This window comes from Eutrigla gurnardus (genome assembly GCF_963514095.1).
Source record: "Eutrigla gurnardus genome assembly, chromosome: 9".
In the NCBI taxonomy this organism is placed as follows: Eukaryota; Metazoa; Chordata; class Actinopteri; order Perciformes; family Triglidae; genus Eutrigla; species Eutrigla gurnardus.
This window is the reverse complement of record NC_139923.1, coordinates 2,420,977-2,565,155: the sequence shown is the minus strand read 5'-3', so window position 1 is coordinate 2,565,155 and position 144,179 is coordinate 2,420,977. Positions and strand designations below refer to the sequence as shown.

General features: G+C 42.6%; 1 protein-coding gene across 1 annotated transcript; it reads left to right on the top strand.

Annotated features, from left to right (window-relative positions):
* The first annotated feature begins 41,637 nt into the window (after positions 1-41,637).
* On the top strand, positions 41,638-122,671 carry LOC311019039 (chemokine-like protein TAFA-5). Its single transcript, XM_084018205.1, has 4 exons — positions 41,638-42,247; positions 86,283-86,432; positions 108,279-108,406; positions 122,490-122,671. The coding sequence occupies exons 1-4, from the start codon at positions 42,157-42,159 to the stop codon at positions 122,496-122,498; spliced, it is 378 nt and encodes a 125-aa protein (XP_083874331.1). The 5' UTR covers positions 41,638-42,156; the 3' UTR covers positions 122,499-122,671.
* The last annotated feature ends 21,508 nt before the right edge of the window (positions 122,672-144,179 follow it).

Genomic DNA, 144,179 nt, shown 5'->3' with positions numbered 1-144,179 from the left:
AAACGTTGGGATCTAAGTTGCTCTTCTGAAGAAGGGGCTTCACCACTGCTGTTTTGAAGGCGGTGGGAAAGACACCCGTCTGAAGAGAGCAGTTCATGATGTTTAAAAATTGTTCCTCAAAGAATCCTTAAAATTATTTTAAGAGTGATGTTGGAATTGGATTTACTTAGGAGAACACTCGACCAAGTGTCCTTGCATCAACCAGGGCAATACTCTCCAGTGTTTCCTCAGGGAAGGACATCAGTTCAGGTGTGTTAACAGATAAAACTTGATGGGATAAAAGACAGGATCTGATGTCCTTGATTTTGGTGTCGAAGTGGTCTGCAAAGTTCTCATATCATCATCCTCTGTGGTAGAGTTCGGGTCTAAAAAATAAGCAAGTGACTCGGGTCGGGTTGGACCTCAAGCTTAATTTTTTCCGTTCAGTGGAAAAAAAAAAATTATTAATCATCGCTGCTTTTCACCGTAAAGAAAGTCTGGCTGCTGCGTGAAACGTGCATCATGGAGAGGGGCGGGGGCAGACCTGACGCCTCTGCGTGCACGCCTTATGCCTGGAGAAGGAGATGGAGTTGGTGAAAAGTAAACTTGCCGCAGGTGAATTCACCGTCGCCGTCTGCTGGTCATGATAATACATGTATGAGAAAAAAAAAGAAGGGGGGCCGGGTTCGAGCAGTTAATCCATGTGGATGTGTTGGCTTTAAAAGCCACGGGCTGGGTCGTAGTGATGGGAATTCCGGCTCTTTTTGGAGAGCCGGTTCTTTGGCTCGGCTCACTAAAAAGAGCCGGCTCTTTCGGCTCCCAAGTGGCTCCTCAGATTTTCTGTTGCTTAAAGTATGTTTATCACCAAAAATAATGCAAAACCATGTGTAAAATGAATTACTAATGTGAAAAACATACACTATATCAAATATGTCATTAATATAGGTTTAATAAGCTACTGAATACACTCAAATTTGAACAGAGTGCTGAGTGCAGAGTGCAGAGTGCTCCTTGTTTCACCAGTGTTTAAAAAACAAAACAAACAAAACAGAAAATTCACTGGTTGCATATGTGCAAGAGGATGGACTATTTACATTGAAGGTCCTCATGTGCCTGTGCAGGTTATTTGTGGAGCCTGCTCTATATGATATTTTCACCTTGCACAAGTTACACTCCGCCTTTGAGCTGCTTATAGCATTGAAATGGGTCCAAATTCTACTACGTTTCCTGCTGCTGTCACTCATTTTCTCACCGTTTGTTCGTCGCGCTCTCTCTCTCTCTCTAGCTCGCTCGTTCTCTCGTCCTCTCTCTCGCTCTCTTGTCTCCCTCCGTGTGCGTGTGCTCACTGCTGTGTGTGTCTGAACCTCCCTGTCCCCCGCCCCCACTGCTCTGTGTATGGACACGCAGTTGCCGCCACACATATTGATCAATCACCTGTGGCTTTCACCAAAACTAGCAGAGAAAAAAAAAAAAAAAAAAAAAAAAATTAATCGGCTCCCAATGAGGAGCCGGCTCCCGTCGTTCACTTCAAAGAGCCGGCTCTTAGAGCCGGATCGTTCGCGACCGACACATCACTACTGGGTCGGGTCGGGTCATAATTTTTAGGCCCGTTGAGAACTCTAATCTGTCGGTGTCTTAAAAACTTAATTAGACTTAGAACCTGTTCAAATATCGAAGGTGGAGAAGAGGAACCGGGGGTTGTTTTTGTGGTTGGTGATGAGTTTTGAGAAATGGGAAATTAGTGCCTTTCTGACTGCATTATTGTAGGTTTTGAGTTGTTGACGTAAAATGTCATAGTGGACTGTTAATTTACTTTTTCTCCATCTTCTCTCAGCACTCCTGCATTTTCTTTTTAGTTCACTGATTTCATTGTTTTTTCTCCATGGGGGTGGAGGTTTTCTTTTTATTGTTTTTGTTAAAAGTGGAGCTACTGAGTCCAGAGTTGACTTCAGTCTACTGTTATGACCAGGTCCAGGGGGGTGTCCTCTATTGTGAGGTGTGGATAATTGATAGTAGTTCAGAAAATTCACTGATAAAGGCGATAGAGTGATGGGGTGGTCTATATACATTGATGCAGAGAATCGCAGGGCTGCTAAAAGTGAAGGCATGATGCTCAAATGACGTGTAACTGTTAAAAAACACTCTATATTTGAGGTTAGGGAGTTATGGGTGATGGATGCTGTCCTGCCCCCTCTTCTACCCTCTCTAGTGGAAAATAAAAAATTTAAATTTGGTGGGGAAGCCTCAGTGAAAACAGTGGGTGTCTCAGCCATGTCTCAGTTAAAAGAAGACAATCTAACTTCACATCCATCGTTCATTAAAAAAGTTCTGTTTAAAAGAGAGCGAACATTAAAAAGTGCCATGTTGATGTTGACAGGTGGCTTGTGGACTGGAGAAGATGGTTGTTTTGTGAGTGGTCGGAGGTTGTTAAAGTTCACAGAATGGGTGTGGCAGTGTCTGATGTGCTGATGGAGTGTAATGATTACGGGGATGGGTGAAGTGTTGGTGAGACTATGAGGTCCAAGTCCGGTGTTGTGGGTATGGTGTTCAGAGATGGAGCTGAGTGAATGGGGGCAAGGACCTGGGGGACGTCAATTAGTGGCGAACAGAGCAGCTGGTGAGGGGTTGGGGAAATTAGCATGCTGTACGCCGTGTTCTAGGTTGGCTGACAGCATGCGGGCACCTGATCGATTTAAATGAAGTCCGTCCGACCCAAAAAGATGTCGCCTCTCACAGAAAACATCAAAGTTATTTACAAAGCCAATAGGTTTCCTCAAAAGGGCGTTCGCATGAGGGTTCATTGTTGTTTAGGATGTTATCTTCCTGATTTGGAGATAACTGGTTGGAATCCTCGCGAGACTTCTCTGACAGTAAGCGCTTTGCGTCATTTCCTGTTTCTCCGTGATAGTCGCTACAGGCTGTGTTTTTCTCTCTAGCCTAACTCTGTTAATTTAACGTAGTTTCTCTGTTCAGCGGCTAACTACCGCCAAGTTTAAACTAAGCACACACTATCCCTGCTTCAGCAGACACATCGCTCACTCTCTGAGTTGCCTCGCTAAATTTGCTGTTGTTTACGTGCTATCTCTGCTAGCTACTTTAGCGCAACAGCTAGCCTAGCGGCTACGATGGCTTCTCTCTTTCCCTGTCCTCCTTCTCTTCTCTCCTGCCCGGTGTGTCTGATGTTCAGCTACTACTCTGCCTCCTTTACTGATAAGGGTACATGTAATAAATGTAGTTCACTTTTTGCTTTGGAGGCGAGGATAAACGATTTGGAAGCGTGGCTCTGCACCAACAATCCTCCGTCGGCTGCCGCTGTAACCAGCCAGCTGACGCTAGCTGTACACGGTGCGGACCGACATAGCGTAGCAGCTAGCCATCCCCCGGCAAACCCCGAGCAGCCGGGAGGCTGGGTGAATGTCCGAAGGAGGCATAGTTCTAAACCGAAGCCCACGGTTAACCACCATGTTCACGTGTCTAATCGATTTTCCCCACTCAGCGACACACCCGCTGAGGAGCCAACTCTGGTCATTGGCAGCTCCATAGTGAGACACGTGAAAATAGCGACACCAGCGACCATAGTCAAATGTGTCCCAAGGGCCAGAGCGGGCGACATCGAAGCTCAATTGAAACTGCTGGCTAAGGATAAACATAAATACAGTAAGATTGTTATTCACGTCGGCGTTAATGACACCCGATTACGCCAATCGGAGGTCACTAAAATTAATGTTGCCTCGGTGTGAGAATATGCAAAAACGATGTCGGACTTCTCTGGTCCCCTGCCAAACTTTACTAGTGATGACATGTATAACCGTATGTCATCTTTCCACCGCTGGTTGTCGAGGTGGTGTCCAGATAACGATGTGGGTTTCGTTAATAATTGGCAGCCTTTCTGGGGAAAACCTGGTCTGATCAGGAGAGATCACTGCATGAAAAGTCGGATTTTCGTCCCTGTAAACGCCCGGAAATCTCCCTAATTTTCGGGAGTTAATGACAATTTACAGGCTGCGAACGCCACGTTCGTCTGTGCCGAAAATTGTCGAAAACGAACCACAGCGAAGGCTCTAATTAGCATATGAATAGCAGCGAAACCGCGCCTGGCCAGAGATGGCTCGACTATCCTCACTCAGGATTGGATGAAACCACTAGTTTTAAACAAGTATAATCGCTCGTGATTGGTTGGCAGATCTGGTCATTATAAATGTAAAGCCAACCCACGTTGGCAGATCTGTCACTATTGGTCAACCTGATGAGTCATTATAAATGTAAACCCCACCCCCGTTGGCAGATGTGTTACTATTGGTCACACTGGGTCTTTTAAACAAGAATAATCACTAGTGATTGGTTAGCAGATCTATCACTATATATATATATATGTATATATATACATATATGTTTATATATATATATATGTATATTTATACATATATATACACACATATATTTATTTTTATTTATTTATATATTTATAAATATAAATATGAATGAATTTATTGAGGAAAGGAAAAATTGCCAGGAGGAAGTATTCAAAGAAAGAGCTTTATTGACAACACAACACACAACTGTACAAATTTGCCCACACAACAAACAAATGAACTGGCGACATTCTGTCCGAATTTGGTCAATTTTACAGCCGTCTGCGGTGCGTGGCCCTGTACTTGGGAGTCTTCTCTAATCGCGACTGTAGAGTCGCACAGAGCTCGGTGAGCTCCTGGCTACGAGAGGATGGAGGTCGCACAATCCATCCAGACACCCCGACAACGACGCCGTCCTCCTCATCAGACATCATGTCTGTGGTGGCGCACTTCCAACAGTCCACCTCATCGCCAGCAAGCACACTCCGTTTCGCTTCCAGCAGCTGTAAAACAATCAATAAAGACAATCAGTACTGCGCGATGCACTGCGCATGGACACAACACATCTATTAATGCACCTGAAAAATAGGTTTAGGTAGGTTTGGTCACATTGACCAAAAACGGATCTAATAAATCTAATAAGTCTTACCCTCTTTCTCCTGGAACGACTCCGAGCTGACCTCTTCACAGCTTCCGCCTGCGATGCGAGATCAGGCTGTGTGTGTCTGAAGCTCCTGCGTACCGTTTCATAGTATGTCTTACAGGCAGCTGGAAAACAATTAAATGAGTGGTATGAATAAGAAAACTTAAGTCACAGTAAAATTAAAACAAGGAAGAAGAAAACAGTAAAAGTTACTTACACACAATGGCGTCACTATCAGCGTCATAGAAATCCGGACTTGCGGACAAAGCTCCGAGCAAGTAAGAGGTCACAGCTTCGTTATGAGGCGAGGTTCGTCTGTGAAAACAAAATGAACAGTTAAGATCGGTATCTACTGTTAACGCATCTATTTCCTTATACAGCAGAATGAAAGCATATTCTTTAAATCTTACCCTTGCTCCGGTTCGTAGCGCCTACAATTCGTCTCCGAGTTGTGAAGACGGCGTACTGCTTCCTGTAAAAGACCAACAACATACACTTAACAAAGCAACTTAACGTTACACTGGTTCCTCTCTCTTGTTCTTTTACAAGGCTACTATGCTACTTTTAGCTTGGGCTTGCTTTGCTAATTTTAGCTTAGCTAGCAGTCACCAAACATATTCTTACTGCAATCATGGGATTGTTCACCCGTCTTCTCTTCTTCGAGTTAACGTTAGTCTCTTTAAGGAAGGACTTCTGTCTTTCAAGGCGTTCCACGGAGAACCTCGTCCACTGCTTACTAACAGAACAGATGGGTTCCATGTCCATAGTTCCACGGTGGTGATGGGGGTGACAGCGACGAAGCCCAGCCACTCCAGCAGTCCTGGGACATCCTCAGAGGCAACAGCAGTCCTGGGACATCCTCAGAGGCTCCAGCAGTCCTGGGATATCCTCAGAGGCTTGTAGCTGCAGTGTCCGCTCCAAATGTCCAGATCCCTGTGTTGCAGGAACATGATTATTGTTGAGGTTTTATTTGTGTTTATCAGTAGTGCAGTTTATAAGTAAAACTTCATGGACTCTGATGTTTTAACACATTGTAGATATTACCCAGCAATGCCTTTGCCTGATTATTTATAAGAAAGACAACTTCATCTGGTTTCTTTTATGCTGTAGAGTTCAATACTTTAAACTGCTTCCAACTCACCTTGTATTTCTGCTTCATGTTCTCCCACTTCTTCTTTGTCCATCCGGCTCCACCTTCCCTCCATCCCATGTTCTTCAATAAACATCCTATATGAAGAACAGCACGTAGAAAAGTGTTACAGTTCATCGATGATTTCTTGCCGACTAAAATAACTGTTAAACAGAACGTTTCAGGTAGACATCTCAGGAAAGCAGTACATCTCCCATCTATATACGCTGGTGTTCAACCTTATATCATTGAGAAGCTAAATATGCACCAGTAGTTGTTAAGCCCTGCATATAAGAATTATAACATTTAAACCACATTTTCTTAAGTGAAGCCTCTCAGAGCAGCATCCCTCCTGCCGGTGAACGTCTCCTCATCGTTCCCTCCACTGAATGAGGCGCCCGTTGTCTGCATCCGTCCCTTTAACGGACAACGGTGCACGGCGTTATTAATCACCGTTAGTAAATATTAGGGATGAGCGAGTACAGCATTATCTGTATCTGTATCTGTATCTGTTAACCATATGAATTATCTGTATCTGTATCTGTACTCGGAGTGGGCGGGACCTAACCCGGAAATGGGCGGGGCCTAACCCGGAAGTGGGCGGAATTTAACCCGGAAGTGGGTCTGGTTGTCTTGAAATGAGCAAGGTTTTAACTGGTATGTTATTTTACGCATGCAATTGATATGGGCTGATCAGAAATTGTTATTTATTGCTGATTAGAAAACTATTTACAGGACAGCATCAGCATTGAGCTTCAGATCAATGGTTTTGATCACGATAGCAAACGAACTATTTACAGAACAAGTTTTGCAACAATGAATACAACACATGCGGTTGCAATTATCAAGTAAAATGTAATGAACAAGAGTTTTCATACTCAACAATAACTTTTTTCTTTTAACTTTAATTTTTTTTATGATCAGTGTGATCTTTTTTTTTTATATATATTTTTTTTTGGGGTTTTGTGTGTGTGTGTGTGTGTGTGTGTGTGTGTGTGTGTGTGTGTAGCTTGATTTCCAATATTTATACCACTACCAGCTTTATTTTTTCACGAAATACAGCAAGAAAGTGTTAGAGCCAGGCAGCCAGATGACGGTTAAAAAAAGAAAAAGAAAAATCTCCGACAGGCAGAGACGCAACGCGAGTCGGCACCACGTCTGAACGAAGTACCAGAACTCTACTAGTTCATAAGTAAGTACCAACCTAAGTAATAACAAACCTGAAGCTGAAGAAAGAAACCCTAAACATTAACGGAAAACGACCCGTGAACCTGAGTGACTGAGGGAGAGACAGAGAGCTGTTCTGTGTGTGAGTGATCAGAGCGGACACAACAACACATCTGCGAGTGTGTAGGGGAGGGGCTGTAGCATATCACAGGACGCAGACACAGTCAGCTACCCAATGAGGATTTTTATTTAATCCGAGCACAGATATTGACTCGTATTACTCGTATAATACTCATACTCGGCAAAAGTGCTTTATCCGTACCGGATACTCGTTTCAGCCGAGTATCCGGCTCAACTCGAGTAAATATATAACCACGGTTTAACATAAGCACTATATTATTAGTTAACGTCGGTAAAAACGGCACATTTTCCGCTTCGCTTTCGCTCGCTAACCCCTATGGTAAATTACCGTCAGTAGGCTAGCCGGCTGGCAGGACCTTCGATTCGTAACGTTAACGTACAATGCCAACAACAATAAAGTAACGTTCATTATCAATACGATTTAAAAGTCAGCTGGAAACATAAAAGTCATGTTACAGTATACTTACATTTGTACGCGGTTTGTGTCGGGCTGTCGCCAGAATCACCGCAGTCGTCCGCCATTATCCAAAACTTTTCAGAAGTCAGACGAGCCGCAATGCATTTTGGGGAAGTTGAGTAGATTTAGCAAGGTCCGCTAGCAAGATTTCTTTTCAGTACTGTAGCCAGGCTGACAAAGAGTCACAGCTCTACTGAGCCTTTCCTAGAGATCTTAGTAGTAACGACTTTATGAACTTTTTTAATGATAAACATCTAGCAATCCGCGACAAAATTACTTGCATCTTGCCTTCGATTGGAACCGTGATACCCTCAAACTCAGGAGTTTTAGAACTAGCATTAAGACCTGATATATATTTAGACTGCTTTTCTCCAATCATCCTTAACCAACTAACGTCAATGATCTCTTCTTCTAAACCTTCAACCTGTCTCCTAGACCCGATACCAACCAGGCTACTGAAAGAAGTCTTACCCTTAGTTAGCGCGTAGCTATTAGATATGATCAATGTGTCTTTATTAACAGGCTATGTGCCACAGTCATTTAAAGTAGCTGTAATTAAACCTCTTCTTAAGAAGCCTATTCTAGATCCAGGGGTTTTATCAAGCTACAGACCAATATCAAATCTTCCTTTTCTTTCTAAGATCCTTGAGAAAGTAGTCGCCAATCAAAGTTGAGACTTTCTCAACAATAACAGTCTACTTGAGGACTTCCAGTCAGGATTTAGAGTAAATCATAGTACAGAGACAGCTCTGGTAAAAATTAATGACCTTCTTATTGCTTCTGACAAAGGACTGGTTTCTGGACTTGTTCTGCTAGATCTTAGTGCTGCATTTGACACCATTAACCATGAGATTCTAATATGTAGACTGGAAAAATGAATTGGCATCAAAGGAACCGCATTAAGCTGGTTTAAGTCCTATTTATGCAATCGATCTCAGTTTGTGCATGTCAATGAAAAATCCTCCAGGCACACTGAAGTTAAATACGGTGTTCCTCAAGGTTCTGTGCTCGGACCAATTCTTTTCAACTTATATATGCTTCCTTTAGGCAACATTATTAGAGGACACTCTATAAACTTTCATTGTTATGCTGATGATACTCAGTTATATCTATCGATCAAGCCTGAAGAAACCAATCAGCTAGTTAAACTCCAGGCATGTGTTGATGACATAAAATCCTGGATGACCTGCAATTTCCTGATGTTAAACTCCGATAAAACAGAAGTTATTGTACTTGGGCCTAAACTCCTCCGAAGCTCGCTGTCTAAAGATATAGCGACTATTGATGGGATTGCCATCGCCTCAAATGCTACTGTAAGAAACCTTGGAGTTATCTTTGATCAGGACCTGTCCTTTGACTCACATATTAAACAAACTACAAGGACAGCCTACTTTCACCTGCGTAACATTACTAAAATTAGGCCAATGCTGTCTCAAAAAGATGCAGAAAAACTCGTCCATGCATTTGTTACCTCAAGGCTGGACTATTGTAATTCTTTATTATCAGGCTGCTCTAATAAATCTCTTAAATCTCTCCAGCTGGTCCAGAATGCTGCAGCGCGTGTTCTGACTAAAACCAGAAGAAGGGATCACATTTCTCCTGTATTAGCTTCTCTGCACTGGCTCCCAGTAAAATCCAGAATAGAATTTAAAATCCTTCTCCTCACTTACAAGGCTCTTAATGGTCAGGCACCATCATATCTTAAAGAACTCATTAAACCCTACTGTCCTCCTAGAGCACTACGCTCTCAGAATAAAGGGTTACTTGTAGTTCCTAAAGTCTCCAAAATTAGAACAGGGGCCAGAGCTTTCAGCCATCAAGCTCCTCTTCTGTGGAACCGTCTTCCGGTTCTGGTTCGTGAGGCAGACACTGTTCCCACATTTAAGAGTAGGCTTAAAACCTTTCTCTTTGACACCGCTTATAGATAGGGCTAGCTCAGGTTTGCCCTGAGCCAGCTCTTAGTTAAGCTGCTATAGGCCTAGACTGCTGGGGGATTATAGTGACACACTGAGCCTCTCTCTCTCTCTCTCTCTCTCTCTCACGCGCGCTCTCTCTGTGTATGTTCCCCCGGAGTCCCTGTGCTCTCTCGCCTAGCAGGTCTCCCTGGACCGTGGTGGAACATGATCCTGACTGCACCGATGCTGTGGTCTTGTTTGCCTCTTACCACCAATATTTTTAATTAAAGTAGTTGACTAAAATCTGCATCTCTACTGTTACTGATCACTCCCGGGAGTCTAGCTATGCTTTCTGGTCCAGCAGAGTCCACTGAGGTCCTGACCGATGCAGACTGCTAACTGGTCTCACGCTGGAAACACTGCATTCTAGCTCCACCTGCCCACTGTGTGACTGCTCAACTACTCCTGCTTTTTGGTCTATGGCGACGTGGTTGGGATGGATCCATCTCGGCGTGGCTGTGCCTGCTGCCATGGACTACTACTGTTGATACTATTGCTTCTGTTAATACCAAAATTGAAATTGTGTTGACTCTTGAAATTTTGAGCGTATTCTAGTCCTGCTCAATGTGTTAAGTGTCCTGAGATGACTTCTGTTGTGATTTGACACTATAAATAAAATTGAATTGAATTGAAAGCCAACATGGTGTGAGTAGACAGAAAAGAGAGCCAGGTGTTGAGGCTGCGCAACCTGCCGAAGCTGCCTATCCCTCTGCCGCAGGTGGGGGTGGGGCCGGAGATAAAAACAGCCACCTGGGAATGTGAGACGGTGTTAAAAAGGTGGGAGAAGTCTCGTTTTAAAAGTTCAGACTGTTGCCTGGCGATGTCGTTTGCACCTGCGTGAATGATAATCTTTTTTGTCTGTGGATGCGAGCTCAGGATTTCGGGTATTTTCCCCGTTATGTTCGTAGCGGTGGCTCCAGGAAACGACATAGTGAACGCCCCCCTCATGCGGACGTGCCTCACAAGTGGCCCCCGATGACCAGGGTTGTGGGAGCGTCCGCTCGGTCATCAGGGGAGCGAACCGACTCAGCCCCCCAGTCACCCACATGAGTTTCCTGGGTGTGGTCCCTTGCCTGCTGGGGAGGACAGGAGGATTGCCAGCGCACCGCGTCTTTGCCGAGCCGCTTGCGCTGGGATGAGGAGCAGGACGGCGGAGGCTGACCGCCTCGTGTTGGACATCCATCTGCTGGAGGGCAGTTAGCCGTGAGTGGAGGGAAGGCTGTGGTGTCCACCAACGGTGGCATGGTGTCTGTGGTCACAGGAACAGGTGGTGTCTCCTGGTGCGGGTCTCGGGCCGCCGGCTTCTCACTCATGGACAGAGCCGCGTACTTGTTGGAGAGCTGTAGGCTCGCGGTAGAAGGAGCGCACCATGAGTCCCGCTCGGAGCCCTCGCCCGCCCGTGGACGACCACTTCGGTCCAGGGGATCCCCCTATTTGGAGTGGAGCAAGCGGGCCACCGACTGGAGGAGGACGGCTCCCAGAGAACTGTGTGCCCGAGTGCAGAGGTGGTGTTCTGCAGTGCTAACTCACCGGCCTGTGAGGTCTCCAGCCAGCTGGTCAACGTCGGGAAACGGGACCTGAGGGTGCTCAGCAGGGAATGCTTCCTCTGCAGCTTGTTCGACAACCGTTGGAAGTCTTCGTGAAGGTGAGCGATCTTTTTGAATGCCTTGTTCAGCGTTTGTTCCATCTCTCCAGGTGAGTCGGTAACGTCCAACGTTAACATGGCAGCTCACCGGGCCTTTCTTTAAAAAAAAAAGAAAATAGGCCCGGTGCATCAGGGAGATAACGAAGGCACAGTTTTCAAAACCTTCTCAAAGAGATCTGCTCTCCCAGCTAGGTCATCCCAATTTTGCCATGTGCGTGATTCCTCAGGGCCGCTCATTTATATTGAGGCCTTGACCTCTCAAAAACAGCTGAAACTACACGACACAGTAACTTTGATGAAGGGTGCAGATCAGAGTTCTGGTTCAGGGGCCTCATTTATAAAACTGTGCGTAGGATCCTTACTAAAAGTGTACGTACGCCAAAAAGCCAAAGTTTGCGTGTGACAAAAAAAAAAATCTGATTTATAAAACTGTGCGCACGCAAGCTGTACGCAATGTTCCCTTTATAAATCACAGATCACCTACAAGTGTGCGTACCTGAATCCCGCCCTGTACACGCCCACTTTTTACCATATTAATGAGCCGGCATGCAATCGTTTCCGTGTGGTGAATCACGGCGAAAGGTCAGGAAAAAAAGCGAAGAAACGTAACTTTTCAGAAACGGAGAAGAGACACTTGTTGGGGAGGTGGAGGCCCGGAAAATAATTGTATTTACACATTGCTGCTGCTGTCCACGGCATCAGTGGGACGGAGCGGACGGTGGCGGAACTTACGAAAAAGTGGTCTGATCTGAAGGTAAATTACATCTTTCTGCTCCTTTACCAACGCGTATTCAATGTATCGCTTGAGGATTTGAGGAAGTTTGATTTTGATGTGACTTTGACGGGGATTGTGTCTGAAAAGGAGGGAGACACAGACGCAACTGAGACCAGAGGTATCAGGGTAAACAGATTTTAAACTTTTATTATATATAAAACAAAAGGTTAAATCGCTTCTGTCCTTCCAGAGTCTGCAGCGTTGGGCTCAGAGGAGGATGACGTGAGGAGGGTGACGGTGACGGGCCCTCGTCACAGCCTCCGGGTCCGGCGCAAAGCAGCAGTGCACCCCGGGCGCATGGCACGTCAAGCGGTCGGGTGCTTACTAACGCCATCCTGCAACTTCAGCGAGACACAATCACCGCCATCAACAACGTTGCAGATGAGCTACAGCAAACGCGCACTGTGTTGCAAGAAATTGCCATATTAATAAAACAATACGTTAAAAATGAACATTGTTGTCTTCCTTATCTTACAAACGCATGACATCCTCACGGATTCTTGCGCCCTGTTGATACCCCTCCAGTCGGGCAGGGGGCCGAGGCTCATCATGCTGGGGACTCTACCACCTTTGCCGGGTGGTAGAGTCTGCCTCCTGAAGTTCGGTAAAGTTGCGCTCTCCACGCTCCAGCAGCTCACATTCCAGGCTGTATGTGCTTTTCTGGTTCACTGTTTTGAGTCCCACAAAATGCAGCTGTCCTCCTGCAAGGATGCAAGGCCCCCTCGCAGGTTCCATCCATTAAGCTCCTGCTAAACGGCTTCAAAGAAAGAAACCACAAGGCAACGACATTGGTCTCCCTTTCACCCCTCCACTTTTGCACAAATTAATCACTCACTTAAGGCTCACTGTTAGAAACAGTCTTCCTCACAGCCTTTTATGGGTTTTTAAGGTGCAGAGAATTCACCACACGCTCATGATCTTTGATCCCTCTCAACAGCTCACCATAGGCGATGTAACAGTCCATAGTCATTACCTTTGTGTTTTCTTGAAACATTCCAAAACTGATAGAGACACAAGCGGAATATCAGTTCCTATCAAGTTCCCTAACTAACTCTGATTTTGTCCATTGTCTTCCATGGCCCGCTATCTGGAAAGCCGTGCTCCAGCCAGCCCACAGGAGCCGCTGTTCATCACAGAGGGAGCCCCTGTCACGAGCCTGGTTCACCTCTCGCCTCCTCCTCCTCTGCAAATTCTGCGGTCTCCCTCCAGAATGCTGCACGGCTCATTCGTTCCTTGGAGCAGCAACTACAGCAGCAATGGTCGCTCCTGTGTCCACCCTAAAAGCCATGGGCAGATGGTCCTCACCTGCTTATGAACGTTTTCTGCCCCCCGGAAATAGAGCCATCCTAGATACTCAAAAAGCTATGAGCCAAATATTGCAAGTACACCAGGATAATTAAAATATATAGGCATGATAGGATACGTCTGTCTTTTAACTCTTTAACTCTTAATGTCTGTCCTCCTGACATCTCTTGCCTCAGGCTTTCCACGCAAGCGTGTTGAAGAGCAGGGAGTCCCAGAACAGTACCATACCGCCAAATGAAACTTGTGCAAGTAAATAAAGATTATTTTGACAAAGTGGTCCTGACTGAATCCTATTTTTGGCTGTGCGTTTTTAACACTACGTCCCTCTACAAAGCAGTGTTTCTTCCTACCATATACTTACAAGTTTGATTATGGCTAATAGTACAAAAAAGGGGTATCTTGTCTGAGATTTGTCTCTTGGAATGTTAAAGCGATCAACGGCCCAGTAAAAAGGGGTAGAGTATTTTCCCTCTTAAAGCATCTTAAAAAAGAAATTGCTTTCTTACAAGGAGACGCATCTGATCACTAAGGATCACCATAGGTTAAAGGCTTCATGGGTCGGACAAAGCAACAATTTCAGCAGCAAAGCAAGGGGCACAGCGATTTTGATACATAAAAAATTATAGTTCTGCCCAACAATTGTTATAGCTAACCACCAAGGCCGGTTAGTTATAGTCTCAGGTTCCTTTATTAATGTACCTGTTGTTCTTATTAATCTCTATGCACCCAATTGGGACGATGAGGCATTTATTAGGAAAGTAACCTCACTCACGTTACATTAGGAAAGTAACCTCACTTTTACCAGACTTAACTTCCCATCACTTAACTTAGGGGGCGACCTTAATTGTTCAATAAACCCTTTGTTAGACAAATTCTGCCCACGGCAGGATTCTCCTTCTAAAATGGCCAAAGCAATTTCATTGTTTATGGATCAAATAGGAGGTGTGGATCCATGGCGCTTTCTTTATCCTGATAAAAAAACAATTTTCTTTTTACTCTCAGGTCCATAACATTCTCAAGAATTGATTACTTTTACATTGATAATTATTTTCTCCCGGCTGTCGATATTGTATCTGACCATGCTCCATTGCCACTCAACCTTTCTTTTACACTCTTACAAAAGACACTCCACATAGCGGGGGGGGATAATCATCAAGTTCAAAATTTCAACACACCCATTTGGGACTTGATTAACACTATCAATACAAGAACATTGACACCAAAAGTAACTCTGTATCTTGAAAATAACCCCCCACCCCTTGAAATTGAAAAAAATAACTAAAAAAGTGGCATTTTCTGCACATTCCGCCTGGTATGCATAAGCTATAAGCTTACTGTTTGCCAATATACTGTTGAATAAATACTTTCAACCCATTTGGGAATTAATAAACACTATTAATAGAACTGTTACACCTCAAAGTAACTCTGTATCTTGAAGATAATTAATAATTAATTAATAATAATCTTTAATAATAATCCTTAAAATTAAAAAATAACACAAAAACAGCGTATTTTTTGGCTGTTCCGCCCTTTGTATGCATTTACTATTCTTACAGTCTGCTAATACTAAAAGACTGAACTCATTTGGAATACTTGAAAGATTTTTATTTAAAATACAAAACAGTTAAATCATTTTATTCAGTCACATTGACATGGAAAGAACTTGAACTTGTCAGACTTAAGTAGCACGTCACATTTTCCTATGTTATTCTGTCACTCCTGTCCAGATGCCAGCCTCTCAAGACTTTCTTGGAATTTTGCATATTCCAGTGTGGTTCGGTCACTCCTCTTGCCCAGGTATGCCATGAGAGCATCTCCAAACTCCTGTGCTGTTTTCATCCTCCTCTTCCCACTGGGCAGTGTCACCTGGATTCTGAAGATAGGATCGACTTTTGGCAGAAGCGTGGTACTTTCTCTTGCAAACTGAACCTCAAGCTTCATCCTCTGCAGCTTTGCATTGTTGTTCACACTTTCATCCACAAGGAACTTCTCCACTTCCCCACTGTCAGTAAAGGGGCCACCTCTAGATTTCAGTGTGTCCAGCATGTCAAGTCTCTTCCTCTCCTTTCTTTGAGCCATCTCCTGTTTCTGGTCTGCCCCACTCTCGAATTTCGCCTTCATAAGTTTGCTCCAGTTGAGTTCAACCTCTCTTTTGGCTTGGGCTGCTGCCTTGAAACCCCTGAAGGATGGAATCTGTCCATTCCTAAGCTCCTGGCTCCTCTGTAAAATGATGGACCTACTGACTGCGTTCAGTGTGCCTAACTTCCTCAGTCTGTAGTCCACCTTGCCACATTGTCTCTCCATCCCAATGGTGTGCACAGGGGTGTCATCAATATTGCTAGCCTGTTCACTGACAGGATATTCCATTGGGAAGGTCTCCTCGTCAATCCCATAGTCCCTCCTCTGCCTGGCCAGGACAGTCTGCAGGTGGTGCTGCATGATTTCTGTCAGCTTCTTCACTTCATCCAAGTGTTCGGCAGCCACATCTGACACTGAGTTCAGGACCTCCTCTGTGTAGGTCTTCTTTACACCACCGAAAAGCTTGTCAGACACTACAGGATACTCAGGTGTTGTGAACATCGTGTAGTTGTCACTGATTGGCTGACCCAAGCCTGTATGCAGTCCCTTGTAGAACTCCCTGAGCTGAGTATGGGTAGCATCTTTCTCTATGGTTCTGGCATAGAAGGGCTCCACCAAGTGCACACCCAGGCAGGCAAACACCACGAGGACCACCTTGAGGTAGGGAAGCTCCATCACTTCTCTGACGAGGCAGGCCAGGCGGTTGTTTATGTGAGAATTCTGGCTCAGGAACTCCGTCAGATGGCCTAAGTGGTATATTAGCACTGCCGCAGCCCTGGAGAGACACCCAAACCTGCTGTCTTTGTAGGAAAACAGCACACTGGATACTTGCCTTTGCTCAAGGAAGAGGAGGAATTCCCTGTAGCGGTTCCAGGGTTTGTGGGCATACTCAGGAGCCACCAACTTGAGGCACATGTCCAGTGCCTGTCCAGCCACACTGGCATTCTTGCTGTCTACATCCAGATCCACCATGAAACTCTGTAGCACTTGCTCCATCTTCATATCAGCCTCCACCAACCGCATCACCTTATTCATGGCACTGCTGAAGCCCAGTGTAGTGTGGGTGCCACAAAAGATCTGCCCTGCTGGTGTTTCCAAGCTGTACATCTCTGCCAACAGCTTTGAAAACCCTTTGTTGTGCTCTGTGCTGTCAGTCATATGTGCATCTACAAGTTTATATACATCCTCCACACTGACTCCTCTGACCGACGCCAGTATTTCGAACCCCATATCTACTTGCATTGCTATGTCCTCAGTGGTCTCTCGATGGATTGGTAAGATAGGCAGAGGAAATAGGCTGTCTTGACCCACATGCAGCCCTTGTACCATGAACTGGCCTACACCTTTCTTTGTGGTGCTGTCCGATGCATGTGTGATCATTCTACCCTTCTCCTTCTCCTCCTCAAGCTTATCCACAACTAGACACAGACTTTGGGCCTCAATTTGCTGCAGAGCTGCCCTTATGCTTCTAGTACTTGGCACTGTATCCTTGTCAAAGATCTCATCACATTCCCCAGCACTTTTCCAGCTTCGTCCAAACATAGTGTTGCCTACTTCAATCACAGCTGAGCTCGCCTCACTGATAGACAGTCCCTTTCCTGAGAGATTGGCTATAGTTGTATAGAACTCATCCCGGACTTTTCTCTCGGACAATCGTATGTGTTGAAACTCTTGTAGTGGATCTTCATCCATGTCTAGTTCAGCAACATCCGTGAAGATTTTTTTCCTTCCCTTGGGTTCTGCTCGCACCTCACTCTCTTCACCCTCCTTTTGAAGCTGCGTGTCAGTCTCAGACATCTGTCTCAGTCGCTTTGGGGGTGTGCCCTCTTTCTCTTCATCGCTGCTGCAGTTGGATATCTCACCAGCTTCAATCAAGATATCTGTGATATGGTCCAGAGTTTGATATGAGAACTGCTGGTCTCTCTTCCTCTGGTACTCTTCGCTCCTCTCCCTCAACCTTTGGGTTCGCATCATGCTATGGTACCAGACAGGGTCCACACCTTTGGAACAGAACATCCTTCGCTCTGTCTTCTGGTCTTCATAGTATTTGTGCTCCATCTCACTCATGCTTACACACCACTCTTTCTCCAGTGATTGCCGCCGTATGGGGTCGTGGGCAAATACATCAAAGAGCTCAGACTTTGTATGAAATAACTCTTTGTATTGTTGGACAGCCAGTGAGTCTTCTTTCCCTGTCTGCCCATACCTCTTTCTGCCCTCACTGAACTGTTTCCAGACCCTTTCTACCTTCCTCTGGATGGTGCTCAAGGAAACACAAAACACAGTGTCGTGGTAGTACTTGGCGTAGACCTGTTTTGCCACTTCCCGTGCTGCCATGGTTGTAGTCACTCTCCCATTGCCCATCTCCAGGTGGTACCGTATCATGCTTATGACACTGCAGTGTGGGGAATTTTGTGGGTGGTTGGAAGTTCTTGGAGGGAGGAAAGTCGGTATCTGCATTATAAATGATTCCAGTGGATCTAGTTTTGGACATGCGTCTGGGCTCTGCCATGTTTGATGATGTCATCAAACTGATGTGACTTCTCTGAAAAAGATAAATATTCTAAATTAGATTAAGTTACAGCATTACATACAAACAAACACATTCACACATGCCGTGCACGCTGTGGTGGACTGGTAAAAAAACCCAACTATAAATATAAATATTTATAAATAGGGCAACAAGGATATTTAAAAAAAGATATAAAATAATAATAATAATAAAGCTATCTGGCTAATTTAAGCAAAAACATGTAAGATCAACTGCTAGCTAGCTAAATATAAATATTTATACATAGGGCAACAAGAATATTAAAAAATATATATAAAATAATAATAATAATATAATAATAATAATAATAATAATAATAATAATAATAATAATAATTTAATAATAAAGCTAGCTGGCTAATTTAAGCAAAAACATGTACAACTGCTAGCTAGCTACTGCTAGCTAGCTAAATATAAATATGTATAAATAGGGCAACAAGGGTATTTAAAAAAGATATAAAATAATAATAATAATATAAAGCTAGCTGGCTAATTTAAGCAGAAACATGTCAGATCAACTGCTATCTATCTAGCTATCTACGAGCTAGCTAGCTACTGCTAGCTAGCTACTTTGAGGTGTCAAGGAACTAACTGCTAGCTAGCTAGTTTGAGCTACAACTAGCAAGATAAAAGTATGCCTAATATTGAATGGAACCTGACACAAAGCTAAATTGTTATATAATTTTGTTAAAAAGGAAAAAAAAACATACCTGCGACAACTCTTGTTTAACTGCTTGTCTGATGGTGTGTTGAATATGATCGTCTGCTTGGGGATTTCAATGGTTTGCTTGCAGTCAACCAGGAGCCACAATGCATTATGTAGGTATTATATTACATTAGAACACCTGTCAACATCTGACAGGTGAATCAAAGTGTTCTCTTAAGATTTTATTTTATTTTTAATGATAACAGGGGGAAAAAGTGGGAAAAAAACATGTCCGATTTAGTTTTTTAGGTGGGGTGGGGGGTTTATTTCATGATAGGTACCAACTCCCAATACAAAATATCCCCTAAATGACCCAATGCACCATCCCTGAAGTGGGCGTAATCATTTTCCATTTTTTAAATTTTTTGGTCATTTATCCCCTCCCCCTACTCCACATTGCTAAACGACGATGACTTTTGCCAAACAATCTCCAAAGTAATTGTTGACTTTCTTATTACCAACAAGTCTGAGCTCATATCCCCATCTCTACTGTGGGAGATATTAAAGGTTGTAGTCCAAGGAGAGATTATATCTTATTCTGCGAGACTAAACAAACAAAAAACAAAAACAGGAACAACTCATGGAAAGCATAACAGAATTGGACAAAATTATCAACATTTCCATCCCCTGAGTTGGACAAGGAGAGACAAAACCTTCAAATGGAATATAACTTGCTGTCTACACAAGAAACTGAAAAGTTACTCTTACGATCACGTGGATTTCTTTACGAGCACGATGAGAAGGCGGGACACCATCTGTCACGCCATATTAAAAGTTGATCAGTATACTAGCAAATCAAACAGATTACAACCCCTTCAGGTGAACTAACAGTAATGCAATAAATGAATGATAACCTTGTCATAAATGAAACCTTTAAAAATTTACTCTGAACTATATACTTCACAATCCCCAACCGACAAAACAAACATGATGAGTTTCCTGGATAACCTAAATTTTCCGCCCATATCTACTACTCAGAAGAGCGAAATGGATCGACCCTTAGAATTTCGTGAAATAGCAGACTCAATTAAACTAATGCAAAGTGGCAAGGCCCCTGGCCCAGAGAGCTACCCTGTAGAGTTTTTCAAAAAATTTGCTGATAAATTAATCCCTCTCCTCTGGACCGGGGAGCTCTGCCTCAAACTCTCACCACGGCATCAATAACCTTATTACTAAAGCCGGGTAAAGAAGATTCTGATTGTAGTTCTTACCGTCCCATCTCCCTTTTAAATGCCGATTACAAGATTTTAGCTAAAGCACTGGCCTTACGACTTGAATCGATTATGCCAAGCATCATTTCACCCGACCAAACCAGGTTTATGAAAAACCGACACTTTCTCCAACGTCCGCCGCCTCCTCGACATTCTTTTTTCTCCAGCATCTGGGGAGACATCAGAAGTGGTGGTCTCTCTGGATGCGGAGAAGGCTTTCAATAGGGTGGAGTGGAGTTATCTGATGGAGGTCTTAAAGAGGTTCTGCATTTGGTCTAAGTATATATCTTGGATCACACTCTTGTACTCTTCCGCTAAAGCGTCCGTAAGCACCAATGGGATGAAATCCCAATATTTCACACTTGGCAGAGGAACCCGCCAAGGGTGCACTCTAGGGCTGGGTATCGGTACTCAATACCTTTCAGGTATCGACCAAAACAACCCGGTACCAAGTAGTATCGAAACTGCGCCTGTCAAACAATACCTGCATTTGGTTCTTTATGTACCCAGATCAAGAAAAAATGACTGTTTCTATGGTTTTGCTCTCAGCCAATCACCGCAAGCATTCTTCGATTCAGTGCGCCGTGTGATTGGTCAATGGTCCACCACCGCAACAACAATAATTGTATGGCTGTAACCCCTCCCCTCTGTGCTCCTCTGAGCTCTATCGTTCTCCCTCGCAGCCTCGCATCTCCCTCTTATTTTACGAAAATAGTTCAGCGAAAACATTTTAGGCGAGAAATAAGCTATGTAGTTGCTGAATCTGTCTTTATTTTTAACGCTCAGTTTGAAAGATTTTCGAGAGTTTGTGGGTGGCGCCATCTCTGGAAACTCGCCGCTCCGTGCCGGCATAACACGGCTTCTTACATAGACAATGAATGGGAACATTCCCTCCGCTATTAACAGCAGGACGCCGTTTAGTTTCCTGGTGTGTCCGGGACTTCCACAACATGTATAAAGCAGTAATAGTGTTTATTATGGCCATGAATGATGACAGGGTGTAAATGCAGCGGGTGCCGGTCGGATTTCTCTCTCACCCCGACTGCAGCACGTCCCCGATTCCAAACTGCTCGGCGATCACTCACCACAACCCCCCCCCCCCCCCCCCCCCAAGTGTTTTGTTAGGTTACTGGTAGTTTTAGCTTCTGTAGCTAAGTTCAAAAAAGTATCAAATGAAGTACTCAAGTGGTATCGGTATTGTTTTAAGGGTACTGGTATCGGTACTGGTATCGAAAATTTTGAAACGATACCCAGCCCTAGTGCCCTCTAAGCCCACTGTTGTTCGCTGTGGCAATCAAACCTCTATCCATCGCACTTAAATCGACCAGTTTTAGTAAAGGAATCCACAGATGTGGTTTGGAACATACACTTTCCTTATATGCAGATGATTTATTATTGTTTATGTTTGAGCCAGTAGCCACCATCCCTAGGATGACTGAATTGCTAAACAGCTTTGGAGCATTTTCCGGTTATAAACTGAACGTCTCAAAGAGCGAATGCTTTCCTGTAAATAACTTAGCCCTTGGGATAACCGATGTGTATCTCTCATTTAAATGTCTAAAAACAGCTTTAAATATTTAGGTGCGCATATCTGCCGTAAGATGTCAGATCTCTACAAGAACAACTTTCCACCCCTAATCGACAAGCTTAAAACAGATCTGGAAAGATCGTGTAATTTGCATATAACTATAGCAGGCAGGGTGAATTGCTTCAAAATGAACATGCTTCCATGTTTTCTGTATCTTTTCCAATGCTTGCCGATTTTTACCCAATTGCTTTTTTCGTGTTATAAATAAGCTAATTTCATCTTTTATATGGAAAGGCAAAACTGCTAGGATAAGGAGAGAGGCAAAGGCATAAGTCCGTTAGTGGTTTGTCACTCCCTGACCTAAGACTCAACTACTGGGCAGGTAACATAAACTAAATGACTCTGGATTCGCGAACCTGAATTAATCTGGTGTAAACTGGAAGCTAAATCCTGTTCTACCTCACTCCTAGCTTACATCAAAATTACCCTTTCAATCATCCCAATATACATGTAACCTAATTGTTGTCTCGACCCTTAAAATTTGGTCCCAATTTAGATGTACTTTTGGACTCAAAGGATTGCGTAATCAGAGCCCCATACATAACATCATCTCTTCCTCCCTCCCAGCATTGATAATGCCTTTTCGCTATGGCAGAGTTCAGGCCTTGTCAGGCTAAGTGATCTCTATACTAATAATGTCTTTGCTAGCTTAAGTGAATTATGTGAAAAATGTAGCCTTCTAAAGTCTCACCTATTCCAACACTTCCAGGTCCGTAACTTTGTTAAATCAAATAGCACCTGTTTCTCCAATATCCCACCTAACTCAGTAATTGACTAAATTTTCGACATTCCCACAAATCAGAAAGGCCTTATCTCAAAAATGTACACCTTAATATCCCATCTCAGAGAGACATCTCTTGAAAAAATCTGTCAAGTTTGGGAACAAGAACTTGGCAGGGTTAATGATGACGGTGACTGGGACTCAGCATTAATTCAAGTAAATAACAGTACATCTTGCTCCAGGCTTAACCTGATACAATTTAAGGTTGTAGATCGTATCTATTTTACCAATTCCAAACTTTCCAAAATGTATTCTAATATCACAGACACATGCAATAGGTGTCACATGTCACCAGCAAACATGACTCACATGTTTTGGTACAAAATACTGCTTTTTTTTGTTTGTTTTTCTTTCTTTCACTTAATTTTTCTATGTACTTATATATTTGCTTCTCTGTCTACGGTAAGAAGGAAGGATGTGTGTTATCACCGATCTGTAACAAATTATGGCAGAGGTTGGGAGTGGAAGGGAATAAGTGGTTGTTGTTGTTTTTGAAAAAGGAAAAAGTCCTTATTTCTCATTGTATGTACCTTTGCCTTTCTAATAAATAAAATGTAATTAAAAAAAAAAAAAAGAATTAGCCAACACTCAACCACTGGCTGCAGCTGAAACTCCTCAACAACATGATATTTAGTCACCACAACACTGTATGCCATTTATAAGTGTCAGATACCTTAGTATGAAACCATTATTTGTCAACTGCCGACTAATAACAGGGAAATATCACAGTTTGACATACAGAGGTGCTAATGCCACACTGCTGCTAATGCCACAATAACAAAGACAGGAAGGAAATCACGTGATTCGTCCGCGTCATCAACAACAGTGTTGCCCTGGTGACTGACTGCAGGTTGTAGAAATGGTTATTAGGTGGAGAGAGATGGATATTGCTTCATGTGGTGTTTATAAAAATTAAAGACATACACTCACCGACCACTTTATTAGGTACACCTGTCCAACTGCTCATTAACGCACATTTTTAATCAGCCAATCACATGGCAGCAACTCAATGCATTTCGGCATGTAGACATGGTCAAGACGATCTGCTGCAGTTCAAACCGAGCATCAGAATGGGGAAGAAAGGTGATTTAAGTGACTTTGAACGTGGCATGGTTGTTGGTGCCAGACGGGCTGGTCTGAGTATTTCAGAAACTGCTGATCTACTGGGATTTTCACGCACAACCATCTCTAGGGTTTACAGAGACTGGTCCGAAAAAGAGAAAATAACCAGTGAGCGGCAGTTCTGTGGGCGCAAATGCCTTGTTGATGCCAGAGGTCAGAGGAGAATGGCCAGACTGGTTCGAGCTGATAGAAAGGCAACAGTAACTCAAATAACCACTCGTTACAACCAAGGTATGCAGAAGAGCATCTCTGAACGCACAACACGTCGAACCTTGAGGCGGATGGGCTACAGCAGCAGAAGACCACCCCGGGTGCCACTCCTGTCAGCTAAGAACAGGAAAACTGAGGCTACGATTCGCACAGGCGCACCAAAATTGGACAATAGAAGATTGGAAAAACGTTGCCTGGTCTGATGAGTCTCGATTTCTGCTGCGATATTCGGACGGTAGGGTCAGAATTTGGCGTCAACAACATGAAAGCATGGATCCATCCTGCCTTGTATCAATGGTTCAGGCTGGTGGTGGTAAACTGTATATATATATATACATACATAATACATATTCGATCCCAACCCGAGTAACGACCCCTTTCACAGCCATCATTTTCACATATCTTTGAAGGGTTACACAGGTGAATTTTAATGATGACTAGGGCCCCAGTATTGTGCATGCTGGCTCACTGGAATGGCTCCAAAACCCTAAATAGAGTAGGAATATAATTCACTTCATCAGTTACACCTGTGTAAGGACAATGTCTGCTTTGCCCTGATTAGTCTTAACTGTCCCTCCTCAGCCCTGCAGCCAGCAGACCTCCTTCTCACCTGTTCCCACATCCTCATTAGTCTCTCACTATTGATTCCTTTGCTCTTTGTCAGTTCGTCTTTCACCATACATGGAATTTTGTTCGCTCATCTCCGACTCTCAGTCTCTCAGCCTTTTATTTAATAAATCAGTCAATGCACTTGTCAGTCTGCTTTTGTCATTTGTCATTGTGTGCTTCCCCTGCTGCCTGCTCTCCAAAGCTTGATACATCACAAAATAAACAGTGGATCTGTCCCCGCTGCTGAGTTACTTTGGCTGCTGGAGAAAGGATATAAAACCCAAACACTAAAGAATAAAAAAATTGATTCCCAGCACTGAATTACAGATTATCTGACAGGAATTAGGAGAATTGAGAATGAGGGCCAGCTGCGTTGTTGTGTTGCTGCAGCTTTTCTTTGTGAATATGCATTTTGTTTCATGCTGACTGTAGTGTGTCCCCTGCTTCCTTCACGCCTGCTGAAAATCATTGGAACACAGTCTGGATTAGTTGTGTAGGCGAAGCACACTTGCATCTGATTTCCATGAAGTACACAGAAACATCCCCCTCTGAGGATTTTAATAGGGTTCTGACTTAATTCTTTACACCTCTTTCCATTCATGCAAAATCAAAACGACCTCAGTGTTTGTTCTGCAAACAGCCGAGAAACACCCCATAGTGTTTGCAGTCTTGTCTCCTGAAAATGATGTTCCCATACAACATAACTACATTGTCAATTTTGTTTTGATGGAAACGTATTTTGTTGTGGAATCACAAATATATCACAAATACATTACAATTTAGTGTAGTAGGGAGGAGGTCTGGGTGGTGGACGGGTCACACAGGAGACTGCTGTCATGTGAACCAAGTACTTTTGTTGCCGAAACATAACCAAGTTATCGTTTTAGGTCATTTTTAAAGTAGCCTACTTTTGTTTCAGCATTGTCAAACAATGATGTTTTTTCCTTAAAGAGGCAGTGTGTAGGAATTTCTCCCATCTAGTGGTGAAATCGTATTTTGCATTCAGATGAATAGTGCTCTCTCGCGCCTCGCTTTGTTGCAACTACTTCATGTACCAAGAAGCTATGACAACATGTCGTCCAACACCACTTCACCAGTATTCTTTCAGGTGATGAGGTTGATATTTCAAACATGTCTGCGCATGTAGAAGTCATTACTCCTCCAGCAAGATGGTGATTTATGTTGCCATGTTTTTATTGGTTTATTTTTGGTAGCCTTCCATTTTTATGTCGTAGCCTATAGCATCAGCTAACAACTAGACACACAACAAACACAAAGGAATGTGACTAAAGTGCTTATATTGCCCTACAACACTGACTGTAAAAGGCCAGAGGTCGTGTCCGGGACGTCCACCACAGACAGATAATAAAGCTCAGTAAAAGTCTCTCTCCGGGAGCTCCAGGGGGAACAGCGGGACGTGGGCGCACCTGTCCCCGGGACTAATTCATCATGGGCGGATGAAAAAGTTGGTAAAACCGGTCCTGTGTGCACCCTGGACTTACATGTAGGCTGCTTAAGTACTTGAGTAAATGTACTCAGTTCCCAGTCATGTGTCAGGTGTTTACTTCAGACCCTGTCAGTTAGACAGATTTAATTTCCTGTTCCAGATACTAGATGATTCTGGCAGCGTTTGTGTTGATCTCTCTCTCTCTCTCTCTCTCTCTCTCTCTCTCTCTCTCTCTCTCTCTCTCTCTCTCTCTCTCCAGACTTGTGTGATGCGACGCCTCTGGCCACTGACTGACGGCTCTGAGGAAAGCTAATCGATGGCGGGGAAACATCAGCCATAATCGCGGTGGCCAGAGGATCAGAGAGCTCGACCCGGAGATAGATCCCTGTCGGAGCAGGAGGGCAGCGTTGACAGAGTCTATCTGACAGACGAGAGCCGCTGAGAGCTTTGATAAGAGCCTGAATGCAACCTGAGCGATCAATCAGCTGGCTGAGTTCATTCAGAGAGGAGAGACACTCTGCTGCTGCTGTCATAATCAAACGTCTCCGTCTACTATATCAACTGTTTCATCCCCGCCGCTCATCTATTACCGCTCAACATGGAGGACAAAAGGTCACTGCTTGAACATTTTTCAGGTGATGTTTGATATGTGAATGTTTCCAGACAGCTCTCGATTTGTGTTCATACAGAACATCCTTGAACTGAATAGATTCTGATGCTTTATTTCAAGTAAAAGTACAAATACCACACTGTGAATATACTCGGTTACAGTCCTGCTGAGAAAATGTTACTACAGTAAGTTTGAATCATCAGGAAACTGTACTTTAGAGTATTAAATGAGTTATCATACATTATACAGTTACATTATACAGCATGCCCCCCTGGGAGAACATTTTTAATAGATTTCATTTTAATGCATCAATTTGGTGAATTTTGAGAACCAAAATATGACATTACTGACTAATTTCTTACAAACTGCTGGTACTGATCCAAATGTTGACATACTAAATGGGGTTGAGGAGTTTAAGCATTCAAGAAAAGATGAAAACAAAAATGACTAAAACACAGTGCTGAGCCTTCCAGGATTCCCCAATTAGTTTTCACCGAGGGCCAAATTATGTCCAGGTTGCCAAGTTGAGGGCCAAATTGTTGCTGCTATTATTTGAAGTATTATTATTGTAATGATTAGTACTACCAGTGGTAGTTGGTTGTAGTAGCAGATAGTAGTAGTAGTAGTAGTCATAGCCTGTGTTGAGGGACAGATCAAAAATGTACACTTGAAAGAAAATAAGTCCAATATCAACGATTTATTTATTTGAATGCCCCTGTAGAATATTTTGATCAACAACAAAAAACAACAGCACTACAGCAAGTGGTGCACAAGAGGAAAAAAATATTGTTTAACAGTGGAGTTAAAGATTTTTGTTTGCAGTGTCTTGCTTTTGTCTTGCAATTTGCAGACGGTCCCTGCGCACTCGCCCGGCTGCCGGCTGCACATAGAGATCAATGTTCTCCGTCCAGCTCGGACGGCTTATTTCTGTAAAAAATCTGGGTTTTGGTCCTTGTAGCTCGTAGTCTATGATATTACGGTGGGAAAGAGGCATCATTTGTGTTTGAAAACATTTCACTTCAGATTTATTGATCCTGAATCTGTGAATATATTTCCAACTTTACCAAACTCTTTATTTCACCTTATGGCAGGTTATTGCATAGTGTCACTGGGTCCGCACGGGCCGGACACTTTGCTCTTGCGGGCTGGATTTGGCCCGTGGGCCGCTAATTGGGGATGGCTGCTTTATACTATTAGTTTATTATGACTATTATTATTATAATATATATTATTATTATTAATGTTAGAAAGCCCATGCTGTTAATGTTTGTTAACTTGTTTATTGAACTGTGTTCCATTCAGTAATTAAAACTGCGAGCAGTGATAACGGGCCCTCGCATGGCACGTAACTCGGTTAGTGCTACGGCCGCCTGACGTGTCGGAGCGCCTGGCCTGGCCACCGCCACGGCGCGGGTCGTCCCCGGCCACTGCCACGTGGCCAGTCGTCCCCCGTCGTCCCCGGCCACCGCCACGGTGCGGGTCGTCCCCGGCCACCGCCACGGCTGGCGTCTGTCGTCCCCGGCCACCGCCACGGCGCGGGTCGTCCCCGGCCTCCGCCACGGCGCGGCGCGGGTTGTCCCGGGCCATCGCCACGCCACTGGTCGTCCCTTGCCTGAATCGTCCCGTCCATCACTGTGTCAGATGAGTGAAGTTTTCATGCTCAACTGGGGTGCAAAGTTCCACGACACTAGGACCTTATACGGGTGTAAAAACATGACATTTTATGTTGCCAATAGGTGGCGCTCTGATTGTGAGTAAATATTGCAGTGCAGACGTGTTCAGGATGGGACTCTCATCAAACTTGAGAAGTTTGAACCAGATCGGACGATGGACACCGAAGTTATAACAGTTTAGAGTATTGTGGCGAAGCATGAATTTCGTCCATGTTCAGGACGCCGTCCCGGCCACGCCCTTTGACTTATGTAAGACCTTTTGATGATTTTTAATCGTCGCGGCCTCTAGAACAGGCTCAGAAAGTTTGGTAGGAATCAGATCAACGGTGTAGGAGGAGTTCGTTAAAATACAAAGCTTACAATTAAAAAATGGCTGATTTACTGTAGCGCCCCTGAGTGGTTAATTTTAATAAAACTTTCAGGATATGTTCCAGGGACATATGTCAACATATCCTGCAAGTTTCGTGATGATTGGGTTAAATATTGTGGAATTATGTCCTTATATGAGTGTAAAAACATGACATTTCATGTTGCCAATAGGTGGCGCTGTAATTGTGGATCAATATTGCAGTGCAGACGTGTTCACGCTGGGACTCTCATCAAACGTGAGAAGTTTGAACCAGATCGGACGATGGACACTGAAGTTATAACAGTTTAGAGTATTGTGGCGAAGCATGAAAATCGTCCATGTTCAGGGCGCCGTAATTGCACTCCCATAGGACTTTTGTAAGACCTTTCGATGATTTTTAATCGTCGAGGCCTCTAGAACAGGCTCACAAAGTTTGGTAGGAATCGGATTTACGGTGTAGGAGGAGTTCGTTAAAATACAAACCTTTCAATTGAAAAATGGCTGATTTACTGTAGCGCCCCCGAGTGGTCAATTTTAATAAAACTTTCAGGATATGTTTCAGGGAGTTATGTCAACATATCCTGCAAGTTTCGTGACGATTGGGTAAATATTGTGGAGTTATGTCTATTGATTTCTAGAGCCCCGCCCCTCTGATGTTCATTGGCTAATAACTTCTGAACGCAACGACATTTTACAAAGCTTTTGATAGCACTTGCCCAACTTGGTCTAATGATGACGCACATCAAATTTGGTGAGAATCGGATCAACGGTTTAGAAATTAGCAAAAACGTGTTTTTCACAAAATTCAAAATGGCGGAAAATTTTGGTAGGCGGACTTTTGGGCCATAATGTAATTTTTTGTAGAGCACACGGATCTGCATGTCTGTGCAAAATTTCAAGTCAATTGGAGTTACGGTGTGAGCTGGCCATCCTTCTTTGCGTTAGGTGGCGCTAGCGAACCAATTTTTTGTGGCCAACTATGAAACCTTTAAAATATCAAAATTTTCACAGTTTTCTATTAGCATGCTAATTTTTTTCAACTTCTGAATATGTTAAGGCCCCCAAAAACGCATCTGTTAAATAAAATAATAATAAAAAACATTACAGTTTCAATAGGGCTTCGCTGCCCGACGTTGTCGGCGCTCGGGCCCTAATTACTTGTTTATTGGTTAGTTTCCATATGTCCCATGTTCTTGAACGCACCATAGCCGTTCTGACGCTAATGAATGCACCATACCTGCGTGTGCACTGCTGTGCGGTGAACGTTAGCTTTCTCTCGATACAGCAGTGGATAGATGCAATTGCCTTTGCCTTCCCCATCATTCACCTGTACCTCTCTGCTTAATTGCTGTGTGTAAATGCCAAAAGGTGAGCGTAATGATGTTATGCTGTTGGATGCTAATATTGTTAATGTGCATTGTTTAGTTGTGAAAAATCTTATTATGCTGGTGTATTGTTAAAGCTAATAAGCTAAGTCATGCTGTCCGTATGCCTCGTGTGAGGTGATTGGTTTAGGTTATTTGATCCATATGATATACTTGAATACTAAATACAGTCCTTTGTAACCTCAGTCATCTCATTATGTTTGTGTTTCATGTATAGTGTACTAATTAGGGCCCGAGCGCCGACAACGTCGGGCTGCGAAGCCCTATTGAAATTGAACGGATTATTATTAGGGCCCGAGCGCCGACAACGTCGGGCAGCGAAGCCCTATTGAAACTGTAATGTTTTTTTTTCTTATTCTTTTTTTTTCACGACTTGTGTCGCTGTTTTGGAGGCCTTATCATATTCAGAAGTTGAAAAAAATTTCTGAGCTCATGGGGACTGGTAAAAAATTTGAGATTTTAAAGGTTTCATACTTGTCCACAAAAAACTGGCTCTCTAGCGCCACCTAACGCGTCTTGCGTTGGCCCCCACACACCGTAACTCCAATTGACACAAAATTTGGTAGACATGTGCAGGCAAGTGTGCTCTACAAAAAAGCCTCTTGGAGCACCAAAGTCCGCCTAACAAAATTTTCCGCCATTTTGAATTTTGTGAAAAACACGTTTTTGCTACTTTTTCCTAAAAAGTAGATCCGATTCTCACCAAAATTGCTGTGCATCATCATTGGACCACGTTGGTCACGTCCCATCAAAAGCTTTGTAAAATGTCGTTGTGTTTAGAAGTTATTAGCCAATGAACATCAGAGGGGCGGGGCTCTAGAAATCAATAGACATAACTCCACAATATTTAACCCAATCGTCACGAAACTTGCAGGATATGTTAACATAACTCCCTAGAACATATCCTGAAAGTTTTTTTAATATTGACCACTCAGGGGCGCTACAGTAAATCAGCCATTTTGGGCCATTTTTTCCTATTTTTTCAATTGTTGGGTTTGTATTTTAACGAACTCCTCCTACACCGTTCATCCGATTCATGCCAAACTCGCTGAGATTTTTCTAGAGGCCTCAACGATGCAAAATCATCGAAAGGTCTTCCAAAAGTCCTGCGGGAGCGCAATTACGGCGCCCTGAACATGGACGAATTTCATGCTTCGCCACAATACTCTAAACTGTTATAACTTCAATGTACATTGTCTGATATGATCAAAACTTCACATGTTTGTCAAGAGTACCACCCTGAACACATGAGCACTGCAATATTGACTCATATTCAGAGCGCCACCTACTGGCGATAGAAAGTTTTAAATTTTATACTTCAGCGAGCTCTTCCTAGCAGCTTTATCAGATTCATCTCAAACTTGGTCATCATGTACTCAAGTCTTTAATGATGAAGAGTCATCAAAAGGTCTTGCATAGGTTAAAGGGTGTGGCGAGTGCGTGACGTTTTTGCCAGTGTACAGGAAGTCATTGTAACTTCATCATACAATGGCCAATCTGCTCGAAACTTGCAGGATATGTTGACATCTCTCCCTGGAACATATCCTGAAAGTTTTATCTAAATTGACCACTCAGGGGCGCTACAGTTAATCAGCCATTTTAGGCCATTTTTCCCATTTTACCTATTGTAGGGATTGTATTTTAACGAACTCCTCTTACAGCGTTCATCCGATTGCTGCCATACTCACTGAGACTGTTCTACAGGCCTCAACAATGCAAAATCATCGAAAGGTCTTACAAAAGTCAAGGGGCGTGGCCAGGGCTTGCGTTTTGGCCAGTGTAGAGGAAGTTGTCGTAACTTCAGAATACAATGTCCAATCTGCTCAAAACTTGACATGTTTGATTAGAGTCTCACCCTGAACACGTATGCACTGTAATATTGACCTTAGGTTAGAGCGCCACCTGATGGTACCTGGAAATATCATGTTTTTACACTTTTACGGCTCCTTTTCGGATATTGAACACCTTTAACTTTGACGTACCTGCATGAAACTTTGTAGGTACATAGAACATGTAGAGATGTACAAAAAAGCCTCTTGGACCCATGCCCTAAACCCAACAGGAAGTCAGCCATTTTGCATTTAATGTGACATTTTACGCGATTTTTCGCCTCTTTCATGCAGTATATTTTAACGAACTCCTCCTAGACTGCTGATCCGATTCCTACCAAACTTTATGAGCCTGTTCTAGAGGCCTCAATGATTAAAAATCATTAAAAGGTCTTACATAAGTCAAAGGGCGTGACCAGCACGACCCCACGAACACGGACGGATTTCATGCTTCACAACACTCTAAACTTATAACTTCGGTGTCCATCGTCCGATCTGGTTCAAACTTCTCAAGTTTGATGAGAGTCCCATCCTGAACACGTCTGCACTGCAATATTGACTCACAATCAGAGCGCCACCTAGTGGCGACATAAAATGTCATGTTTTTACACCCGTATAAGGTCCCAGTGTCGTGGAACTTTGCACCACAGTCTAGCAGGACAACTTCAATCGTCTGATACGGTGATCGTCGCGACGATTCAGGCAAGGGACGACCGGCTGCGTGGAAATGGCCGGGGACGACGCGCGCCGTGGCGGGGGCCGGGGACGACCCGTGCCGTGGCAGTGGCCGGGGACGACAGGCGCCAGCGGTGGCGGTGGCCGGGGACGACCCGCGCCGTGGCGGTGGCCGGGGACGACCGGGGACGACTGGCAACGTGGCGGTGGCCGGGGACGACCCGCCCCGTGGCGGTGGCCAGGCCAGGCGGTCCGACACGTCAGGCGGCCGTAGCACTAACCGAGTTACGTGCCATGCGAGGGCCCGTTATCACTGCTCGTTATTTTTCTTTTTACACCACTTCGTGTGCCATTTTGGAGGCCTTCTCATATTCAGAAGTTGAAAAAAATTTCTGTGCATATGGGGACTGGCGAAAAATTTGAGATTTTTGAGGTTTCGTGATTGGCCACAAACAACTGGCTCGCTAGCGCCACCTAACGCGTCGTAGCCCTGGCCCCCGCACACCGTAACTCCAATTGACACAAAATTTGGTACACATGTGCAGGCAAGTGTGCTCTTCAAAAAAGCCTCTTGGAGTACTAAAGTCCGCCTACCGAAATTTTCCGCCATTTTGAATTTTGTGAAAAACACGTTTTTGATAATTTCTCCTAAACCGTAAATTCTATTCTCACCAAAATTGCTGTGTGTCATCAATAGACCGAGCTGATGAATGGAAATTAAGGGCTTTGTAAAATACCTCTGTATTCAGAAGATATTATCCAATGAACATCAGAGGGGCGGGGCTCTAGAAATCAATACACATAACTTCATAACCTTTACCCCAATCATAACGAAACTCGCAGGATATGTTGACATATCTCCCTGGAACATATCCTGAAAGTTTTATTAAAATTGACCACTCGGGGGCGCTACAGTAAATCAGCCATTTTGGGCCATTTAAGGCCATTTTAGCCAATTGTAGGTTTTGTATTTTAACGAACTCCTCTTACAGCGTTGATCCGATTCATGCCAAACTCGCTGAGACTGTTCTAGAGGCCTCAACGATGCAAAATCATCGAAAGGTCTTACAAAAGTCAAAGGGCGTGGCCGGGACGGCGTCCTGAACATGGACAAATTTCATGCTTCGACCACAAAAATCTAAACTGTTATAACTTCAATGTACATTGTCTGATATGATCAAAACTTCACATGTTTGTCAAGAGTACCACCCTGAACACATGAGCACTGCAATATTGACTCATATTCAGAGCGCCACCTACTGGCGATAGAAAGTTTTACATTTTATACTTCAGCGAGCTCTTCCTAGCAGCTTTATCAGATTCATCTCAAACTTGGTCATCATGTACTCAAGTCTTTAATGATGAAGAGTCATCAAAAGGTCTTGCATAGGTCAAAGGGCGTGGCCAGTGCGTGACGTTTTTGCCAGTGTACAGGAAGTCATTGTAACTTCATCATACAATGGCCAATCTGCTCGAAACTTGCAGGATATGTTGACATCTCTCCCTGGAACATATCCTGAAAGTTTTATCACAATTGACCACTCGGGGGCGCTACAATTAATCAGCCATTTTAGGCCATTTTTCCCATTTTACCAATTGTACGGATTGTATTTTAACGAACTCCTCTTACAGCGTTAATCCGATTGCTGCCAAACTCGCTGAGACTGTTCTAAAGGCCTCAACGATGCAAAATCATCGAAAGGTCTAACATAAGTCAAAGGGCTTGGCCAGTGCGTGACGTTTTTGCCAGTGTACAGGAAGTTGTTGTAACTTCAGGATACAATGTCCAATCTGCTCAAAACTTGACATGTTTGATAAGAGTCTCGCCCTGAACACGTATGCCCTGTAATATTGACCTTAGGTCAGAGCGCCACCTGATGGTACCTGGAAATATCATGTTTTTACACTTTTACGGCTCCTTTTAGGATATTGAACACCTTTAACTTAGACGTACCTGCATGAAACTTTGTATGTACATAGAACATGTAGAGATGTACAAAAAAGCCTATAGGACCCATGTCCTAAACCCAACAGGAAGTCAACCATTTTGCATTAAATGTGAAATTTTAAGCGATTTTTCGCCTCTTTCATGCAGTATATTTTAACGAACTCCTCCTAGACCGCTGATCCGATTCCTACCAAACTTTATGAGCCTGTTCTAGAGGCCTCAATGATTAAAGATCATCAAAAGGTCTTACATAAGTCAAAGGGCGTGACCAGGACGTCCCCACGAACGCAGACGAATTTCATGCTTCATAACACTCTAAACTGTTATAACTTCAATGTCCATTGTCCGATCTGGTTCAAACTCCTCTCATTTGATAAGAGTCCCAGCCTGAACGCGTCTGCACTGCAATATTGGCTCACAATCAGAGCGCCACCTAGTGGCGACATAAAATGTCATGTTTTTACACCCGTATAAGGTCCCAGTGTCGTGGGACTTTGCACCCCAGTCTAGCAGGACAACTTCAATCGTCTTATACGGTGATCGACGCGACGATACAGGCAAGGGACGACCGGCTGCGTGGCCATGGCCGGGGACGACGCGCGCCGTGGCGGGGGCCGGGGACGACCCGCGGCCTGGCGGTGGCCGGGGACGACAGGCGCCAGCCGTGGCGGTGGCCGGGGACGACCCACGCCGTGGCGGTGGCCGGGGACGACCGGGGACGACTGGCAACGTGGCGGTGGCCGGGGACGACCCGCCCCGTGGCGGTGGCCAGGCCAAGCGGTCCGACACGTCAGGCGGTCGTAGCACTAACCGAGTTACGTGCCATGCGAGGGCCCGTTATCACTGCTCGCAGTTTTAATTAGGGCCCGAGCGCCGACAACGTCGGGCTGCGAAGCCCTATTGAAACCTTACGGATTATTATTATTCTTCTTTTTATTATTTCGCAAGTTCGACGGCCTTTTTGGGGGCCTTATCATATTCAGAAGTTGAAAAAATTTTCGGTGCACATGGGGACTGGCGAAAAATTTGATATTTTAAAGGTTTCATAGTTGGCCACAAAAAAGTGTCTCTCTAGCGCCACCAAACGTCGTTTTGGTCTAGCCCCTCACGCCCCTCACACCGTAACTCCAATCGACACAAAATTTGGCACACATATGCAGGCAAGTGTGCTCTACAAAAAAGCCTCTTGGAGCACCAAACTCCGCCTACCGAAATTTTCCGCCATTTTGAATTTTGTGAAAAAGACGTTTTTGCTAATTTCTCCTGAACCGTAGATCCGATTCTCACCAAAATTTCTGTGCATCATTATCTGACCAAGATTGTCAAGTGATAATAAATACTTTGAAAAATGTCTTTGCGTTTAGAAGTAATAAGCCAATGAACATCAAAAGGGGCGGGACTTTAGACATCAATACTCATAACTCCATTACCTTAAACTCAATCATCACGAAACTTTCTGGATATGTTGACATATCTCCCTGGAACATATCCTGAAAGTTTTATTAAAATTGACCACTCGGGGGCGCTACAGTAAATCGGCCATTTTAGGCCATTTTTTCCCATTTTTTCAATTGTTGGGTTTGTATTTTAACGAACTCCTCCTACACCGTTTATCCGATTCATGCCAAACTCGCTGAGATTGTTCTAGAGGCCTCAACGATGCAAAATCATCGAAAGGTCTTACATAAGTCCTACGGGAGCGCAATTACGGCGCCCTGAACATGGACAAATTTCATGCTTCGCCACAATACTCTAAACTGTTATAACTTCAATGTGAATTATCTGATCATGTTCAAACTTCTCAAATTTGATGAGAGTCCCACCCTGAACACGTCTGCAATGCAATATTGACTCACAATCAGAGCGCCACCTAGTGGCGACATAAAATGTCATGTTTTGACACCCGTATAAGGTCCCAGTGTCGTGGAACTTTGCACCCCAGTCGAGCGTGACGACACAGTGATGGATGCGACGATTCAGGCTAGCCACGACCAGCGCCATGGCGGTGGCTGGGGACGACCCTCGCCGTGGCGGTGGCCGGGGACGACAGGCGCCAGCCGTGGCGGTGGCCGGTGACGACCAGTGCCGTGGCGGTGGCCGGGGACGCCCGGGGACGACTGGCAACGTGGCGGTGAACGGGGACGACCCGCCCCGTGGCGGTGGCAAGGCCAGGCGGTCCGACACGTCAGGCGGCCGTAGCACTAACCGAGTTACGTGCCATGCGAGGGCCCGTTATCACTGCTCGCAGTTTTAATTCTTTTTATTATATCGCAAGTTCGACGGCCTTTTTGGGGGCCTTATCATATTCAGAAGTTGAAAAAATTTGGCGTGCACATGGGGAGTGGAGAAAAATTTGATATTTTAAAGGTTTCATAGTTGGCCACAAAAAAGTGTCTCTCTAGCGCCACCTAACGTGATGCGCACGCCTTTTAGGCAACCCTACTCAAACTGTATCACCGATTGACATGAAATTTGGTACACATATGCAGGCAAGTGTGCTCTACAAAAAACCCTATGGGGGTACTAAAGTCCGCCTACCGATTTTTTCCGCCATTTTGAATTTTGTGAAAAACACGTTTTTGCTAATTTCTCCTAAACCGTAGATCCGATTCTCACCAAATTTGCTGTGCGTCATAATTAGACCAAGTTGGGCAAGTTCCATGAAAAACATTGAAAAACGTTGTTGCGTTCAGAAGTTATTAGCCAATGAACATCAGAGGGGCGGGGCTCTAGAAATCAATACACATAACTCCACAATATTAAACCCAATCGTCACGAAACTTGCAGGATATGTTGACATAACTCCCTCGAACATATCCTGAAAGTTTTATTCAAATTGACCACTCGGGGGCGCTACAGTAAATCAGCCATTTTGTGCCATTTTAGGCCATTTTAGCCAATTGAAGGCTTTGTATTTTAACGAACTCCTCCTACACCGTTGATCCCATTCCTGCCAAACTCGCTGAGACTGTTCTAGAGGCCTCAACGATGCAAAATCATCGAAAGGTCTTACATAAGTCAAAGGGTTTGGCCAGGATGGCATCCTGAACATGGACGAATTTCATGCTTCGACCACAAAAATCTAAACTGTTATAACTTCAATGTACATTGTCCAATCATGTTCAAACTTCTCACATTTGATGAGAGTCCCACCCTGAACACGTCTGCACTGCAATATTGACTCACAATCAGAGCGCCACCTAGTGGCCACACAAAATGTCATGTTTTTACACCCGTATAAGGTCCCAGTGTCGTGGAACTTTGCACCCCAGTCTAGCAGGACAACTTCAATCATCTGATACGGTGATCGACGCGACGATTCAGGCAAGGGACGACCGGCTGCGTGGCAATGGCCGGGGACGACGCGCGCCGTGGCGGGGGCCGGGGACGACCCGCGCCGTGGCGATGGCCGGGGACGACAGGCGCCAGCCGTGGCGGTGGCCGGTGACGACACGTGCCGTGGCGGTGGCCGGGTACGACCGGGGACGACTGGCAACGTGGCGGTGGCCGGGGACGACCCGCCCCGTGGCGGTGGCCAGGCCAGGCGGTCCGACACGTCAGGCGGTCGTAGCACTAACCGAGTTACGTGCCACGCGAGGGCCCGTTATCACTGCTCGCAGTTTTAATTGTTACTTTGTATTGTTATTACAGACAAAAGATAAATAAATCAACCAACCAGGACATCTGTATCCGTATTCTTTAACGGGAACACCAACCCTACACCTTGCCGCTCTAAACCAGTTAAATTCTGGGAGACAATCACTTCTCTCCATTTTAATTAATATAAGTGGGTGACTATTCCTCAGCCTTCCTTGGTGTTTTGGTTTTGACATACGGGCACGCACTCTCAAACTCGTGCAGCTGAGGGGGGGGGGGAGGGGGGGTAGGCGGGGGGAAGCCTTGCCATGGCGATGGGGGGAAAACAGAACGTTGATGAACCAAATCAGCCGCAAGGATTTCCCCTTATAATAAGCGCTGCTGCATTCCTGTTTAGGCCTATCATTAGAGCCGCTAGTTAGTCCATTCAATGTGTGGCAAACATTGAGTAGGTATCATGACTAATACCATTACTAACACTAGTACCATTAGTAAAAAAAAAAAAAGGCTCGGCCCAAAATCGCCATCTGCCCTTTGGGCAAATGCCCGATATGCCCGATGACCAGTCCAGCATTGCCGGCGGATCGATGGCACATTTTGAATGTTTACAACTATCACCCTCCTCCCCCACGACCACCGAGCTCCTCCCCCCCCGACTTCGTGCCCTTTGAAATCCCTTAGATCACACCACCTTTGAAACGCGGGTCCTTTGTTGACTCTGGTTTTATCACGGGCACCGTTGAAATCTTTCTTTTTTTCCTTCTTTTCCTTTCGGTGTTTTCTTTTCCTTGGTTGTTTTGGACCTCCTGGTTTCGGTTTTTAACCGAAGAATTGGAAGCTTGTTGCTACTTCCCTCCGCCTCCCCCCTGTGATAGTGGTACAACCCAAGGGGGGAGGGGCTCTGTGTGTGCACAAACTAGCCCTGCGTGCTGAGTGGACAGGATGATTACTTTAGCATGCACGCACATACACACACACACACACACACACACACACACACACACACACACACACACACACACACACACACACAGAGGCAGTATCATCCTCTCTATAGACTCCACCTTCCAACATGTGTCATCTCTGCAGGTTGATTGACAGGTGAGGAGGTGGACAGGTGTGATAGACTGGTTACCTGTCTGTCTCCACAGGGCTGACATGTAGAGACAGACAGGTCCATCCTGCATGTCTTTGGACTGTGCAGCCCTAACAATTCAGTTTTAAAGAGACAGTGTGTAGGAATTACTCCCATCTAGTGGTGAAATTGTATTTTGCATTCAAACGAATAGTGCTCTCTAGCGCGTCGCTTTGTTGCAACTACGGTAGCTGTTATGTACCAAGAAGCTATGACAACATGTCATCCAATACCACTTCACCAGTAAGTAATTACTCCTGGAGCAAGATAGTGATTTATGTTGCCATGTTGATATTGGTTTAGTTTTGGTAGCCTTCCATTAGTAGCCTATAGCATCGGCTAACAACTAAACACACAACAAACACAAACAAATGTAACTAAAGCGCTTATATTGCTCTACAACACTGACTGTTAAAGGCAAGAGGTCGTCCACCACGGGCGAATAACAAAGCTCGGTAAAAGTCGCTCTCTGGGAGCTCCAGGGGGAACAGCGGGACGTGGGTGTGCCAGTATCCGAGATCTGTGCCCCACAGGCGAAAAAAAAAAGTTAGTCACAGTCACTGTCCACTCCAGGGGGGAGAGCCGGTCCTGCGCACGCTGGTTCGGAAGGAAATCGCGTTTAGGTGTTTTGTCCCTCTCCGGCGGTTATAGTCTTCAAAATGGCAGAACTACATGGAAGCCTGCTGAGGACTTACCCGTCCAATGTAAATACAAATAAGAAATTCTTTGTTTACGAGGATAAATCAGATTATTGGCAGAGGTAATTATACACTTATGAGGACCTATTTATGAATGAAGATATTGAATTTAGCTAATAAATTACTTAAAATGTTACACACACATACACTGTCCCTTTAAATGTTGATTATCCATTACAGTTTTTCTCAATTGCTAAAACACTAAACCCTATTGTCTGAACCAAATGCTCCGTTGCCTGAACCCACTGATTGAATCAGTCACTCTTTTGGCAAAACCATAAGCACTTTTCACCCGTTTAGACACAACTTGCCAACACATTTTCATCGTGATGCACCTGTGTTGCATAATGGTGAGCACAGGTGGCAAAAGTCAAACACAAGTAAAGCACAGGTGTCACTGGTTGAACACAACAACTCAAAATTGATCACACTTGTGGCTAACAATGTGAGGGAACATATATTCAGAGAGCACTGGTTTGTGAGGCACTACAATGGATAGAAATCTGAGAGGAGGAGTTCGTGTGAGAGGTGGTCGAGGTGGTCAACGAAGACAAAGAACAGTAATATCTGATGAAATCAGAGCTACTGTGATTGACCATGTTCTTGTCCATGGTATGAGCATGAGGGAGGCCGGACAAAGGGTACAACCAAACATCAGTAGATTCACTGTGTCCACCATAATCCCAAGATTTAGAGAAGAGAACAGGTAATTACCTTTTTTGACATTATAGTATGTAAATGTTGACAGCAATTACTGTATGACTATACTATATACTGTACCACAGTAGTAAATATGTTTCAGTACATCACTGTGTCAATGTACTGTAGTATTGTAATAGAGGGTTAGTCTAACTGTTTGTAGGCCTAGTATTCCATGTATATTTTAGTACTTTATGTTTACGTAGGCTTACTGTATACAAGTGCTAAATGCACAAGATTTCTGTTTGTTTTTGTACTGTACAAGTGCTGCGTGTAAATGCACAGGATTTCTGTTTTTGGTACTTTTATTTTTTATATGTACAAGTGCTAAATAAACAGTTTTTTTGTTTTGCAACATGCATTTAGGCTACAGTAAACAATAAACATTTATTTATACCGCTTCATGTCCTGAGCATTGTGTTTTCTATTTTTCTATGTAGTGTTTAGTGACTGCTCTGTAGTGTTTTTAATTTTGATTGACTCGGGGCAGGATTTGACAACATAGTTTAGTTTTGAGCACCGATTGAACTGTTTTGAGGTGAGGGTTCAGTTTTGGGCACAGATTAAACTGTTTTGAGTTGAAAGTTTGGTTTTGCAAGAAGAGTCTGAGGTTTTGTGAATGTAGCTTGAAAATTGAGTTTTGTGTTCACAGTTTAGAGAAAAGGAGAGCAGCTTTCGAGAAATGTGTCTTAGCAATCGAGAAAAACTGTAAGCCGTCGTGGAGTTTTAAATGTTCATAGTCCTAAATCAATAATAAATATATCTTTCATAATTCATTAACTATTACTGAACTGTTAATTTCAGCTCATCAGTCCCGGTGTATTTTATAGCTGCATGTCTGACAAGCGTTATCGTAACCGGTGTGACGTCAGTCTGTGATGAGGGAGAGAGGGAGAGAGTGAGAGAGAGACAGAGAGAAAGAGAGAGAGAGAGAGAGAGAGAGAGAGAGAGAGAGAGAGAGAGAGAGAGAGATGGAGAGAGACAGAGAGAGAGAGAGCGAGAGAGCGAGAGAGAGACGGAGAGACGGAGAGAGAGAGAGAGAGAGAGAGAGAGAGAGAGAGAGAGAGAGAGAGAGAGAGAGAGAGAGAGATGTGGACGCTGCATTTCGCGGCAGATCTTCAGACCCAGAGGCAGCAGCTGCAGCTCCTCCTCGTCCACTCTCCAGCAGCAGGCAGCCGGGCACCGACCAGCCGGGGAACATGCCCGCTGAGCTGCTCCAGCCGGGTCGGGTCTTGCTTTTTCCACTTCTGGGGGGAACTACGCGGACGAGCGGACGGAGACTCTCGTTGGTTCCGAAGCGCAGAGCGCTGTGAGTGGGAGGCGGGACAGGACGGGGAAGTTCCCACCCGGAGCACATTTCTGTGTTTTGATGAACATGCTGCGGTGGAGGGGATCACCTCGGGCATCTGCTGCTGCCGCTGAAGGCCGCCGCTGCGCACCGTGACGCGCCGGGAGCGCGCCGAAGACCCCGGCACCGTCACCCGGAGAGTCTGGGGAGGGAAAAGAAACACCACCTGCTTAAATCTCTGCTCCTCTGTGGATCTGTCACCTCAGGCTCGTGCGTAGTTTTACATCCCGGATATGTCCCCCGTCTCCTGTCTTCGTCGTCCTCTCAGCCGCACCGGGATGGATGCGGCGCAGTGAGAAGGCACCAGCCTGCGGATAATTTGGACTTTTGGTTCCTCGTGCGACTCTCGGCTCTCCCTCATGCAGCTACTCCGACTGGCCTGGGCTCTGACTGCCGCTGCAGTCTGCTTCCTGCTGCTCCTGATCCTCCACAACGAGATCCTCCGAGAAGGTACGGCTCCGCAGTCCGGTCACAGACTTCATGTGTGTGTGCGTGCGTGGGAGCGTGCGTGCGTAAGGTCGAAATCTTTCAACAGGTCACACTTAAGATGTTGAGATCAGTTATTTAGATGAAGCTGGTGTGGACACACATGCTACATGTGTGCGCGCACTCGTGCGTGTTTTGCGCACCTGTCATCTCGCGCGTGTGCAGCTGGATGATGAGGCGATAAAAGGCGGGAGATGGAGGAGAGATAAGGCGGCAAGAAACGCAGTCACACGAGTAGCTGGTTCGCACCGGACCGGACCGGACCGAGCTGTGGGGCTGGAATGTTTTTTACAGCAAAAATCCAGAAAGATTAGAGACAGATGTAAAGAGCAAACACTACATGCCTACTTCTCTCTACCCGACTCTCTCACACACATAGACTACACACACACACACACTGCACATTAATAATGATTTACTGCATGCGTTTGAAATTTGACACATGATGCATTATCAAAACATTTACAAACAAGTAAAACTAATGAAAAATGTTCATCTCAGTCTTATACAAAAGATAGAAAAGTAGTAAATTGTGAAGAAACTTTAAATTTCAAAATCATTGGTGATTCATTTTCAGTCATGAATCCGTTAATCAAAACGAATAGTTTCAACTCTAAAAGGCAAAACTGTCTCCGTGACACTTCACAACAACTTGAGAAACCTGATAAGAAGTGAATGCTTGCTGTTCTCTACTCCTCCCTCCACCACCTGAACCCTGCCCCCCTCCTACCAGCACACCTGTTTCCTCTTGGCCCATCAGCCCTGCAGTACATAGTCTGTTCTGCCTGTTCACCCATCAGTCTTTTTGCCCCTCGGCCTGACCCCTTCTGGATGTCCCACCGTCTCTCCATCATCTCTATCATTGCAATGTGGCTGCTAATGAATTATGTGTTTGGCTTCCCCGTGTGTTGCTGTAGCCCAGAGCGACAACGCTTGGCTGATTTAGCTAAATTGCTAAATAAAGCATTTCCCATGAAGGAATTACTGTGGCTGTTGTTGCATAATCCCCAAATTCTCTGTTTAGTAAGAGTGTCATCAATAAGCACGGATATGCTTGACTTTTTCGGGAGCACTCATCTTCTTAACGAGGGAACTTTATACAATGTAGTGCAGTGACAACAGCATACTGCAGCTGGCTATTGAAATAAAAACAAAGATTTTGAATAAGTGTAAACCCATGGAAATCTGTAATTTATTTTATGCATCATCATCTTTAACACTCACAGTTAAAAGAAGGAAACTCTAAGTGGAACGATTGTGCGACTCAACATGTTGTGTAGTTTCAGACAGATTCATTTAATCTTTAATTATAAAGGCGTCGTTGAGGCTTCACGCATGTTCACAGTGCAAAGTCCAGGATATTAACTCCAGTAGCCTCTAAATCAAATCCAGTACAATATAACATCTTAAAACTATGTTTCATACATATATTGGAATGTGGGATACAATATTCTGGAACTTTATAGGGCGTTAACGGAGTGTGTAGGATTGAGGGAGATATAAATATTATTTGCAAATTATGGTTGGCTCTATACATTCAAGACTTGAAGCAAATTTAACACAAGGAGAGGATGACTTATTAAGCTGAGGCATTTATTGCATAAAAATAAGGGAAACCTTGCAGAGGCTCCTGCAAATGATTCATGATTTTTGAATGGATATTTGGTCGGGATGCACCAGTTTTTTCAGACCAAGTACTTAAATTTCAGTACTTGCCGATACGGATTGACGTTCTAAATACCTAAAAATTCCATTACAGTTCTAACAATAAAATATTTATATTTTAAATTTCCATCAGGTAATCACTTTGTGATTGTAACTAGGTAAAAATACAACGTGATGATATTGCTGACATTTTAACATTCGACTTTGTGTTTCCCCAATACAAACAGAGTTTACAGTTGGGATATTAATAATCAACTGTTTAACCTGTTAAATATTAAAGATAGAAAAGCTAAGAAACTCAGAGGAGCAGCTTGTCACGATGTTCCTGTTAATTACACTATATCAAAAGACCGATCCTGGGATTTTATTCATCGATATCGGAATACTTTGTTGTGTTCTTATTAGTTAATGCTGCGTCTCATGCTCGACACGCTGCAGAGAGGGAGGGGAGCGCTTCATCGCCACGTAGATACTAATGCTTCATCAACCATCCCGCTCATGTTGGAAAATCCAGATATGTATGTCTGGATTTAAATCATCATCCCGAGGCAAATTTTACCAAGCTCTATTCACCGTATCAAGCAATCCAAAATAAACAGATTTGGCTGTGTATTAATTGCAATGAATGTATAAAAAACTGAGAAAAGTAAATAATGCCGATTTGTAAAAAGTCATAATTCATGCTTTGTCAGGTCTGTTTCAAGACAAAAAGCCAACTACTTGTTTACAAATAAACGGCATTCTCAATTTTCGAGGAAACATATTTAAACATGTGGTTAAAGTTGTAAATTGAAAGAATAAAAAAAACAGTACAAAACTTTACGTATCTTTATTTAGTACAAACATCATAGGTCGGCTAAACATAAATGTCTGTTACATTATTACATTTACTGACAGATTCAAATGAATGCTCTCCCATGGGACACAAACAGCAAACTCCTGAGTGAAAGTCCTATGTATGTTTGTCCCACCTCCAACTTGTCATAGTAATTATGACGGGAGGTAAGCAGGAAGTCAGCTGACGTAGAGCCACGATGATTGGTGGACAGAACGGTCAACACAACAGCTTCCATCGGTATTGTTTATTTCTTCCAAAGTTTATTGTTGTTTATGGTACCTTATATATATATATATATTGTTTTCTATTTATCATCCATATTTATTTATTTTTCATGAATTAATCATGAACTATCGTTCCATAACCTTAACAACATGTTAATAATTGTAACCACGGCGATGAAGGTCCCCTACGTGTTTAAGAAAGTCGACATGTTAACTCAAACCTAAAGGTTTCCCGACATGGAACAACCTGTATCTATAGTGTTGTCACATCATGAAGTAGATCCTCAGCAGCGATTCCCCCGGAGTCTGAAGGAGAAGCTCTGTTCCACGTCTGCTTCTCCACCTTGTATGCAGATGTTTCCTCGTCAGTTCTCCTGCAGAAATCCAACAGCTGCTCATTGGAATTCAACAATCAGACACAGCTGAGGAGGTCCAAGTTTCCTGTCTTGCTGCAGAGACTCTTACGTTGAAGAGAGACGAGTTTTCAGATCCGTTTCTGCACCTTTCTCCTCCGTTTGTTAAACCGGATCATATTTCTGTTCTACTGGCATTTTAGCATGGGATACACTGTTAAAACCCCCTTTATAAAACATAAATAATGAGTTCTAGGTGGTGGTGTCTGCTGCCGTCTCTCCTCCCATTGATCATCTCAGTGTGAAAAGCTTTAATGAGCACAAACTGCCGACTGAACTTAATTCCCTCACACTCTCTGTTTACTGAGTTTCTCTTTTCTCTTCTCTGCATGCTCATGAAGCTCATTTAGATCCTGGAAAATAGCCTATTATGGAGCAGTTACACTGTTGTGCCTGCGGTGTAGAAAAGCTTATCTAAGGAGCCTTCGGAGTCCAAATTAATTCTCAATGCTCCATTAAGTCAAGCATATATTCATGGGAATTATGAACACACTCAATGAAAGAGAAGATCAGCAGCTGAGAAGCGAAAAACAAAACACAAACAGAAATCAACGGAGCAAAACGCTGCGGAGGGTGTAATTGGATTTGAATAAATTCATCTGGAGGAGGAACATTGGCAAGTGATTCAACAGTGAGCATGAAACTGAAGCTCTTTTTCCAATTTGAAATCCCAATGTCAGGAGCTAGAGGACCGAACACCGTTGAGCTGCACTTTAGCCTCGGGAACATTTAGGAATTACAATCCGAATGTGATAAGTACCTCATGTCTCTTCAAAATAAGAGAGTCTGCATCATGACAGGAAACCTGAACCTGTACTGACTGTGTTGGAGCTGAATCTTAAAGTGATGGTTCGGAGTGACAAGTTCCGTGTTTACAAGTGTTGACAAGTGTTGACATAATAATACAAGCATTTATAACTCGCGTCACGGAAACAGCTGGGTAAATGCCGACTGCCATTAAACACCAACGAAGAAGTAGAAGAAGCTGGGTAAACACGGAAGTGCCGTCTACGCAACAGCGGTAGCTTTAGCAGTAGAAGCTATCTGGCAAGTGTTCTTATAAATAAACTCCTGATGTACTTACAAACTTTTAACTTTTCTCACTTGTTTTGGTACTTTTGTACAATGTTGGTCTCCGTTACGATGACTTCATTAACCTTATTCCAGAGATTACATTCATACAGGTAGAGTTGTTCTGATTCCGATACCAGTATCGGAAATGCCTCCGATACTGCCGAAAATGCTCACTGTCGGTGAGTACTGGAGTCCAGGCACCGATCCGATACCACGTAATTTATTTTTCCGTTAGCTTTGACACAGTTCTTCTTTGCCGCTCTTAAAACAGTTGCGCTGTGCTGCCAGCAGCAGCTGCTGTTTTAGAGGGGCAAAGAAGAATTTATCACGTGACACCTGTTAAAAGGAGCTAATGTTAGCGCATCATGTCAGCCGCATGATGAACATGCAAACAGAGCTCTCACACATGCATTTCAACCTGTCACATCTAGTATTTCTCACACAGACAAATTACAGGGATCATTTAAAAAAAATCTTATTTTAACGAAAATAGTTCACCGAAATGTGTTTCTGAAAACATTTTATGTAAGAAATAAGCTATGCAGTTACTGAATCTGTCTTTATTTTAGATCGACAACGGTCAGTTTAAAAGATTTTCGAGAGCTTGCGGGAGGCGGCGCCGTCTCTCGAAACTCACCGCAACGCGAAGGCATTGCATGGCTTCTTACATAGACAATGAATGGGAAGCGTGGAAATAACGCTGCTTGTGGACACGTAGCTTCAGCCAAAATCTCACGCTGAACTTAGTTAAAAACTTCAGACCCCTGTGCAACATATGCAAAGACTCAATTTCGAGGGGTGGCACAAGTGTTGCAAATTTGCACTACTGTTTTATACTGTTCTATTTAAAAATAAATGGCTTCCATTCATTACAATGATAATCATATCACAGTCATGCAGGTGTAGTATGATCTTTTTCTTTTCTTTTCTTTTTTTAAAACACACTGGTATCGGTACTCGGTATCGGCCGATACCCACAGCACGAGTATCGGAATCGGTATCGGGAGGGAAAAATGGTATCGGAACATCGCTACATACAGGTGAATATTACCTAGCTCCTGAAACTGTTGTGTTTTGTTTGTTGCCCCGGACTGAGAGACCAGAGACTGAGCGGCAGGTAAAGTATTTATTTATAACAGGTAATTGTGCAGAGAGCTGGTGCGGATGACGTGGCCGTGCGGGCAGGTCGGCAGTTGGCAGCCGAGGTGATGAACAGCCAGGCAGGCAGGAGTCCAGACAGAGAGGCGCTGGGGGTTTCCTGGAGAGGGAAGCCAAAAGACAGGCTTTAGCGGAGAAGGCTAAGGAACTCAGAAGCACATCTAGGCTAGCGAAGGTTAGCGATACAAAGCGTAACAACATCACCGTAGGGACGGAATCATCTGGCATCGAAGTGGTGGAGAGACCAGGGTTATGTAGGCTGGGAGCTGATGAGCTGAATGGAGAACAGGTGCGCCACTCCGCCTCGACCGCCAGCATGCCCACCAGACACACCCCGAGGAGGAGCCGGTGAGGAAGAGGAAGGAGGGGGGAAACAGACAGGGAAAAAACACACAACACGACAAACACCCCTAGCTGTCCTGGCAGAACCATGACAGAAACCTCCTTAAATTCTTCATTTAAGATGCTGAATACGTGACACATTATTTTGCAAATAAAAAGTAATAATTATACATAATGAGAATGAATATAATGTCATATCGAACAATAACAATTCTGTTTCTAATCTTAAAGAAGGTTTTATTATAAGTTAACACAATTCTTCATAATATGTCATCTTTACACACATGACATTTACATAAAAATGTAAAAAGTAACGCAATAAGATATTAAGATTTTCAATTAAACACTTGATTTGGGTTTAAAAGGTAATTTTGGTGCCTTTCCAAACTGTGTAGTTAAAGGCTCAATGTGTAGGAGGGTCACATCCAGCCATGTGTGAACTCAATGCCCCTTCACTCCCTCCTCACTTTCAAGATTGCAGTAACTAGGGTCACCAAGGGCGTAACCATGGTAATGCCATTTGCCAGAGGTCGTCCTTACCATTACACCCGTTTAGGAGTAACAGAGAGGTGGATGGAACCCAACGTTCCTTTTGTTGCCTAACCCTAACTCACGTAGATATTTTAAACCCAACCACAATGTTTTTCCTAAACCATAATTAAACCTGCATAAACATAACTGTTCATTTTCATATATAATGTCCCGACTGACAAAAAAAAATAAAAAATGGTGCAGGTATACACTAGGGCTGTTGGAATGAAATTCAGGAATGGAATATAATTCAAATAGTAAAAAAATCTATACTAATCGAATGCTGAAATTAATATTCCAATGTGTGTGGGTTTTTATTTACTTTTTTCATCAGTTTTCTAACGTTAGCAAATCTAGCTGTGGCCTACCAGCATAAACAGATGCTTTTGACACATGAAGTCTCATGAACAATTAAGTTTTCTGAATCACAATCTCAGTATCAGAAATAGCCGACAGCGGTGCATCACGGAGATAACGCAGAGATAACCACCGGCAACACTCAGTGAAATGAAACAAAGTTATCGACGGAGCTCTAGAAGCGATGACGTCATGACAAAGATGCATTCATGCTGCCAACTTTGTGGAACAGTTTGGGGATGGTCCTTCTTGTTCCAACATGACTGTACATCAGTGCACAAAGCAAGATCCATAAAGACATGGATGAGAGAGTTTGGTGTGGATGAACTTGACTGGCCTGCACAGAGTCCTGACCTCAACCCGATAGAACACCTTTGGGATGAATTAGAGTTGAGACTGAGAGCCAGGCCTTCCCGTCCAACATCAGTGTGTGACCTCACAAATACACTTCTGGAAGAATGGTCAAAAAGTCCCATAAAAACACTCCTAAACCTTGTAGAAAGCCTTCCAGAAAAGTTGAAGCTGTTATAGCTGCAAAGGGTGGACCGACATCATTTTAAACCCTATGGATTAAGAATGGGATGTCACATAAATTCATATGCGAGTCAAGGCAGGTGAGCGAATACTTTTGGCAATATAGTGTATGAAGGCCTCGTTTCCCCAGAAAGGCTCCACACAGCTCTTTGAAAATCGAGGATTGTGTAGTTTAACAGATCATGGCTGTGTTATAAAATGTACTATTATCATCAACATCCGTACATCTTGAAATTAATTTATAACAGGAGTGAATATTGTGCATAAAATAGATTTCTCATCTTATTTGTGAATATGAATATTAAAAGGTGGATATCACCTTTTAATATTCATATTCACAAATAATCCTTTGAATGTGAATTACAGGTGAGAATGTTTTTTGCTCGTTTGTTGTTCCGTTTCCTACGGACGGGACTTCGCCTCACGTCGCCTCGCTCTCCTCCGTCACACATCTCTTCCTCCCAACAGAGATGTGAGAGGAGGTAGAAATGTTTTCCTGCAGTTAACTCATGACGGATCTCAACTGTCACATAACGTGGAGAAAAAACAAGCAACAGCTTAAATGCCCGAGGACAGCTCCTCCAATTATACTGATTCATGTATTTCCGTGTCAGGGTGTGACTGTTATTAAAGTAATTCTATTATATGAGAAAACAGAAATGGAGCAGTAACGACAGCCATGAGTACTTCAAATAAAATCTATAAGTAGTGTGTGAAAGGCTGCAGGTACAGCAATGCTTATTATCTTATTATATTATAGCACTAATAATAACTGCAGCTGTTAGTCAACAACATTAGTCAGGGGGCCAAATCTGAAAAGGGCTTCCGTTAAGACATTTGCGGACATGTTTTGGTACAAGCTGTCACCCTATTTTTTTAGTTAGAAGACACCCAAAGGTAAGATATTAGGGTGGTTGTCAAGCTGAAATTTTCTTTTTGTGACTTGTACAAGCAATCATGTATTGCTTGTACAGGCCATTTTTGGTTTCCTGCTCAACACGACATGCCAACAATAAATGTTGAATATCTCCACAACCACAAGGACCATTTACATGAATCAAATGAAAGCTAACACTCATGGGAAGTGTCAGAGTGAACATTTATTGTACAATTGAAGAGAAAACAGAACTAGAACATAAAAAAAACAATCTCCGCCTAAAGAGAACCAGTTTTCAATGTGAATATCAGCTTGGAAACATAACATAGTATCCCAAAACCTCTATCAATCAGTACCCCTATCTATGGGAATGGGTCATGCCACATTTAAAGCTTGTAGGGAGAGACAGTGCAATGCTGCACAAGTTATAATACTTTAATATCCAGGCGGAAATGTAGAACTCTAGATGGTGGTCTATGGTACTATTTGACTTCATTAATGTACCAGGTTGTAACACAAATTATGTTTAATTGACATATCACTATAGTTATTATTTCCATCCTAACATAACTGCTCTCTCACTTCTTTAGGGTTAGGTGTCAGTAACTAGTTAGTAGTAATAACTATGTAATAGTATGGCAAAGGTATGTTTGTTTTTTCCCCATCCAAGTAGTGGCACTCAGGTAGGCAGCCAACAGAAGGCACCCAGGGACCATGTCCATGTGCTCAGTCTGAGTCCTGGTCAGGGACACAAAAGAAGAGTTTACTGTTTTGATAATGAATACCTTTCCAATACAAAACATGCATGCATGCATCCAAGGGCAAAATATAAATCTAATCTACAAAACAGGAAAAACAATATCATGCCAAATAATCTGAAACAACACAGTTGCATATACAGTAACGTGGCAAAACTCTATAATAATGATGTGAGTACCTGAGTATTCTTGCACCAAGCTGCACAGGCACACCCACTTGCCCCACTGCAAAATATTCCACTTTTTCGACATCGACTCTGCCTAGTACTGCACTGACTTCCACTTTCCTTGCATCCACATATCGTCAGCTCCAAGCCCCTGGCCAGTACAGGTTCTTTGGTTAAAAGCTGGGGGACAAGCATTCCATCCTTCATGTGCCAACCACAACTGGTTGGTGAGGGCAACTGTGGATGGGTCACTACTGACTGTTTCCAAACCTTTGTTTGATAGTGGGCCCTCATGAGGTGCAGAGACAAGGCATCCTGAGTTGGTGGTAAAGTATCCACGAGTATCCCGAACCCTCTAGGGGGGTCCGGGGGCATGCCCCCCCCGGGCCGAAATTTTTTTGTACCCTTTACATTGGAATGCATGAATCTGGTGCACTTTGAGAGGAGAATATGCACTTAAATCCTATTCAAACAGTCCTGTGTATTACTGTAGATGGGATTATTGGTGTTGTAACTTTGCCTTTTGTGTCTTCATTTACAGATTTTTATATTTTTGTATATAAAAATATATATGCATTGTGCATTGTGCACAGTGCATCCCTTAAGAGCTTGTACCAGCCTTTTAACCTCTGAGCCCTAAGCCATTTTTGAGATGTTTTGGTTCGCCTGGATTTATTCTCTTATTAAGATTGCATTTATCACCCTTATAATGCATAGCTGTCAAGCTATCATTTATTTGGGTCACAACCTGGACTATCAGAATATGTGTGCTGCAGTGATGTCGTTTGAATGTAGGAAATTATCAATTAGACAGTAAAAAAAAAAAAGCAAATAATATCTCACAATTATTTATTGATATGACACAAAAAAGGCAAATTGATTAAGCTTGTTATTGCTTAAAACACTTCTTCTTAGTCTTGGGAGTCAAAAAGTGATGAGAAAATTATAAAATAAATATAAGTTATACATAATAGAAACTATTCATGATCTTTTAAGAAGTCCTTAGGTTTTTCCCTGCATTTATGCTAATGACCACATGCTTACAGGCGATTAGCATAAATCCCTAACTAAAATACGCGATGAAAACGGATTTTATATGGCAATAAAGAACAACATCGGATCTAACAGTATGGATTCATTTTTCAAAGTTCCCGAAAATACCTAGGCTATAAATTCCTGACTGGATATAAGCTCCTGTAAAGGCTATGAGTGATCCCAAAAAAAGCGACAACACGCACACACACACATAGGCCTACACACACACACCCAATACTAGAGGAAAAACGGCACGGAGGTTGCGGTTTATAGATACAATAAAATGATTGGGCTCAGAGGGTTTTTAACACTGGTGGTCATGTAGCGACACATTTTAGCAACTTACTTTCTCTCTCTCTCTCTCTGTCTGTCTCACTCTTTCCTTCTTTCTTCGATCTTCCGCTTCACTCGCTACTGCTAGAATCAATGTAACTTTGCAACCGTGTAGGGTAGCCTACTGCCAACAACTGCCACACTCGCTGTGTATTTTTCTTCTTTGATGTTGGTTACGTGACGATGTGCCGCGTGCTGCTCAATTGACGTTACGCGCTGTACATTTTCTAAAAGGAGCTACGTAAAAAAAAAAAAAAAAAAACATTTTATTTTTTATTTTTTATTTTTTTAAAGGATTTTTATTGCAGCGGCGGAGAAAATTCACGTGGGGGAAACACTGAGTGTCACATCCAGTTATGGCATGAAATGCCAACAGACCATTCAGAATCTCATTTGACATTTTAATATCATGCACTTTAATGTAGCGTGGTTTCTTGGCAGTTCCTGCTTTCATCCAAATTTCTGGGCTCAGCAGGTGTGCAAATACTAGAAGCAACAACAGTACATCTGTGTCTCTGCACTGAATGATGAGCCTCTTATACCCTTTGGTTGTGGCATCAACAGCATGTAGTAAGATCCGGGTATCTGCCCGTAGGTGGGAAACATCCATCCCAGCTGCCGTTGCCACTTTTTCAGCATCATCAAATCCCCCACTTATTACAATTTCAAGACCATACTAGTGACATGCCTTTCAAGCTCAATTGAAAGGAATTGTGTCAGGTTGGCCTTATTTTCGTCCATTTCAATGAAACTATTCCATCATTACTTACAATGATGCGAATTTTTCGCTGCGTTTTGCTCTTGTTCCACCCTTTATGGAGTTCTGTAGATACTGATCAAAGAGTAGATCCACTAATGGTCCCATGTAGATTGCCAGTCACTTTCTGTACGAAAATGTCAGCATAATCCCCAAAGGTTGATACATTTTGAGGTTTTCCCAATGCTCTTACTAAAGCCATCCCATCAATGATAGTGCATGTTCCCACAAGAGATGGACTTAGCACCGTCTCTTTTGCACCAGCTTGTAGTATGGTGGCTAAATCAGCTTTGCTAGTAGGTCTGAGCACTGACTCTGTTGTGGCAAGTGAAAGGGGGGCTGCGCACAGTTCCTCTTGGAGAAGCCCATCTATATTAACGTCTCTGCCACTGTCCATGGATACAATGATGCAACGGAAAATATCCCTGTCAGGCTTCACACACTTGGATTTGAGTTTTCTAAGTTTGCTGTCAGTTCTGTAAAGATTTGAGAATGTTTTGAGTTTCTCTTAGTGAGGCTGTTATGGAAGTTTGTGTTCATTGTGCTCATTCTTTTTTTCACCAGCTCAGTTACCTTTTGTTTCCCAGACTCTGCAGCTGTGTAAGGTCATTCAGTATATCTTCTGAAGCAACATCACCAGTTGTCAAAGACACCAACTCATACATATTCTCCAGTTGGAAGACATGGTATCTCTGGAATTGGTCTACAAGTTGAATGACATCATCATTATCCCGTCTGAGTCTTGATGGAAGGCAGTGTTTATGGTTGTCTTCATCATCTTCTCCATCATGTGTCAGTCCAAACAGGGATCTAGTGTCCTGTGCTAAAGATGCACGTTCATTGTAGGTGATGGACCAACGGTTTCTAGCTGTCTCATTTCGAGTGATGCCAACCAATCCTCCAGCAACCTTTCCGGTTTTGTTGATGTGCTCAAGGCAAAGATCAAATGGCACCTTGTTGAAGCTGTGTTTGGCCTCTTTGCCTACAAAATCACCATCTAGGAAGCCCTGGTAGACCCGTGGTGCAGTCTGTGCCAGATGTTCCATGTCTGCTATGAATACAGCACCCCATCTTGTGTAGTGGGTGTGATCATATGCGGCAAACCTCATGCTCTTGAAGGCCGACATAGCATGTTTTGTGCCATTTTATCTTTTCAGTTTCTGTGTCCAGAAACTCCTCAATTCTCTCCGGGGCATCAGCATACTCCACGTCTTGGTATTTCGCCCGTTCATTTGCTCTCAATCTAATACACTTTAGCCCATTCTCAGAAGGATTTCTTAGGGCTTGATCTTGGCTGTATTTTCCATATTTGTCTTGACAAATAAAACATTTTCCCCAATCAGTATCTCTTCCTATTTGTTTTTCTTTGGACACTAGGCTTACAGCTCTCTCTGGATCCATGCTATTGCATCTGAAAGGCAAATAAATGTTTCACTACACTAGTATGATTGGTTTCTGAGTGGATCACTACAATGTCATCTGACATAAACTGAGGGCTTGGCAATCTAACAAACTGGTTAACAATTTTAGCTAGCAGACTAAAATAGGCTGCTGTGCAGCAAATAAATTATAAACATAATATTTCCATTGCACATCTGCACAAAACTTAATTTACCTATTAGTAAGTAAGCTAGTAATTCTGAAAGTAAATTAGCCTAGCTATCTGTCTGGGAAGTATAGCTAGTTGAAAAACAGTTTAGCTTACCTGTTTCTGGCAACATTTGATGGTAGAATCTTGAGGTATAAATGTTTGTGTCGACAAACAGACCAAGTTAATCTGTTGTGTGATTGTGTGATTCACTCCTTTATAAAGTTTTGTTCAGACTTGACACTGTGATCACCTGCACTGGATCTGCTGCCTCATGCCAAATCACAGCTGTGCTGACACAACAGTGCCCCTTGTGGTGTGATACTCTTGTGGTATTTATTGATTATTATTTCTTAATAGAGGTGTAACGATTCATTAGATTAATCGATGAATCGATTGTCAGTCCTATAGATTCTACTAAATCGATCTGCTAAAATAAATTAATAGAATGAATCGTTTTGGCTTCACCAATAATCGATATAAATGCATTTAATCGGAGGAATCGCGATTCTTACTTATGATTAATGTTTTAATACGTTTAAGACACACTCCCCCTGCCAGCATGTAGTCTACTGAAAATGTTAAAAATAACTGAGCAGACAGATTGTCTCACTCACATTATAGCATGTTTATTTCATGGATATAAAATTTTGGTTACAAGTTACTGAATCGAATCTTGGTTTACAGAATCGAACCGAATTGAATCGTTACAACAACAAAAAATCGTCCTCGAATCAAATCGCCAACTACTGTATCGTTAATCCAATCGAATCGCTGTGAAGCCAAAGATTCAAACCCCTATTTTTTAATGATCATGCTATCACATAAATTGGATTATATTGCACATTTGCCCAAATAACAGTAGGTAACATGGAAGAAAATGGAAGCACTTTGGAAAAAAATCAGATTTTACCACTTTTAAGAATATAGTGTTAAAATGGACAAAAATACATTTTCTAAGCTGACAACCTGGCTAGAACACATGTTGAGGGGTTCAATATTAATACTGGATAGGTTGTATGCTTGTACCAAAAAGTGTCCGACAAAGTTTTAATATCAGTTTTAGCCCCCTGACTACATCCTCGACTGATTTAAAACCCCTTCAGTCTGATCGCTGCCTCTCTGGTTTGCTGTCACTTCCTGTCTTTAGATCTGCTCTCAGCCATCGTGTTCAGCCTAACAGTCACTACCTTCCTTCCTTACGGTCTTCTGCAACGTTTCTATTTCCAAACAGCTCCAGAGACTTTTTCTTAGATTTGTGTCTTGCTGCAGAGACTCATCGGCCGCCATCAGAGGATCAGCAAACAGACGCCGCGTCGCAGCGAAACCAATTTCCTCCTCATCATTATTTTTCTGTCTCAGTCTCAGACAAACACAGGGACGGCAGGTTTCCTGCTCTGTGATTGTTGTTTCTGTTTTCCATTTGCAGGGGATTTAAAGGAAAAAAGATGATGGATAATAACAGCTCCGATGAACAGTTTATCTCCCTTCCTCTCTTCAGAGTAGATCACCCGTCAGTCGTGATTGAGAGAACAAGTCAGAGCAGAGAAAATATTTATTATTTATTTTTTTATTTATCTGTGATTGTTACAGCCGAATCTCAAAGTCAAATAAATATAGAAATGTTTACTGCAGAGATCCTTCCCTGCAGGCAGGACGTCTTAACAGAGTTCACCGCTATAGAAAAAGAAATAATGATATTAATAAAGTTTTAACAGATATATAAGTAATTAAAGGAGACATTATCTGTGGGTTAGGGTGAGTTTGACATATCTGTTCTATTTTCTTTGCAGAACATTGCAAAGTCTGACCAGCCAATTCTGATTTTCTTCCTCAGAACTATAGTTGACAGTATGGCTCCAGATGAACAAAAAATATTCAACTGTCCAAAATCCAGTGTAAACTCTCAAAATAATCCAAATTTGATCCCTTTTCTCTTTTATAGTACTCTATTGGGGTTATTTGCATACAAATAAATACACATGGTATTTGTCTTCAAATATTTGCTTTGATTTAAACAATAAAAAGGTCTTGACATTAGTAGTTAAACAGCTCATAATTATCTCTCTAATATTTTATTTTATCTCTATTTATGGTGATGAACCGTTTCCTGCCAGAAACTATATTTAGCACGATAACATTTGAACGTGTCATGATAGCCTTGCAATTCTCCTTCCACCAATAAAAAGCTCAAACTTCAAAATACAATGTAATATTTCAACTAAAGAGACCGAAGCTCCATTGAGCTCCATTCAGAAAACAAGCCTGTTTTTGGCATTTAGTTTTGTTTTGTTAGTTAGTTTTGTTTTTGGCATTTTCTTATGTAATTCTTGTGGACAGACCTAACAAATCATGACTTTTTTTTTTGAAATTGTCGTAATTATGTAATTATTTCAGCATACTTTTCATCTGTTTAATGCAAATATATCATATTGCTGTATTATTGTAAACCAGTGATGTGTGGATCTCTGGATGATGTTATGAACATAGGACGCCGTTTGCTTTCATGGCATATTTTACAACATGTACAAAGCAGCACTAGTGAAACGTGTGAATGAGGGGGAAAATAATAGTGAGTCTTCCTGACTGAACGTCTGCTAAACTTTTCAATCAGGAGAGACAACTCTTTTAAATGAATTTAATTGAATATTAATGCGGGTTCTGATCCCAGCTGACATTGGGCTACATAGACACATGGAGACAGACAACCAGTCACATTCAAATACCGATGGGCAGTTTACAGTAATCAATCAAATTGCATGTGGACTGTGTGAGGACCACACTGACACAGGGAGAACATGCAAACACCAAACAGAAGACCACCATGCTGAGGGGTCGCAAATCTACCGGAGTCTTCCACAAGCTGCTAGCTTGACAGCTATGAGTACGAACACTAGCCATGTTTGTTGCTGACGTTCATCAGGATCATTTGGGCTGAGTGTATGTGGAGGGACGGCCTGTCACGGTTGCCGTCTTGGTGACTTTCTCCCTTGGTTGAAGGACTTTTGGAGTTGTTGCTGCTCGCTACTCTCATTGGAAGAGAGTTGGCAACACTGCTCTGGGTTTCTCAGCTGGATCATTTAAAAAAATATAGCATATTCTTGCTAGTTTCTCACGATTACCAACCCTTGCTTTAAAGTGACTCAAGTAAAAGACAACTCTGGAAGTAGACACGCAGAAGAACGAGTTCAATTCATAATTTACTTGATAATTATAGCTGAACAAGAAACTTTAAGTAAATGTACGCAGACGCTGTCTTAGCCATAGGGTTTGTCTGTGGTATGCTTCCTGGGGACCGTTTCACAAAGCAGGTTCAACAAACTCTGAACCTAACCCTGAACTCTGGGTTGACCAACTCTGAGATGGGCAACTCTTGAGTTTTCAGTTTCAGAACAGCGGTTTTGAATTAGTTCAGTCAACTCTGAGTATGTAAACTCTGAGTTACGCGCGTGCCTGCCAACTCTATAAAGCCATCATCAATGGAGCTCCGATACTACGATTCACCATGGCAACGGGGAGAGCGTCATTAGATATTACTGAGTGTTTATGTAGAAAACGAGCTCATCCTGAGAAAGCGGAGCAACGTAACTGCAGCAAAGTAGCGATAGTTAGCGTGGCAGACAATTACTGCCCGATCTAATGTGTATAACTGAATGAAACAGTCTATTGATCTAAAGGTAATAACTCTTTATTTTCAGACCTGCACAGCGACACTGTGGTGTAATGGTTAGCAACACCGCCCATGGCGCAGGTGACAGGGGTTCAACTCCGTAGTTCACAAAGTAGCGCAATGAATAAATTATCATTTTCATTGGGTGTAATCCCCCCAGGCACAGAAAGAAAGTGGCGTCAGTTGAAAATTAAGCATAAGAATATTGCGCAAATACGTTGACTAAGGCATATGATTTTAATCATATTTCACATATTAAACAGTAAATATAAGCAGATATTTCAACACAGAAATGTACTTAAACATTTCATAAATCTCCCGTTCGCAAAAACACTACCTCCACAAAGAATCTGGTTGCGGATTATGTCCGCGATATGAAATGTTGAAAATGTCTATTGTTTAGATCATATCTAATGTGATTGGAAGGAAAGGTAATCAAAATCCTCTCCCGACGCAAAGCTGCTAGAATCACTTTTATTTCCATATCGATTAGGTTGGAAAGGATGGCACATTTTTTGTTGGTTCAGATTCCGGAAAAAGGCGGAGACATGTAGGGAGAAACTCACGGTTTGTGGAAGCAAACCTGCTAGCGAGCAGGTTAGGTTCACGCAGTATGTTACCATGGTAACTGACTCAGATTTATGCTGAACTGGCTTTGTGAAACCGAAAAACCAGAGTTTCCCTCATCTCAGGGTTAACTAACTCAAGGTTTTCACTAAACCTGCTTTGTGAAACGGACCCCTGGTGTTTTGATAGCCACTCTCCTCATATGTCATGCCCCCACCTGTCTTCCACCCCACCTGTCTTGCATGAGTCTCGTTTGCTCTGGTGTTGCCTACCAACCCTCATTGTCTCGGCTGTTCCCCGACCCCTGTGTGCCCCGGCCCCTGTGTTCCCCGACCCCTGTGTTCCCCTTCGTATGCCAGTGGTCACCTACTTCAGCTGTGTCTTGTGTCCTCCTGTCTGCCTAACTGTGACAGATATTTATAGACAAAATTAATTAACTTAGTTATTGATTTTCAAGACAAGTTTGAAGTTACAGTTTATGACACGCATTCATGTCCTCACACACTGCAATGTAATCATTATGTTTCACTGGTGCTCAATACATCTCATTGGTTTTTATTACACCACTTTGTTTTTAATCTGCTGCACGTCTGGTTCAGGGACTTTGGCTGCACATAAGTTTGAAACTAACTCTGATGCTGCTGGTTAAACTGGACATGAACACATAAACACACAACACAGAAATGCAGAACAATATGAGCAGTACACAACTCAATATCATTAATGCCGTTATTGTCAAATCATTGCACATAAGAAACAATAGATATGAATAATCATTCATATACTACAATTAGGTAATAATTAATAATTCAGTGGACTATATATAGCACTTTATTTGGTCCGGGTGATGGGGGTCAGAAGGTTTGCATTGGAGGATCGGAGGTGGGGCAGCGACGGTGGAAGTCTGTAAGGTCTGAGGTGGCCAGGTTGTTGAGGGCTTGAGCAGGATCTGAATGAATGCAATGTTGTATCGAGAGCCACTGAATGATGAAGGAAGTGTGTGATGTGGTCTCTGGAGCGGGAGTGGCTCAGGGGTGGGAGGGGGGGATAGAATACTAATAAACAATATAAAACCAATGTAGGAAACAATACTCGTAAATAATACACAATACAATACTTATTAACAATATGCAATGTGTATCAACAATATACAATACTAAAAACAATACCTATCAACAATATACAATACCATACATGAATAATGTATGGTATACACAATAGAATAGTTCAACAATATACAATTCTAATAAACAATACAATACAATACTTATCAACAATATATAATACTAATAAACAATAAGTAATACAGATTGGTTGTATAATATACAATATGTATTAACAACTGCTGCGCCAAGCTGAATCTGTGACGCCTCCCCCTGCTGCGCCGCCACACCCATCTCGGCGCAGGCCATCCACCAAACTGCCAAACTGACCGTGCGCAAGGCTGCGCTGGTCGAAACTTGCATTGCGCCGGCTCTGCCACCCTGCGCCACCCTTCGCTGCACCACGAAACTAGGGCCCAATGTCTGATGAATCATCACTCTGACTTAGAACCGGGTGATAGATCGATAGCGATAATTCTCGCTGAATAAATTTTCCTTGCTAGAAACATAGGACAGGTCGATAGAACGTCAGAAGAACTAATTTGACAGGCAAGATGGACATCATTACACAAAGTAATAATATTCGATTATTCTATTCTAATGGCTGCATACCGCAGAGCAGAGTCGAGAGAGGCAGCCGGCAGCAGCTCAGCTGCTAGTGTTATGACATTTTTTAGACTTATTGCTGTTCCCATATGGCAAAAGATAAACACTATTCAGAAAAAATAATTGTGATCATCTTGCTTTTAAAATTAAATTCACAATGCTTCTCAATAGTTGATAGTCTTTTGAATTATGGATTTTCCCCCTCAGCCCCTGTGAATTATTGGGGGGTGGCTGTGGCTCAAAGGTAGAGCGAGTCGTCCTCCAAGAAGATTGGTGGTTCGAATCCCGGCTCCTCCAGTCTCAGTGCTTTCCCCTAGGATGGAGTTGCAGCAGCGGAGGTGACATTTTTTTCCCCCCACTAGCAATTTTTTTGTGCGCTCACAAAGTCTAACTGTCGTACATTCTGGTCCTCCGACCTCCGCTCCTCCTGGTGCAGCAACAGCTGCACTTTGCTCCTGTCCTGCTTCTCCTTCACTTCCTCTGCTCTGTCCTCGACTCACATCTGAGCTTCCCTGCACCACCGTCTGTCCTGTCTAGTAGGAGATACAGTCAATAATATTGTATTTGTAAAACTTGGTATCCCCCAAAAATTGTGTATATATTTGCTCCCCTTTCAAAACATTGCTGCCAGACAGCAGAGAGACCCACCTCCCCTCCCCCTCCCTAACTTTACCCAACTAACCGCCTCCTCATCACTACGGTCATCACTTCTCCTTCTCCTTTTAATCTGCCAGTATTTTAAACTTATCTGAAAACTCAAATGTGATTTGACAAACAAGCATTAGTTTGTGTGACTCATACCCACTGGGTGACCGTTTACATCCACTGGCTGGTCTAATTCCAATTATTCTTCCAATTATTCATCCTTAACTGTGCTTTTCCAGAATTAACTTGCATCACCACACTGTTGTATTATCAAACAGTGTTAATTTACTTAAATATAATGAGATTGTCAATGATAAAGCAACTTACATTGATGACGTTTCTTTAAGGAAATCCTATCCAAATAATATGTACGTTAATATCTCTGTGAGGGAACTGACAGACAGTTGTCTTTGCGTTTGACAGCTTAGGGGTCACGGTGACCGTCGCGCAAAATAAGGCCCGCCTTACTAAGAAAGAATGGGTCCATGTGAAATACATACTATCTTATCAAGATGGATCTTCCAAATGTTTATTTCACAGATATGTGTTTCCTTGCATATTCCTATCAATTGATTGCGTTTGCTGTAATGTTAGCGCATACTGCTAGGTTTGTGAAACAAGAAACAAGAGTGCAAACTGTGTCAAAGTATGTTCCCACAAAGTCAGGCAGCACCACCAATCTGCTTACCATCTGAAGCAGAAACGTCCTCTAGATCAGGGGTTCTCAAAGTGGGATGCCGTAGGGGGTCGCAAGATGATTTTCATGGCTTTGACTGAGATGTTCTTCTGGCAACATGGACATTAAAGAATTGTGTCAAAATGAAGTTTGTACCTGACAGCAGCAATGTTCTCTCATAAGTTCCATGGAGATGACTGACAGAGATATTCTGCTTTTATCTGATAGTAAACTGTTGATGTAAAATCATATCATGGTTGTCGGGCTGTTCTGTTCTTTTGTGTTGTCATTATGCCTGTGTTTGGATATGCCGGACTAGGGGTCGGCGATATGGCAAAAATATTATATCAAGATTTTTTTCAGGCAGGATCACAATCCACAATCTTATCATGATTCTATTTCAAGTTGGTTTTTAAAATTATTTTGCAAGTTACTGAACAGTACAACCAAACTAATTTCCCTATTTATCAAAATAATACCCTACAAGGTAACACAACTGAAAGAATAGCAGACCATTTATGCCAAAGTACCTTTTCAAACAGATTTGATTCAATGTCCTAGTGCAATTCTGCAAAGTATGAATATTCAACAAGAATGTTGACATGTACTCAAGTACAACCAGAGACTTTTGCATAACTACCCAAATGAACATTGGTTTCAAAAGATAAACAACAACGCTCAAGTAAAGTGCACTCTTGCTACATAACATTAAAATAAAATCTAACAATTGTGGCTAGACCACAAATCACTTGTAGCAAAAAACTGGACGTTTTGAATTTTGTGTTGGATCTTGAAGCGGTATTTGGAGTACAGCCGTGGAATGGCTGAGTTGGAAAAATATTTGCAGCTGGGTATCTGGTACTGCGGATCAATTTTGATCAGTATTTTAAAACCCTAATTTTCCATGTTTTTTTTTTATGGGAATCCTATCCTTGGCCAGGTAAAATGTCACTTGTCATGTCATACAGAGTGCCTTTTTCAAATCCTTTGTTAGAATTGTTTGGGCATGTAGCCTCTGGCTGCATGGTTGTAGCTGGCGCACTCAAGTGGATCCCCTCACTGTTTGACTGTCAGCATACTGTTGCGGGTGCTTTCCTTTGAGGTGGTTAAAAAGGTTTGTCGTGTTGCCATCCGACGTGTGAACCCTTGGATATCCAAACCAGTTCCAAACTACAGACGTGGACAGGGACCAACACATCTGTGTTGTCATCCATGCCACTCTGTTGCCAACTAAAAAGGGGGAGGGTATTAATTCCTAGCCACTACCTACTGTTTGCTATAATTTGTTTATTGGTGTGTCTTTCTAGGGAAGGAATGTAACGGGCTAGCAAATTGTGTGAATCTTAAGATTTGGCTGAGAAAACAACTTTGTGTGTATGAGCCATAGAACTGCAGCTGATTGAATGTGCACTGTAGCACGATACTAATGATCTCTCTGTAAAGGCAGATCGCGAAGACATTTGAGACATTTTAATCGTTCACAATCTGATATCGTCATATCACACACCCCTACGCCGGACGCACGCATTCTTATGTTTCAGTCACCTCCGGGGACAGTGGGGGTCTCCAGTCTCTGGCACCATTATTTTGGGGGTCACGGGCTGAAAAGTTTGGGAACTCCTGGTGTAGAGCAGCACAATACAGGACTTTACAGTCCCAGACCCAAACCAGGACTGCTGGATCCTCTCAAACCACCAGATTTAGCTGCACAACAACATCAATCTCAAATCAATCTTTATTTATAAAGCACTTTTCATACACCAAGTGCGCAGCACAAAGTGCTTTACACAAAGATAAAAACAAAGTAAACCCCTCCCACCCTCCACACACACACCCACACACACACACACACAAACACACACACACACACACATACACACACACACACACACAAACACAATACCGGCAATAGGGAGACATGGCAAGGCACTGAGAATTGAGGAAGCACCGTCATTGGGGCCATCCATGCTGGGAGGAGTCACAGACTGTGCCACGGGGGGCACCAGTGCCAAGGCCCTCCGACCCTGACAGACAACAGCTGGTCGGGCCGAAGGGACCCAATGATAGTACTCCCAGCAGCAGCCCGGACTCCCCCCTGAGGAAACTCTGGAGTAAAACCTTAAAACCTAAAGACATAAGATAAGATTAAGACCATGACAAAAGATAAATAAATGTAGTGAACGTTAAAAGGATAAGAATACGTAAGATAAGAAATAAAATAAAAAATTGTACCATAGGTAAATAAAACAAATTAAATTATTTAAGATTAATATCGTCTTAAAAAACAAGCTAGAGGAACAACATAAAATATGACCACATAAGAATGGAATAAAAATATAAATATTAGTTAAAAGCCTGATTTAAAAGGTGTGTCTTTAACCTGCCTTAAAAAATGTCAACAGTCTCTGCAGACCTGAGGTTCTCCGGCAGGCTGTTCCACAGGTGGGAGCCGTAGTGGCTAAATGCTGCCTCACCGTGGGTTTTGGTTCTTGGTTTTGGTATAGATAAAAGGCCGGTGCCAGAGGACCTCAAGGTCTGCGAGGGTTGATATGGTAAAAGCAGTTCAGATAAGTAAGAGGGCGCAAGGCCATTAAGACATTTAAAAACCAGTAAAAGAACCTTAAAATCGATCCTGAAGCGTACGGGGAGCCAATGCAGCGATTTTAAAACTGGTGTAATGTGCTCCCGCCCTCTGGTCCTCGTCAGCACGCGTGCGGCTGAGTTCTGTAGAAGTTGGAGATTTAGAGTACTCTTTTTGGGAAGACCAGAGAGCAGGGCAATACAATGATCTAAACGACAGGAGATAAAAGCATGCATTAGCACCTCTGTACTGGCCTGGGAGAGAAACAGGCGGACTCTGGCTATGTTCTTAAGATGATAAAAAACCTATTTTTGTCATATTTCTGATATGTGGGATGAAATTCAGCTCAGAATCAAAAATCACGCCCAGATTTTTTACTGATTGTGTTGGTTTAAGATCTTGTAGTTTTGGTAAAAGTTTCTCTCTCTGGCCTTCGGGACCTATAACTAAAACCTCAGTTTTGTCCTGGTTGAGCTGTAGGAAGTTCACTGCCATCCATGACTTGATGTCTAAAATACAGTTAAAAAGGGCATCAATTGGCCCTGTGTCATCAGGAGACACGGCGGTGTACAGTTGTGTATCATCAGCGTAGCTATGGAAGCTGATGCCATGTCTCCTGATGACATCCCCAAGAGGAAGCATGTAAAGATTAAAAAGAAGTGGACCTAAAATTGACCCTTGGGCAACCCCACATCCAATTTCATGGGTTCCTGAGGAACATGTATCCATACTTACATAAAAACATTGGTCTGTGAGATAAGAACAAAACCAGTTGAGGACAGTACCAGAGAGGCCGACCAGATGGCTGAGTCTGTTTAATAAAGTGTGATGGTCTACTGTATCAAAAGCGGCGCTTAGATCCAGTAGAACCAACACAGTGAGCTTTTTGTTATCTAAATTCCATCTGATGTCGTTTAAAATCTTTAAAAGTGCTGTCTCGGTACTGTGGTTTCTCCAAAAACCAGATTGATGTTTCTCCGAGATGTTATTTCTGTTTAAAAAGTCATTAACTTGGTCGTTTTTCTAAAATTTTACTTAAAAATGGTAAGTTGGATACAGGTCGGTAGTTATTAAAAACACTTGGATCTAAATTGCTCTTCTTCAGAAGGGGCTTCACCACCGCCGTTTTAAAGGCGGTGGGGAAGACACCTGTCTGAAGAGAGCAATTCATGATGTTTAAAAACTGTTCCTCGAAGAATCCATAAAACGATTTTAAAAGTGGTGTGGAAATGGGATCTAAAAGGCAGGTTGTTGGGTTTACTTAGAATACTCAACCAAGTGTCCTTGCATCAACCAGGGCAAAACTCTCCAGTGTTACCTCAGGTAAGGACATCAGTTCAGGTGTGTTAACAGTTAAAACTTGATGGGATAAAAGGCAGGATCTGATGTCCTTGATTTTGGTTCTGAAGTGGTCTGCAAAGTTCTCACAAAGATCATCGGTGGGTGTCTTAAAAACTTCCTTTGACTTAGAACCTGTTAAAATATTGAAGGTGGAGAAGAGGAACCGGGGGTTGTTTTTATGGTTGGTGATGAGTTTTGAGAAATTGGGAAATTCTTGCTTTTCTGACTGCATTGTTGTAGGTTTTGAGTTGTTGACGTAAAATGTCATAGTGGACTGTCAATTTGCTTTTTCTCCATCTCCTCTCAGCACTCCTGCATTTTCTTTTTAATTCACAGATTTCGTTGTTCTTTCTCCAAGGGGGTGTAGGTTTTGTTTTTATTGTTTTCGTTAAAAGTGGAGCGACTGATCCAGAGTTGACTTCAGTGTCCTCTTAAAATTGTCAACGATAACGTTGCAGGGTGCAGGTAAAATATCAGCAGGAGTGCTCTGTAAAATCCCCATGAAATTTGCAGCCACTTCAGTAGTCAGATAGCGCCTCCTCACTGTTCTCACCGGGGCCTCCCCTTGGTTAAAACTGGTGATATTAAAAAACATGCAGTAGTGGTCAGACACAGCCAAGTCAATAACAGAGGACACACCGATGGACAGGCCATGGGTTATGACCAGAGGCCTGTACTACGAAGCGGGATTTGGGCTTAGCGAGGTAAGTTGAGCGTTAACCCTGGGTTTTCCATCCTACGACGCTGGTTCACTTCTTACCGGGGTAAATCGCCATGGTTACTTACGCTGTGGAGCTAACCTGCTCCGGAGCAGGTTATGTTCCTGATAAGAGATCAACGTGGAGAAACACACCGTCGACTGACCAATCAGCTGTCTTGGTGCGCCGACATAAAAAAAAAAGAAGCTCGGTGGATCATGAGAGGGTCTGGTAGGAGAACTATAGAGTGTACGGAGACCGGCAAAACCCTTTTTCTGTCCCTGACGATGTTTTATATGAGAGATACAGATTCTCATTAGAGGGAAAGACTTTTCTTTGTCAGCGTACAGCCTACTTACCACTTTGAATTATGTTTTTATATTTATTTGATTTGCTCCCAAGTCCGTTTTACACCGCCAGGATTGCAGCTGAAAGAATGAGGCTGATATTGTCATAAACCACGTTATAAGAATACATCCAAGCAACAAATTCATTATTTTAAAGTTATATGTTTGGCCTTTTATTGCTGAAGGACATCGTAAGAGTTAAAGGGACTAAAGAAAGAGTGACGACATGATTTAAAAGACGGCCGCAGGGCGGATTCAAACCGGGGCCGCTGTAAGGAGCCTCGTAACACGGGTCGGTAACTCTACCACTAAGCTATCAGCGAAGTTACCGTTGGAGTCAAATCAGTCTGATCTACTAGTGCCCTTATGATGGGGCAGTCATATTATAGTACTACTAATACTATTAATACGACTTCCGCATCCACACAGTCGGCGAGTTTTTGCCAGCTGTCCTTCCTGCATTTGGCAGATGACACTGTTGCCTTTTGCCTGTATTATATGTTTAACTTTTTCGTATTTCTGTAAGATTATGGTTCGCTCCTCGTACGTGAAATACGCCGCTCCGCTGCCGTAGACTGATCCATGTTTGTGATTGGTCAAATGCGGCAAACGCCGCCTCTTTCATGTGCACGCGCTGATAGCTCGATTGGAAAACCCTGGGTTGAGTTAACGAGTTGATAACCAGCTTCGTGTGACCGCTTATCTCCGATCTCCTTTGTTAGGGTAACTCAAGCTGGATCTCTGAAATAAACCCTGGGTATGTTGAACTCGCTTCGTAGTACGGGCCCCAGGTCCAGGGTGTGTCCTCTGTTGTGAGTTGGCTGTGCGACGTGCTGCTTAAAATCAAGGCAATTTAAAAGATTTAAAAACTCTCTGGATATCGGGTCCGAGGTAACATCAACGTGTAGATTAAAATCACCAGTTATTAAAATCCTGCTATAAGAGGTGTGGATAATTGAAAGTAGTTCTGAAAATTCACTGATAAAAGAAGTAGAGTGATAAGGGGGTCTATATACATTGATGCAGAGAATCATGATGCTCAAATGACAAGTAACTGTTAAAAAACACTATTTGAGGTAAGGGAGATGTGGGCGATGGATGCTGTCCCGCCCCCTCTTCTACCCTCTCTAGTAGAAAATAAAAAATTAAAATTTGGTGGGGAAGCCTCGGTGAGAACAGTCAGTGCCAAGCCATGTCTCAGTTAAAAGCCATGTCTCAGTTAAAAGAAGACAGTTTAACTTTTTATCTAAAATCACATCGTTCATTAAAAAGGTTCTGTTTAAAAGAGAGCGAACATTAAAAAGTGCCATGTTGATGTTGACAGGTGGCTTGTGGACTGGAGAGGATGGATGTTTTTTGAGTGGTCTGAGGTTGTAAAAGTTCACAGAGTGGGTATGGCAGTGTCTGATGTGATGACGGAGTGTAATGATTGCGGGGATGGGTGAAATATTGGTGAGTCAATGAGGTCCAAGTCCGGTGTTGTGGGCAGCACTACTGTCACTCCACACGGGGGCGCTAGTGACAGCAGAGGGTACAGGGCTGACCTTTGTGCACTGGGGTGAGGAGGAAGAAGAGTGAGGGCGTGACCCCAATAGTCAGTCACGTGTGGAATGCAGTACAGCGTGCTGCATGTTGGCCGTGAGCATGCAACTGCCCACGTTGTTTGGGTGAATGCCGTCTCTGCTAAATAAAGAAGGCCGATCCCAGAATAGGTTAAAATTGTCGATAAAACCAATGTCGTGAGTATGGCAGATGGACAGGAGCCAGGTGTGGAGACTAAGGATTCTGCTAAAACGACCTATTCCCCGTGGGAATTGGACCCGAAATAAAAACAGACTTTCCACTACTATTGAGCAGGTCAAAGAGGCGGATAAACTCGGCTTTCGTCAGCTCGGAATGCTGAAGGGTCGTGTCATTGGTGCCAACGTGGACTATTATTTTGTTGACGGTCGTCGGGAGGGAGGCCAGGATATCGGGGAGCTGTTCAATAATGGCCGGGGTCGTGGCTCCAGGATAGCACCGCATGACTGCGTTGACAAAGCGAATATTTTTAATTATGGAATCACCAACTACCAGGGCGGTAGGGGGGATGAGAGGAGGCAGCGTGGATGACTGTGGGGACTGTGGAGATTGTCGGGTCACAGCAGCCGTAACTGTGCTGTTGCGCGTTGTTTCCGCTGGAGATGAAGTTAGAGCCAATGAAGTGCGTCTTACGGCAGGTAGCTGAGATGAGTCTCCATCAGACAACTGAGAACCCGGTGACAGGATAAGTGACTGGGCAGGTGGGGGACGTGAGGAGCCGGTCAGAGGGGGGAACTCCTCCATGTCCTGGATGTCCAAGCCGCCCATAGACGGTCACGGGGACGCGACATCCACTGCGGCTACTGGAGCTCGATAAGTGGGGCTGTGCTCCAATTTTGGAGGCAGCTTTTTCGGTAGCTGAGGATGGGGAAGACCGCCAGAGCGCCTGTTTACAGCCTCCTTCAGCAACCTGCGGCGGAATGATGAGGATTTATCCAGCTGTCTGTAGTCCGTCACCGCAGCTGCCGCCGCCGGAGGGGTCGACGCGTCAGGTGGAGCAACATCCACCGCTGCTGCTACTGCTACTGCTGTCGCAGCTGGGACGGAGTCCGGTTCCGACTGAGGGGGAGGAGAAGCACCAGGCACTGGAACAACATCGGCCTTTGGGACATCGGCAGGGTGAACAGGGACATCACGTGATAGCATGGCAAAGCGGTTAGTGAGGTTGAAAGACGGAGGTGCAACCCCGCAGGGACGCCCACTCCTATCTTTGCCCACCATCACTGACCAGGAGGCCTGTGAGCTGGGGGTTGAACACGAGGAGGGTTGGTGACAGGGTGGTGAAGAAGGATCCCAGAGGATGGTGTCGGCAATGGGTGAGTTCATGGAGGAGATGATTTTGGACTGTGTGGCAGCGGTGTCAGCGAAGTCGGTGAGGAGGGAATCTTTTTTCCGGAGTTGATCTGAGAGTCTTCTGATGTTTTCCCTGAGGTGAGTAATGTGTTTTTCTGCTTTCCGGCAGTCATCGCATGGGTTGGTGGTGGGTGGTGAGGTGCAAGGTGCCATGGTTGGAGCAGATAGTGGCTGTGAAAAGAGAAAAAGAGGACAGCTCCGGCAGCAAAGGTGTTTGTGGTGGCGCTTAGCCGATGCTAGGTTGGGTAGCAGTTTGGCTAGCAGTTGGCTAGATCGCTAGTGCAGCTTCGACAAGGGAGGTAGTGTCCGATGCGTGGAAGAGGCGCATATAGCGGATTGTCTCTACGGTGGTTGGAGACTTACCGGCGCGGGCCCAAGACTGGGCCCGGTGAGGTTGCTGCGTGCCGGTAGGCAAGGGTTCAGGCTGCTCTGGGCTGCTCTGCTGCTCTGGGCTGCTCTGCTGCCTTGTGTACGGTAAAAATCACCAAGAGACATACAGCATTTATGTTCTCCTTACTTTACATTTGAACGCTTTATAGAAACAGATTTTTTTGTCTATTTATTTATGGGTTTGTTTCCCAACAGTTTGAATTCATACAATCTATCTATTTAGTAGTTTTTATTTTGTACCTAGAATTTGGTTCCATTTTGTTCTGTAACACTTGAAACTTCTGACTGGTAAGAATTAAGATTTTAGTTTATTATATCTAGCCATTTTATTTATTTAAAAGTTAAGTTTTATATTGTTCTACAGTGTGTGTGTGTGTGTGTGTGTGTGTGTGTGTGTGTGTGTGTGTGTGTGGCGTACAACTTCAGAGAGAAATATGTATTCCAAAAACCATGTCATATCTTCACATCTTTAAAAAAGTGATTGTTATCGTGATATATATCGATATCACCTGATATGAAAAAATGATTATAAGGTTTTTTCCATATTGTATGGTCCTACTGACTTCGGTTTAATGAGTGAAACAGGAGAGGCAGGCAGTACATAACCATGGGAGGAATTTGATTTGAAAACATTAGCTCACAAGCTTTTCTAGCTCAGTGCTGCTAAACGTTGCAGATTGATTGATGGATGAATGTCATGATAGTAGTGGTTGAAATTACTTGGTACTAACTGAAATGTAAGCATGCTCCATATTTGGTTTTCTCCTTCTAAATGCAAAAAGACTAGTTGTTCATCAAATCCTCCATCCTGTCCTCCAGTGTAGAGGTCAGTCTCTCACTCGTCTGTGATTTTGTTTGTGTTAGCATCCATCCATCATATGATTACATTAAGAGCAATGAAGGTTAAAGTGTCCTCTCTGTATGTCGTCAGATATGAAGTTCCAACACTTTCCACTGTGACCTTTGACACTTTAAAATGAAAGACCATAAAGTGCTGAGCTCATATAAAGGTCTGTCTGCCTGTTTTTATATGAGGAGGAGGAGGTGGTAACCATCATCACAGCAGCTCTCAGACAGAGATGAGATACTTTATTAGCTTCCATGTAGCCTCAAGGCTAACAGGAGGGGGGGGGGGGGGGGGACACATCAGATACAAAGCAGAAGTTGTGTTAATGCAGGCTGTCAGATGTGATTATGAGCCTCATTAAAACTGCACTAGGCCGCAAAATAGAGATCTGAACAATGTTTTTAACATCAGTCGTGGAACAAATATTCAGATCCTTTATTTAAAGGAAAAGTATGAAAAAATGCACTGTGAAAATACTCCATTGTGAGAAATAGGCCAACATTCAAAATGTACTCAAAGCTATTAAAGTAAAATTATTGATTGTGCAGTAAAGTATTTGCTGTCAGTGGTTTACTCTTATATATGATGTTTCTGCTGGGTAATGAGGATCTTGCATTTTACTGCTATAGATGTTTTTTAACTCCTGTTGGCTGATTCAATCTACAGCGATTTATTATATTCTATAAGACAACATTTGTTTAGCATTGCTGTTCCTGTGAGAGCCACCTGCACTACCTCATTATTTCCATTTTCTCAATTAATTTAAACTGAATGTCATCTCCCTGAGTTGATCGGAGGGATATTCAGGTCATTCAAGTTTGAGTGTCTTATTGACCTTTAGCTAAGCCCCACCACCTGCTACTACTCCGTCAAGCTGTCAGAATTACCATGGAACACACACTGACTGGACTCCCTGAATAAATATGTTACAGGTCAAACTGATTCAGCAGTGAAAACAGATTCAAAAGATAAAGAAAGAAGTTAAGCTACAGATCACAGTGTAAAAGTGAATCAGCACATCACCTGGTGATCGTGACAGAAGACAATGAAATTAAGGAACACTGTTACTGCAAAGCTGGGTAAGTCTTTCACTATCTTCATGAAGAAAATCGATTGCATGAGAATCTACGGAGTAGAGCCGGATAGTTTGTTGGAGGTGGCCAATTCTGGGCTAATGGTTGGCCAGTCAGTGTGGGATGGGCGGGACTTAGTGAAGGGTCATTTAAGAATTAAAAGCATCTTGGTGCATTTCCAGAAAGGTGGGGAATTCCAGGACATTCTGAACTTTCCATGACTTAATGCAGACCCTCATTTCATCAGTTATTGTCAACCAGAAAATGGTCTTTGCTGTCTAAACCCTTCTGATGGAGAGGGATTTTGAGCATTCTGAAACCCAGCCTTTTTGAGAATACACATTCATATGTATATTTTTTTTGTAATTGCAGAGATATGTTTCATAATTACTATTGAGGAGGCATTTGTCTTTGTGAAGTGCACTTGATAGATTTGTTTCCTGTCAGTGAGTGGACGAGGAGGGAGGACCCAGATGCAGGACAAGGTTTTTTTTTTAAAGGCTTTATTAAAAAAAAACTCAAAAGGTGGCAAAACGTACCAAACAAAAGACCAAGGAGAAAAAGACTAACTCTATAAAAACAAAAAATCACTCCACAGGGAGGAAAACCAGGCTACAAACATAAACTGCCGTAAAAAACAACTTAACTTGGATCTTGGTGGCTGTGAACATGACGTGACGAGAGACGTAGGACGAACTGGCACAAGACAAGGGGAGACGCAGACTTAAATACACAGAGGGATAATGGGCAACAGGTGACAACAATCAGGGATCAGGGATCAGGGATGACATCACATCAGGGAACACATGAGGAAGGGCAAGTGACCTGAAACGAGAGGGGAGTTATTTTCAAAATAAAACAGGAAATTACAAGACAAAAACCCAAGACGAGACATTACCTCACCGGCGTGACATTTCCCAAGTAAATATTTCCATGTTATGCAGTTGGGATAACATGGTTCCCATGGTTGTGTCCCAACCAACTGAAATTTGGGGAATCAGTACTGTGACTGATGTATCTCTAGAGTCAGCTTTTCATGAGATTAGTAAAACAGCTTTTTGATGATGCATTTTCCAGTTGATCCGAGAGGCTTTTCAAGGATTTTCTTAAACTTAAGAAGTAGGAGAATTTTCTCAGCACATAAAGGAAACACTTCAAACTTCAGTTGATTACAAACATTCAACTTCTTTGCATCTGGAGATGTGTGGTTTTCACTGGGAAGGAAGGGGATGACCAAGTAATCTGTGAAGTAACTAAAGCTGTCAGATTAATAGTGGAGTAAAATTACAGTATTTACCTCTGTAATGTGGTGGAGTACAAGGTAGAAAGTAACATAAACTGGAAATACGAAAGTACAAGTGCCTAAAATTTGCATTTGAGTACAGTAGTCATGTAACATTTCACTGCTGTTAAAACTTCAATCTATTTAATGTGGCTTTCATGTAATAGAACTAAACATACGAAGGGAATCATTTAACCTGAAGCCCAGTGGTGTAATACACCAGTTTGCTACTATAGTTTTCGAGGAGATTTGCTGTTTTAATACATTGTTTTGATGTTATTTTCCAGTAGAAGTGTGGGAGCTTGTGTGTTCTGGAAAACAAAATATTCATCATCCATGAGACATTAATCTTCCTGAATGACGGCCAGCAGCGATGAATCTGAGCCGACAGAAACAACGGCACTTTGTCTTCATTCATGTTTCACAAGACGCCGCTGACGGGAAAGCGCTGCTCGCCACATCAAAACATCTCAGCTCCTGAGTGCTGCTGCTGCTACATCATGTTTCAGGCTGACAGCTGAAGCTGTTCACAGTCAGGACTTCAAACAGCTAACAGCTGTAGACATGGAAGAAGAGATTTGTTCGAAAGGACAGAGTGGCCTTTTAAAACCATAAACTAGCAATTTAAACCAAACCGGAAAATAGTCAAAAAACATCCTTATATAGTTGTAGGCAAGATAATTTGTTTTTACATTTCCACTTTTTTCAGCCAGATTTGTAAGACCTTCCAGTTTCTTAAAATACTTGTTCAGGGTATTCCCAGTTAAAAGTGCATTACAGCAATGTAGCACAGTATTTGAGGAAGTACTTGAGTAAGAGTACTAAAACCACATGGTAATAATAGCCTGTTACAAGTTAAGTTACTGCATTATTTAAGTAAAAGTATATAATGCAGAAAAGAAAAAAAATCCCCAAAAATGTATGGATTTAAAGGACCAGTGTTACTAAATGTCATTGTCCATTGACAACATCGGCCTCCTAGTTTACCCATATCTCTACCAAAATTGCTTTCTTTTGTAGATATTGTGAGATTTGCGTTTTGTCCATATTTAATAAACATGTTAGAAACCTTTACTTTAAAATGTTTGTCAAGGTTCGTCCTCGCTCGGCCGTCCGGCCCCGCGGTGCGGACTCTGGCCGCGCTCTCTCCGGCCGTGAAAACCAACGGCTGTCATCCCCCACACCACTCTTCTCTCCAACTACAGTAATAGTTGGAGACTCCATAACATGGAAAATAAGTTTCTTCAACGCCATCACTCACTGCCTACCGGGAGCTACAGTCCAAGTCCTCCTGAACAAACTCCCGGGGCTGCTACGCTCACTTCCGTCCTCTGTTCGGCGAATTATAGTCCACGTGGGGACGTGCGAAACAGCCCGCCAGCAGTCAGAACTGACCAAAATGGATTTTAACGTTCTTTTCAATTTTTTAAGTTCCTGTGGATTGTCTGTTTTTATCTCCGGTCCAATCCCTTCACTGGGAAAGGGGATAGGACATTTTAGCAGAATCCTCAGTCTTCACACCTGGCTCCAGCTCACCTCCACAGCTTTCAACTTTGGTTTTATTGACAATTTTAATCTGTTCTGGGACCGTCCTTCCCTCTTCCAACCGGACGGTATTCACCCCAACTTGCTAGGCAGTCACCTGCTAACTGCTAACATACAGCACACCGTTCAGGTCCAATCACACACACCTGCATGACTGTCTACCCAACACGCCCCCTCCCCGGAACATCCGCCGACAGCTCCACCAACCCCCAGCACTATTCCCCCTGCTGGCTCCCCCTGCAGGCCACACTCGTCACTAACCCTCTCTCCAGAAATCCAACCCATACAAACCATAATCACCCACAGAGCCTCCATCAGTATTCCCTCACAACGTCATCACAACAAACCACACGTGAATCTCTCCAACCTCCGTCCTCTCCCTCAGTCCTCCCAACCAACCCAAAAACAACGACACCTGAAAATGGCTCTGCTCAACACACGTTCACTCAGCAATAAAACTCTCATTCTGAATGAATTCATCACTGACAATAAACTGGACTTCTTCTGCATCACTGAAACCTGGCAAAAACCCCTGGACTATTTTTTACTTAACCAGATCACACCCACAGGATTCACATACACGGACAAACCCCGCCTTGAAGGGCAGGAGGTGGTATTGCTGCCATCCACGGAAAGGACATCAAAATCACCACCATCTCCACCCCAGCCGCCCCATCCTTTGAACATCTTCCCCTCAAACTCCCTGGTCCTACTCCACTTGTCATTGCCATCATTTACCGCCCTCCCAAACCAAATCCCACCTTTCTCTCAGACTTCACGGATTTTCTCACCCAGCTCTGCGCCATCTCACCCTCTGTCCTCCTCCTCTGAGATTTTAATCTTCACATCAACGACGCCAACTGCAAACCTGCCACTGAATTCCTGGAACTGTTACACTGCTTCAACTTCGCACAGCATATCAACTTCCCCACCCACTCCCATGGTCACATCCTCGATCTGGTCTGCTCCACTGGACTCACACTAAACCATCTCTCCAGCATCAACCTCCACATCTCCGACCATCTCGCCATCATCATCGACCTCAACATCCCCATCCCTATCCCAAAAGATAAACGCAAAATCTCATTCAGAAATATCAAGTCCATCAACCCCTCAGCCCTCTCAGCCTCTCTCACCGGTGCATTATCCATCTCTCCTCCCCCCCTGTCTGATGATCCCAACAACCTTGTGGACTACTACAACAACACTCTTTCCTCCTGTCTCAATCTACTGGCTCCCACTAAAACCAAAACAGTCACCTTCACCCACATTTAGCTCCCTGGTACACCCCTGAACTCCGTCCCCCAAGGTTCGGTGCTTGGTCCTCTTCTCTTCATCCTCTACATCCTCCCCCTTGGCAACATTATTCGCAAACATGGTCTCCACTTCCACTGCTACGCTGACGACGTCCAGATCTACATCTCCACCAAATCCATCACCACAGCCACCTGCTCCACTCTGACCACCTGCCTCACTGAATTAAAAACCTGGATGCAAAACAACTTCCTTCAACTCAACTGTGACAAAACAGACATGATGATCATCGGCCCCAAATCCCTCATCAAAAACACCCACAACTTCACTCTCTCCGTTGACAACTCCACTCTGTCCCCGTCCCTACACATGCGCAACCTTGGAGTCATTTTCGACAGCAACCTCACATTTCAACAACACATCAATCACACCACCAGGACTGCCTTTTTTCACCTCAAGAACATTGCCCGTCACCGCCCATCACTCACCTTCTCTGCTGCCGAAACTTTGATTCGTGCATTCATCACATCCAGAATAGACTACTGCAATAGCATCCTCTACGGTTCACCTGCCAAAATCCTCAACAAACTGCAATACATACAAAACTCTGCTGCCCGCCTTCTCACCCACACCCGCTCCCGTGACCACATCACCCCTGTTCTGCAAAATCTCCACTGGCTCCCTGTTCCCCAACGCATTGAATACAAAGTACTCCTCCTCACCCACAAAGCCCTCCACAACCAGGCCCCTTCCTACCTCACCGACCTGCTCCACCACCACTCTCCCCCCCGTAACCTTCGCTCCTCCGACACAAACCTCCTCTCCCCACCTGTCAGGACCAAACACCGTACCTGGGGCGACAGAGCCTTCTCAATTGCTGCCCCCTCCCTCTGGAACTCACTACCCCCACACATCCGAGCCTGCACCGACCAGACCACCTTCAAATCACTCATCAAAACCCACCTCTTCAGAATTGCCTTCAACCCCCAATAATCCACTACTTCATCTGTACTGCATCACTAACTTGTTCTTAAATGTGCCTGCTCTTCAACCGTTTTATAACTTTATATTACTTGTTTTTAACCGTTTTATAACTTCACAGCACATCTTTTTAACTTATCTACTTAAGAATAACCTGCTTGTTTTAATGCACTCACTTGTAGCCTCCCTGTGTTTAATAGTACTTGTTTAAATGTATTGATTTTTAACTGTATATGTAAAGTGTCTTTGAGATCCCTTGAAAAGCGCTATACAAATAAAAAAATGTATTATAAGGTTCACTTCAACTCACCTTGGCCGCGTTTCCCAGATTCGTTAAGAAGCTCTTAAGTGCTAAGATCGTCTTTGGAGCGCTCTTAAGAACGCTGTGAAAGAAGGATGTGTTTCCCAGAGTCGCTCTTAGCCTAAGAAGATCTTTCACTAAGAAGGAAACGTAAGATCGAGCTGACCCACTCTTAACAGCCTTCTTAGCAACGAAATGCTCAGTGATCAAGCCGCGTCAGGGAAATTTATATTCTCCACTTTTCAAAATAATAAACAAACAATGCTCAATGTTCTAATGCGCTAAAAAAAAAAAAAACTTTTCATTGAATTACACGTTTAAGTTTTCCACACACATCTGCATATATGAGTTTATAGTACTACACATAAAAACACATCAACAACCCTGTGGCATTTCACAGATATCAAGGAAACAGATGTAATTGAACTCAGCTGAACCTCATCCAGAGAGGCTCCACCTGCTACTCTATATAAAGGCGTTGCCAAAGTCCGCGTGTGTGAGAAACCATGGCTGCAATACAGCACATTCTCGCTGCGAACCAACAGCGTCGCCGTGCGCAAAGCCAGACAGTTTATATAAATGCTTACGTGCGTCAGCACTTCTCGCCACTGGACGTGCTGTCAGACCGGGCTGTTCAGACAAAGTACCGGCTGCCCCGTGCGGAGATCCAATGGCTGATCACTCTGTTGTCTCCACACATCCAGAGAGCAACCCGCTGCAATTTTGCCCTCAGCCCGGAGGTGCAGCTCCTGGCTGCGCTGCGTTTTTACGCAGTGGGGAGCTTCCTGGAGGTGGTGGGGGACGGCACAGGCCTCAGCAAGGCATCGGTGTCACGGAGTGTGGCAGCTGTGACACCGATTCACCTGCGTCATGCCCGGACCCACATAAAGATGCCCACCACATGAGACGAGGTCCGCCAGGTCCACCAAGGGTTCCACGCAGTGGCTGGGATCCCCCGGGTGATCGGTGTGGTGGACCCCCCCCACACACACACCCACCCGCACCCAATACATGTGTAGCCTAATTGCACGTGTGTCGGGGGGACCACGGGGCGCTGTGTGTGATTTATGCGCTGATAAAGAGGTGGGTGATCGATTAGCCTGGCATCGATTGATTCAATTTCAGCACCACCGCGGTGGACAGCTCCCACTAAGAGCTTCTTACGAAGCTTCTTTGGCTTGATCTTAAGGTTCTCCTAAGAAGGCAGTTAAGAACGCGTCTGGGAAACACCCGTATCTTAGCGCTCCTTCTTAGCCGAACCCTTCTTAAGAGCCTTCTTAAGTCCTTAAGAACGATCAACACTCAAAACCCACAAATCTGGGAAACGCGGCCCTTGTCGTTAAAATCCTCCATTTAGCCCAAATTTGAGTTAGAAATTCAGTAGGAACTATTTTTTCAGGCGTAATAAGATTCAGCCCAATGGCTGTCTTGACTCTGAAAGTTACATCTCGGATTGTGTGAATTTCAGGCTCGTACACATACAGGTCAACAGTCGGAACGTAAAATGAAATACTTTCAACTTCTCCCAGTACGTCTTCCTCACATTCATACTGTGATATGTTGTGAAGTTATTCTCTGGGCAGCATCTTCTTCTCTACATTCAATTGGAGATTGCCTCATCGAGGCTTGTTTATCTCACTGCTTCTTGGTTACAAAGTCCAATCAGAGACAGCCAGAGAACCTTTGGCCAATTGGATGCAGCCAAGGGAACATGTGTTCCTTTTGCAGAAAGTAAAAAAGGCGTGTCCTTGTTATTGAGCTCGGCGTTCACTGAAATGAGACGCTCCTAAAGTCGATATTACCAGCTGGATCCACCCGGGCCACTCAGGTAAACTGAAAGCAGCTGGACATTAATAACAAGTGCACCCAGAACCTGCAGATGTGATTTGATATCAATACACATTTTAATGGCTTGGCTTTAATTAGAATCATACAGACATTTAAGATAACATCAACAACGTGGTGAAGGTTGAAATACGTAAACCCAGTGATTTAATAATCTCTTATTGTGTGTTTTCACATCTTTTCAACATGAATGGCAGTGAATGGCGATTAAAAAATGTAGGCTGAGCTCTACTTCAGTAAACACTGCAGACACTGTTTGACACAAATTGTGTTGGAGACAGAGGAAATCTCTGGTAATGGAAAGGCCATTCAGAGAGAATGGAGACTGGTATGTAATGAAAGATTACCTGGCCTTCTCTGTAATGAGTTGACTTTGAGATAACGTAACAATTCTTCGCAGACTGGCACCACTATAGGTATGCCAAAACCTGGACTTTTGGTATCGGCAGACACCCTCTACCAATCCCATAGAGGTGTTAAATTAATACTTGACTCAGGCTCGACTTAAACATTGCTTTCCTAAATTTCGAAAAACAAATGTAACAATGAATGAATAAATTAAATTACTGAATTGTTATTTCTTAAAATAATGGTATCCAATATCACATTGTCCAAATGTCACCGATACCTAACCAGCTATTTGACTCAGCATCGGACCAATAAGTGACATCAGTATATTACCTCTGGTGCTTATCCATCATGGATGTACAGACAACTATCACTGGATTACTTTAAAGGAGTCATCACCAGGAAATCGCAATTTCTCTTGTTAAAACATGCATATCTGTGTTTGACCTCAGTTGAAACTTGCCTGAAAGGCTGGAGTTTGAAAGTGGCGCCGTTTTTTCGCTTCTGCTCTTTTTCCGAACAGGAATAGCACACAAGGGTGTGCATTCCTAAAGCACGAGATTTTGATTCTGCGCCTTCGGTGACGTCACCGTGGCGGCTACTTGCATAAGCCCACCCCTCTTTCACCACCCAACCCCCCCCCCGTCCGCTACCTGAAATCGCCGAAGCGCCGCCATTATGTTTTGGAGTCTGCATGCAGGCAAGCCCCCCCGGCTCTGTCCTTCCTGCGGCGAATCAACGCGCGCCTCATTACATATTATACAATGCACATCCGGACCAGTCAAAACCTCGCGCGTAATCTCGCGTGATAAAATCGCGGTACGAAAAAGGGTCAGAACAAGCTCAATGTTTGATTAAAATTTTTTTTTTTTTTTCTAATAAGTTTTACGAATTGATCCAAAGCGATCCAAGGGGGGCTGGATACGTATAAAACCAGGTTATGACTCCTTTAATAAGTTCTTAGCCCTGTGTTTTTGGACTTGTCCACCATTCAGACCTGCTCCATTTCCGGACATCCGTGGACTAGTTTGAAAATAAACAAACAAACAAATTGTTTCCCTTTAAACATAATTCACAATGCAGTTTCTTTGTGTGGGAATTTCAATTTGAGGAGACTGAGGGGTAGATTTACTAAGACTGGTGCAGTTTGTGCTGCATTTGTCATTGCGAGTTCGCAAACAGCACACACTGTGCTTCCTCATTTTTCATTGTATTTATCAAACCTGACAGCCACCGGGCAAACAGCGCATCTTCCACCCTCCAGCGTAATTAGCGCACCTCTAAAAGAGCAATTAATGGGCCCGCTTGTAACAGGGATCTTGACACGACAAAAAGAAAGCACTAAAAAGCACATAACGTGAACCAAGGAAACGGTAGCGTACAACAGGACACAGGCGAGGAGAACCGGTTCAGGTCCAGCAGAAATTAATATCTAGTAATGTGCAGCAAAATGCGACAAAATAAGGGGCAGATACAATAACTGGTTTGTGTGTTAATGGAACAGCCAGAGCAGAAACCAAATAATGTCACCACCAGCAAGAACAATCACTCTGCAGTGACGCACTCTGCAGATCCAGACCTGAGACACCCAGACCTGAGACATCAAAAATCAAATTTAACATAACAATGTGAATCAAGTTAATCTGCAACGATGATTTCTGGTTCGCGTGATCGATGAAGTATGATTTGTGTGGTGCTTCCTGGTTTAGACCTGATTTTCACGAGCACAGATTAAAAGCAATACTTGCCTTTTTCCGCTCATGTGGCACGCGATCTGCTATTTTTAAGTGCCCCTGTTTGTAAATACCGCAACGTGTTTTTACGTGCTAGTCGCGAACGGATTGCACCTCAAGTGGGCGCAAATGTGTTAGTATATCTGGCCCTGAGTTGGTATACCTGTATGAGATGGAAAAGTGAAATATATTGTCCTGGTGGTGGCGCTGCAGGAAAGCTCTTGGTAAACAGTTCAAACAGTAACAGTCTATAGTGCTGACATGTTCATCCTTTTCAAATAAACAGTAAAAAAAATCCTTTAATTTACACTTTAAATACAGTGATGATATTTGGATCACATGTTTCTTAGGTTACACCTAATTGGAGTTTAAGAAGAGCATAGAAAATCAAAACATACTCGAGTTTCTCTGTGTTTTGAATTTATTTTACAAGGACAATTCTGATCTGCTAAAAGTCAATCAGTGCTAAGTGACCATCACCCTGCAAGTCGCTGTGGTCCCTTGAGAGTGTCTATCCACATCACTGCTTCAGTCTGTCGAACCTTTTTAGTAGTGTGTGTCTCTCACCAAGACTAAATGAAGTGTTGTTGATGTTGTTTTACCGCTCTGACCCCGCTGCCCTGTCTTTCTGAAGAACTGCTCCCTCTGTTCCCCTGACTCTGAGGTCCTGGTCCTTTCTGAAGAGGTGGACGTTCCATGGCTCTATTGATGACACTTCATTAGCATGCGGGGGGGACTTATGCTGTCACCACGGCGACCAAATACAGCTTCTGTCCCCTCTGATTTACCAACATTCATCCTTGCGTCATCCATCCTCTGCCTCGCCTGAGCTCAGTAGACATTTGCATGATGGAGACCTCCAGACTGCAATGATTCCTTCCATTCATTTATTAAAGGTTAAGTTGACGACAGTCAGTATAGAGACATATTTTTTATATAAAATGGATAACTATTTTTCACGTGACCGTAGCGGCATGTTTGGCCCACTACTTTCATCTACACTTACTATAACTCACCAGATAATGAATCCACAGATTTGACAGTATGTACAGACATGTATTTATAGTTTTAATTACATTTTCTCTGGGAGGTCGTACAGGTCCCTTTCGAGGTGTTTGCTATTCTTGAGGAGGTTAACACGTTTTTAAATGCCTAAACAGTTATGGGGAGTTATTATCTTTAATTGATGAAATTTAATACCATGACCTGATTTGAACAGGTCTTCGAGGAGGTTTAAGAGGTCTTGAAAAGGTTCCAGGCTTCCTTCAGAAGGTGCCAAAGATCCTTGAGGAAGTTGATCCTTTAAAGGCGCTTTTGGCTTCTTTCTAGTCTGGTTCTTTGCAGTGTGCACAAATTAAGTGAATGGATTTAACTTTTTCGTCTCAAGAGCCAACACTCAGGATAGGGCTGAACGATTTTGGGAAAAGATCTAATTGCGATTTTTCTGACAGATATTGCGATTTCGATTTGATTCACGATTTCCTTCAAATCAAGCTTCATTGCAATATTCACAATGTACAGTAACATTAAAACATTGAATGCTATTACTCTAATGCAAGGACTAAAGTTAAAAATTGCTTCCAAATGAATTTATTAACAAGAAACATGCATGTTCATTCTTTAAAGTCCTTGACCAATGGCAGTCATTACAAATGAACTAAAAGAGCCATCTTTGACTGTCTTAAAATGTGCAAAAATCCTTAACTGTAATAATTTAATTGCAAATCAAATACAAAAACTGTTATTGAAATAAAATGACCCTTCTAAAAAATATGTCAGACATTAAAATAGGTGGGTCATTCATTTATTGGTTACCACTTTTTCTTTACACTCCGCGTATAGCTGTGGGACGGCAACCTGTTAGAGGTCGGAGCGGGAGGGAATCGTATATCTGTCCAGCGTGCGGAGGAGGTTTTTAAATCCGTCTTTCCGGTGTCTTCCGCTGCTCTTATCGTACGGAGTTACACTGGCAAAAGATGCTGTAATTGTAGTCTGTTTGCTACAGTGGGCCTGATCATCATAGTCACCGGACTTTTTACCAGACTTTTTCGTCATGCACGCGTCATGCAAATGTCTGTGGTGATTTTTCAAGTGCCGGTGTTGTGCCGTAATCAGCACCCCTGCCGTGAAGTGCACCCTCTCGCGGGAGATTATATCACCGGTATATATTGGTTGTGTTTCCGCTGGATGTTGCAACTTTAGCGCGACAGGTTTTGCACAGTACCCGTTTCTGGTGCACGTCTGCAGCCTCAAACCCGAAATACTCCCAAATGACGGACGTGCTGTTTTTCTTGGGGATTAAATCCCCTAACTCCGCTTCTGGTCCAGTTGAAGTAATTTCTGACTAATTACAAATACGGAGCAGGTTAATACTGATTGGTTAGCGTGACCTGTTCACGAGTAGTCTGATTGGTGAGCTTGGCAGGATGGTCGGGAGACGGCATGTGTAAAATAGTTGACAACAGATCCTGGGTGAGTCAGGAGCGCTGCAAAAACCGCAGCTTTGGCGATCACATGATCGCGTTGTCTGAAATCGCAATTTCGGTCAAAAAACGATTAATCGTTCAGCCCTAACTCAGGAGATCACAGATTTTTGAACATTGCTGTCAAACCCCATTTCACTTGCCCTCCGATCTAGTGTGTGTACAATTCATTCCTGCAGTTATATGTCTGCATAAATGTCACTTTTTTTCTGGACTTTAGCATATTCCATGTTCTTCAGCCCAGATGTCGAGCAAATGTCAGTCCTCTCCACTCGCTGCACCAGAGTTAATACATGTTAGCTTGTAGAGCTTCAGAGGTTCTCTGGGAAGTCGTAGAATCACAGAAAAGCTGTTCAGGGTCATAGAGGAGGTTTATGTTTTAGGTGAACAGATGTAACATTTCAGGTGAGACACTATATGCCTGCCTTTGGGTTTGCTTTGTTTTTTCTTTTAGTTTAGTTTTGTTTTCACAGGCAAAGCATCATTTTTTCATGCTCTGATGCAATTTTCTTCTTTGTCTTTTTCATTTTCTTAACTTCATCTAAGGACATTTTCTTCATCTTCTTCTTAGACTCTGAGCCAGACATCTCCACATCAGTAACACTGACATCCACCAAACTGTCCAGTTTCATTCCCATCTATATTCTCAAGGTTTCTCTTGAAGGGTTTGTCATTCATAGTCTGACATATATATACATATATTTTATTCCTGAAACATTTTAAAAATAGATTTAAAAAGAATTTAGTATATTTTCTGATTTGTTGAGTGATCCAAATGTCTGAAACCATTCATCCAATGTTCAGATTTAATTTCTGGAAATTCATGCAACTTAGCACTCTTTAGATTTATTGTCCCCCAAGGAGAAAGAAAACTTCATAGGGAATGAATAATTGTCTTGTAAGTCTACTGGGGAAGTTTCATGGTGCTATCCATGAGTTAAAATTGTGAATGTGGATGCCTATCAGCCAATCAGAAAGCAGGATTCCTCTCCTATGATTAGATGAGTGGGTGTGGCTGCGGTGAGCTGAGTAACAGACTGACTGATGGGAAATGATCAGCTGCAAGTCGGTTCAGACATTGAGCAGCTGTCAGTCAGAACACTGAACTGTTAGTTTAAAGCTCTCTGTGAAGAAGGAGTCTCACTTTGAAAACTATTATCACAGTCGCAGCGTGAACATGGTCATGTTAGAGCTGGTGGAGGCTGAGACTGGAGACAGAAACAAGCCTGTTCATTCATTTACCCAAACTCAGAATCAACTTCCATCAATGATCCATGAACTGAACCAAAGTCTGTCTTTCCAGAAGAAATAGAATAAACATGATTTAACTTTAACCAGACTGGAACTTTCAAACAGCAGCAGTTTCAACACTAATTAGGGGATTTAAAAAAGTAAAAGTATTTGCCTCTTGGGGAGAAAAAACGTTCTCATACACCAGCTACAGGAAGAAATTCCTTCATTTTGGAAATGCATTCACTGCCAGAAAACGAGGTTGAGTGAGCGGAAACAAGAGACAGTGATTCATCTGATGAATGAATGAATGAAGGTAGACTTTATGATTTATGATCACCTGATTTAAGATTATTTGATTGTTTTCCACTAAAAAAGATCTATCTTATCTGTGACACACACACACAAAAAATTGTTTTTTTCAAAATGTAAAGTGTTTCCAGTTTGTTTAATTTCCATTTTAAGAGTTGTAAGCATATTTTGAATATTATCGGGATAATTATTTTCGTATCGCTGCATGCCTAGCTGTGACAAGGGCATGTAATTGTGATGAGTTGTGAAATGTTTGTAATTTATTCTGGCTTTCTACACTTCGTACTGTACTACTCCACTGCTTACTTAAGTTGTTCTGGAAATTCAACTTGCCCGCTCAGTTGGCCGTCTCTTTGAACGTACTGCCATGCTGATTTGAATGGGAATGTCCTACGCGTATTTAATTCTATGTATTACATTCTTTAATCTTGTCTGTCTTAATCACCAGCTGTAAATGTGAGCTAAAAAGTGAGCTCAACAGAAAATAAAATAAAACAAAAGGAAGACGTTTACTGATGTTTTGAGTGAATGAATAACTGTTTAGTCCGATCCTCAGGTCAGCTGGCGGCGGGGACCTGTGAGATCGTCACCCTGGACCGAGACAGCAGCCAGCCGAGAAGGACCATCGCCCGGCAGACGGCCCGCTGCGCCTGCAGGAAGGGACAGATCGCCGGGACGACCCGAGCCAGACCGGCCTGCGTCGACGGTAAGACACTTCCACTGACAACAAGCCCTTTAAACGAATGACAAAATCAAATCCATTGTTTTTTGTTTGACACAAAAATGTCAGTGTTGTTTAGGGTTGTTATGGTGAGGGACCAACATGTCGCCTGTCAGCTGGAAACCGGAAACAAACAGCAGTGTCTTGTTGAGCCACTCATTCATACTGCGCATACTGGCTCTCCTGTCTCCCCATATACTCAATCCATTAAATCCACCAAACTTCAATTTCATGCCTATCTTCATTCTGACGGTTTTTACAGAGATGTTTGTTCATATATCAGCTTGATTTATAAAACATTTTATTCAAAAACAAATCTGATTTATGTAATGATACAAAGTGATATAAAAAAGTCCCTCTGTACTTGTAATTAAAAAAATATTATCTCAATCTAAGTAATCAACTGGGGAAGTTTCACGTCGATATCTATTGGCTACAATTTTGACTCCGTTCACCCGCAATGTCTCCCCTCAGACGACACGTCTGTGTGTTCCAGGCTAAATTAAGAATGAATTAGGGGTATTTAAGGGATTTAGTGAGTAAGATGTTGCACGTGTGCAGAATCTTCCCTGAGGATGAAGGTCAGTTCACAGCTTGATGCTAAAGTTGTTTATAAAGGAAATTAAACACAAAGTTATCTGCAGCTTCCCCTCCAAATCCTCCACATCTCTTCATCTGGGTCCTCATTTATAAAACTGTGTGTAGGATCCTTACTAAAAGTGTACGTACGCCAAAAAGCCAAAGTTTGCGTGCACCAAAAAAAAATCAAATTTATAAAACTGTGCGCACGCAAGCTGTACGCAATGTTTCCTTTATAAATCACAGATCACCTACAAGTGTGCGTACCTGAATCCCGCCCTGTACACGCCCTCATTTTACTATATTAATGAGCCGGCATGCAATCGTTTCCGTGTGGTGAATCAACGTAACTTTTCAGAAACGGAGAAGAGACACTTGTTGGGGAGGTGGAGGCCCGGACAATAATATAATTTAGTGGCCACAGCAGCGGGATCACGAATAAAAAGAAGCAGTGCGAGTGGCAACACATTGCTGCTGCAGTCAACGGCGTCAGCTGGACCGAGCGGACGGTGGCAGAACTTACGAAAAAGTGGTCTGATCTGAAGGTAAATTTCTTTTTGCTCCTTTACCAACATGTATTTAATGTATCGCTTGAGTATTTGAGGAAGTTTGACTTTGATGTGACTTTGACGGGGATTGTGTCTGAAAAGGAGGGAGACACAGACGCGACTGAGACCAGAGGGATAAGGGTGAACCGATTTTAAACTTTTATTGTATATAAAACAAAACGTTAAATCGTTTCTGTCCTTCCAGAGTCTGCAGCGTTGGGCTCAGAGGAGGGTAACGTGAGGAGGGTGACGGGCCCTCGGCATAGCGTCCGGGTCCGGCGCAAGCAGCAGTGCACCCCGGGCGCATGGCACATCAAGGGGTCGGGTGCTCACTGATGCCGTCCTGCAACTTCAGCGAGACACAATCACCGCCATCAACAACGTTGCAGATGAACTACGGCAAACGCGCACTGTGATTAATAAAATAATACGTTTAAAATGAACATTGTTGTCTTCCTTATCTTACAAACGCAGCATGACATCCTCACGGATTCTTGCGCCCTGTTGATACCCCTCCAGTCGGGCAGGGGGCCGTGGCTCATCATGCTGGGGACTCTACCACCTTTGCCGGGTGGTAGATTCTGCCTCCTGAAGTTCGGTAAAGTTGCGCTCTCCACGCTCCACGACTGAGCGCGCACGAGCGTGGCACTCATTATAGCGCATTTCCTCTGCGCTCTGGTGGTTTAAAAACGAGGATAAAGTGTAACAAGTATACGATGGTTTAATGGCTGTATGTATGTGTGTTGATGACATATGCACAGTAAATAAGGAGACTATTTAGTTATTCAATTCAATTCAATTCAATTTTATTTATTTATAAGGCACCTTTCATACAGGGAATGCAACACAAAGTGCCGTACAGAAAATACAAATTTAGAAAATAAAAACAACGCAACAACAACAATAAAAACAACAACAACAGAAAGAAAGACCCGACCCCCCCACCCGGAACACACTCGCACACTCACACTAACATGCACACAACTCAGGTATGGACACCACGCACACACACGCACACACACACACACCCCCACGCACTGCATTGGCTAAAACTGTAGAGACATGGCTCGGCACTGAGACATCGGTGAGTGAAAGGCCATCCACACCATGAGGGACTCTGGTTCCCGTCAGTCGACGGTAAAAGAGACAAAATAATGTAAAATGGAACAAGATAGCAGTAATAAAATAAATAGCTAAAAACTAGATAAAAAGCTAATAGGATAGAATAAAATCAGTATAAACTACTAAAATAAGCAAACTTAAAATATTAGATTAAAACTTGGGGAATAAAATATTATTCCCTGCAGTGATCTAATGGAGGATATTTATTGTATCCTGTATTACATGCAGTCGGGCCGTCTCCTCCTCCTCCTCCTGCGGTGACAGCGCTGATTAAATATTTCGATAAATTATTTTGATTTAAGATACGGGTTGGATTTTAAAAGAAGGTTTTTATGAAGTTGAGTTCCTCATGATACGATCTAACGTATGAAATGGAGTGAAATTAAATGTGTGCGAGTCATCAAAACTATAATAGTTCTTCTCACGTTTACTTCCTACAATCTGACATCTGTGTCGCTGATTCCCCTCCAGTCTCCAGAATATGCGTACCGGTACGCATGCCTCAGAGTTTGCTTACGAGTACACACACTTTCCCGTCAAGTTTGGTTTTTATAGATCACAACCTTTGCGTGGAAAGTGGCGTACGCACGTTTCCAGCCCCGTTTTGTGCGTACGCAAGCTTTATAAATGAGGCCCCAGGACTGTGAGGTTCATGAAGTCAAAGCCCTGACAGGGACGGGATCCAGCATTGCACTGGCTTTCATCACCGGCCGTCTCCACCCTCCCTTTCTGTCTCTGCATCTGCCATCTGGAGACGAGGACAGCAGCTGGAGGGACTCGTGCTCTGCAGGGAGTTTACAGGCTCTCCTGTGATTTCCACAGACAGGTGCTCTGCTCCACCTCTGCAGTCTGGCATGCTGCTTTCTTATCTACGAAGCTTCAGTCAAAAAGAACTTCACATATGTTCAGCATCGGTTCCCTTGAGGACTATTACAAGTATGACAGACTGTCCCAAACCATATTCAACAGTTTTAACAGTGATATTTTCACCCAGCGGTACCTACTGCAGGATGGATTAATGTCCAGCTTTTATGTGACTACCTGTAAATCACTGCGTGACCTCATTTTGTCATTTTCTCCCTTTTGGAGCAAGAATTAGATTCAGGCAAATCAGCGGAGAGACTTGTAGCGAAGTGCAAACTTTATCCTTCACCTGAGTCTCTGTGACCTTTACAGAGCGGCATGCTGGTATTTATGTCCGTTTTTGTATTCTGTTGTGATTTCAGGCTCTTGGGGGAGAAATATGGGTGTTATTCAGGTAAAATACAAACTTTAGACAAGTCAAGAAAGACAAACAAGTTTCATAGGGCCTGTAAGATGAGACCGTACTTTATTATTCCGGATGGAAAATTGTTGTGCAGTGTTTGCAATACAAAGTGTGAAAGAATACAAACATATAATAGCAATAAAGCTGCAAGTAGAGAAATATAAAATATTTGTCATTTTGGCTGACTTTCATCATGTCGGTTGTGTTTACATGTGTGTTTGTTTCCATAAGAACGTCCACATTTTAGCCAACATGATGAGAATGAGAATAAACACACACTTGGACATCACTCACTCATCACAGTTTGCTCTCGTCGGATACCGAGAGCGAAAGAGTCAATTCTATTCATTGCTTTATTGTTGTGTTTTTTATTCATGTTTTACTTAATTAGAATATTATTTCAAATATATTTAAAAAAAACATTTTAATTGTAATGTCTGTATACATTAACAAAAAGTACATTGTTCTTTTAATGGGTGTACATCATTATTATATCATTGGCATTAAATGGCCTGAACATTGGAAGTTTTTTGTTTATCCTAATAATTGCTAACAAAAGCAGTCACGCCTAATCAAAAATTCAAAATACTCCATTTCAGGTGAAGGTTTATTGATAGCTCCTCACTTGGAACAGTGTAACTGGTACAACATATTTTTATTGATGCATCATTTGGACCCCCACTCAATTTGTAACTTTTTTTTCCATTTTTATTTTCTAGTGTAGATATCTGTAGCACACTCATATCTGTATTTCACTATGTATTTCATGTCTGTGATGATAACAGTATCTCATCTTTGTTGGGACCTAACCGTTAGGACTACAGAATGCGGCCTACAAAGCCTACACAATGCGGCCAGACAATGGGACAAAGGAGATAAAAAACTACAACCACCATTTTAGTGTCACCTCCACCTGGTCGCGAGATCTGACGTCACACAACTGGCGCTCTATTGGATGGCCACTGCATGGGACTCCAGGGGGTCCCCCGGACCAGCCGTGAGCTATAAATCCCGCGGCCACCAGAAAACTTCCTCTCTCCAAAGTAACTCGCTTTACGCCAGGAGGTGAAGATTACGTCTGCAGCGTTTCCCTTTGTCCTAGGCCGCAGTCTTTCCCCCAAACTCGCTGGACGAGCAACAGACTGCTTTCCCCTCTTTTTCTCTACTCGTTTTATTTTTCTTTTGTTTATCATTTTGGATCCCGAGGAGACCACCGCGACAGCGTGACTCTCCCGTTCCCCGCGGTAAGAAGAAAAACTTTCTTCGTCCCAGCTGCCAGCAGAATGGATAACTCGACCCGTCTTTGTCTGAAATCAGCTGACTAAATCGCCGAGCCACGCGATTGTTCCTGCAGAAGGAAGAATAACTAACGGTTTTCTTCAACCAATTGGATCCGGCGCTGAAAGAGCGCCCCACTAACTACTGTCCGTTGCCGGCGTCAAGGAACGCCATCGCCGCACGGGACGGAAACCCTCACATCGACGCATCTCACATCGACAAAAGTAAGAGGCTATTTGTCTGGGCAGAAGCAGAGATTCGATAGTGTAGGACATGCTTGTAATTCTTGTTAATGTGTTTTAAGTTCTGATCGCGGACCGCCGAGTCCGTTTGTTCATGTGCTGCTGTTTGTGAATGCTGATCGTGTACCCACGCAGCTGGGTTGATTTCTGTAACAGTGTTTTCGACTAACCTCCGCCATATTCGCGAGCTCAGAAAGCCTCTACTATCAGTTAAAAGACCGGTCTCGCGGAATAAACGCCAGTTCATTCACGCGAGCCCGTGTGATAGTGGCCCGGCTTCTGGGCCTCGGAATATCGCTCGCGCATTTTCTCTCTCTTTGTTCGTGTCCCGCTAACACACACACACATACACGCCGCACACACGTGTCCTAAACCAGCTGTTCCCGGCGGACGCTAGGGACATAGCTACATCTGGTGGCTACATATGGCTATCTCTCTCTCTCTCTCTCTCTCTCGCTACTCCATGGACGCCAGTGGCTCCGCCCCTGAACGCTGCGAGGAATAGTTCCATCTGGTGGCCGCCCATAGCCATCTCTCCCTCTCTCTCTCCCTCTCTCTCTCTCGACACGCACGCACACGCACACACACGCACACGCACGCACACACATACGCACACACACACTCCACGTGTGTATCTCCCTTTGTTTAAGCTTAGCTTTGTGTGTTAGTTAGTTAGGTAATAAGGCTTTGTTAATTGCAGTGTTATTGATTGTGATCATTATTACTGATTTTAATAAATCTTATTATGTTATAACTAGCGGTCTCTTGTGCTTGTTGTGTATATGTCACTGGATAACAGCAGGTTGTGAAGGCTAGTGCTTGAATTTCACGCCTTTTAATTGTTCGATTGGTTTTGTACTCCTATGCCAATGATCACGATGATTGGCATGTGAGTATAAAACCTTTATATTGAGACTGAATACAGTTTTAGGTTATCTTTTCCCTGATCCCAGGGTGGTGCCCCGTTTATTCATGATTATATCATGATAATATATTAAATATAATTATTAATACCGATAATCATATTGATATTGATAGTTAACTGTTGATAACCAAATCTGCTCCTGCTACAACCCCAACATCTTTAAAAATAAACCAGCTTTTGTGATATTATGAAATTGTGATAGTTCAGGAAGTCTTAACTAAATCTCAGTGACCTTTCAGCTGCATGTTGTTTATGTCAGATTGTATCTGAAGTCTTTTAGTTGTGCTGCTACTGCAATCCACCAGAGAGAGCTCCGACGTGCTCTCATCTGTGACTCCTCATAATGTAGTGCGAGTCCGGCACCGCAGATGCTTTTGATTCACCGCCCCTGATAAGTCTAATGAAAAGATGCCAGAATAGAACCTGCTGCTGCTTTGTTTCAGACATTATCACTATCAGATTTGAAAAAAAGGCCACAAAGCTCTGTGTAGTAAAATAAGCAAACAAGATCTTTGTGTTTCTCATCAGGTAGAGACGAAATGAAAAGGGCAGAGAAGTGGTGGTGTGTTCAGGGACTTTGGGACATTCAGGAGGACTTCTGTTCTGGCCTCAGATAAAAGAGAGGACATGAAAACATGATGGTAAATAAAAACACGTGAATTTATATCTATATAGATTGTCCCGTCACATCTGACGTCAGATCAAAGGCGGATAGGCACGCGTAATGGAAACTCAGCCTCTCGGACCAAAACATCTCCCTCTCTCTCTCCTGTTTTTTATAATATCGGCATTGTTATTATTATGATATGCACGCACAGCGCGTGATGCGTGTGGTGGGAGCGGCGGCGCTGCTTCTGTCATCGGGTTGTCAAGTGACGGAACTTGCACTGAACCTCCCCTAACGCATTAAAGGTGAGGAGAGGAGCTCATTTGATTGGTGAAGATCTGAATCGGCTGTGTTAATCCCAGTCCACGCCTCGTCTCCTCCTCGTCTCCCACTCACGCCTTCTTCTCCTCCCTCTTTCCCACTTGCGCGGGTGGGAGTGACGGGAGGCGTGCCTGCGCTTGCCTGCGCATTGCACGAAACTTGCAAAGTCCAGGCGGACACACCCCGTAGGCGTGGCGCACATGCGCTGCACGCTGACTACGCCTAGTCTACGAAACTAGGGCCCTATATCTGTATCTTGTAATTATAGAGAAAACGATTTAGAAATGATGAGAAAATGATCCACAAAGAGCTCCGAGGACTTTATCTTTTGATCCGGGGATGTTTGTCTTGTAATTATGAGATTATATACACACCTATCAGGTTTACGAGTTATTTATATACACACCAAACAGGTTTCTAAGTTTATTATATACACACCAATCAGGTTTATAAGTTAATGATATACACACAATTCAGGTTTATGAGTTATTTATATACACACCAAACAGGTTTATAAGTTTATTATATACACACCAAACAGGTTTATAAGATAATAATATACACACCAATCGGGCTCATAAGTTAATGATATACACACCGATCAGGTTTATAAGATAATGATATACACACCAATAAATAAATAAATACATTTGAAAAAGTCAAAAATTATTCCTGAATTATTATTATTACAGAAAATGTTTTTTTTCTCATATTTATGCGTTCAAAATGATTTGATATTAATAATTAAAGTATGCTGTAGAAAAGTTGATAATGATATCCGTGTCAAATAATTACATTAGGGTTTAACAATTAAGGGCCCTAGTTTCGTGGCGCAGCGCAGGGCGGCGCAGGGTGGCGGAGCCGTCGTAATGCAAGTTTCGACCCGCGCAGCCTTGCGCACGGTCAGTTTGGCAGTTTGGTGGATCGCCTGCGCCAAGATGGGTGTGGCGACGCAGCAGGGGGAGGCGTCACAGATTCAGCTTGGCGTAGCAGAAGTTTCGTGGCAAAAAGTCTCGCAGAGACTTCGCCGAAAGCCCGCCAGCTCCAACCTGGTCTACTCTTGGCGTAAGGCGCAAATAAAGTCCATTCATTCAAGGCGAATTACAGCTGGCAGAGTGGCAGGTTTGGCTGACCGGCGTGCAGTGCGCACACGTAACCGAGACCTCACAGGCAGGTTTCCACAGTTCCAGGCACATTTAAATGCAATAAACAATCACAACAAACACTATTTAATGCAACTAATTGAATCAACACGTGAATTTATATCTATATAGATTGTCCCGTCACATCTGACGTCAGATCAAAGGCGGATGGGCACGCGTAACGGAAACTCAGCCTCTCGGACCAAAACATCTCCCTCTCTCTCTCCTGTTTTTTATAATATCGGCATTGTTATTATTATGATATGCACGCACAGCACGTGATGCGCGTGGTGGGAGCGGCGGCGCTGCTTCTGTCATCGGGTTGTCAAGTGACGGAACTTGCACTGAACCTCCCCTGACGCATTAAAGGTGAGGAGAGGAGCTCATTTGATTGGTGAAGATCTGAATTGGCTGTGTTAATCCCAGTCCACGCCTTTTCTCCTCCTCGTCTCCCACTCACGCCTTCTTCTCCTCCCTCTTTCCCATTTACGCGGGTGGGAGTGACGGGAGGCGTGCCTGCGCTTGCCTGCGCTTTGCACGAAACTTGCAAAGTCCAGGCGGACACACCCCGTAGGCATGGTGCACGTGCGCTGCACGCTGACTACGCCTAGTCTACGAAACTAGGGCCCTATATCTGTATCTTGTAATTATAGAGAAAACGATTTAGAAATGATGAGAAAATGATCCACAAAGAGCTCCGAGGACTTTATCTTTTGATCCGGGGATGTTTGTCTTGTAATTATGAGATTATTATTGTGTCCTTGGGATTGTGGGAGCTGCATTCAACGAGATCTTTATCTCATAAATGCATGGTATGCATCTTACAGGTGAAATCCTGCCTTATGTATGTTTGATAAAGTCTGTATTTCAAACATCTTCATTCTTTGTTGAGTGCATTGTACTTCTGCAGAAACTAAGGCTCTAAGGAAAGGAAATGTAAAGAATGATTTATTTTAAATCAAAGTAAGCAGAAGTTGAAGAATGTCAACAAAAAGAAAGAAAAAGGAAAAAGAGCAGCAAAAAGGAAGCTTTTCCTCATCGGCCCATTCTTTAAAACAGGAAGAAATGTTTCTGTATCCACTTCCAGACTGTTCTTCCATCTGTTTGTCCTTCGCCTCTTTTCCTTTTCATTCCTTTCTCTCGGGGAACAAAGTAACGTTCCTCCTCCTGGATTCCGTCATTGATGAATGAAGCCATTACAAAATGGCCGCCTCTCTATTTGGGATAAATGAATTGCGGTGAGCGGGGCGGCGGCGGATGGGTCTGTGTTACAGCCGTTCATTAAACAGCGTGATACTCGCAGGTGTTCACTGATACCTGAGATGAATCCACCTCGTCTCTCCTCCACGCTGTTTGTTCATATTTAACATCCGTTTTTTCAGGTGTTTTACACATCCTTACATGTGGAACATTTAATCAAACCTCGTATAGCTAACATTACCCATTCAACTTTTAGAATCAGATGTTTTTCTTCTGTCCGTCAATAAGAACTAACAAAGACCAAAACACAATAATATATCATCTTCATTTTAAATAGTTTTGGCCCAAAAATTCGAATGCTGTTTTGACTTGGCAATCAATGACAGTATGTATTGTTTTTGCTTATTACATTGTGTATCGACAAACAATTATTATTAAATAGAATAGGGTGCATGTGTGTGTGTGCTGTATTGTTCAATAGCATGGATCTGTGAACCCCCCAGCGTAGTGGGGGAGGCTATTTACTTATGAAATTTACTTTTTTTTACTCTGTCCGTAAATTACAAATAATGTTTTCAGCCTGTCACTCACTCAGATACACACACACACACACACACACACACACACACACACACACACACACACACACACACACACACACACACTTTTTTTTATCTGTAAGGGCTTGAGTATGTGAATGTTTTACATGTCATTTTCTGTCAAACTCAGGGCTTATCCTAATAAACAAGAATATGATGAATATTTTCTGTTGTCTTGTTTATTAATTATTTTTCATTTGCTTGTTGGTTTTTACACATGCTTGCATCACCGGTTCCTAAATGTTTTGGGGAAAAGAGTACACTGGCGAAACTGCAGCCAGTAAAATACTGTATTTTTAAAATGAATACACTAGGGGTAGGAAAAACTGGATTCTTAGATGAATCGCGATGTGGACTTGGGCAATTCTGAATCAATTAACAAATATCGATTATTTTCATTCCGTAGTGTTCACTGAACGCAAAAGCGTAAATGCAGCACCCGAACAGTCTGTGGCGTTACACATAACAGAGACACGGCTGAGAGAGAACATTTACACCGATAATGTTTCATCATTCATGGCCGTAATAAACACTATTACTGCTTTGGACATGTTGTGTTATTTATATACACACCAAACAGGTTTATAAGTTTATTATATACACACCAATCAGGTTCATAAGATAATGATATACACACCAATCAGGTTTATAAGTTAATGATATACACACAAATCAGGTTTATAAGTTTATTATATACACACCAATCAGGTTTATAAGATAATGATATACACACCTATCAGGTTTATAAGTTAATGATATACACACCAATCAGGTTTATAAGATAATGATATACACACCGATCAGGTTTATAAGTTAATGATATACACACCAATCAGGTTTATACGTTTATTTTATACACACCAATCAGGTTTATACGTTTATTATATACACACCAATCGGGCTTATAAGTTAATGATATACCGTACACACCTATCAGGTTTATAAGTTAATGATATACACACCAATCAGGTTTATACGTTTATTTTATACACACCAATCAGGTTTATACGTTTATTATATACACACCAATCAGGTTTATAAGATAATGATATACACACCGATCAGGTTTATAAGTTAATGATATACACACCAATCAGGTTTATACGTTTATTTTATACACACCAATCAGGTTTATACGTTTATTATATACACACCAATCAGGTTTATAAGATAATGATATACACACCGATCAGGTTTATACGTTTATTATATACACACCAATCAATTTTTTAAGATAATGATATACACACCAATCAGGTTTATAAGATAATGATATACACACCAATCAGGTTTATAAGTTTATTATATACACACCAATCAGGTTTATAAGATAATGATATACACACCGATCAGGTTTATACGTTTATTATATACACACCAATCAATTTTTCAAGATAATGATATACACACCAATCAGGTTTATAAGATAATGATATACACACCAATCGGGCTTATAAGATAATGATATACACACTAATCAGGTTTATAAGTTAATGATATACACACCAATCAGGTTTATAAGTTAATGATATACACACCATTCAGGTTTATGAGTTATTTATATACACACCATTCTGGGGCCCGTTTCACAAAGCAGGTTCAACAAACTCTGAACCTAACACTGAACTCTGAGTTGACCAACTCTGAGATGGGCAACTCTGAGTTTTCGGTTTCAGAACAGCGGTTTTGAATTCGTTCAGTCAACTCTGAGTATGTAAACTCTGAGTTACGCGCGTGCCTGCCGACTCGACAAAGCCATCATCAATGGAGCTCCGATACTACGATTCACCATGGCAACGGGGAGAGCGTCATTAGATATTACTGAGTGTTTATGTAGAAAACGAGCTCATCCTGAGAAAGCGGAGCAACGTAACTGCAGCAAAGTAGCGATAGTTAGCGTGGCAGACAATTACTGCCCGATCTAATGTGTATAACTGAATGAAACAGTCGATTGATCTAAAGGTAATAAGTCTTTATTTTCAGAGTTGCACAGCGACACTGTGGTGTAATGGTTAGGACAGCGGTTCAACTCCCGTAGTTCACAAAGTAGCGCAATGAATGAATTATCATTTTCATTGGGTGTAATCCCCCCAGGCACAGAAAGAAAGTGGTGTCAGTTGAAAATTAAGCTTAAGAATATTGCGCAAATACGTTGACTAAGGCATATGATTTTAATCATATTTCACATATTAAACAGTAAATATAAGCAGATATTTCAACACAGGAATGTACTTAAACATTTCATAAATCTCCCGTTCGCAAAAATTCTACCTCCGCAAAGAATCTGGTTGCGGATTATGTCCGCGATATGAAATGTTGAAAAGGTCGGAGAATATTGTTTAGATAATATCTAATGTGATTGGAAGGAAAGGTAATCAAAATTCTCTCCCGATGCAAAGCTGCTAGAATCACTTTTATTTCCATATCAATTAGGTTGACGATGAAAGGACGGCACATTTTTTTCAGAGTTGGTTCAGATTCCGGAAAAAGGCGGAGACATGTAGGGAGAAACTCAGGGTTTGTTGAAGCAAACCTGCTAGCGAGCAGGTTAGGTTCACGGAGTATGTTACCCGGGTAACTGACTCAGATTTATGCTGAACTGGCTTTGTGAAACCGAAAAACCAGAGTTTCCCTCATCTCAGGGTTAACTAACTCAAGGTTTTCACTAAACCTGCTTTGTGAAACGGACCCCAGGTTTATAAGTTTATTATATACACACCAATCAGGTTCATAAGATAATGATATACACACCAATCAGGTTTATAAGTTAATGATATACACACCAATCAGGTTTATAAGTTTATTATATACACACCAATCAGGTTTTTTTTTATTATTTTTTTTTATATATATTTTTATTTCCAATAAATTAACAAAAAGGATACAACAACAAAAATATCCATCCTGAAACAATATCGATGATGGGGTGACTTGTACAGTTTCTTTCTTTCTTCTTTTTTTTGTTTAACCCATGTATATATAGCTATATAGGACAGACAAGAAAACAAAATACAAACAGAACAAACAAACAAAAACAAACCAAAAAATAAACAAATATCTAAATCAATAAAAAATAAAAAATAAGTGGAAAAGCAGCAATCTGTCTTCACTGACATTAGTGGGTATTTGCACCTATATGTGCTTACCTGCACCAACATACACATAAGCGTGCTCGCAACACATATGTACATCCACATGGTCAAACATACGCATATATTTTACAGAGATACATATATTTAATATTAAGGTCTGCCCTGCTCTATAGGGCACCAATTCAGGGCTCAACCAATCATATGTCCCCTTTAGAAAATTCCTCCAAACCTAAAAGTAATGGAAACCAAAATTCTTGAAAAATATGACCACATTTATGTTTTTCCAAAGTTAATTTTTCTAAGGGTAAAAAAGCTGAAATCTGATTTGTAAAAATCTTAAGAGTTGGAGGGAAATCATCTTTCCAAAATAAGAGTATGCATTACTTCGCAAAGTATGTTATCATAATTAATATCCTGCATTTTTTCGTATCTAACTGAAGATGCAATGGATCATTTAACAAATACAAACTGGGACTTAAATCAAATTTTATTTTCAAAACAGATTGTGTAAAGGAGTGAATTGATTTCCAAAAATTTTGTAGAAGGTCAGACTCCCAAAACATATGTATAAATGTCCCATCCGTTCTTTTACATCTGGGACATTTTGCTGAGATAGTCTTGGAGATTTTATGCATTTTTGTTGGTGTTAGGTATAGTTTATGAATGAATTTAAAATTAGATTCCTTAATTTTGTTGCTAGTGAATGGAAAGTGTATTCTTTCACAGATATTTAACCAGGTATTTTCTTCAAAGACTATCTCTAAGTCCTTTTCCCATGACTTCTTTATAATCTGGAAAGATGACTTACCTCCTCTTGAGAGAATGTTGTAAAATTCACTTATTTTCCCTTTTATTGTTTCAGAGGACATTAATATATCTTCTATCTCGAATAGTACAAACCGCAGTTTGTCTGCTTTAATAAGTGAATGAACAAGACTCCGGATTTGTAAATATTTAAAAAAATCTTTATTAGAAATGTTGTATTCCTTTCTTAAATCAGCAAATTATTTTAATTGCCTATTCAGATTAAATAGGTCTTTAAATTGTATTAAACCGGAGTTTGTCCATTCTCTTATGTTGATCTTTGTTTGAATGTTCAGATCTGGATTTTGGTAAATAGGTGAGTCCACAGAAGTACAATAAGTGATACCATATTTTTTCCTACAAGCTTTCCATGTTAACAGAGTATTAAAGACAGAAAAACATTTGTCCAGTTCATCTATCTTTTCAAAATTATTTATAAACAAAAGAGAAACCAGAGGTAAAGGTTTAAGCGACTCTGTTTCCATCTGGACCCACAGAGATTCTTGTCTCTCCAATATCCATGATGCCATGTTCCTTAACTGGGCTGCCCAAAAGTAATATTGCAGATTAGGGAGACAGAGACCTCCCATAGGTTCCAGCTTCATTAGAGTCATTAAGCTAATCCTAGGTTTCTTATTATTCCAAATGAATTTTGAAATACAACGATTTAATGGTTTAAAAAAATCCACAGCCAAGAAGCATGGTAACATCTGAAAAAGAAAATTGAATCTTGGGAGAACATTCATTCTGATAACATTTATACGTCCTAATAATGAAAGAGGTAAGGAGGACCATTTTAACAAGTCTGATTTAACCCTGTGTACAAGGGGGGTGTCATTTTCTTTGAAGAGGTTATGTAAATTCGGAGTAATACTTATACCCAAATATTTAAAGCTTTCTGATGTCCACCTTGTAACTTATAAAGATTATTATAAAATTCAAAAAAAGCTTGGTTTATCTCTTTTGGGTGATAGGTTACCTTATTTTCCTTCAGATGAACTGCCTTAATAGTCTTTTCAGCTTGCTCCTTCTTTAATTGGTGAGCTAACAATTTACCTGGTTTGTTTCCAAATTCATATTCTTTTTGTCGAACATAGTTCATTTTTTGTATAATATCATCTGAGATATTAAGGTTTAATTTTGCCCTGGCAACAGTTAATTGTCTCCAATTATCCAATGTGGATGCACTCTTGTGTAGTTTTTCCCATCGTGTTACTTCTCTCTCTAGTTCTTTTTTTTAACGTTTCTCACGGTTTTTAAAAGCAGCATACGAAATTATAAGTCCTCTTAATGTGACTTTTGCTGCTTCCCAAATAATATTTGGGTCTAATGAGGGATCATTATTTTCTTCCACCAATCAGGTTTATAAGATAATGATATACACACCGATCAGGTTTATAAGTTAATGATATACACACCAATCAGGTTTATAAGATAATGATATACACTCCGATCAGGTTTATAAGTTTATTATATACACACCAATCTGGTTCATACGATATGCGATATACACACCAATGAAGTTGAAAAAGCACTATAAAAAGCAGCAATCTGACATGTTTTGTTATGTATGAATCTCCATGTTGGACATGTTTTTTTTTCTTCACCTAATTTGTTTTAATTTAAGGTAAACAGTGATGGCACGTATGTCTACGGCTTTTATTGTGAAAGGTAACAACAAAGGTATACGCTGCCATTGTCATTGTGGAGACAATAAACATATTTTCCCAAATAAAAAAAATAAAAAAAAAAAGCTTTGTGACTGTGTTGTGATGCTCTGCTCACATTAAATATATTATTTCCATAGATTTGCCTCAATCACGCTGTTCTCTCTACTCTCATCCATCATGTATCCCTCAGAGCAATGCATGATGGTATATGCTGGGTTAGTGACCATTGGTTGTACACTATGAACCACTGGATACTCTGATTTCACTATATATGCTATAATTAGGGATGCACCGAAAATGTGTCTGCAAGTCTGCATGTCTGCGGTGTGGACGTTTCGCTGAGATCTATTCGGATCCTCTGCACTTCCTCGGGAATGTGCTTGATCCACGTTATAAAGATCGTTACTTGGATGTGGGATTAAAGCAGCGCGTACGAGAAATGATCCAGGCGCGATGGATGCGGAGACCCCGCTTGGAGACGGAGAAGCACACAGCGCAGGAGAAGGAGAGCAGAAAAAACTTGTCTCTCTGCACCAGATGAGGGGCATGCACCTTCGTTGTCTGATATGTTCGATATGTATACATTTAACATTTTATTTAGATTTTTATTATAAATTGTACATTGTCAGTGCTAAATAAATATTTTCATACTTTTGTAATTAATTTATTCTTTGAGTTGCAATGCCTTGATTTTAGTGACTTAAGTACACAGTCATAGCCATAAATGCAATGGTACTAATAATTGGAATATTAATTTATTTCGGTGTTCCGGTATTCGGCCTTGGTTTCCTCATTTTTGGTTTTCAGTTTCGACCAAGATTTTTAATTTAGGTGCATCCCTAATAATAATTGACAGTTTATATCTTCAGTCACTGATTTTGTGACCTGATATTATATAGACTTGTATCAGATCCACTGTGTGTCTTGAAGTTCACTTAGAATGTTTCCGGCTGATTTAACCGCAGCATTTAGGGCCGCACTGTGAGGCCTCTGATCATTGCTGCTGAGGTAATGGTGTTATGAAGGCGTGGCATGCTCCCTCAGTGGCGCCGTCCTGGGACACATCAACAAACGTGGCGGCTGCTGTTGGCCCTCATCCTTGTCCTCAGCAGGAAGTTGTAGGAGCTGTGATTACATGTCGCTCTGATCAGAAACAGAATCAGCTCCTTTCAGTGCGTCTCAGGAGAAACTTAGCGCGCTCAGTGCTGCACGGCTGAGCCACAGTCAGGAAGATGGTGAACTGTTTCCATACCAGACAAACCTAAGCAGGACGACACCGAGTAGGAGGGACATTACCAGGCTTATTACACATATTATTCTCATTAGATTTAAATTATAAATGTAATTTGTGATTTAATTGTCTTTTACTGTGAATTGTATGCTCCAGAGCAATGTGTTTGGCTTTAGAAGTAGACCTAAATCCCTGTTCAATGGTCGTTCATCGAAATTATATGATCATTTGCACATTTAGTGTGACTTAATCTTCAGATATTTTGTTTCAACAAAGTTTCACCTCTTGCTCTGCTACACAGATTGTATTGGAAATAGCTTGTAGACACTGCATTTACCCAGCTGATGCACTTTGGCACATTGGCTTTAAATTGTGGAATCTGATGATTATGTAAAATATTCAAAGTCAGCTGAAATCACCTGGTTCAGGTGATGATGTAATATTTGCGAAAGGCCTGATCTCACACACACACACACACACACACACACACACACACACACACACACACACACAACGTCTGCGGCTTGTCATGCTTCATACGAAAGAATAGAGATATACCCTAGATCAAATTTTGATGGATGGCCTGATCTGACCCTGACCCTAGCAACCCCTACCTGGGGTCATGACCACCCCTATAACTGTGATTATATGACTGGGGGATACTGAACAGCAAATCAAGAGCAACCTGCTCACGCTGTACAGGCTGTTTGTATGCCATAAGCCTGTACGTTCAAGGAGGACAATGCTGAGATACTTTACATATGATGCAAATGTTGCATATTTTATCAACAGTAAAACTGGGTTTACAGTTTGAGCAGACATCTTGTATGTTGCGTGTATTGTATCATGTAAATAAAACTATAAAGAGCAAAAGAGTCTAAGTTCTCCCTCATTCTTGAATAAAGATGGGACACAAAAAGATGGTTCAGTTCATTCAAAAACTGAAACTAACCCCTCACATCCTGACCGTTTTGGGGGGAGTGGAATATCTTCAGAGAGCAAGGGGGTGGGACTGGGAGATGGTACAAGATGGTTATACTTTACATTAACCCGCTTGGAGTATTTGTGCCTGAATCAATTTCAAGCTGCTCTCTGCAATATGCAGGCTTTAGGCCTTTGCATACTAAGTCCGTTTTTTAATACGTCATCCGTTAAAATTTGTTACGCACAGAAACCTTGCACACTGAGTCCAATGCATGTATATATATATCCGTTGGGGAATTGCTCAAAACAAAAATAAAACTCCAGCAATGAAGGAGCTTTTGTGATCGTTTCCTTCTTGAAAGAAGAAAAAGAGCTGCGCAACAGTTGGATCGTGGAGATCTTCTTCCTGATGTGTGGTCCCAGTAGTGCTGCAGACTGCACATCAGAAAGAAGACCACCGATCTCCAGAATCCAACTGACCCTGAACAGCGTCTGCAGTACTTCCCCTAATCCCAAACTGCTCGGCAATCACTTGTCACAATCTGTGACTCATCTCTGCATCTTAATGTCTTTAGACTGTAGACGACTCTGAGTGGTCAAAAAACTCACAGATGCGAAAACGCAGAAAATCAAACCTGTTCTGAAAAGCTTCGGAGTCGGTGTGCAAACGTGATCGTCAAAATAATTTTTTAACGTCCAACACGGACATAGAAATGGACTCAGTGTGCCAAGGCCTTTCGTCAGAGCACAGCAATGCGTTAGTCGATGTAATCCAACAGTGAGGAAGATTGTGTGATCGTCTCATTCTTGAAAAAGAAAAAGGAGGGAGCTGCACAACTATCCCGATTGGGTCCAGGTGGACTTCAGGATGTCGGTGGTCTGGTTTGCATGAGAAGTGAGACGATCACAAATCTCCCTCAGTGCTGATATTTTCCCAACAATTTTCTTACATTCTAACGGATGAAAACAATTAAAACACAGATTCAGTGTACAAAGGCCTTTAGACTAGCAGATCCCCTTTTGTGCTAAACTAGGCTAAACATGTCCTGGAGTTATCGCTATACTGAACGCACAGAGATGAAAATTATACTCGCCTGGCTCTAGAGAAGAGACCCAGAAGATTGACCAAATGTTCCTTTAACACAACCTTCATGTTATTTGTCATTTAAAACCTTTAACCTAGTTTCTAAAAATAACCTTTACTTAAAAGAAACAGTTGAAGTATTTCTTCGCCCTGGAGGATATATCCCTCTCCATCATGATAAGAGGTGAGAGCAATGTGGAATTTAATTAAGTATTATGGCTGAGAGGAGCCGCCGATGTTCAATAGGAAATTGGTTTGATAATTGGGGGCTAACGGGCTATCAAAATCACACCGCTGCTCCAAAGGGAGAACTGATTACCTGGTTATGTATCACAGGCCTGTACAGACTCTCATTTTCTTCATCTTTCCCGACACACTCGCAGAGTGTAATTTAGGCTGGAAAGGTGGGAGCTGTTGGGTCAGTAGAGTGTCGCACAAACAGCAGGAAAACCCTCAGAGTGAAGAATTCATTGTTGAACAGCTTTCAACAGAGAACAACTGCTATGGATAAAAAAATTGTATTATGTTATTTACATATATTTGATGTTGTCTGATGAACACTTGTAAAGTAAGTTATACATATAAGTAATTAGGTCATTTCAGTGTGTGCGGAGGGTGTTTTGTATATTTTGAGATTGACAGACATATTTATTGTGCACTTGTATGGCTGTGGTTGTAATGTACTGCACATGTATTGATATTGATGCATTGACATTAGGTTGCCCTGTGTTATAAAGCTTGAATTGATTTTGTTTTTATGTGTTGTGATATGTTACTGTGTGTTAAGTTAAAATTAATTGCGTCGTGTTATGTTCCGTTCCGTTGTGTTCCGTTGCGTTGTGTTCCGTTGCGTTCCGTTGCGTTACGTTGTGTTACGTTGTGTTACGTTGTGTTGTGTTACACTGTGTTGTGTTACATTGTGTTACATTATGTTGTGTTACGTTACGTTGTGGTTCGGTGTGTTATTTTAAGTTGTGTTACGTTACGGTGTGTTACATTACAGTGTTACGTTATGGTGATTTATGTTTAAATGTGTGTGTGACGTTACGTTGTGTGACATTACGTTACGTAGTGTTAGGTAGTGTTACGTATTGTTGTGTTACATTGCGTTGTGTTACGTTGTGTTGTGTTACGTTGTGTTGTGTTACGTAGCGTTGTCTTATATAACGTTGCCTTGCACTACACATAAATTTGCGTTTTTAATGACATTTTCCACTCAGCATGTATTTTCTCTCCCTGCAGAGTTTATGCAACAACGATGATTCATCTCAAATGACTGTGAATCTTTTAATTTGTCTTTTCCTTTAGATCATTTATTGCTGTTGAGTGATTATGTTTTAAAATGAATCAGTTTTTGTAAACGTTAAAGAAAACTCATTATTTTGAGTTACATGCTAAATATTGTATTATATATGTAATACATGTTGTTTATGCATGTGTTAAGTCAATTGATTATCATGTCTATTCTGATAAACTTGATCTTAGCAACTTCATTAATCACATGCTTTTGTTTCAGGGAAGGCGCTGTTGCTGTTTGAAGACATTCTGTTTCTCCTTTGTGTGTGTGAGAACAGAACATTCTCCCCTCTGGGACCAGCCGCCATCTTTAATTAAATGCACATACTGTTAATTGCTGACAGATTTCATATTCTGCTGAATAAATTAACAGTATATTCTTTATTTTATTGTGTGTCATACATTAAAGTCCCAACGTGTGATGATAGACAATATCAGGTTGCATTAGGGGAAATGTAGGATCCTATGTTTTTAGAGCTAAAATTGAGGTCATGTCAGCAGAATCTGAGGCTGACATAGAGTGAGCCTGAGATTCTGTTTATTTCTTGATCATTTCTGCTCACTTAAAGCCCTCAACACATTCCTCCTCATCCTCCCGCTTTTCATCACCCCCTCCTCTATCTCTGCGGCCCAATCAGGGAGCCACAATATGCAAATGTGGTTGTGAGAATGTCCTGTTTCTTTATAAATAGCTGTACAGTAAACAGAATCAGTCCTCTGATGTTGGACTGAGTTTAGTTCAGTTTGATTTGTGAGTTCACGCCTCTCAGTCTTCTTTGCAGATTTAAAGAATTAAAGAAGGAACGTTTTGAAAATAAGTCATAATTTCAAAACAAGTGTCATAAGTTGAGAATAAAACAGTAATAGAGAATAAAAAGTTATACATTTGTGAGAATAAAGATGGGTAATCGTAATAGAGAATATAGCTAAACAGTCTAAATTTGATGAGCTCTCATAATAATATTACAAACTTTTCTCAGCGTATATCTTTTTCCAAATAGTGGCCCTAAAATACAAAATACTACTACTACTACTACTACATTATTATGAAGATGCAATCATGATGTATAAAACAAGTGGATCATAAGACAGTAAGAGATCAATGGACCAGACCATCTGCTGATTGAGCTCAGTTTTTCAAGCATTATGTAATAGGATAAAGCGCTAGCGGGCTGCACGGTGGTGTAGTGGGTAGCACTCTCGCCTCACAGTAAGAGGGTCCTGGGTTCGATTCCCGGGTCGGCCCGGCTTCCTTCTGTGTAGAGTTTGCATGTTCTCCCCATGTAAGCGTGGGTTCTCTCCGTGTTCTCCAGCTTCCTCCCACAGTCCAAAGACATGCAGGATGGGGATAGGTTGATTGATCACTCAAAATTGCCCGTAGGTGTGAATGTGAGTGTGAATGGTTGTTTGTCTCTACATGTCAGCCCTCCGATAGACTGGCGTCCTGTCCAGGGTGTACCCTGCCTTCGCCCAATGACAGCTGGGATCGGCTCCAGCCCCCCCCGTGACCCTAAATACAGGATAAGCGGTAGAAAATGGATGGATGGATGGATGGATAAAGCGCTAGCATCAACTGCCGCAAATAATATGTATTCATATTGTTTTCCACTTTTACAGAGGTAATTCTTGTAGCCGATTTCAGTCTCTGTCAAACAATATATTTATTCATTTTATAAATTCTAACCATTTACATAAGGCCACTGCTGCATGTGGCGTGCCAAAATAATTTTATAACAATACCTGTTTTAAAGTGTTCATTACTGCTGCATTGTTTCCAATCATAAGTTATTCGACACAGGAGGAAGTGGGTCACAAACAGCAGTGAGCCATTCAGGGATGCAAACACCTCAAATGTGACATTTAAAAGAAAAATCAACTCACCCTCTCTACTTCTCCTCAGTTCGTATCGTGTGGACTCGACAGTGGTGTGAGATGTCTCCATGTTTGGAGGACGAAGGTTGTGATCTCATGGTCAATCAGGCGGGCTGGACCTGTACACAACCAGGAGGCCGAGTCAAGACCACCACGGTGAGGACAGAACACCTGATGATATCCTGCAGCCTAAACATCATATCACATAAAGGATGCAATGCAAACATTTCATAGGACTTTGAAGTCCCCTCTTTATTCTGCAATAAATCATAGTCTCTTTTGGTATTAATTAATGATATTAAAATTTGAAAATGAGAAATTTTCAAATTTTGGTTTCAATGTGCAGAAAATAATATGATTTATTAAAAGAGAGAGAGAGAGAGACTGTATACAAACCCCAGAGAAGTGTGTACCATTTAAAATACATATAGTTACTACAATTAGTTTTTAAATAGTAAATAGATTAATTATGCTAAGCATGGCCATTCAAATAAACCAACAACCGCCAACTCACAGGCTCACAGGACAATCGTTGAAGCACCAGTTCTGAGAACCACAGGCTCTAACTGCTAGCTAGAGCTAGAACTTTCCGACCGTTAGCCGTTAGCTTGGGAAGCTACTGAAGTTATCCGTGTTATCCCACCTGGCAGGAAGATTAAAGAAGTCTCTTAAATAATCTTCAAGTTAAACCGAGGCACAGCGGAGCTGTTTACTTCTCGCTATTGTTTCTTTTTTAACCAACTTCTATGTGAGTCACTGAACACTCAGTCACACAATCTTTGCAAAACATATACATTTATATTATATCATATACTATATTAATTAATTGACAATTATATTAATAATAGATAATATTCAAATCATTCTGACATTAATATTGGGTGAGTTACATCAGCACCTGTACGCATACTGGGATATTTCCCTGTTATTAGTCTGCAATTTACAAATACTGGTATTAAACTACGGAGTCAGACATAAAGTGTTGTGGAGGAGGGGGCGAGGGAAGTGTTGGCTAATGCTAGTAAAAATGCTAAGCCAACCAAGAACGTTATCACAGTAAACAACCCAGTCATCTCTAACAACAGTGTATCCAATGAGCATAAACAAGTCGATGAAGTTTGCAATGCTTTTGCTGTCTATTATGGGGTTAAAGGGGAAATGGATTTTGGATATGCTTAGCATGATAACGAGTTAGAATGTTCGCTGGGGAGCAAAAAAACGCTAATTCGATGCAATCTAAACTGGCCTGTTTGATGCTTAAAAAAATGCTAACAGTGTTTGCGATAAGGGAATCTCTCATGGTAAACAGAACACGCAAATCTGTGTTCGTCAATCGACTTGTATGGAATTAATTTCAACTACTCAAGGTATTGTCTGTATAAACAGTCCTTTTTAATTAACTGTAGATTTACAAGGTTGTCCACGCCTTGTTTAATATGTTAGGAGCCTCACTATACTACCAAAGAAGTGTCGGGCTACTTCTCGTAAAATTTTGTTTAAAATTTACCATGAGAGATGCCCTTATCGCTACCGCTGTTAGCATTTTGGAAGTGTAACCGGTGGGTCAGGGGGGGTGTTAGTGGGTCATGCTAGTCGAGGTGAAGTCTGAACAGGTGAGTCTTGAGCCTTTTTCGGAAAATGGCAAATGACTCAGCTGTCCTGACATTAGTCGGGAGTTCATTCCACCACTGAGGCGCCAGAACAGAGAAGAGTCTGGACTTTGCTCAGGGACATTTGTTTGATTTCAGCGATGGTGATACCAGCCGGCCAGCTGAAGTAGAGGAGTGAAGTGCTCGCTTCGGGGCATGAGGTTTGACCAGTGTTTGAAGGTAGATGGGTGCCGTTCCATTGATGGCCCTGAAGGCCAGTGTCATCGTCTTGAATTGGATGCGTGCTGCAACAGGGAGCCAGTGGAGGTCACGGAGGAGGGGGGTCACATGGGAGAATTTGGGTAGATTGAAGATAAGGCGTGCTGCAGCGTTCTGGATACGCTGCAATGGTTTAATCGCAGAGGCCGGGAGTCCGGCCAGGAGAGAGTTGCAGTAGTCAAGGCGGGAGATGACCAGTGCTTGGACCAAGAGTTGCGTTGCATCCTTTGTGAGGAAGGTCCGAATCCTGCGGATGTTGTAGAGGGCAAATCTGCAGGATCGGGCCACAGCAGTGATGTTGGGGGTGCAGGATAGTTGGTCATCGAGGATTACACCCAGGTTCCTCGCAGTTGACGATGGCAATACTATTTCAGCTACAATTAATAGTATAGTTTTGTTGTTCTTGAGGTGGCTGAGGCTCAGTGAGTAGATCGGATTGTCCTTCGTTCTTCACAGATAGTTATTTAGGGAACAAAACCACTTAGGTAGGTTCAGGGAAAGAGTTTACGACCAACGTGACTATTGACACCAAAGATTCAACTTACCAACAACTTGAATCTTGAACCTCGGCAACTAGGTAATCCAACTTACCTAGTTGCCGAGTTCGCTTATGCTATGGCTAGCGCAAGTCAATGGTTCTAGTTAGACAGGCATTAAAAACAGTCTTGCCCACTCCACAGTGCACCCGAGGCAAATCCATTGTAATGGCAGACTATCAATGTACATATCTGTGTTGATAGAATAATATTTGAAACAAAACTAACCTTGCATCGCATGAATCATCCATTTTTTGAGGGACTAGTTTCTCAGCAGCAGCGGAATTTTACTTTGCTCCATCGGACTCAAAACTCTAAGACGCGCTGCTCGGAATCCAGCTGGTAAATACACACCTGAACACCGTCTGAAAAGGTTGTCTGAAAAGCTGTCTGAAAAGCCGTCGGAGCTCACTCAAACACCGGGCAGCACACGAACCCACGATTACGCACCGCGAACCCGAACCTCTGCTCCGTCCGGAGAACCGTAAACCCTTGGAGGCGTTGCGGGGAATCTCTCCGGTAAATACAGACCTGAAGACCGCCGAATTGTCGGCCCTTATGCCCCCAAGGCTGTCTGAAAAGCGCTTGGACCTCACACAAACACCGGGCAGCACAAGGCCACGCGAATCCACACATGCGGACTCTCCGTCGGACTCAAAACTCTAAGACGCGCCGCCCGAAATACTGCCCGTAAATAGGCAATCGAACCGGGCCGAATTGTCGGGCCTCATGCCCTCAGACCTGGGTGAAAAGCGCTTGGACCTCACGCAAACACCGGGCAGCCCACGGCCCAGCCAACCCACAATTACGCACCGCGAACCCGAACCTCTGCTCCGTCCGGAGAACCGTAAACCCTCGGACGCGTTGCAGGGGATTCCCGTCCCGGTCCCGGTTCTCAGCTCCAGCGGGGGCTATCTCGGTCTCCACAGACGCTCGTTCATGTTCTGCCCTTTGAGCATCCCTCTCGCGCAATTCTTCCTCTATATATTCAGGCTCGTACAGGTACGGTTGGGTTTGGGTGGAAAAAAAACTCCTCATCGGAGTCTTCAAAAGTTTCAGTATATTCTCATAAATCCTTAAAAATGCAAGGTTGGTTTTATTTCAAACATTCTTTCAACACAGATATAATAATAATAATAATACATTTTATTTCATAGGCGCCTTTCTGTCACTCAAGGTCACCTTACAGTAAATAAAAGACATATGTACATCGATAGTCTGCCGTTACAATTGATTTGCCTCGGGTGCACTGTGGAGTCGGTATGAGTGTTTTTAATGCCATGCTAACTAGAACGATTGACTTGCGCTAGCCATAGCACAAGCGAACTCGGCAACTAGAAGAACTGATTTAAATTTCTTGAAAACGTCTCCAGACGTCTCGAACACACCGGCTGAGTTGGAAAATAGGTCTTATGTCCAAAATTCCGAACTATCCCTTTAAGTACGTTAATACATATACGATATGACTTAATAAAATTTGCATTACCATTTTGCTAGTTTTGCGACATATACCTTTAGGTATTAGGAACAATAATTACTTAGTACTTTATTAAGTTGCTCTGAGCAAATATTAAATCTAAATAAATATTAATTGTACACATAATGCCATAGATATAAACATATCAACAGTATGGATAGTATGACAAGTAAATAAATAATAATACAAAACATTTTCTATGAAGAACATTTCAGAAATGTTGAAATGCTAAATAAAAGCATAATATTGTGAATGGATGGTTATTTTCTCTACACCTAGACCGTCACTTCAAATTTACCAGGAAACAGAGGATGCTGGGAGAAGGTGCTTCATTCTCTCTGAGCCTTAGGCTCAAGAAAATACAGAGCTTCATACAAACAAGCTACTCTGCTCACGAAGGATGGATCTGATTGCCTCGATGGGAGGCAAATTAAATTACAGAGCCGCATCGCTGAGTGGGCGGACTGACGCAAAACTATTGTGTTTACACGAAGGGAGGAGCGAGCATTCATTAAAGGATCAGATGAACAAAAGATGTTCAATTGGCCCAGAAGAGATTTTACTGGCTCACAGGGACCTACAGAAAGTGTTAATTAGCGATCTATAATGAGTTTGAAGGTTTCTCCTTCACAGGCTGATGTATTTACACCGTGATGGAGAGGCGTTTTAAAGGATACAGCTGAAAGACTGGATGCATCCTTTGTGGTCTGATGAGAGAAGGTCCTCCCGCCTTCCTCTTAATTGGAAGGAAGATGTCTCTGAAATTAAACATTCCACAATGAATATTTGTACATGCACACTAACAATCCACTATTATTCTGAATGTTACAATATTCTATATTTATTCTATTTGAAACGGATCATGTAAACATCTTCTGTTTGGGTGTTATGAATTGTGCCTCATTCTGGAAGGAGCATTTTCCTATTAAGACATGGTTTCAGAAGCGTTCTTAGGATAAATATACAGCGCATTCAGAGTATGTGTCTCTATTTTTGTTTGGCACTTGTTTCCAGTCAGGCAGCTCTTTATTGTCCACAGAACAACTAGCCAACGGTTTGCAAAGCTGGAGCAGAGATGAATGCCCAAAAGTAAAGCCCATATTTCTGGTAGGAGGGAGAGACTCACCTACTTTTAAGCATCATGAAGGACTTGGATATCAACAGATTTTTGGATCTGCACATATATCACAGCGCCAACCTTTTCAAGAGAGTGGTAAAAGGTTTAAAAGTGCTAAGCTGTGTTTGCACTGTCCCCCTCCGCTGCAAAACTTTAAAAAAAGAAGAAAGATTTGAAGCAAATTAGAACAAGCAGACACTTTCATTCCACTTTGACATGTTTTGACATGAAAAACGGCATGATAGTGCATCGCCCGCAGAGGAAAAGACAATTGCATTAATTGGAATATGCACAGCTGCTTGTAAACAGGAATGAAAGTGAAATATACATTTTCCTCAACCATGAAAGCAGCTTAGTAGGAAAATAATATTGTGTTTTTCAGAATAATGGTAATAAACAGGATATTTGGTACATGTAAACATGGTCAATGTTAACTGTGTGTGAGGTTGTAAGAAATACGGTTAACTTTGTAACAGCAAGTGCACACTTGGCACATCACAAACATTCTGATACTGTACCGTACTGTAGATTTTCTGCCAAAATATCCAATCTCCAAAATCAATATCTGCTCGATGTGACAGGATCATTGTCAAACCTTTTTATCCTCATGTTTTAGGTGAATTTTTTTTAACATTAGGGAAGACCCATCTCCTTGATTGAAATGGGTTTATAGCTAGCTAGTTTTATCATGTTAAGAAGCCGCCGTTTTGGAATATTAATCAGACGATATCTGGCTCTTTTTTTTCGCACTGGAAATGAAATAAATAGAGCAACTCATTTTTTCTCTTCACCGGCTCAGGTTTATCTTAAAGCAATTATGTTGGAAACAAAGCCGCCTGCTTTCCAGTTTACTCCCAGCTGCAGTGTTTCTCACGGAAACAGCAGATAACACACACACTTCTGATGACTGAAGGCATTTGTAGAGCAGTAATGTGACTTAAGCTGATGTGAAACTAACAAGATCAAGCTCATTCCTGTCATCTCTGATTTTATTTCTTTGTAATATTTTTTCCCCTGCAGACAGTAATGTTCTTTTAATAAAGCAGGCTTCTGATTGGTTGGGTTAGAGTTCACACTAGGGTCAGTTGATCTGGACCTGCTGTGTCTTGCACAGTCATCAATATTATTATTTTCAGTAAAAAATCAGCTCGATATCGGGGCAGCGTTCTGAGTTGAACACTGAGCGATAATCAGAACGGCAGCCTAACGTTTACTCAAGTGCTGTAGTTAATTACACATCCAAGGTACTTGTACTTTACTTTACTTGCTGAAAATAGGGCTCTTTTTAGAGATATGTGGTTCTCACAGGACAGCAATGACACAAACATATGATGATCATTTACATTATGATGCATCGCTGTAGATTAAACTAGCAAAAATATATATAAACTAGTTAAAACATGCAACATACAGTAAACATTAATGCAGCATTAATAATAATCCAGAAACATCATGTTTAGCAGTGAAACACTGACAGAGATATTTTTACAGTGCGTCATACTTTTACTCCTGGTGGAATGTGTACCTGAGCAGAGAATGAAGTATCTCCCTCTGTGTTGTAATCCCAGAGAAAAGAGACCAAACCAGGTCAAACAGAACAAAAGATATGAGAGTATGTGAACAGCTTTACTTCACCTTGTGCTGATGTTCAGTAAACCTCCTTTGTGTTTAGTGAATCTCTGGTGGTTTTCACCTTGTGAGTCTCTCTTTGAAGATGGTCCAATAAAAGAGGAAGAAGACATTCATGAAAGAAGAAGAAGAAGAAGGTGTTTGTCTAAACACCTGTCTGTGAATTAAAAACTTTCCCATTGGAGCAAAAGAAGAAAGCGATGCATGCCAGGTGAAGGCAGTCGTCAGATCCTCTTCCTGTAATTTATCCCATTGGGCCCTCATGGCTTTAACGGGAGCCTATTGGAATGGTTTAAACTGTCTGACAGCTGCCCTTGTGAAGGGGACAGCAGTAGACAGGAAAATAACAACGAATCCCATAGATCTGTCTCCCTTTGTTTCTCTGTAATGGGATGACCCCTCTCATACTACTACACAGTGTGTACATAACGCACCGCAGATGAAAATGCCTCTTAGATCTCAAGGGCTCGCGCCCCTTGGGTCCCTTGGGTTCTCAGCAATGCACCCGCCAAATGTGGATTGGAAGAACGGTTGTTAAGAAAATCAAAAGACAGACGGGCCCTTTTTAGTGACCTTCAACATGCAAAGACATGGTGTTGACCGTTAGCAAACTCTTTAAACAGTGCTGACTTTTGAGGGGGGTGTGTAGTGGGTAGCAGTGTCGCCTCACAGCGAGAGGGTCCTGGGTTCGATTCCCGGGCTCGATTCCCGGGTCGGCCCCGGGTTCCTTCTGTGTGGAGTTTGCATGTTCTCCCCGTGTAAGCGTGGGTTCTCTCCGGGTTCTCCGGCTTCCTCCCACAGTCCAAAGACATGCAGGATGGGGATAGGTTAATTGATGACTCTAAATTGCCTGTAGGTGTGAATGTGAGCGTGAATGGTTGTTTGTCTCTACATGTTGGCCCTGTGATACACTGGCGACCAGTCCAGGGTGTACCCTGCCTTCGCCCAATGACAGCTGGTATCGGCTTCAGCCCCCCCGGGACCCTGAATACAGGATAAGCGGTAGACAATGGATGGGTGTATATGTTCTACCATCTCTTTGTAGGGATCAGGGTTTTTAGTATAGTGCTCTATACCAACACCAAAACAGTCCCTTTTGTACCTTAAAGCTATGGTCTACATTCTGAAAATCATTTGAGCCTCTGAGACAGATTTGAAAAAAGCATCCCCCCCCCAATTTTTGATGATCGCCTGTGGTAGTATATGGATTTAGCCCCATCTCTGATCCTTTTTTTCTGATATGTATGGGTTCTTTTTATTTTCCTGGTGTTTTGTTGTTTGGTGTTAAGATGGGTGAGACGCTGGGAATCATTAATTCACTCCATGATAGCCTCCTAACTGATGCTTCATGTTTTATCCTCCTTTCACCTTCTGCCTCTGGCTGCAAGAGTGTGGTGTTCACTTTATGTCAGCCTGGCTCTGTTACTCAATTGCCAGAAAAAATGTTGGGACAGTACAAACACATGAAGATGTAGAGATCTGATCCAAAAAATAAGTTTCTTAAATGTGCTCTATATCAGCCTTGTATCACACTTATAAAAATGCACAATGCCACATGGTTAATGTGGCATTACCAATTGGTAAGGCAATAAATCTACTTGGCTTAGGTTAGAAAAAAAAGATCATCGTTTGTGTTAAAAAAAAATTATGCAACAGAGTTTGGGTGACGTCACCTTCCTGAATGGCAGCATAAGATAACAGCTCCCCCCAAAAATACTCTTTTAGGCCTGTTAGTTTGTCAAATGTAACATTTCTTGAGAATAACTGAAAGGGACAAAAATGGGAGGACGAGAGGTAATCATGAAAAGTGCCGTTGCACAACCCAGAAATTCAGAAAACACAGACAACTCACCTACATAGGTATAAGATGATGGAGATAGCAGCAATGACCACCAGAAAGATGTGAGTTTAGCCAGTGCTTTGGAGGAGTTCTGGGACTTTAGCATGGACACAAAAGAACAGCTGAAGATGATAAAAGTGATAAATCAGCAAGAAAACAATCTACACGTCCAAGAAGGGCAATCCAGACATGACAATATACGGATATATGCTGTGAAGGAGCTGAGGGGTCGTCGATGGTGGACTTTGTGGATAAGTTACTGCGGGACACATTTGAACTTCAACCCACCAGAGTTTCACAGCGACAGTGCACTGATCACTCACCATAAAACCCCCTGGGAACCCAGGAAATAATAACGAAAAAGGACATTTAGCACAAGGCCTGGGCAAAGAAGTGTTTTTTAATGACAGACTCACACCACAACCAGGCTTTTCCTGAAGCCTAGCCCAGGGTCACCCCAACCCCTACCTTGGATTCACAAATTAGTCTTCATATGTTCTTTTGTTCTTGTATGTTCAAGGAGTAGATATGTTATGTCTTATTTCACCATGTAAATTTCCACAGGAAGTAAAAAATGTTTAATTGCAAGGTAAATTTAATCTCTTAATGGACTGCTAAAGCCAAACACAGCAACATTCTAACGAAATAAAGAACAAGCACAGGTATAATGCATACGCACCTGTGGAACTTGAACAATAGATTAAAGTGACCAAACACCCAGGAGGCCGGGCAGGAGGGCGACCAAGCGGGAGGGGCTTTCATTGGACGCTGTCGGCAAAGACGGCTCCCCACTGAGGCTGAAGCCCGTCGGTAACGGCGGGTGCCCACTGAAGATCCTGGGACCTGGTGTAGACAGAAACTGTAGGGCTGGAGCTCAGCGGAGGCAGGACCTGGAGATGACAGAGTCCCAGTGGACACAGGAACTGGAGATAGCTGAGGCCCAGCTAACACAGTACTTTTCCATTACCCTTCTGCTCCACTCTACCTGCCAGCCATTCCCACCACATCAGATCACCCCACCATTTACCTGCCTACGTATCAAGCTTGTATTTAAACCTCTGCCACACAGGAAGACCACATTCAAACACACACACACACACACACTCTCATTGACTTTGCATGGGCTTGCGCCACATTATGCCGAAATGAATTGTGGGTCCGCTCCATTGCATTGCTTGCGTGGGGGAAATAAAGGTTGAGAAAAGTTGAACTTTTCAGGTGCCGACGGATGTCACCCAGTCAGATCGCAAATAAAATCTGACTCTGGCCAATAAAATTGCCGTTTTGGTACGACCGGGGAAAGCACATGTAAAAAGCAGATGAAACAAAACATTGAGGAAAGGTTAATGATTGCAGTTGGGAACAGGCTGATTCTTGCCGATCCATTTTGCACTATAATAATAAAGAAGCCGTAAGTAGCCTGAATTAGCCGGCTAGTGGGAAGCGATTTCAGTTCAGTTTTTATTTGTCATTGTTAATAACAACGAAATGCAGTTGGAGCAGAGACAGACATAGTTTTCAAGTGTTCCACCTATAACCCGGTAATTCACTTCAGCCTTCTGTCCCTGACCATGAAATCTGCTCCTGTGTCTTTGCTGCCTGCCCTTTCCTATTGGTGAGGTGCACCTCTTTATACTCTGGTAGTTTTTATTTACTTATTTTCCATACTGCCTGCTCTCTGCTGGTTTGTTGCTTGGACTTTATACTTATTTGGTTCTGAATCCCTGCCTCCTCGTTGATGGCTTCTACTTGCCCCTTTATGGTAACTTGCTTGCCATTGAACTCACCTGTTCTCCAGGTCAGCTCATGCACCTGGAGGATTCTGGGTCTCTATTTTCTCTAACTGAACTATTATTTAAAAAAATCTGCCCTCAACGTTTTTTACTGAACTTCTCAAAAGAATGTCCTGAACTCACCTGTCACATCTTGTTTGTTTACCCCATACAGAAATCCAAGTGTAGTAGCTACACATAGATTCGTAGCTTGAAAAGCATTTTCAACTGACTGGTATCTTTGGGATCTGCACTATAATTTTTAATAAAATAGTTTTTTTTTATTTGAAATTTAAGAAGTTAAATCTGCACACGGCTGTTGAACTTTTCATTTCTAACATTCAAACATGATCATTACCGTCCGTGGAGCAAGGGTGTAGTTGGCCACTGCAGCAGAACTCATGTGTGCCACACACACACACACACACACACACACACACACACACACACACACACACACACACACACACACACACACACACACACACACACACACTATATATATAACTATCCTTAAACAAAATGTGTGACTTTACCTGTATGTTGGTGTGTGTTAAAGCCTCTGGTCTGGTTGCAGAGGTACTTAGAATTTATTTTTGGACGCACCAGGGGAGAATAGACAGAATCAAATCAGTCTCCTCAATCAGACAGAAATGCAATGCTCCTTGGAGAAGAACGACTATTTACTTTGCATGTAAATTAATTATCCTGTGTATGGTATTTTTGTTTCAGCTACTTGTGTTCACATTTCTGCTCTAGATAGAAACTCAATTTGACTATAAACAAGTTCATGAATGTTGAGTCTGTACATTCGCTCAAGTGCTGCATTTAGGTAAAAATTCAAGGTACTATTGACATCATCTGTCAGTCTGTTTGAGGTGAATTGATGAACAGCCTAAGCTACTGGAAGATATACTAGAGTTTTCTAGTGATTTTCTCTAAATCAGGGGTGTCGAATCTTGTCCAAGAAGGTGTGAGTCCAGGTTTTTGTCTTAGCCCAGTAGTACCTAACCTGATCCAACTTATCAAGGTCTTGATTGAAGAGTGCTGGGCCTAAACAAAAACCTGCACCCACACCGGCCCTTCTTGGATAAGATTGGACACCCCTGCTCTAAATGGTTACATCCATGTTTAGGGCTTTTATTGTGAGAGGAAAGGAGTTATTTTGGTCGGTTCTGCCTTTGTCAACATTGAAAAGTAAATCTTTCCCGGCCTCGAATGTTTTATAATCCTCATGATTGTTTGATGCCTAAAATTGTGGTAGGAGAGCTCAGAAACATCATCCTTCCACAATGACTGTGAGAAATTCTCAGTTTCAGCTAATGTACACTAAAGGAAATGTTAGGAATTATGATAATGGATCCAGCAAAAATACTTCACGCTCATTTTAAACAAAAATACCTTGTGAGGGTTTTTAGATCTTTTTTTCCCGAAAACAACTGAATGAGAGCTGTGACAGTGAACCAAATCACACTTTTACTGATGTTAACAAGAATCCCTATGTTTTTATGAAGCTGCACCATCGTATTGCTAATTAGCTGCTTCAAAGACAATCACTGGAGTAGGGTAATTATAATACTGAACTATGATGCAACATTTAATACCACTGATTTTCTGATTATTTTCCATCAGAGACGTATCACCTGAATGCATGTTTGCGTTCACAAACTTGTAATTGTGGGATACTGAGATCCAAAGCCTCTGCCTTATGTTTCCTCTAAAAACGGACACCAGGTTGTGATATTTTATGTTGTTTTTAGTGTTCACTTTGTTCTGACTGAAGCGTATCACAGCGCCAGTGTTGCCTCCTTTTCTTGCAAATACATTTCATGTGTGCTCGACTACAGGAGTGTCCCAGACACACCTTCACCTCCATGTTTAATCAGCTGTAAGCAGAGCGTTTAGGGCCGGTCTGAATGTTGATGCTGTTTTCCGAGTGATGTATGGTTCTCATTGTAATCTAGCGCGTCCTTGTCTGACTCCTCCGGCTCTTTTTAGGATTCCAGCTGTAGTCGAACAGGATGGACATTAATAATTCAGGTGGTGAGCAACTCAGAGGTTCTTTTTGTGAACAATTGCTGTTAGAGCTCATTCTCCACAGTAGGGACAGAAGTGTCCCAGCTCGTGTCTCAGAGCCTTCAGGAAGACATATCTCCACACGTTGAGATGCAGACTCTAGATGTTACTGTATCCATGAAAATGTGGTGTAGCTCAGCTTAAAAAAAAGCAAAGGTCATAATTCATTCAGGAAATTAATCATCTGATATAAATTTAACATTGATGTGGATTCTGTTGCGGGGCTTATAGTTGTGTGTATTGTTTACAATATTAGCTTTGCTGATTTCTTCGAATCAGTAGATTTCAGCTTTTCACAAGCTGCCAGGATAAAAAGGATAATGTGAATATGCTTTGCTGTCTTTAGTTGGGCCTCTGTTAAAGTCAGTGTGCACTTGATATTCATTTTTTTATTCATTATTTCATTTTTGTACCACTCTCCTTTATGCCACTGAAAAGAAAACCTTTTCGGTGGCTGTAGAGAGTCAAGGGAGTGAGTACTCTATACAATATTTATTGTTTTTGGGTGAACTTTTCCTTAAAGTAAAAGAAAAATCCTAGGAAATGTATGCCCACTTCTCCAAAACCACCTTACTGGAGGATTGTATACTATGCTTTTTCTCTGAAACGCAGCGGCATGCTGCTGAAAACCACACTGTTCTGTTTGAGTGACAGCTCTGCTGTTTTCAATTTCAAATTATGAATGACTGTGTGGTTTTTAATTCTGTGTGAGGCTCGTTTGCTCTAATGAAGCCCAGCAGAGCGGAGACGCTCGTCGACACCAGATGGAAGAAATACATGAAGCTGAGGAGTCAAACTGAGTGTTGGCGGTTTTTAATCAGCCAGTCTGAAACAAATTGATAACTGTTCAGACCGCCATGGAAGTCCAAGGGAAGAAAGAGCAGCAGTACTTGAATCCTTACAAGCAGTCGGAGCTCAGAGGAGCACGAGTACAAGCTTTACCCTAAATGATGAAGAGCACCCTGATGGTGACTAAATTGTATTAAAGTAATTTGTGTTCTCTTCTTTTGACATCCTGAAAAGGAAACAATGCTTGTATGATGCTGTTTGTGCTTCTCCTCAACTGTTGTAAGGGTGCAATGCATTTTTTATGTCATGAACTACTTGTATTTTAATTGTATTTAACAAAAACATATGATTGGTTGACACTTGGCCGTGTTATTGGAAGGCTGAGAAATGTCGAGACCAGCTCAACTCAAGAATTGTAGCAACATGTGTCAGGCCAAGTAGTGTAATGAATGAATGGGCCATCTGGTAATAAGCAATAATCTGTGATTTGACATTTACTCTACACACATTTATGCAACAGATTTGTATGCCTTGAGTTTTCTTTTGTATGGATATAGGTTTTTTTCCACCCTCCAAACTTCAGAAGATGTTTGTTATGCCACTGTATCTGAGGGCATTTAGTACGGCTCAGGAAATTCACCACATTGATTGTTAAATTATTAATGTCAGACAGCCAGTATGTTGGTAAACCAGTAAAATAAGCGGAAGGGGTCCAGATGAACCATTTTCTTTGTGACGTTGGCACTAGGCCTACTACCCAACTGTCACTTTCTGCCACCAATTTGGTCAAACCACAAAATACATCATTGCTTTTTACAGACAATAGAAAATGTCTATTGTTACTTTTTTTTGTATAACATATGATATGCTGATATGATATGAGGCAGTACTATACTATTAATCTACAGTTTTCTAAAATTGGCTCCATGTTGAAGAACTACAGTTTTAAAATCCTTGAAAGGATCTATGTTACACAATGAATACTTTTACTTTTGGTATATCCAAGTTATAGATAAACATGAGACATTTATAACAGTTTAATATATGATATAAAATATCTTGTTTTATAAAGTTAATTTAGACTTAATCAGACTCATGTAGCTGACACTGATTGGTTGTAATTTTTATCCTCAAGGTCTCCTGACAGTGGTGGCGAGGACAGACGCTCCACAGAGAGAGACTGGTTCCCATTGTTCATCGACCATCATCACCCAGTGGAGCATCCGCCAACGCTGCTGCTGAACCAATCATCAGCTGCTATCAGAGTTGGATGGCAGGCGGGTCGTCACCTCTTGCCTCATGCTTGGGGGACCTGTGGAAACTGCAGCCTGAAGTTCTTCTACTCTCTGGGGAAAAACATGTTTATTGTCCTGGAGATTTTGAAAAAAAAAGCAGATTATTATGATGAGCTGCTGGAGGGGTTTCTTTTCGTTTGGCACAAAACTCTGTTTCGTGTTTACAGACCAAAGATGAACAGAGTCAATGATGAGACGTTTTTAGACACACCACCATATCTACACTATATTGCCAAAAGTGTTGGCTCACCTGCCTTGACTCGCATATGAACTTAAGTGACATCCCATTCTGGAAGGCTTTCCACAAGGTTTAGGAGTGTGTTTATGGAACTTTTTGACCATTCTTTCAGAAGTGTATTTGTGAGGTCACACTGATGTTGGAGGGAAGGCCTGGCTCTCAGTCTCCACTCTAATTCATCCCAAAGGTGTTCTATCGGGTTGAGGTCAGGACTCTGTGCAGGCCAGTCAAGTTCATCCACACCAATTTCTCTCATCCATGTCTTTATGGACCTTGCTTTGTGCACTGGTGCACAGTCATGTTGGAACAGGAAGGGGCCATCCCCAAACTGTTCCACAAAGTTGGGAGCGTGGAATTGTTCATCTCTTGGTATGCTGAAGCATTCAGAGTTCCTTTCACTGGAACTAAGGGGCCAAGCCCAGCTCCTGAAAAACACCCCCACACCATAATCCCCCTCCACCAAACTTTACACGTGGCACAATGCAGTCAGACAAGTACCGTTGTCCTGGCAACTGCCAAACCCAGACTCGTCCATCATATTGCCAGATGGAGAGGCATGATTGGTCACTCCAGAGAACGTCTCAACTGCTCTAGAGTCCAGTGGCGGCGTGCTTTACACCACTGCATCCGACGCTTTGCATTGGACTTGCTGATGTATGGCTTGGATGCAGCTGATCGCCATGGAAACCCATTCCATGAAGCTCTCTACACTGTTCTTGAGCTAATCTGAAGGCCACATGAAGTTTGGAGGTCTGTAGCGATTGACTCTACAGAAAGTTGGTGACCTCTGTGCAATATGTGCCTCAGCATCCGCTGACCCCGCTCCGTCATTTTACGTGGTCTACCGGAGCGTACCCACCAAACGCGATGAACGCGATTGAAACGCGCGACAAATGAAATCGCGTCGCGCTAGACGCTCCAGTTTTGACGCCGGTCCAATATGCCAAAAAACGCCTCATCGCGGCATCGCGTCATCGCGTCGAGCTCGCCCAAACAACAACATTTCTTCCGCCATTTCATTCTCTCGTCGATCATGGCTGAGATAACCACCATCGCTGCACTGTATCTACTCTGGAGAAGTTCCCAGCTTCGTCTGCGGGCTAGGCGCCGACGTCGGTTCTGGGTGCATGCTACCCTACGGAGGCGGCGTGAGCTCGCCGAGTTCCACCGTCTCCTGCAGGAGCTGCGCCTGGACGACGGCCGGTTCCAGCGGTACTTCAGGCTGACTGTTGCCCAGTTTGAAGACCTGCTAACCAGGGTACAGGACCGGGAGGTTTAGCTGCTGCTCTGCCCAGAACTGGTGCTTCATAGCCGGCCATAAGCCCCAGTGATAAACAATCGCAAAAAAAAAGATCTCTGTGTGTGAAAGAGCTGGGATTGATATGTATGTATGTGTGTGTGTGTGCGCGCGCGTGCGTGCGCCCCCCAACTTTGATTATGGGCAATATATAATATAATATAATATATAAATATTGTGGCAAAAAGCGAGGGAACACCAGGACGTCCGTACGTCAGCACTTCGAATTCGCCGCAAAAGTTCAATTATTTCAACTCGAGCGATGGCGCGATGGCGCGATGAAGCGATGGCGCGATGAAGCGATGAAGCGATTTTTCGCGTCCATCGCGTCCATCGCGTCCATCGCGCCGCGCTATCGCGTCCATCGCGTCGCCCGGCGCGATGAAGCGTCTAATCGCGTCTTTGCATTGACTTTACATGTAATCTTGTCGCGCGATGAAGTTTCATCGCGTTTGGTGGGTACGCCCCGTACCACTTCTTGGCTGAGTTGCTGTCGTTCACAATTGCTTCCACTTTGTTCTAATCCCACTGACAGTTGACTGTGGAATATTTAGGAGTGAGGACATTTCACCACTGGACTTGTTGCACAGGTAGCATCCTATCACAGTACCACGCTGGAATTCATTGAGCTCCTGAGAGCGACCCATTCTTTCACACATTTGTAGAAACAGTCTGTATGCCTAGGTGCTTGCTTTTATACACCTGTGGCCATGGAAGTGATTGGAACACCCGATTTCAATTATTTGGATGGGTGAGTGAATACTTTTGGCAATATAGTTTATGTAAAGAAACACATTGTGATATTATACAGTAAGTGACTTAACTGAGCAAATTAAATTGTATGAGTTAATGATAAAAACATGTATCTGGATGAGCTGTTGATGTTTCTGTTGGGACAACTCAGATGATCTTGTGCTGAACATGAGTCGGGTGGAGAAGGTGAAAAATCACATCAGCATTTTTTATGGTGAGAACATAAAACTTTTGCACTTCAGCAGAAACATGACATATTTGAAAGAGTCAACGAGTGGTGGAGTACTCAAGTACTACATTTAAGTGCAAACGTGATGTGATTTTTGTATTCTATATCCATGCCACTTTATACTCCACTAAAATTCATGGGAATGTTTTACTGTTTACTACATTTATCTGACAGCTGTAGTTACTTTACAAATTCGGTTTTTTGCATTTATGCACATGTGTGACCATATAAAAGTACAGTTATTTAATTAATCAAAAAAAAAACTCCTGCACCTCCAACCAGTTCTCATTCCAACTTATCACCGATGGGCGCCTTGCCGTAACTAACCATACACCTCAAACTATGACACCCCACTACTCAACATTGCAAATTCAAACAAAACCTTGGCTTGGGTTTAGGCGACAAAACAACTTTGTTAGGTTTCACTTTTCACAAGGTATATTCACACCAAAGCCAAATTCCACCTTGCATTACTCGCGTGAGTTTGACCGCAGGCTCAGCTGTATTTATTCGCTGTATTCGTGTTTATTCGCATCACCCAGGATAGACACCATAGTGGGTGCTTAGCTCCGTTTAGACACCGACAGTGTTTCATCAATAATGGCTGAAATAACTACTATGGCTGCTTTGTACATGTTGAGGTGTAGTCGAGTTCATAACATCACCCAGGGGTGGTCTGTGAGTCAGTGAATTTCATTCAGCATATAGGCTTTTGGGGAGCGTACCTATGTTCCCCGGGTTCTATGTTCCCCGGGTCCGATCGGGGAACATAGGACCTTTTGTTTTAAAAAAGGTCCTATGTTCCCCGTTTTTTCCAAAAAAGCTCCTATGTTCCCCGGTTTGTATGGAACCCGCTGTTGCCGGGGAACATAGGACCTTCTTTTTAAATAAGGGTCCTATGTTCCCCGCTGTTGCCGGTTGACACACACGCACGTTTTAAGACATGCGTACAGATGTGATACAGTCAGTGGAAGCTTAATAAATAAACACAAAGTCTCCCCCCCGTGTGCAGGTGTGTGTGTGTGTGTGTTGGCGCGTGGTGAGGGCGAGTGAGGGAGAGTTTGTTGGTCTGTCCACACGAGAGACGCCGAGGTGACCACGCCAATCCTCTCCCTCGTCCCGCTTGGCTGCAGACGGACCCGGCCGTGCTGCGTCCAGACGGGCCTTTACAGGGTAACAACACACCATAAATAATCCACTATGATGCTTTGGAATCGCCCCCACACCAGCCGTCCAAACGCCGACTGCCACGGTCCCATTAATGCACCTGTGCACATTACGCACACAACTTACGGCAAAAAAACAAACAAAACATTCATTCATTCATTCATTACAGGTCCGCACATCCCCGTGCGCAAACGCCAAGGATAATTGATCATGAAAAAAACCTGGGGAGCAAAGCTGCAAATCAACGAGCCCATAGCTCCAACAGACTATAGGCAAAACCCAGTGGATCACTACAAGTTGTTGCAACTTTGGGGAATTTCCTCCGGATAAAAAAGGCTTACAAACAGGGACCAGGACAGCTTTATAATATGCACAAAGATCCAAAGGAAACGAAAGGTAAAGAAAAAACAAACAAACAAACAAAAAAAGCAACAGCACGAAGTAGTTAAAATGTGTGTTTTACGCATGCCTCTGTGCGTCTGCCTGTTCAGCTCCACCTACACGTAAAATGACATTTGGCTCAGCCAAGACGTCCGTTGTCTATGCTCACAACCATTACAACAAACGAAATTATTCCAAGCAAATCATTTGGTGATTTGAAAGCCTAACAAATTGACATTTTCATTCTATAAGATGAAGAAACTTTGTCTTGAGCAAAACTTCTTTCCTGCCACTTCTTTCTGTCATTTTACTGCACGTTTGTTACCAGTTTCCATCATATTTGTATCACAATAAATCCTGAGAAAATGTTTATTATAGCAGCAAAAGGAAATGTGCAATAGTAAATCATATGCATTAGGTTCTCAAATCAGCTGTTAATCTGCAGGGAGGGCAGGAGTCATACACTGAAAAACAAATGTGTAGACGAACAGGAGAGCTGGTAGGAAGAAAGAAAAGAAAGAGTCAGAGCGCAGCGCATCCTGTGGATAAAGATGCATCCGCCGCGATCTCCGTCTCTCTCTCTCTCTCAGTGACGCGCTGTCATTCATTTCAGCACCGAGACAGCGGACAGCGCGCTTGGTCACAGTTCAGCACTAGACAAAAGATATCAGTAGTTCACTCTGTGGCAAATACATCCATGGCACTGTCCATAAGGCAGAAAGAGAACTCAACACTGTCTTCTCCACAAGTAGAAAAATATAATAATAAAATAATAATATAACGCATTTTATAATGGGCTGGGTTGAGGGTGAGGAAGACAGAGTCCTGTCTGTCTGTGTGTGCCTGTAGGTGTGTGAGTGGGGAGGAGCAGAAGAAGTGAGAGCTGTCAGATAAGTTTGTGTTATGTTGTAGTTACGTCGGTTGGGACGCTACTGCGGAGCGGAGCCAATTTCATTTCTGTGCCGATTGTGCCAGTTGCGCCAGAGCGCGCACCTCTGTGCCAGGCTCGCGCTCTGCGGCGATTTGTGTTTATTCATTTTAACAGAGATGCTGACCAGAGAGGGATTAATACACACATTCACAGGCTACGCACACACGAGCTACCCACAGACTGAGGGGCCGATGCGCAGCACGGAGAATGCCTCTCACTGATAATAAGTCCCTGCAATGCCAGGCTTCGTAGTTCAGCGACTGTTCCTGTTTGAGAAGGTGCACTCGATTTTCTTGTCCAGCTGTCCAAGAATAGTAGCCTATGCTTTATTATTTCGTGCGCACGTTATACCTATTTCGTGGCCACAAATTACTATTTTGTGGGAACTAATTAATATTTCGTGGCCACAACTTTTTTCTTATTTTTTGCATGTCATATCTGGGGATCCGTACAAACAGCTCCATAATACACACAAAATTCAAAAGAAACGAAAATTAACAATAACAAAAAAAACTAAACAGCATGGAGTTGTCAAAATTCCTCTTAAACAGTGTTAATTTGTTGGTGACAAAATTGTTTGACAAAAAGTGTTGAGGACATGTTGTATTGAATAATCACTTGGTACACTTTCTTTCAAAAACAATAATTTAATAGTGAACTTGTAAAGGACCATAAATAGTTATTATAACAATAACAATAAAATACGAGTCAAAAACTGGAAACTCCACTTAAAAGTTTTTTTTTCCAAAAAGAAAGAGGGGAAAAACGTCCTCACCAAAAATGAAGGAGGGGCTAAAATGCCTAATGAAATTTTCTGCATCAAAAACTGCAAACTCCACTTAAAAGTTTTTTTGTTTTGTTTTTTCAAAAAAGAAAGAAGAGGGGGAAAACGTCCTCACCAAAAAAATGAAAGAGGGGCAAAGCTGCCTAATGGAAAAATCAGCATCCAAAACGGAAAACTCTCCTTCAAGTTTTTTTCCTTTTTTTTCAAAAAAGTTTTTTAAAAAAGTGATTAAAAAAAAGAATGGGAAAACGTCCGTTTATCACCAAAAAAGAAAAGGGTGGCTTAACTGCCTAATGGAAAATGCTGCGGCTGACAGCCTTCCAATATGATTCCAGATCTCTGTGACCTGCAATGTACTGCCCTCTGAGCCTCTGGAGACGGGCCTCCAACTCCCTCCACTTGCGTCTCCTTGTTGGAGGAGCATCACCCCGGTCTGCCATCTCCAGCTTCTCCTCAGCAAGCTGCTGCTGGTCTTTCAGGTGGCGAAGAAACATCCATAGCGATGGGTGGCGCACTTGAACGGCATCGTTCAGAGTGCGATGATAAGCTAAAAACAAAAAACAACTTGTTTAAAAAATGTTAAAGGGTATTGATTATGCTGATTGTGGCTTTATAAACATGAAAATACATAGGCCTAGCTTTTTTTTTTTTTTTTAGGTGTTTAGGCCGAGATGACGCACAAAAATTAAACTCTCTGTTCATCTGATTATTAGATATAGTTTATTATAAAAGTGCTTTGAGATTGAATGAGCCGCGTTCGATCCTGTTCTGTTTTTTTCATACTGTTTTATACGAATAAATTAAAATAAATAAATAGCCTAAATAAATCCAATCAAATCAATTAATCAGAAAATCAGTCTTAATCACTTACATTCAACATGGTTGTTGGTCCTTTGTTCCATGTTTCTCTCAAACACATTCCACATTGCAGGGGGGAAGGCTGCTCCAGGGTGGACGTAGGTGTTGCGGACATATTGCAAGAAGTCCTGCAGCTCTGGGTGGTCCCGCTGGGCGCGCCTGGTGTTACGTTGATGAACCAGCAGATCAAAGTTGTTTTGGACCAGGGCCAGTGGCAGGTGGCCCAGTGCCATCACTTTACGGATGACTGCTGTCAAACGATTGTTACCGCGAAATGCAGGAGCCAGTCCAAGTCCCTGTACCCTCTTCCACAGGGCCTGGTTAAAATGGAAATTGCATCCACACACTCGAGACCTCGGAAACTCTGTTTCCAGCGCAGTTATCAGTGCCTGTTCAAAGTCGCAGATGACTTTGCGAGGTCTCCAGTGGTGGTGCGTAATTCTCCTGGTTGCTCTCTTAACACAGTTGAACACTTGGCGGTAGTGTCCAATCGTGCGCTGGCTCATGAGGACATGTACCAGAGGGACGACAAAGCCATGCACGTCCCCTAGTACCGTGAAAACCTGGTTGTAGGGGCGTGGGCAGGACTTGAATGTCGCGTCCATGTATACAGTTCTACAGTGTCGCAGCTTCTTCAAGTTGTCGTCTGTGGCAAAGACTGCAATGCCCCAGTCGTCATCTTTGTGGCAGAGAAATTGGTCCCTGCCCCATGTTTCCCCCCATGGCCCTTCAATTCTGACCTCCTCAATTGTAGCTGGGATGGGAGACATCACGGCTGTACGGGCTCTGGACATGACAGACCTCACTGAGAGGAAGCCCTGAGGTGGTGCGATGTCACCTCCACCCTGGAGTCGACGTTGCCGCCTCTGACGCCGCTGCAGGTCTACTCTTTGGGCGTTGTAGACCCTTCGGATTGGGACCGTGGGTTCTCTCTGTACCTCTGCTGTAAGCACTTGCCGGAAACCTGCATTGTGCAACATTTGGGGGGGATGCGTCAGGGGGATGCACGTGCTCTCCAACGTCCTGCACAATGATATGAGGATCGTCCTCATCCACATCGAAGATGTTCGTCCTCAATACTGCCCTGCAGTTTAATCTCCAACATCTCCATCTGATATTTTCTAGGTTGGTGCGGTGCCTGTGGTACCTAAAGTTTTCAAAAACCAACACTTTACCCCCTCGATCTCCAGTGATTAACGTAGCCATCATCTACTCATTGGTAATAAACCATGGCCACAGGAAGTAGGGGTGCTGGGAGTGATGCAGCACCCCTAGTGGCCTGAGTAAATTGAAAAAAGAGAGAAATGTTTCAAATAATTATAAATATGCAGCCTATAATTTATGTTGAGTGTTTTGACTCATTAGATCTTCCATGTTGAAGTCTTTTTATAGGCCTAGACCTATGTAATCTTCTTAGTTTTCCCACTGAGAGAAACAGAGCGCACCCTGGCAACTCTCAGTGAGCTGCAGGTGAGTAGGGAGGAGAGCGCAGCACCTTTTTTTTTTTTTTTTTACGGAAGCATCCATAGTTTTCTTTGTTTGATATTCCCACTAGTTTGCACCATGCAGGTACTGGCTTTATAAAACGAATTTCGTCTTTCTTTAGATATCATGTAGCCTACTGGACATACTGTTATGTCGACGCAAATCGGTGATTTCTCTGGTGGTCTAATGAATGAACGTGCATTTCTACACGATAGAGGCTATGTGTAAACGTGCATGGTAGGCCTATGTGTAAAAATTATAAAACATGAACGATTTTTTTTGTGTGTGTGAATTATATTTATTGTATTTGCTGCCCAACATCATTTTAGGAAAAGTCACAGAGTGAGAGCGCCGTTTGTCAAGCTGGATAGACCAGATCGTACCAGACAGGAGGTCGGGCACCGAGGCGAGAGAATCCGGTCGATTTTCAAAATAAAATAAATTAAATTATGATTAATTTATTTGTTGCTTGTCCATCTGTAGCCTAAATATTTGTCAGGTTCGTCTGCACACGACACACACACACACACACACACACACACACACACACACCAGCTGATCCATTTTTTTCCTCATGTTCTTAGTCCAAAGTTTGCACTGCGCGTGCATTTGTGCGTGTGTGTGTGTGTGTGTGTGTGTGTGTGGGGGGGGGGGGTGTCATAGTGCAGTGGTACTTGACTGGAGTTGAAATATTATCATCAGAAGCTGTAAAACCAGAACCAGTCCCAGAAGCTCCAGGCCCGGAGACCCAGAGAGGGGACCCTCCCAAAGCGCTCCCCGAGAATGGTGCATTGCCGCCCGTGTAAAATACGTGAGGGAGAGGGCTGGAAGATTTGACGCTTTTTTCAAAACTCCGATCTAAAATATCAGATTATACCACTTTTCCTTGGTCGATTGAGTCCAGTAAAAAGTATGAGAGAGAGAGAGAGAGAGAGAGAGAGAGAGAGAGAGAGAGAGAGAGAGAGATTCTCCGCGTCCGTCAACCGGCAACGGTGGGGAACATAGGACCCTTTATTTAAAAAAGGGTCCTATGTTTCCCGGGTCTTTGGGTGAACAGTGGGGAACATAGGACCTTTTTTTAAAAAAAGGGTCCTATGTTCCCCGGTTCCATACAAAGCGGGGAACATAGGACCCGGGGAACATAGGACCCGGGGAACATAGGGATGATCCCGGCTTTTGTGTCACAGCATCACGCAAATTTTGCAGCTCATTTGCGTCGCATTATTCATGTCATTCCCGCCACCCGATGCCGCCCCAGCATGAATTTGCATGCGTTCGTCTCTTTGCATTGACTTTGTATGTGACAGTGCCGTGTGTAAAATCCACTTTGAGTTTGGTTTGAACGTACCTTTAGGCTTTCATTAAGAACCCTTTTTGGAAGAAATAGTTCTTAAGGGATTGTTGAAAACATGGGTGTTAACATGGAAATAGACTATAGAAGGATGGAGCTAAGAGTGAGGTTTTGAAGTTATGACTAAAATTAGCACTGAAGTTGTAAAGTTATGTAGGTAGAGAATCAGAGAAGCCTAATGAGTCAAACTTAACAACTTATTGCTACATCCAAACACGCTTGTCACACTGGGAAAGCACATTAGGAAACTAGGAAAGCACATTATTATTTTCTCATTTTCCGTAACCAGGGTGGAATTATCATGCTAACCAGTTAGCTAGAGGACCACTAGCTAGTTTGCATGCTTTAAAGCTAACTTGGTTACAGAAAATGAGCTAAACACCGAGCTGGTGGCCATCAGCAGTGTCAAACTTTCCCTCCTACTCTGTCCCCACTGCCCTGTAGAAGGACAAGCTAACTAGCTAACTAGCCAGCCATCACCGGAGCTGCGTGCACTCTCTTACCCAGCAAGCTGCGACTACACTTAACTGCCCCAGTGATGTTTGTTGTCACCAACACCAACAACTAACGACAATTGCCATTTCCTTTTGCAGGATTTAACAGTGCAATGTCCGTTTTACTCATATTCTATTTATATAGAGGGCAAAGTCATGCCCATGCCAGTGTCCCCCCTTATTTCAGAAAAAATAGGTCAAAAGCAAGAGCAAATTCATTTTTGATTCCGTTTGAATTGTTCCATTAATGTTTGTCAATTTAAGAGATAATTTTGCAAGCCAAGAAAGTCACACTTTGTGGTTTTGGTAGTATCATTTCGTTTTGTGTGAAACCGCTCAGTGAACTAAATCACTCGTCTCATGCGATGTATGTCCAACACAACAAAGATAACTTAGCTCTGTTTCATGTACAAATAACATGTAACATTATCTTACCTGATGTGTTTAATTTAGCGACTCTTTTTTTATCAGATGGTAGCGTAAATATGAGCATGACCTGTTGTTATTGTAAGTAACTTTACAACCTGGTACCAAACACATACATCACACACTTTGGGTGTGTAGTCCAGGGCTATTCAATTAGTTTTGAATGAGGGCCTGTTGATGGAAACAATCCAAAATGAGGGGACGGAAATATATGGCTTGAAAATGATAAGCATCACATTAATAGCTACAGATACTGTTAAACACTACAACGACATATGAGTGCATATATATTCTCTTCATTTTATCAAGTAAAATATAGGTTATAGGTTTACTCAAAATGCAACAACTTAACAGTTCATAAAAATACAGGTAGAAATAGGTTAACTCAGAGTTCCACAGCTTATCAAAAAACAACAAAGTGCACACCAGGGCCATTCAATCAGTACCGTGCCCCCACAGGGGTCCCCGCCGGTTTGCACTCACATTGCTACAACCCAAACGGGCCTCGGCCAGATTGCCTGACATACGTCATCATGTCGTAATACGACACACGCATGGCTTGATGTTGTTTTCAAGGAGCGCCGTCTCACAGAGAGAACATGACTGAAACTTTACATACAAGTCCATCAGCACATATTTCTAGTAAACTTGTGGGTGTTCCGGTCCGGTACCACTCACAGCACGAGTCTGAAGAGTGCAACAACTTACAAAATACTACAAAAATAAAAACAAAATACAGTGTTTTCTATGTCAACTTTCCATAGAGAGAGTAGAAAATAGAAAGTAGAGTAGAAAGCGACATTGTGGTGATTCAACGAGGCGGAACGGTCATCAAACAACATCAGACGCGTAAAGTACACAAAGAAGAATGTAGCGGCAGGATTGTTGTGGCCGCGCGCCTTGCGGAGCAAGTCTGTGCTGTGCGGAGATGAGAAAGGGCAGCTCATATCGGCCACTATAAGGCCAGTATTTTTTTTATGTTTTTTCACTAAAAGGTCCAGTAAATATTCCTTTGCAGGATGGATCCGGCCAGGGGGCCGCAATTGAATAGCCCTGGTGTAGTCTTTCTAATAAGCATTTATTGTGCTTTACACCACTGCATCTGACGCTTTGCTTTGCACTTGCTGATGTATGGCTTGGATGCAGCTGATCGCTGTGGAAACCCATTCCACGAAGCTCTCTACACTGTTTTTGAGCTAATCTGAAGGCCACATGAAGTTTGGAGGTCTGTAGAAACAGTCTGCATGCCTAGGTGCTTGCTTTTATACACCTGTGGCCATGGAAGTGATTGGAACACCTGATTTCAATTATTTGGATGGGTGAGTGAATACTTTTGGCAATATAGTGTATTTTGCAAGGTGTTTTGTATCAGTGTGAAAAGTTTCCTCTTTCATCATAAAAACTGCAGAATTCTAAGTGATTTCTTGCTCTTCTCCACCGGACTACATTATGCATTCAATCAGCTTTTACATTCTCCAGAGCCACATGCAACTTGCAATGAGCATTGTAGGTTTTAATGAAACACATGCAAACAATTTCACACAAGAAACAGCGCTGTCATGTCTGTTTGGGGGGGGGCAGAAGGATTAAATGTATTTTCAAAAGCCTAAAGTTATATATTTAACAATTGTACATGTATGATGTACATTTGTAGAAAACCTTTATTTAACACATTGCTGCTGTTGTTTCTGACAGTAGAACCATTTCTCAGCAGGGACGGATGAAGAATTTTATTCCACTTTCTGATAAGTTACCATTTATCAAGCTTTTATAGGTTGTAACTAAACTAAATCTTTATACCAAAACTTTTGGTTTGCTAGCAAGTGAAAAATGCCTTTCGACCGTTATGTCTGCATATATTTTATTAAGTCATAATATATTTATTAATAATTATTGATAAACATAATGCCAGAGAGCTGAATTAAAGAGCTAAAAAGTCAAGTGTCATGATGGAAGAGGTTTATGCATTAATAAATCCCATAACAATAAAATCCTTAGTTACAACATATAAATCCTTTTCATGAGAAAGTGGCATTGAGTTTTCCTTCACTTATTGTTGGTTTTGTACTCCAAATCCCAGAATGCAGTGTATCTGTAGGCAAGGGCGTAACTTTGAATTGAACATTGGGGGGGGGGTTGAGATTTCCGCCTGCTATGTATGTATGTATGTATGTATGTATATATATATATATATATATATATATATATATATATATATATATATATATATATATACACACTATATACACACACACACACACACACACACACACACACACACACACACACACACACACAGGGCCTGAAGTTAAATTCTTTGGCCACCAGCCACTTTGGCAGGTTGGGTTTACCAGCCCAAATAGTTTGTGCCTAAAATGAAGGTGACCGACTCAGAAAATGCATAAGAATGGTTCTTGAACTTGTACAGAATACACATTAAAGCGTGTGCAAGTGTTCTTTTTAGGACTTGTGGGCCTTAATTGCCTCTAACTTTAAGTATTTTGTCCCGATTACAAATGGGTTTGTATTTCCCACAGGATCTTTGGAGACTAAGGTGGGGGGGCTTGCGATCCTCTAGGGGGGTCCGGGGGCATGCCCCCCCGGGATAACATTTTTGAATAATTTAATTTTAAAGCATCAATTTGGTGAATTCTGAGAAACAAAATATGACATATCAATTACTGACCAATTTCTTACAAACTGCTGGTACTGATACACATGTTGACATACTAAATGGGGTTGAGGAGTTTAAGCATTCAAGAAAATATTTTATTATTATTAATAATAATAATATAAGTGGGTGACTATTCCTCAGCCTTCCTTGGTGTTTTGGTTTTGACTAAAGCCCCGTTCACATACGTCGCCACTCGCCCATCTCTGAGCGACAGCTGTCAATGAATGTGAATGTGTTCTAGCCGAATGTGGCCAGGACAGGCGATGCGATGTGGTCGATCGGAGATAAAATTATTTTATGATGCGATGCGAGTGAAGTGAAGTGTACCAAGCGAGTACCAATCACAATGTAGAATAGAGATGATTGACAGTTGACGTCAACAGAGAGTTCCACAGAGAGTTGCCGCTTGAAGTCGCCGCCGGCGGAAGTGAATTTTTTTTGCCAGCGAGTAGAATTCAGCAAGTAAGCGAGTGACGGGCGGGTAGCGACGTATGTGAACGGGGCTATACGCACACGCACTGTCAAACTCGCCGGCTGGGGGGGGACTAACTTTTGTTCAGTAACATGATTTGACTCGTGAGTGGTGGCACTGGAGCCCTAGCAGTAGCTACCTCCTGTTGGGAAGATACTTTTATTCTTTTGCTTTTTTTCGCGTGCTTTCTTCATACCACCGCTGATGCTTCGTACACGTACGGGGAGAGACCGGGAGAGACAGTAGAGAAGCGCAGGTCCGAGCAAGGTGGGCGAAACCAAATCTCAGAGAGGGAGGGGGCACAGACAAACGTCACTATTTTTCACTGGTAAATTGAGAAAATCTACCACACTGTTGTGATTATAATGCTTAACATTCAATATCAATAATTATGATATCATATTGGGTAGGTTGTGGTGGCTGGTTTGGATTATTGGGTGGGTTGCAACCCACCCATCCCCCCCATAAATTATGCCTATGTCTGTAGGTCATTGCCTTATTTCATCTCAGTCTCCATCACCTAGAGGATATTAATTCACCGTGACAGTTTTCTCTGCCAGTATGAACCATATTTTTCATTAAACAGAAAACACCTCTTCCTCTGTGTTTCATCTCCCAAGGACAGATATTGTATGGAAGACAGAGCTAAGGAGTCTAAATTATCAAGGTGCCTTCAGGGAAGGTAGGGGAGTTCAGCACATTCGTGTTCACGATTTTTAGATTTAATTCATTAGGTTAATGAAGACTGTTGCTTGCAAGATTTGATCTCTCTGAGAACTGGGCTAAATAATTTGTTCATGTCAAGATTTAACCTTGAGATAAGAAGTGACAGACGTTTGCTTTTCTCAGATAATGAAGAAAGGATTTGATATCTAATCATTACTTTCATCATTATAATCATTACTTCAGAAGTGTGGAGGTGGTTTCGCTGCGTATGTACACGTAAACACACTCAAGCAGATCTTTGTCAACAGGGGCCACTTTCTTTCTGTTCCTGGGGGGATTACACCCAATGAAAATTATAATTTATTCATTGCGCTACTTTGTGAACTACGGGAATTGAACCACTGTCGCCTGCACCATAGGCAGCGTTGCTAACCGTTACACCACAGTGCTGCTCTGCAAATTTGAAAATAAAGACTTATTACCTTTAGATCAATCGACTGTTTCATTCAGTTATACACATTAGATCGGGCAGTAATTGTCTGCCACGCCAACTATCGCTACTTTGCTGCAGTTACGTTGCTCCGCTTTCTCAGGATAAGCTCGTTTTCTACATAAACACTCGGTAATATCTAATAACGCTCTCCCGGTTGCCATGGTGAATCGTAGTATCGGAGCTCCATTGATGATGGCTTTGTAGAGTCGGCAGGCACGCGCGTAACTCAGAGTTTACATACTCAGAGTTGACTGAACTAATTCAAAACCGCTGTTCTGAAACCGAAAACTCAGAGTTGCCCATCTCAGAGTTGGTCAACTCAGAGTTCAGGGTTAGGTTCAGAGTTTGTTGAACCTGCTTTGTGAAACGGGCCCCTGGTTTTGTAAAACCGAAAAACCAGAGTTTCCCTCATCTCAGGGTTAACTAACTCAAGGTTTTCACTAAACCTGCTTTGTGAAACGGACCCCAGGTCATTTTCCAGACGATGACCCTCAAAGTGACAGGTGTTACACACTCAGATGACTTCCTGTCAAACAGAAGCCAACAGACGCTTTTCATGCAGAATTCACAAAGTGAATGTGTCAGTTTTCAGGCTTCAGATGAACTAAAAATACTGAGCAGAATGTAGGCTATGCTCTCTGAGGGTTCACTGCTCTTACATTATCCTTTTATATTTATTAACTTTATATCCTGGCCTACTTCTACCCCTCAGCACTATTAGCCTGATTCTTACACACTGAACCACTAATCAATTCTGCTCCTCGGGATGAGTGAGAGCTGACAGGAAGTCTTCAATGTGGTTTTAAGGTTCACTTCGAACATCAGCTGAACGATGCTTTACCAATTAACTGCATCATGTATTTTATATTAATCTAAATGTCCAGCCTTCCCTGCACCTGCTTCCTCCTCAAGGCACTTCAAAACCACTCTCTGCAGACCTCCAGAGAGTTCACTTAGGCCCCAGACTTCTTAATTAGTATATTCAGTGTATAGAGTTTCATTTAATGTGGCAGTCTGTAACATTTTCATCGATTTAATTGTCTTTAAAGTTCGTCTCATTCATCATGTGACCACTAATGAAAGTGCTTGTACTTGCTGCTTTACCCAGAAATAGGATCTCTGTGTCTGTGGCCACATTCCCGCTAAACTCTAAATTAGTTTTATCTTTTTCCGTCAGTCAGCAGCGGTTGGTCTGCAGGTGGAGCTACTCACGGAAGTATGCTGCGTTTACTTGGAATGGGAAATCGGTACCTTCCAACTGCTGAGTCAGGCTCCCTGTAGTCTAAAGTGTTTGACCAGGTTCATTTCATTACCGCTGACTCACAATGAAGGATCAACAGCAGAGAAAGAAGACCATTCAACTTCCAGTCCAAGAAAAAGAAACAACAAACTAATGGAAGTGAGGAAGGAAAGTCATCAAGAAGCAAAGTGACCGCCAACGAGGGAAAACCACGGACCTCCTTTCAGTGTGGAGCATTTAAAGGCATCACACAGATGAGAGACAGTCAGTCGCAAGGACGAAATTTTGATTTCAGAAGTGGGGGGGACACAAGTATTTTTAATAAAACTCTAACTCTTTCAGTTCACTGTGTTTTCTAGTAGTTCTTCTAGTTTTCTATTGCTAATTTCAAGTTTACTGTTCCCTTTCTTGGTTTGACTGGTTGTAAATCATGTAGCAAAACATTATCACCGAATTCTAATCCAATAGTAATAATAACAACAAAAATAATAATACATTTTATTGATCAGATTATTGAGAGCTTTGTAGATGATGAGGAGGATCTTGAAGTGGATATGCTGCTTTATTCGGAGCCAGTGAAGGTGTTGCAGGATGGGTGTAACGCATTTCTTTGAGTAACTTACACTTTGACTTCTAAAGAAGTCTCTTATGTCCACTTTTCTTTTTTTAGACATCCTGGCTGCCTAATCCTAATTACCAAACACACACGCACGCGCGCACATACGCACATGGACACCGATTCAAACGTTAATGTAAATAAAACCTCTGATATTACAATCCTTCTAGCAGACGTGAACCAGGCAGAACAAACTCCCAACTTCCAGTAGCGGACTCCTGTAGGACACCTGACCGCAGACTAGCAGACCGTCGGTGTGCAAGCAAGATGGAGTGACAACGGGGACGGCCAATCACACAAGAAACAGCAGAGCCAATCGAGGAGCTTGTGGGCGGTCTAGACTAAGGGAAAGTTTGAGCGGCCGTTTTCCGCTTGGTCCGAGTGCTTGACGCGTCTCTGTTTACTATAGCGTAACATTGTTTTTGGACGGTAAAAAGTGCAGGGGACTAAAACGGCCTTTTGAAAAAGTGCAGGGGACATGTCCCCTGTGCCCCCCCCCTAAATTACGTCCGTGGTCAGTCAACACTGTTGGTGAGGGAGATGAGTCCTAGAGGCTCGCCTGCAGTTCCATCTACCACCCGCCAGAGAAGCCGCTAGAAGCAACACATCTCAAATCTTACCGACTGACACTTGGTGGAATCGTTCATTTGTTTATGAAACAGTCATGAGCACAAATTTTTCGCTCAACTCTCAAAGATGTATTTTTTAATCAATTTGCGCTGTCCCTGGTCACATATTGCAATCTCACCGCTAATAAAATGAGTACTGTGTTCATTCTGGAACAAATCTGCAAACAAATCATTTTAGCAGTAGTATCTCTGAAGTTGTGTGACATCTCATTGTGTATTTTATACCCACACAGACTTGATATAATGATTAAAGACGGCTGCATGGACTACTACTGTTAATATTACTGCTACTGTTAATATTACTAACAACAAGAGCCTGGTCTGCTCGAGATTTCTGCCTAAAAGCCTATTAAGGCAGTTTTTTCTCACCACGGTAGCTCTGCTCCTGGTGATGTTGGGACTTTGAAAATGTATTAACTCTGTTAAAAAACAACTAAAATGATAACTAAACTGAAAGCCAAAGCTCCAAAAACCACTAAATCAACGGATACCTCTTCGCAGATAGCAAAACCGGATGCTAACAATGCTGATGCTGTTAGCTCTGACCAAATTCTTGATGCTTTTCACTCAATGAAGGAGGATTTTGTGTGAAGGTTTGATGGACTACTGGGTGCTATCCAGGGAGTGCAGGGTGAACTAAAGGCACTGACTGGCCGAATGACTGAAGCAGAAGACAGAATTAGCACCAATGAAGACGGCTAAACGTCTCTGAAAATACAGACCACTAGCATGAAAACGGCTGTGGAAAAGCTACTGCTAAATGTGGATGATTAAGAAAACCATGCACGCCAGTCGAATCTTCGCTTGGTGGGTCTGCCCGAATCAACAGAAGGAGGTGACATGTGTGCTTATTTGGAAAAATGGATTCCTGAAGTACTTGGCGAACGCAACTTTTCCAAGCCAGTGCTTATAGAGAGGGTGCATCAAGTCAGCAGAATTAACAAGGAGGGGGACCCATGAGTCGTTGTGCGACCTAGAGTGGTGGTAAGTGGAGCTCTGTCATGATCGCTAGGCATGCTGTTCCTTTTCATGTGGGCATGGGTGGACCAGCGTAGCTCCATAGTCAGGCTCTGTTCAGGGGCCTATTGAATGTCTGAATCAGGGGAGGGGTGTGTGTATTTCATTTGGGGAAATTTGATTTGTATGATTTAAGGCATTTTTTTCTTTTTTCTTTTTGCTCTTTATTAAGTTTCCTTTTTGTCCAATTCTCAAATCCAACACGCATTTATATTATATTATCACAGTATGCCATCTGAACTTCAGTTCACCTCTTGGAATGTAAGAGGTTAAAACAAACCAATTTGCCTGGAAGTTTCATCATAGGTGGGCATTTTAAATGCGCCCTCCAACCTAAGATCGACAGATCTACAGGGATAGATACATCCCATACTTAGACAAGAAAGGAATTGTTGCAATAGAGACTTAAACTTAATTGATGTATGGAGAAAAGCTCACCCTAAGTAGTCGACCTTCTCATGTTATTCTGCCACCTGCCAGACATTTTCCAGAATTGACACTTTTTGGTCTCTGCTTCTTTAGCATCCATAATATCCACAAGCTGGTATGACAGCATCATCATTTCAGATCATGCCTCAGTTTCATTTAGTTTGAACATGCCACTGCCTCTGAGTTACCCCACAAGGTGGCGCCTTCAGTCATTTTGGCTCAAAGACCCAGAATTTATGGAGATTATTGGGGCACAAATTGTCTATTACTTCAAAATTAATACAACCCAAACATCAGCTGCTATATGGTGGGAAGCGTTTAAAGCCTTCCTGAGAGGCCAGATGATAAGTTCTAAACACAGATCCTGGAGGTTGGAGATGGATCAGTTAGAAAAAAAGATTAAAGATATTGAAACAAACCATTTCAAAAATCCCTCCCAACATTCATTTAAAGGTCCTACATTATGGAAAAACACACTTTCTCTGGTCTCTACACTTATAAACTGGTCCTCCCTGACCCTGTCAACTCCCAAAATGAGGAAAACAAACAATTCCTGCATGGTCTCTGCAGCCCCCCCCCACTGGCACTGGTACTACGAAGCTCCTACACGCTGTTCAGATTCAGCTCCCGTCGTTACGTAATGAAGGGATCCATTTGCATAGAACGAACTCCTCTGAGAGGGGGCATTCATCACCGAGGTGAAGTTTGGTGTGTCTGATAGGCCGAACTCCTCTGATGATAGGAGATATCCGAGAGGGGGCGTTCATCACAGAGGTGAAGTTCGGTGTGTCCTGATAGGCCGAACTCCTCTGACGATAGGAGATATCTGAGAGGGGGCGTTCATCACCGAGGTGAAGTTCGGTGTGTCCTGCGGTGAGATAGCAGTGAGATAGCATTAAATTTACATTTAGGGTGTTTAGCAGACGCTTTTGTCCAATCCAAAACTGAAAGAACAATTAATACAGTTCAGTTAGATGATGGTTTGCAGCCTAGTGACCCAAAGGAAATTAATAAAGCCTTTTTAGGTTTCTATCAAAACTTATACAGCACAGAATATTCAAATTCAATTTTACAAAAACAAAAATAATTTTTGAATACATTAATCCTCTTGAAGATAATTTATTGACTGACTTATATCTTGACATAACCAATGAGGAGTTGTCTGCGGCCATTGGTACGATGAAAGGGAGAAAGATGCCAGATGGGATTCCCATCGAAATTTATAAAACATTTCAGGATGTCCTAATACCACCTTTGCTTGACATGTTTAAAGAGTCTCTAGACATTGGGTCCCTCCCCCCCTCTCTAAATGTGGCAATAATCACACTGTTGTTAAGGCCAGGGAAAACGTCTACCTTATGTGGATTATAGACCAATCTCTCTTCTGAATAATGATCTTAAAGTTCTGTGTAAGGTACTAGCTAAACGATTAGATATTCTTTTACTTTTTACTTACAATAATAATAATAATAATGGATTGGATTTATATGGTGCTTTTCTAGACACTCAAAGCGCTCTGACAGGGTTCCGGGTTCCATTCATTCACACACAGTCATACCGGTGGTAGTAAACTACGATAGTAGCCACAGCTGCCCTGGGGCAGACTGACGGAAGCGTGGCTGCCATTCAGCGCCTACGGCCCCTCCAACCCCCACCTCAAACATACAGCAGTCATACACATTCACACGAGGCAAGCTGGGTGAAGTGTCTTGCCCAAGGACACAACGACCATGACACAGTGACAAGGGCGGGGATCGAACCGCCGACCCTCCGAATATTGGCCAACCCGCTCTACCAACTGAGCCACAGTCGCCCCGACTGAACAAGAAACCACACATCATTGCCGATAAAGTAAGAGCTAAAAAATAGAAACAAGTGTTAGGTCCTCCTCTGAGCAACAGTGCTATGATCAAAGTGCTATAGATAAGAACAATAGATAAGAACATACAATAACATTTTGGGGGGGGGGGGGGGGGGGGGGGGTGAACAGGTGAGTCTTCTCCGGAAGATGGCAAGTGACTCTGCTGTCTTGACATTGGTCGGGACAATGCAATCTTTATGATTGTAGCACACTGTGTGGGGTTTGTTTGAGTGTAAACCGTTAGATGCTATACCTATTTTGTTTCATTTCAAGTCCCCCCCTTTTGTTTGTTTTATTTTATTTTATTTACTCTGTTGTCCAGTATTGTTCTCTGTTTGTTAAATGAACAAAATCCATAATAAATACATGTTTTAAAAAAAAACTTTTGTCGTGATATGACACTATAAATAAAATAAAATTGAATCAGTGAGATCATCCACAATAAATTAATCAGCAACAAATACGATCATGAATTTACATTTTCAGTCATTTATCAAGAGAAGATTTTTTGGCTACAGCTACTTCTACCAATGTGAAGATTTTCAATGTTATTCCTGTTGGACATAATTGTAAACTGATGTTGGGCTTCAATAGGGAGCAGTATTTTGCCTCACATGGGGCACCATTTATGTTTGGGTCAGCAAGGGGTGACAATAGGACTATGGCCCTGCTGGTTGTGGTTGTTTTTTCCACTTAATGTCCAAAGTCCTTAAGAAAGAAGAAGTATGAGGAAAATATAGCATTCAGGCTCCAGACGGTTCATCCTTTCTTGTGTGGCGGCGAAGCGAGGAGGGTGAGGGTACTAATAGTTACAGATTGGAGGAAGATAAACTTATCACCAACTTCACATTGCCAGACAACGCCACCTTGGGAATTTCACCCAAGGAATTAAAAGCAATTTGCAGTGCAGTTACCAAGGCACTCATGTTTGTATATAGATGCAGTGAGAGACATGGCCCCATTTAAAACAATCAATTGTATGACAAAACCAGTACAAATTTCACTCACTCAGGACCCAGAAAAGGCCCTTAACAGGGCT

Coding starts and splice junctions, on each gene's coding strand:
- LOC311019039 (XM_084018205.1), top strand. CDS start 42,157: ATGCAGCTACTCCGACTGGCCTGGGCTCTGACTGCCGCTGCAGTCTGC. Junction 42,248..86,282: donor CAACGAGATCCTCCGAGAAG/GTACGGCTCCGC, acceptor TCCGATCCTCAG/GTCAGCTGGCGGCGGGGACC. Junction 86,433..108,278: donor CAGACCGGCCTGCGTCGACG/GTAAGACACTTC, acceptor ACTTCTCCTCAG/TTCGTATCGTGTGGACTCGA.